At 41.6% G+C, this 144,179-nt stretch overlaps 2 protein-coding genes across 4 annotated transcripts in view; one reads left to right on the top strand and one right to left on the bottom strand.

Moving 5' to 3' along the window:
- SHH (sonic hedgehog signaling molecule) overlaps positions 1-8,991 on the top strand; it is a 12,553-nt gene extending 3,562 nt beyond the window's left edge. Inside the window, exons 2-3 of the mRNA XM_026103353.2 lie at positions 1,239-1,500; positions 4,931-8,991. Coding sequence (XP_025959138.1) covers positions 1,239-1,500; positions 4,931-5,628 — 960 coding nt within the window. The 3' untranslated portion in view covers positions 5,629-8,991. The remainder of the gene's footprint in view (positions 1-1,238; positions 1,501-4,930) is intronic.
- A 22,722-nt stretch (positions 8,992-31,713) lies between these two features.
- Positions 31,714-135,265, bottom strand: RBM33 (RNA binding motif protein 33). Of its 3 annotated transcripts, none has more exons than XM_026102956.2 (18): positions 134,990-135,265; positions 125,783-125,861; positions 120,750-120,798; positions 118,684-118,760; positions 116,280-116,580; positions 115,051-115,161; positions 108,756-108,927; positions 101,934-102,142; positions 99,632-99,944; positions 93,089-93,147; positions 75,289-75,448; positions 74,312-74,643; positions 73,544-73,792; positions 72,798-73,085; positions 65,556-66,197; positions 50,045-50,233; positions 38,679-38,767; positions 31,714-38,481 (listed from the first exon to the last, which is right to left on the bottom strand). In XM_026102956.2, exons 1-18 carry the CDS (start codon positions 135,015-135,017, stop codon positions 38,433-38,435), a joined length of 3,396 nt encoding a protein of 1,131 aa, XP_025958741.2. In that variant the 5' UTR covers positions 135,018-135,265; the 3' UTR covers positions 31,714-38,432. The 3 variants fall into 3 exon arrangements, with proteins under 3 accessions (XP_025958741.2, XP_025958752.2, XP_064361817.1); XM_026102967.2 differs by having other exon boundaries at positions 99,632-99,788; XM_064505747.1 differs by lacking the exons at positions 116,280-116,580; positions 118,684-118,760; positions 120,750-120,798; positions 125,783-125,861; positions 134,990-135,265 and adding an exon at positions 115,803-116,270.
- Positions 135,266-144,179: the final 8,914 nt, after the last annotated feature.

Below are 144,179 nucleotides of genomic sequence, written 5' to 3'. Positions count from 1 at the left end.
AGGGATAATGGAGGGGTTTTGCCTTTCTGCGGGCTGTGAAAAGGCCTTTGTGGTGCCTTGTTTTACATAGCGGTAGCGTGTTGGGCGGACTGGTCCTGCAGAAGGCCAAACAGCCTGGTCGGAGGCCAGCAAAGGTTAGGGAATAGCAGCTCACTGCGTCTTGCTGTAGCTTTACTCTACACTGATATTTTTAGCTGCATCAAATGAGCTGTGTCATGTATATCCGTGAGTTATTATCCTCTCAGAAGAGGGGGGAAAAAGTTAGGAACGTGTATTTCTCTAACTCCATACCTCTAGACAAACGCTTTGCAATGCAGTCGGCGCTGATTTCCTGTTTCTGGATGGCTGCGAGCGGTGGATCCTTTTGCCCCCACAACTGGTGTGTCCCTAAGGAGAGCTGATCTCTTCCCTCCCTGTGCTGAGATACGAATTGCCCCAAAGTTTCTGGATTTTCCTTAGAACCCGCCATGGCTCCAGCCTCCCCCGTCCCCTTCCTCTGCCCCAGCTCCCCCCCCACACACACACACTTGCATCCTTAATTTGCCCAGCCCCTCCAAAAGCTTCTCGCCGGAGCAGTATCCCCGCGCTGCTTGGTCCTCCCTTGCTTTTCATCTTCCCACTCAGAGCTATGTTATCGCAAGGATTTGCTTTGCTCTGCTCTGCAGAGGGGAGCGTGTCTGTGTGTTTGAAGAGGGCTGAATGCTCCTCGCTGCTCTGAGGGCTCTAACGAGCGATCCGCCGAGGGGGAGGGAAAAAAAAGCCGCCCCTCCCGCCAGGACGTGGAGGCTGTTAACGTGTGTTGAGACCCCGTTCAACAGGGTATTAAGCTGCAAAGAGCTTTCCGGGGGGAGCGGGCCTGGGGGTCCTCGGCGGGTCCTTGTCCCCGGCAGAACTTGCTCCGTGCCCCGGGAAGGGCGCAGGGCGCCCAGCGACAGGACTTTGCTCCGTGCGGATGGCTTGGACACCGCGCACTGCCCCCCCGCTCCTCGTTATGGGGGGGGTCACCCTCCTCCTCCTCCTCTGCCTCCCCTTCCCCCCGCAGACACGTGGGAGAAGATGCTCAGCGCCGCCGTCGGGGGGGGGGGGGTGTCCCCGGCGGTGCTGGGGGGCCGGAGGGCAGGATGCGGCCCGGGTGCTGGGGTGCCCCGGCGGGAGCGGGGGGCCGGGGGTCGGGGGTCGGGGGGGGCCGTCGGCCGCCGCAGCCCCCCGCGACGCCCTTTCCCTGCGTGTCGCTGCAGCGCTGCAAGGACAAGCTCAACGCGCTGGCCATCTCGGTGATGAACCAGTGGCCGGGGGTGAAGCTGCGGGTGACCGAGGGCTGGGACGAGGACGGCCACCACTCCGAGGAGTCGCTGCACTACGAGGGCCGGGCCGTGGACATCACCACGTCGGACCGCGACCGCAGCAAGTACGGCATGCTGGCCCGCCTCGCCGTCGAGGCCGGCTTCGACTGGGTCTACTACGAGTCCAAGGCCCACATCCACTGCTCGGTGAAAGCAGGTAAGGCGAGCCCGCACCCCCCGGCCCCCCCGGCCCGGCCCCGCTGCCGCCCCCGGCCCTGCCCGCCCCGTCGGGGCGCGCCCTGCCTGCCCGCCGCCTCCTGGGGACGGCGGCGAGCGGAAGCGCAGGGAAAGAAAAGAGTGGGGGAAAAAAAAAGAAAAAGAAAAGAAAGAGCCCGGCCAGCTGCAGCACTTTTTGACAGCGTTTTGTTCCGCTTGCTCGTCGGCGCAGCCTGCCCGCACCGCCTCCTCCCGCCGCGCGGTTTCGGCTCTCCCCGCCCGGGGAGCGCGCTCAGCGCCCGTGCCGCTCCCCGGCCCCGCCGGCTGCGCGACTGCTGGTCCCGGAGCGAGAGCCGGCCGGGAAAATGCATAAATAACGTGGTCCCCTGCCTCCCTCGGCAGCCGCCGGGAGATTCCCACGTAGACATAGATATATGTATTTTTCCCCTCCCCTCCCCTGTGCTTACAACGCCACACGCTGTCTCAACTCGGGAACAGCTCGCTCGCAGGAGCTCGCCAGCTCGCAGAGTGCATTTTCCCCGCACAACTTGACACTTTTTTTTGTTTGTTTTTTAAGCAAAACGCTTGGCGAGTGCCAGCCGGGCTTCCCCAGCTCCCGCGGGGTTGCGGCATGGCAGCTAAACCCGATTTTAATAGCATCTTTTAGCCAAGTGCTGCGCTAGAAGTGTCAAGAAACACTTGGCTGCGAAACAAAATAATGGGCTCTCTCTAAATATATCCGTTTACCTCGAAGGCAGCAGCCCCACACCAGTGAAACAGCGGCAGCGCCTCGCCCTGCCCGTCTGCAGCAGGGGCACAACCCCCCCGCCCCCCCCCCATCCCCTTCCCCGGGTCCAGCCTGGGGCTTCCCAGGGCTCGTCCAAAGCGGGACCTCTCCTGGCCCATGCCGGCTTTATCCCGAGCCCCCAGTGCTGCTTTGGCTAATCTCCGCGGTCCTTTCTAACCCAGAGCAGGCTCTGCAAAGCTGTCGGGCTCGCAGCGGTACGAAACGGCCCTTTCAATAGCGAGGACAGGCTTTAGCTCGAGGTGTCTGATCGTGCGGCACAATAACCTTATTGCGGGCGAACAACATAATCCAGCTCCATGTGTGTTGCATAGGAGAGGAATAATTCCAATCTACTCATTGAAATTCCGCACACACGGACTTCGGGGGCAATATTTAGTGCATGTCAGGCAGGGTCGTGTGACTGTACGAGGCGGGTTTCGAGAGAGCAGGCTCCAATTCCCCCGGCTCAGCCTGGTTTCAAATTGGCCAAACCTCGCTTCATGACAGAGCATCTTATGAGAAGATTAAACCCTATAATTCCAGGCAGGAAGATTCTTTATCTGGATCTCTATTTGCAAAAAGTATGATCCCGGAGACTGGAATGCAAAGACGAGTTCCCCCAAGGCCTGAATTATTGTCATCGGGACAGAGGAGGGAGAGGCAGGGGTGGTAAAAGGGACATTGATAATGCGCTACAGCAAGTATTTAGAGCAAGCTTCTGCATTTAAAATTCAAATACACATCTTGAGTGCCTTGGAAAAGTGGCTCTGCTGTGCAAATAGTGCTTGGAAGGTCCTGGGTTTTTTGGAGAGTATGTGTGTGAATTGGCACATAGGGTTTCTGCACCTGAACAAATAGGGAGGGGGAGAAAAGGGGGGCGAAGAAGCTGGGAAAAAAATGGAAGTGTCCTCTCTTCCAAGAGTGTCTGCATTTATTACATGAATCAGAATGACAATGCTGATCCTTTATTGGATTTTAATTAGAGAACCCAAACAAGCACTGCTCAAAGCAGCAGATTTTCACACCTCTGCCAATTCACTGGCATGTTTGTAGAGCTGCTACACTACTAGATCTATTCATCAAGCCCCTGAATATGCAAACAAAGCTCAAGCCAGACCTTTACTTCGGGCTTGTACTAAGGTGTAGTTTGCTAGCGAAGGGCTCCACATAAAGCACATAGCTTGTTTGTTGCCATGTCCTCCCTGAAGAGGCCTGGGAGATTCGTTTCTGCAGAAGTGATAAAGTCGTTAGCAAATCAATAACATTCTAATTTTCGCCCTTCCTGTCCTTCCTGAGAAAGTCATTAGGAGACACTCCAAGTGTTTATTTAAATCATAATAGCTTCAGTACCAGCTACAGAGGCAAAATATCAGATCCGACTACCTTGAGGAGATAAATCGCTAGGGCCCTGAACGGGTGTGCTGAGTAATGGAGAGAGACCGAGTGAAGGCCAGGGAGGGATCAGGAATGCTGGTAACTCTAGCTAAGACACTTGCTGCCGTGAAGTACCGTGGACTATAACCCAACCGGCAGAAAAAGAGAGCATTTAGGAGCAAGTGGGAGTCGCTGGGGGAAAGTCAGAGACCGGTCTAGGAAATGGCAATGGTCCTTTCTAACTGTAACGTATGTGAACTGGCTACATTTTCATAGAAAATGTGCAAGAAAGGCTTTAGATTGCTGAAGTCCTGTGGCTGTTTCTGCTTTGCTTAAACTTACTACGGTTACAGGCCCTGTAAGCCTGTAGGGGCTACAGTATTTAGCATCCGAGGTGTGAGGAGCTCCAGCAACTGTGCGCTTGTGCGTAAAGGAAGGATGCTCAGATTGGGCGCAGGCATGAGGATGCCCTGGGACAGAGGGCAGGGAGTGGAGGCACCTGCTCCCAGCTGCGTGGGGGAAGTGTGGGAGATGCTTTTGCAGGGAAAGGGAAGACAGCACGGGTTGGAGGAGCAGTGCCGTCTAACACGCAGGTTGCCGGATGGCGACTCAGGAAATCTGGTGTTTCTTGCTGATGGCTTCCAGGGGGACAATGTGCAAGTGAGCCTGCATCTTGGTGCAGTCTCTCTCTCTCTCTCTTGCCTTTTGGTGTTTTCTGTCCTCAAGAGAGCCCCTCCTTTGGCCAGGGCTGTGCAGGGCCACAGATCAGAATGTGCAATCCCACAGTTGCTGCTGGCACAGCCGCTATCCGAGAGGAAGAGAAACCCTGTGCCAGCAAAACTGTTCTCTGAAAGTCTGTGGATTAACCTGGCACTGTGAGTCAGATGCAGGGCAAATAATAGGATGCAAGAAATGAATTATTCTGGAATAGCCCTTTTAGCTCTGGAATAGCTGAAATATTTTGGCCGGTCTCCTTAAGTAGGCAGACTGCAGCCGTAGTTGGGCCAATGCAACTGCTCGCCCAAAGGGGGATTGGCCAGCCCAGGTATCGCAGCGCCTTGGCAGCAAGGGCAGACCAGGTCCTTCCCTGCGCCGGCTCGGGAAAAGCGGAGCGCGCGCCTAGCCGAGGCTGGAGGCCGCGGGAAAGGCGAGGAGAAGCCCTCTCCCTCTGCCAGCCCGTGCCTCTCCCGCGGGTAGGGACGGCCCGGGAAGCGGCCCGGGCCGGCGGGCAGCCCGGCGCTAACCCCCGTGTGCCTCTCTCCTTGCACAGAGAACTCGGTGGCGGCCAAGTCCGGGGGCTGCTTCCCCGGCTCGGCCACGGTGCACCTGGAGCAAGGCGGCACCAAGCTGGTGAAGGACCTGAGCCCCGGGGACCGCGTGCTGGCAGCCGATGCGCAGGGCCGGCTGCTCTACAGCGACTTCCTCGCCTTCCTGGACCGCGAGGACGGCTCGCCCAAGCTCTTCTACGCCATCGAGACGCGGCAGCCCCGGGCCCGGCTGCTGCTCACGGCCGCCCACCTGCTCTTCGTGGCCCCCCGGCACAACCAGTCGCAGGCGGAGGCGGCCCGGAGCCGGGCGCTCTTCGCCAGCCGCGTGCGGCCGGGCCAGCGGGTCTACGTGCTGGGCGAGGGCGGGCGGCGGCTGCTGCCGGCGGCCGTGCACCGCGTGTGGCTGCAGGAGGAGGCCTCGGGGGCCTACGCCCCGCTCACCGCACAGGGCACCATCCTCATCGACCGCGTGCTGGCCTCCTGCTACGCCGTCATCGAGGAGCACGGCTGGGCGCACTGGGCCTTCGCCCCCTTCCGCCTGGCCCACGGGCTGCTGGCGGCGCTGGGCCCCGGCCTGCCCGCGCCCCCCGAGCCCGCCGCCGGCCTCCACTGGTACTCGCGCCTCCTCTACCGCCTGGGCAGCTGGGTGCTCGACAGTGACTCCCTGCACCCGCTGGGCATGGCAGCGCCGGCCAGCTGAGAGGGACGCCCGCCCCGGGGCAGGAGAGGAGGAACGAAGCAGAAACGACGCGGAAACCCTATTTTTGAAAACAGAGAGAGAGAGCGCGGATTGAGACTTAAAGATAATAATAATAAAATAACGATAATAAAGTAGGACAGTCCAAAGTAGACTTTAAGGGAGACAAAGACCCCGGGAAGTTCTGTGCTGTTTAGTTTATAAATATATATATATTTTTATTTGTTCTTTTGTTTTGTCGTTTTGTTCGTTGTTTTATTATTTTTTTTCCTCCTCTCCTGGATATTTATTTCTTTGGTGTTTTGAATAGATGTTTTAAATGATATGAACCGGACCTTCAAGAGCCTTAAATAGTTTCTTTGATAATTTATTATCATGTGAACTGTACTCACAGGGGAAAAAAAAATTATTTTGTGAGGCCGAGCAAAACTGCGCAGAGTCTATTTTTCTACATGTCACGTGTGTCCTGACTTTCAGAAAGCAAATTCTGTACTTTCCCATCTCTCCATTCCATCGCTCCTTCATTTCAGCAAGCCTAAAAACCGAGCGAACAAGAAAGACAAACTTCATGGGGGTCCGTAAATTATATTTTTATACACAGAATTGTAAATTAGATTTTTTTGAGAGATCAATACTTAACTGAATCACATTTCGTTTTTTGAAATAGTGTAAAATATGAGAATATATTATTTTAATTTAAATAGTTTCAAATGTAACGTCATTTCCTGTATTGTTTTCCATGTCTCTTAAATATTTTGCTTTGTAAAAACACCATTTGGCCACGTTCATGGAAGTCAAGACTGTTACACAAACTTTTTATTTGCAAAAACCGCAAGAAACTTTGTTATTTTTAACTTCAAAAAATTTATTAGAAAATAATATTTTTTAAAAAGCGCACATGGCGGCAATTCTGTGACGATGGAGATGGTAGTTTGTACAGAGGGGAGAAAAGGATGTTTTGCATTAATAAATTGAGAAATAACTGCTGTAAATTTACTAAAATGTATTTTTGAATATTTTGTAATAGTTTTAATAGTTTTATAGAAATAAAATGTGCCATGCACAGTCTGGTTAGTATATAATAACTAAGAGTTCCTGGTGCATCCCATTTTTTTCTTTTCTTTTTTTTTTTTTTTTTTTTGCTTATTGGTTTAGGAAACAGAATATCTAAAGGAGTGCCCGTAATTTTCTTTAGATGTGTTGCTTTATGACTTTTAATTTTGATACTTTCAGTGAGTAAGTGAAGACACCGCGTCCACTTTTAACCTTAACTCTGTTGTACTAACAGTAGAACCTCACTTGTTTGCACTAACAACCGGGAGATGCGTTTTCCACCCCCAGGGCTCGGACCCGGCCTCGCCGTCCTTGCTCAGGCGCTGCGCCCAGTTTCAGCTCCGGCTTCTGTGCTCACCGCAAGGTCCCTGCCAGCGGCCGCAGGAGTCTCCTCGTTGGTTCCCACGAGCCCGAGATCCAGTTTGCCCTTCGGAGCAGACCGTGCCAACAGCTGCACTTCTGTTGCGGCGTCTCGGTGATTTCAATTAGCTTCTGGTGATGCAAATCTGGCGAAATGACACCGAATTTGGCGAATTCGCACCGCTGGCGCTAGAAGGAAAGTCCAGCGGCTGGATTTCGCTGGCCGTCTTGCCTGAGTAAAGATGCAAAGTTTGGGGCCTTTTTGGAATCAGCGAAGAAAAGAGCGAAACAACCTTTACAAAAAAAAAAAAAAAAAAACATAAAAAAGCATAGTGCTTTGCCAAAAAGGGCAACAAAGTTTGTTCATGTGATCTGAGAGATCTTGCTTAGTTGTAATGCACCAGAATCCATCCTGAGACACCGATTAATTCATGTTTTGGAGATGTGTTTTGGAAGTCCTGGTTGGCTCTGTGGCCTCCTGGCCGAACCAGGCTTGGAAACCCCAGTGGAGGACCCAGGGGCATGAGGTCCCATGTGCCGGGTCTGGCCGCGTCTGCCAGTTGCGGGTGCCCATCAGTGAGGTTCTGCTGTGCTCTGTGAAACTCCCCCTCCTCTGCCCCCAAGGGGCTTTTTCCCTTCTTTTTAAAAAAAGTTTGCAAAACATTGTGCGCGCGTGTCTCAGACAGGACCGTGATGGAAGGGAGCTTTCCTTGAATGTCTTCTCACGTTCTCTTTGGCCTCCACCGCCCGCCCGTTTAGGATGCTTGCCCCTCGGCTCCACGGCTCGGCTGCGCCGGGAGGTGGCTCCGTGGCGCCCAGGCTGCCCACTGCGACGTCTCGCCACTGGGCCGTGGCCCGCGGGCTGCCACCGGCTCCACGGAGGGCCCGGCGTGACCTTCCCTCCTCAAAGCCTGGGAGCTGCTGGAGCGGTGCTAGGAGACCACTGCCCTGATCGCATGTGCATCCGTGCAAAACTCCAATGGATGGAGCAGCCTCGCGAAGGGATGGCCCATGGGGCCGTGTGCGTAGGGTTGCGCGCAAATGCGGTGGGGATTGTAAACGTCCACAGTGCCGAAAGTGGATGTTTCATGGGCATGTAAAAATGTGATCTCTGAACCAATGTGTCTCCGTGTTTTTAAGAGTTTGTCCTTCATATGGCGATGTCTGGGCATCTAAGCTCTCTTACCCGTGTCTCTGAACAGCAGTTGGTGTTTTATGAGGCCTTTAGTGTCAGAAAATGACAATGTCAAAGCTTATCTCCTTCAGAGTCCATGTGGTGGAAGTGTTTAGAGGTGTCAGCAATTGAACTTAAGACCTTGTTTTGGGGGGGCCTCAATCTAAACTGTAATTGAGATGAGAAAGAGCTATTAGATCAGAGCCCACGCTCTTGAAAGGCAGGATGTATTCGCAATAGAGAACCCAACCTATCAGGCATTGCTGCATTTATCGTAACCCAAAGGCCAAGACGAGCTCAGAGCTTTGCAGCGTGAGAGGAGCTAAGATGCTGCCTTATATTAGCACCAACCTGTTTCGCCAAGTAAAGAAATGCTGTGCTGTGTTTCTCATTGCACGTGTTTCTAATGACTATATGCCTCCCTCTCACCATGTATCTATGACATCTCTTGCTGATACCGTCAGCGTGTCACGTCTGGACCACCCCTGCATCGTAGGCGTTAGAAGTGCTTTGTTAGCTGGACCAATACAACCTATAGCTACAGCTCTCCTATGAAGGATCTACTGTCATAACCTTGTGCAAGAAGTCTAGGCAATGTCACAGTCCATTTTCAGGGTCCAAGTATGGCAATAGTTTGTATAAAATGTACACATAGTGGTGGCTACAGAATAGTTTATGACTAAATACATATCTATTACTGTTAAAATAATGTATAAGAATGTACTTGAAGCTATTATCCTTGTGCTCTGTTGTCTGAATAATTAAAGAAATTACAGAGACTTCCTGAAATGTCTGTTATGTGACAGCATTCCTATCACATACTTTCAGCTCTTTAGTGTTTTTCCCCCCGTGGTATTTACGATGGGATTTGGCGAGCTCACGCGCTGCCTAGCTCTGCCCTCGGAGCCGTGTGACTTTGCTCGGGAGGCGCAAGCCGGCGGCTGCCTCCTGGCAAACAGGGCAGGAATTCTGCACGTGCTGCTTTGGGTGCTGCCGGGAGCCTCCTGCTCCCGCTTAAAGCCGTGCCGACAGAGTATTATTTATGTGTGAAATACTATGTGGATGTGCAAAGAAAACGAATTTGTCAGAGTTTTCTGGAGAGAGAGAGCTGCCCTGAATGTTGAACGTCAGACATGCTCCCCGGCCTCCCCCATCGAAGCCAAAGTGAGAAGTGACTCTAATGAGTCTGGGGCTTTTTTATGCTTATTTTCAGCTAGTCTGACTGGTTTTTCACACAGTGCCCAAACCGAAATGCTTGTATGTCAGATGAACCAGATGAAGGGAAGTTTGGCTATGCCAACAAAAGAAGGTCACATCCATAGTGCGACTTAAATCCAAGCCAAGCACTAAAGTAAACCAGGTATTTCAGTTCCAGGTGACCATGCAGGGCCACAGCTGACAGCTCTTCATGTTGTCATGACAAAAGTTTGCTTAGCTATATCTTTTTATATATATGTTTGTATATATGTGAATATATGCAGACATATGTTTATATATTATAAACATGTATATGTGTATGTATATGCATAATATTGCTACCTACATATTATGAGCTTAGTGTATCCTACTGGGCTGTAAATGTGTTTACACTGGCCCTCCTGAACCTTTCATATTATACTGAAGTTGAACAGGCTGATTTAAATCAGCTGAGTTTGGTGATAATGGGACAGCAATTTTGCAGCTCTAGTATGACATATATTTCAATTACAGTGGGAAGGAAATCAGAACAAGCATTTTATTTTACTCATTACTGCAAGCCATGAGGGACCATTAGATTTCCTAAGCTTTTGAAGCTGTTGAAATTCTCTCTTCAGCAGTTTCTGCCTTGTAACTAGTGTAAACGTCACCCAGAAAAAGCTCAGTTTTCCACATACAGAACATTTTCTAGCTTTCTACGGAGCAGTGCTAACGTGCTCCTTGGCCTACACAGGCTGAAAAGGAAAAAAAAATGCTTTTTAAAAAGTGAATCTTTAAAAATGATGGGATTTTCCCAGATTCTGGTAGGAGCAGGATGAGGCCCACAGACATTGTTTACACTGAAAATGTTAAATACCATTTTTGATACCTTGCATTTGCGGTGTTTAGTCTTAAGCACTTAAATAATTTTGGACTAATTGACAAAAAGAAGTGAGCAAATACAGGAAATCTGAGTTTAATAACCCAATCCTCGTTCCAGTAAAATCAAATGCAGCTTTCAGAGCCTATCCGAGTGTGTGGGGAGTTATTCTGTCACCTTAAAGCACGGTCTAAGACCCTTGTGTAACTTTTCTTCCCCCCTCCCATTTTTAAGTGAGCACAAGCCAACTCTTCAGAGAAATCTTGGTGCAATTAGGAAATAAAATCACTGTGGAGCAGGGAGCTGCTGCGTCCCCACAGCCTTTCTTCACCAGCTCTTCAGGACACCAGCAGGTCTCCTTTAAAAAGGGATTTTGCTCTCTGTGAAAGTCTCCTGGAAAACACCATACTGCTCTAGGTCTCTAGTCTTTCCATGGCCTTGGCCATGAATGACTGATAAATGGCCATGGGATGAATGATAGATCTGCATGTAGTGACAACAGCATCCTTTTCCTCTCACCCACACCTAGACATGCTGTCACATGCCTGGCAAGAGGTTTCACCGCGGGGAGGAAGCAGTGGGGCCTTCTCCTTTTGGGCTCTGAGCATCTCCAAGGATGGAGATCCACAGCCTCTCCGGGCAACTAATCTTGTTAAATATGCTAATATTTTGCCTAAATATTGCTGACAATATTATATTCCACCTACCAAAAATCTCCTTTTATAGTCTCTTTATAGTTCTTTTTTTTTTTGGGGGGGAGAGGGGAATCCCCAGAGTTAAAACAATAAAATATTTAAGAAATCACAATTTTAAAATTTGGGACTTTCTGAGGCCTGGTCAGCTCTGCTTCTGCTGCTGCACCCGGCTCCTTACAGCAACAACAGCAGCGTTTGCTGAGGGTGACATTACTCACCCAGCTAGCCTTTTTCTCTGTAAGCCAGTCCCATTCTCTTTTCTACAACAGTAAGCACTGCTTTTAATTATTAGACTACGGTGAATACAAATATACATTAGTCTCAGGATTGCTCATGAACAACCCTCTTGGAATAGTCACCGGTCTTGGTGCAAGCTTTGTTGGTTCCGCCAAATGATGCCCTTTCTACTCTACAAGGTTTTTTTAGAAACAGGAACGTAATAAATGTATGGTATCGAACAAGTCTGTTCTGGCAGAGTATTTGTGTGAATAACCATTTGTGCTAACACCGGTGGAACCTATGGGATTCACAGGCATCCAGAAAGTCCAACTGCCATTCAAATATTTGCAAATAATGAATCACTGGATCCCACAAATAACAACAAACCAACCTGGTTGCTTTCATTGAGGAAAATGATTATGAATCACTGTGTACTATGGGCCCAATCCAACAACCACCAGTGTCAAAAGGAGTCTTTCTGCAACTTCAGATGGGAATGGAGCTGAGCTGTGTTTGCTCAGCTTTACTCAGTGTACCCCTCGCTTTCATATCGCATGATTAAATAATAGCATTTATCAGGTGAGCAGGAATTTCCTACAGCAGCCAACAGTGGGCAAATGTCATCTCTTGATTGCGTGTGTGCAGCTCCCACTGATGTCAGTAGGGTTATGTATGGGCAAAATGAGGTCAGGCTGCGTTGTCCTACTTTACGTGCCCTGTGGTATTACACTCAATTAAGTTTGTCTCTCAGGACGCAGTCTTCCTCCCACTTAAGTCACCAGGAACTTTGTCACAGTGTAGGAGAAGGCATGAAATATTAGTCTTTGATCTAGAGCACAACAATGTAAGTTTAACTCATGTATTAACTCATGAAGCTGCCACTAAAGGAGGCTTAAACTCACTAGACAAAAATAATTCCATGAAATCAATGTATGTGGTATCTTCAGGAAAACCTAGTAGCTTTACAAACTCATTCACAACCTTGCAGAGCATGCTGGCCTCAGAAAAAGCTTCTTCCCCAGCCAGTGGGGCATGTTCTCTGCTGTCCACCAAGAGTTCCCCAGAGAGCCTCGCAGAGACATGCTGAATATTGTGGCCAACATTTTGGAGGCAGAGCAGGAGAGTCAGCCATATCTTCTTGTGCAGGTGACCACATGCTAGACTACTTTGAAAATATTAACCACTGGTCATGAAGCAAAACTAAATAACCATAGGAATGGCAGGTAAAGGAGAAGGCAATAAAAATCACTCTACATACAAATCTTGTATTGCCAGAATGATGCTGTGCTTTAAGTGAACCCTGGTTCAGTTCTTGCCTCTTCTGCAGATATCTTTTGATCTTGAGCAAGTAGCTTGTTCTTTCTGTCTTCACTAGAGATGTGCAAAGCACTCTGAGGGTAGTTTTCCAGGATCTGTGTGGTCTACATGACTAGAAACATCGTGATTCAGATATCATCTGTAGACTACTGTGTCACTGAGAGGAATCCCTTTTGTTTATATATTTTGAAGCCCAAGGAAGATTCAGAACTGTCATGCATAGGTATACATTTATATAGCAGCTTATTTGAAAGCCCTCTTATTTATATGATGGTTAACAAATGAAATCATATTTATTTTTTAAATATCTCAGTTTTCAGCACTAGGCATCTTTAAAGATAACGTAAGCATGTTCGGCTTTTGAACATGTAAAGTCAGTGGGGCCTGGAGAGCAATTTGGTTTGCCCTGAAATAGGTATGTACTGGCTAGCTGTAGAGATCTAGGTTGACACGAGGTCTGTGGACTATAAAGGGAGCTGAGACACCAAGAGCTCATGTAAACGCCTGCATTTGGTGTCTAAATGTAGATGTCCTAACGTGGAGCTGAATCCTGCCTGAAATGTCACTTCAGCCCTCTGTTTTCTGTGGAGGCTTCCCATGGGATGCTGGATCAGGCTGAGGGCCTCTGTGATTCATCCAGTGGTCCCAGCACAGGGTGCATAAAAGGTTTCCTGTAGCTCCACGAATAGGCTGGGTGTTGACAAATTCACCCTTCCAGTTGTGTCCACAGCCAGGGTAAACCTGGCGTAGTCAGAAGAGAGAGTTTTCTCAGGGGCCAGTCCTCCGCTGCAGGATGAGCTGTGCAGGACTTCAGAAGCACCACAAACCTCAGCACCTTTCATGCCAAGCGCGCTTGTTCAGCCTTGCCTTCATCGGTATAAACATAGTGCACGTACAGTGTAGTTAATTAAAACTATTCCCTCTCCATTTTCCCCTAGGGGAAAGGAAGGGAGAAAAGATAGAACCACATGGGAGAGGTGTTAGTCACATTGCTTAACGTAATCTGGAGGGGGGCACACAATGCAGCGGAGAAAAAAGCTGCAAAGGCCTCACAGAGCACTGTGGAGAGCTGTTTCTGGAAAGAAACTTCCCTTAAACCTTGGTCTGTCAAAGCAAAGAAGTGGTGTGTTTCTGGGCAAGCTAGAAAACAGAGATAATGCACTTCCCAAAGTGAGAAGACATGGAGGTCTGCCATGGACACCTGCATGATGTTTCCTTTGTGCTTTGGACCTTTGGGGATCTTGGGATCCTTCTGTCCTCCAGACGTCCAGCTCTTGGACAAATGAGAGAAATGACAAAGAGACGTCACAGCCAGCAAAGCATTTGCAGGACATTGCTGGATTTGAATGCTGGTGCGCTTGCTGATGGCTCAGTGTCAATGACTCAGCTCTGGACGTGGGAGCCTTCCCAGGCTTCAGAAGCAGAACAAGAACAAGCCTAGAGCTCTCCCGTGCACTGCTCCTCATGAGCCAGCAGAACCCAATTACTCATGGAGACATCAGGAAGTTGCTCTGGTCTCTATTTTGTGGTGTGTGGATGAAAAAAAGTCTTGTTCAGGGAAAGCAAATGCACCAGCTGGTGTTCTCAGTGCTGTAACACGAGGGGTTGTTTTCCTCCCCTGTGGGAGAGGCACCAGGCTTAGTTCCCAAGTGTCAGGGTAGGTGTTCTCCACAGGGAATGCAGGACAGGAGACAAACTCTTCAAAGTACTTTTCATTTCGTAGCAGCTCAGGTTAGCCAGCATCTAGCTCTTGTCAGCTGCTGAGCAGCTCAGCACTGCGACAGTGGTGCTGCCGCGGGAGGAACCACAGCTTGGTACCTGCTGACGCTTGGGACCACCCTGGGTCACCAGTTCCCCCAGTGGCTTCCAGCAGATGTTGAGCACTACTGGATGAAGAAGAAAAGGCCTAGTCTGGTGGGACCTTGCTGATGATGGCCCTGGCCATGGCAGAGCAGTTGTTAGAAGGAGAAGCCAACATAATGCTGCAAGAAAGGACCTAAGCAAAGCCAGTGGGTTTCCATTTACCTAGATGAGATCCTGGAGGTGCAACAGGGTCTGTGAGGAACCTACACAAGCAGCAGCAAAGTAAAACGTGATTAACTTGGCTGCACTTAGCAATGGGCAGAATGTTGCTGGTCATCAGAGCAAGAGGCAACATCGCAATACAACCTCCTGGCCCTGGCGTATGGGTAGCTGATCAATGGCAACATTATTTGAGAGCAAATTGCTGTATGAGTTGCTGGCTTGGGATCTGGGCATTTCCACTGTGCCCCCACTTCAAGAGGAGCTTTCAGGATAGGGCTCCAAAGGACCTCAGATGTCCAAAGGGGAAAAAAAAAGTTGGGTTTCACACTATAGGATCACACATTTCCAATAACACAAATTGTCCCTTTACAAATGTAAAAAAGCCCAAGTTTGGGTTTCCATTGTATTGTCTCCAGCAATGATGTACCCAGCAGGGGAACTTTTCATGTGATCATGAGGAGTTCAGTTTTAGGTGTTTTTTTCCTCATCAAGGAAACATCTGCACATCAGTTCTCAACTGAAACTGAGAATCAAATGCACATGTAAATATTATTTTACCTCTGTGTATAACAGAATAGGCAGCAAAATTAGAAAAATTTCATGTAGATTTATACATCAGAACTATTCTTTTCCTATTTATAGGAACCCCGACAGGACAAAACTATTTATTGAGAGTTAAATAATTACATCTGTTATGCTGAATATCAAACCCAGTGGAAGCTGTTTCATATTAAAAAAGAAATGCAGGGCCAAATTTCCTCTTGATGAACATAGCCACAGCTTTCTAAACTTCCTCAAAGTTTCATCCTTTGCACCAAAATAAAATTCAGCCCAAGTAGTTTATATAAACAAGCATTACACACAGGTACAAGGAAAGCTTGCTTTTAAAAAATATACCTTTGAAAAAGAAGAAAAAGCAGAATCAAAACCCCAAATCTTTTAGGATTCTCTTCTTTTGGTGGAATCAAAGTGACCTCTAGTGATTCACTGTTAATCGTGCAGCTCAGCAGCTACAAAGCACAGAGCGCTATTGGTACAGTGATATGGTGGTATCTCATCAGGTTTAAATGTGATCAATACTTGATTAAAGCTAAATTATAGCAATTAATGACTGTTATAACAATCGTTTCTACAATTTGAGCATAAAATATTTCCCCCAAATTTACTGTTTCTTTTCATGCAAGTCTGACACTGTTAAAAGAAGTGGATTGTTTTTATTAGACCATTAAAAATAAGCAACACAATGAATTTATTAGTAACTTATCATCCATGTGTCTTCTGGCACTGCTGCCGTGCTATTCTTTGGGAAGAAGCAGGATAGGAAGTGCATTAGTTATGTGATTTAACTCATTTCTTCCCGGTTTTTGGAACGGTCGTGGACTGATCACAAAATTATTACCGGTTGTTAGGCAGTGTAGCATGGAGTGCTCCTGTCGGGTTAAGCCCTCGCCTTCAGTGAGCTTCAATTAGTCTGGACAAAAGAAATGAGGTTTTTACCATTACAAGGTGGGTTTTTTTCTCCCAAACTATCAAGTTGGAAAAAAAAAAAGAGTATAAAGAGAGGATGTTACAATTAATCAGCAATATGGAAAACTAAAAATATATTAGCCAAATTATGTCAGTTTACCATGAAAATCAATAGAATTGGGGGGGTAGAAATGGGATATGGCTCAGGTCACTCCCCGGCATATGATCGTTCAGACGGCAGTGAGGGAACCTCAGCCGGCAGCGAGACGATTGTGTGCTCTGGCCTAATATCCCCCAGGGATATTTCAGCATTCGAGTGGGCAGCAGAAATTATCGATTCCTTTGGCACAGGGGGAAGGGATGAGCACGCAGAAGACGCTGAGCTGTGCTGAGGCTCAGAACGCAGATTTATTATTTTTTTTAATACTTTTTCAGTAGGTTAGATGTGTCAATTTCTGAACCAGAAACAGATGAAAAACAGGATGCTCTTTATTTCACGCGTGTTTCGAGAAAGAGCCCCTCCAACCTCCTCTGAGTCTTTTGCTCTCCCTCTCTGTGGCCATTTCCATTAAAGACTGTGGGGTTTTGCATCTGGTGTCCGAATCAAGAGCAGAAAGGAGGACAAGACCATTTCCTGCCTCTTGCTTGCCTCCGCTTTGGCGGGCTCTCCACGATGGCTGCGCGCGGAGCAAACTGCTGCTGGAGTGGTTTCCCGGGCTCCTCCAGCGCTCCCTGTAATTTGCGGGCAGGCACTGCCGCAGCCGCCGTGATGAAACTCATGCCCTTGTTGTGGTCAGCGCCACTTTCATCACCCTTTTGCAATAAAGCTCCCTTTTTTTGCCCGGATTTGTCAGCACCTTCCACTCCTACCAGCAAGTATTATTTAGGACATGCCTAAGAGAAGTTTCAGAATAGCTTCTCGTGGAAACACGGCTTATGGGGCTTGGTGCATTGAACCTGCTGGGTGGGCCAGGACCCCGGGAGGCGACGGGATGCCCCTGCTTCCCGGGGGCTCCTGGGGGAACCATGCCTTGCTGCTGATGCCCAGGGTTCTCCATCCTGAACAGCCCCACGGCTGGGTCCAACCTGGGCACCAGCCTGTTATTAATTGCTGACATATTGCTTCATCTTAAAACGCTGAGGAACGTCTTCCAAATTTGGCCTTTTCCATCTGGCAACGTGAAGCAACTTGAATGAGTCAAACTGTGCGTGTGTTTGTCCAGGGCTTAGAAATAACCCAGACAACATGCATTTGTTGTTGAATCAGGAACCCACCTGCCAAAGAGAGATGCAGCCCACGCTCTCTGCCATGCCCGGTAACCCCTCTTCAGAGCCGCTGGTGAGGGCACGCAACAGCTCCCACTCCCACTTCTGTGTTATATAAAGTATTACTTGTTCTATGCTTGCTTTACAGATTTACCTCCTAGCAGGAAAAAAATGTTGTCACTAGAAGCAAATCCAAAAAAACAGGCAGAGAAGAAAAAGCACGCTCCACAACACAGAATTGTCTGGGACTTAAATTCTCTTTTAAAACTAGATATATTTATTAGTATTAAATCCAAACATTGCTTTTCTCTATTTTGGATCATTTCTTTCACACAGAAAGAAACTTGCACATTTTATCAAGCTCCTTACTCATTTTATTTTTATTTTTAAAAATTATATAATTTTAATGAAAGGCAAAGCTGGAAAAAAAACGTTTTGTCTTGAAACAGTCGCTTTCTGGTAAAGAAACATTTCCTTATTTTTAAAGCCAGAACTGTGATAATCTGAAATACTTGCACAGCCTTTGAGTCATAAACCTGAAAGCTGTAAAAATATAATTTATTTTATACATACATGCTGTGGCTTTACTTTTTCAGCTAAGGAATGAGAATACAGACACTGGTTTCACTTTTGTGGTCTAATAGGTCAGTGCAGATTTACCATTTTAAACATGTGGAGCCATAAATACACAACAAAACAAATTGTTGCTGTTGCTGTGATCCAAACCCCAAATTAAAAACAAATACAAATTAGAAATCCCCTCTAGAAATCTCATCTATCTAGAGCTACTGAAATATGGTCTTGATGACAGACCTTGTTAGATTGCATCGGAGCGTAATGTTTGGACTTGTTAGAGCATTTTTACCAAATCTCATTTTTTATTTTGAATATCCTAAAACTTAGAGGTATTTTAAAATTTCTGATTCCTGGAGTCATGTGACTGCACAAAAATTTCAGATTTTGTTGTTTATTTTCAAGTTAGCTTCCGCCTTCATTGTTTACAGAAGAGATGTAAGAAGGTGAATTGGAAATCTTGAAGAGCCGGAGGCAAATGGCCAGATATTAAAAAAAAAAAAAAATTCATTTCAAAATGATCTTGTATTTATTTCATGGTTAAGTTTGAATAGTTGAAGCTGGCATCATGGCACAAGTCAGAAGTAGCACAGTGGAACATTTAAATTCTGTGGTGCTTGGAGCTATAGAAAAGTATAAAACAGCCATCTGGAAAACAGCCAACACAGTTTAATCTGGCTACAAGATAATGGATTAACTTGATCCTCTATGGACAGTCTTTTGAAGGAAGTGAAACATGGTGGGTTTATATATCTCTCACAAAACTTCCACTGCTGTCTGAAGAAAATTTTTCCTAAGGAAAGTACATTTGACAACCTGTTCCTTAAAAAAAGTCCCATCAGATTTGTTGGGAATGAAAGAAATAGTGGAATAGAGAAAGAAATTATTCAGATAGCCTGGAGAAATGAATAGTGAGCAATATGCTCCTACAGAGCCTCCCCAGCTTTCCATGGCGTTTTGCTTTTCCGGCTGCGGAGCACGGAGAGCTGATTTAGAAATGCCCGAGGAAGGACCAAGCGAGGCTGGCGTTGGGCTAGGAGGGCCTGAACTGCGGGTCCTGGAGGTCCTTCCACTGCCGTGTCCCCATCTCTCTCCACGGGGGTTTCCAAGCAGAGCGAACTCCCCTGACTCCCATAGCAGAGAGTAACACAATGAAAAAGCAAGTAACAGAATGATAACAGCACATGGCTCCCTGGCTCCGGCAAGGCTGTGCAATCTGCCAAACATATTTTTGGGCCTAAAGCAAAAAAAAAAAAGTTTGCAAACAAAGCCTTGTGTCAACTGAAATGACAATGTCCTGATACGTTGCCCAAACGCATCTGAAAGCCCATAAGAAGCAGTGAAACAAATGGCTGTTCTCTCTGTACCTTCATGTGTTGTCCCTGTGTCTGAGCCAATTTTGTGATATCAATAAAGTATCGAAAATGCATTTATAGTCCTTTTTTTTTTAATCTTTTTCTTCTTCAGGCACTCGTGCAAAAAGCAAAAACAGACACTAACGTAACTGCAGGCAGATCTCACTCCTGGAGGCAAGCTGGCAAGATACAGAGCAGCAAAGAAACCAGTTTTTCTTTTTTTCTTTTTTTTTTTTTTTTTGAAGGCTGTAAAGGGCTAAGGGAAAATTGCCAAAAGTCAGGTTTTGTAGCTAGGCTTTGCGTAGGAAATTAAAACAAAAAGCAAAAGGTTCTTGAAACATCTACATAAAGATGAAGCAATGCAAGAATAAGTTTGTTCAAGAAGCCTTGCTAATCTCCATCCAAGAGCACAGGGGGGACTGGCATGCAAAATTACCATGTCCAGGAAGGAGGATTTTAAACACATCCATCAAATGGGCTGTGTTGCCATGTGACCGGAGAGTAGCAAAGATAGAAACTCTAATTTGCAATATGGAGAAAGGGACCTGAAGACTAGTAGGGCAAACGCCTTGATCCCAGTATCGCACAAGATAATAGAACAGGTTTTGGATGATCAAAGATGGAGAGCCAAAAGGAAAATGGGATATATTGTACCAGATTGATTGGGTCAGGTTAATGTAGAATAGTTCTTTGATACAGTAAGTGATTTGATTTTATTTTTAGACAGAACAATTGATCGGAGAAGTATTTGAAAGGATGTTACCTAAGTATGTGTTACCTAAGCCGGAGAAGATGGAAACCAGTGTGAGAACTGCAGACTCAGTAATTAAGGGGCTAAAAGGCCCCACGATGGGTTGTGAAGGTCTTAATATAGAAGTGGAGGGTGCAGACAAATGGATTTCCTCAAGCATCGATCTTTGCACTGATCTATTTTAATACCCCTGGCAGAAATTTTAGAAGCATACTGTCACATGACAGGGTGACAGGAAGGAATTTGCCACTGTCCATAAAGGAGACGACCCAAGTGCTAGCCAGTAGGAATGAGATGGCCTTGAAGACCAAAATAGTAGAAACAGTATGAAAATGCATAGTAAAAAGTGTTCCTTGTGCCCTTAAAGAGTAAAAACAGTTATTGTTATTACAAGCTGGAGGCAAGAGAAGAGGAATGAGTCCTGCAGGCATTAGCCAACCCCCAGATAACGGCTGTGAGTGTGATGTGACCATGCAAAAAGCTAATAGGATGCCAGAACGCATCAGGTGAAGCATTTCCAACAGAGTTAGGGGAAAAGCTTTGGGAACAGCATTTGAAGGAAGGTTGTTTCTAAAGTAAAGCTCCTTGGTTCTAGTGCTCAGGATGAGCACGAGCCTGATGATGACGGAGGAGCAGATAGGAGCCCTAGGGGAGCCGGACTCTGAAGAGTTTGGAGACCCGTCCTCTGCAAGAAGGACTCCTCGCCTTAATGTGTGTTAGCACCAGTCAGTCACACATTATGTCTCTCTAGGAATTTCATCAAGCTGCACAAGAGGAGGAGAGCTATCTCTATAGCTAATTAGTTATTGTTTAAGCCGGTGTTTAACTTCCACTTAGGCGTCTGAGTGAATTTTCAGGGCTGACAAGCCTAACCTATAGGTGCAGTCACAGTGGTTAAGAGATGGATAAATGCACAGGTCAGCCTGAGGGAATAGCTAGCCAGACGTAAGCATTACTAAATCAGGCATGCCAAAACTGGAGTGAACACATTAGGCTCAGCACTGACAGACGAGCGTGTGGAAAGGCAGCCTGGACATGTGGGGCTGGGAAGCATCTCCCACGGGCCGCAGTGGTTCAGGGCGCCCGGTGCCTGTTTGGCAGCATCCTTGCCTAGTTTGTCCCCGGCAGGTATGGCAGCAGGGCCGGCTCCCTGCCCCTCCTTCGTCACCCTCCGTGCCAGACGAGCGCTTTTGGAGGATGGCGGAGAAGTGAGGCTGATGGGCTCTCCAGCCTGTGCCTGGCAGGGACCAGGGGCTTTGGCTTTCACTACGAACCAGGGAGCTGTCTGAAGTCAGCCAAAGGGAAGCGCCGAGCGCGCGTGCACGGGGGAGCGCCGGGGCCCGTCCCCGCTCAGGAATGTGGCAGCTGAGTCACGGCCAGCCGCTGCCACCGGCGCTGGGAGCCGCTCGTGGCCCGCCAGCCCCCATCCGCGGCCCGGCTCTGTTGGAGCCTGGGTCTGGGTGACTCACGTTGCGTTTAGCGAGCCGGAGAGCCCTTCGCCCACCAGGGCACGAGTCTGAATGCAACCCGGTGCATTAATAGTTGTCCTGCCCTGCTGCGGATTGGAGGGTCCCTGCTGCAGTTCCCATCGCGCTAGTTCTCATGAGGCTCTGCACGAGATTCCTGCTGCCGTGTGCGTTTGCTCGGGGGTGCCGCTCCTGGTGCGGGCTCCTTCTTGCTTGGATCGTCCAGCAAGAGCTGCTCTGGGCAAGGCCAAACGCCTGCTATGGGGGGACGTGCAGGAGCTGGCAAAGCTGCAAGGGCCACTCTGCAAGGATGCAGAACATGGGCACAGCTGCAAAGACTGGACCCAAAGCGAAAAAACCCAGGTCCCAAACCACGATTAAGCTATCCGGATCGGTTTCTTCCTGGAACTAAACAGAATCTGTTTTTATTTGATACATATACCAGTATTGTTGCACCAAAATCTTCCCTTTTCAGCTTCACTCTGGGTTAAGCAAATGACAATTAACCTGATTCAGCTGTGAGTTAATTCATTTAATCTCCAGGTGCCCTTAGTCTTGAAATTAATACCCCTAAAATACTGCTAAACGGTGTTCAAATCTCTCCCTTTAATTATGTGTATAATGAAGCTAATTTAGAAACCAGCTAGAAGTATGGAGATTATACTGAAGGCTTTGTGCCCCTTTCCCACTAACAGCCAAATAACTTTTTCCAGGTTAGAGTTCTCCATGTGCTTTGGGACCCGATTTCCCTGCCCTGGATGCGGCCGGCGCCAGTGCCCGGGGATGCTCCGCAGCCCGCGGTCCCACGCAGCCTTCCCGTGCTCTGAGCACCACCTGCCGACACGTTGCCTAAAAGCATCCCGATGTTCAGCCCTGCAAAATACTGAGCAAAATAGCCTCTGTGGCCCTTATCTGGGGTTTTGGCATGTTACAGTTTTCCCTGGCTTTCCTTTTTTTTTCAGATAAAATGAGTTAAACTATTGTTTTGTACCTGTTCTCAGCCGCAGAAGGGTTTCCACTCCCCTCCCCTGCCTCCCCTGCATTCCCACCAGGTCAGCTGGGCGAAAAGATGATATTTTTTCTCACCTCAAACCTTGCCTCTCGGACGCCATCCATCACGGCCCCAAGTGTGCTATTGCCAAAATCGATTAGCAATGTCCCTTTGCCACTGCTGAAATGCAGAACTGATTCTCTGCATTAAGTTGGATAAAAGCTTAGATGATTTAAAAACAAAAGGGGACCTAGGCTTTCTTTATAACAGGAGTTCACACGCTATTTTTCTTCATAAAACAAATGCAAGGAACGTGAGAACCATGTCACACAGGATAAAATCGACCAGGAAAATGGCCACAGTGTGCAAGAGGACAGGGCAGACCAAGGGGGCAGGTCCTGAGCAGTTTTTCTCCAGTGAGTGGTAGCAGCAAAGTCGTTATTCTGAGTCAATATGGACCAAATGAGCAAGAGCTCCTTTGGGATGATGGGACCACAGCAAGGGCAGTGACAGAGAGGGCCAAAGCCTCATGCCACCTCCATTGCTGGTGCCACCATAAGGACACTTGAGTTTAATAAATCCACCTTCAAGTTATTATTTCTTTTGTCTCATGCCAAAAATTAAGTGTCGCTGATGCCTACCGCCAACCCCCACGCTGCTGTCACGGGTGCTCGAGCTCGTCCTGCCAATGCTGGGGACGCACAGCCCTTCAGGCAAGCAGAGGCAGCGGTGGTGACCTGGGCTGCTGGCTCTGGGTGCCGTCGCGGGGGAGCCTTGTTCCCAGGCCACGCTGGCCTGGCCACCCTGTTCCCTGGCCAAAAGCCAGCTGGTAGCTCACCGCGCCGGGTTTACCCTGTGTTTTGCGCTGTGCAGGCATTGAGGCTTGAGCCTGGTGCTCGCAGCACTGGTCCCGTGAGGCCACCGCTGCCTCGCGCTCTGGCAAGCTCTTTCCAAAGTTGGCTGGTTCCTTGCCTTTGCATTACACCTCTGTCTAAAGGCATTGCTGGGTTACTTATACAAACAAAGCGCAGAAAGCAAAACTCTTCTAATTGGTCCTGGTAAGTGGATTTCAAGCCTGGTTACATCTCTGGCTCGGGCAGGCTGACCTGCTTTTTATGCCCTTTCCAAAATCACATGTTAAAACTGGTTCTCTCAGAATATTCTGGTGTATTTTGTAGAAACTAAACTAGTCTAAAGCTCCTACAACATTTTTTTTCTTTTAATGCCTTTCTAAATAGCAGCACAAAGACCATATTCCAATGGGAAATGTGTGCTCTCTTTCCCTGCCTGCCTCAGCCACCAAGTCTATGGGCAGCTCGCTGGAGCCGTCCCCTTGCCCCTGGCACCGGAGAGCCTTCTGTAGATCATTCATCGCACCCAGCTGCCCAGCACCTCTTTGCAAATCTGCCCCTCTCAGTCTTGTGCGAGCAGGTGAAACTTCTGGGAGCTGAGCTCCACCTTCAGCATCTCAACACCCAGGCCATCCCTTCTGGCTGCCCAGTGTCACGTCTTCCCACCCCAGTTCTCCGCACGGGTTCGTGTGGGCAACTCCGCACCCTCTGCTGGATTCCTCTGCTGGAGCTGGTCTGGCCGCAGCAGCACCAGGCAAGGCTTGGTGGCCCGAGCAGGGAGACCATAGCCCATTGGTGCCGTTGCCAAAATCACCAGGAAAATGTCTACGCCCTCTCATTATCTTATACAGAGGTGAGGGGAAAAGCCAGTGTAGGTATGAAGAAAAGCGAAGGGTTAGAGATGGGCTCTGTCTGCTCCTGGGAGCAGAGAGGAGCTGGGCACTGGTGGCACAGCCGGGCGGCAGGCGGAAGTGGAGCGCTGGCCATCCCGAGGCAGGACTTCTCCCCGCGTCTCTGGGAACTGCATCCATAATTGCTGGCCTGGGCATGGGGAGAGGTGTGGTTGCAGGACATCTATGGGACTTAATTTTTCAAATTTCTCACCTTCAGTATTTTGACCCCGTGGCCAAGAACCTTTGACTGAAAGTCTGCTGTCAAAAATATGATTCTGGAAGGGATTAAAGAGAACATGCACGGTATGGCAAGAACCGGGGACAGCGCTTCCCCACCAGCACGGTGCTGATGGTGACGCAGGGACGGAGCTGGCCGCGGACCTTGCTGGTATGGCAACGACGCCTCCCAAAGTGCTTGTGCAGACCGCAGACCATGGCAGTGAGGCCCCAGCATAGCCCGAAGCTCCTGCAGCGAGTCCCCAAAGCCCATGGGGGTGCAGACTGCAGGTCGCAGCGCTGAACGCTGCAGCAAGGCAACCAGGGACCCCGCAGAGCCTTCTGCTGAAATCAGGTGTTGGAGCTGTGCCCCACCACAGGAGGCTCGATCACCTGCTGCTCCCACTGACACAGACCCCGAGCTATTCGGCTGCCCTGATTTTATCTGGACTTCCAGCATTGACCAAGGGTGCTGCATGGCTTTCTACAAGGTTTACAGAAACCGCCTTAAACATAAGCCCTCCATTCCTGAGCCAAAAAGACCTCGTACAGGTTCCTCCCTGTGGCCTGCAGTATGAACAGCATTCGTGGAGGTCTCTCCAGGGCGCTTTGTAGACAGTCCAAGCATTTTGTCACCTGGATCTTGCTTCTAGGACTGAAGGTTTTTCCTCATCTTCCCTCGGGTCTTCTCTGCATCCTTGGGGTGAACATCACCTTGGCCTCCATCCTTTCCATGCCTCCGTGCCTCCTTGGCTCATAATCCCGGTTCAGATTAATCTTCTCAAACATTATTTTTTAACATACGTGTGAAGCTGGAGAGCTGCAGGGGGACTCCTGACAACCAGGACCACATGCTCATGGGGGACCGACCCACCTCACCCCTGGGGAGACAGAACCAAAGAACTCTTTTGTTCCTCACTGGGTTTTCTGTTTGGTTGTTTGGTTCCTTTTTTCCTCCTTCTTTTTTTTTTTTAAAGAGAACACACTTTTGATAAAGTGAGTATTTCTGTGCTCAATAAAATACCCTGCTTCATTTCCCCGTTCCCACTGGGGGAGAGGGAAATGCCAGGGTCTGACCTAAGAACTCCCAGCTACTTTTCTCTTTTCTAACTCTTCCATTTCCCGGTACAGAAAAACGAGTGGATTCTTCTCTGCCTAAACACAGAAACATTTTTACTGCAGTGGAGAGAGGATGCTCTGAGGATGCTATTGTAGTTGTTGCTCTCTCTAGGCTTGGCAAAGATGCACCCTCTTATGAAGACCTGTGGTATCGACCATGGAAATGGTGCTTTCGGGCTATGAGCAGCAGCAGGGGAACCTGCCAGAGCTGTCGGCTCTTGTTTCCGAGAACGGTGGTTCTCCACATACCAGCAAAGTGTTTCAGAGCCTGGCTTGCCCACGAGGTTGTGATGCTCTTGTCACTGTGTGGTGGCCCCAAGGATCTCTTCTTCTCAGGCAGGAACATGGTCTCTAGTACATGACCTGTGCTGACCCCATTTCCTTCTGAGACTAAAAAAGTGAAAAGAAACTAAAAATGCAGCAGCTAATATTCAGGCTAGGTAGTACTCGTAACATCTAACATGTTTTGCCTGGCGCGGAAACCACAGGGTTCTCTGTGAATAGTGGCAAAGTGCCAGTTATTCTCCATAAAGACCTAAATGGCCTATAAAAACCTATGAGGCCTCACTGGTTTTACTGGGATAGTCACAGGTGAAATCCTCATCTCAAAGTTTATAGTCTCATCAGATGCAGCAGCTGTAAAGAGGAGTAATGAAGTAGAGACTGATACAGGGTCCCATTCAGGTGTCGCTGAGGTTCCTCCAGGCCCTGCTTGCACCATGGTGCTCATGGCAGCCATCTGGTGACCGTGGCCATCGCCTTCAAGAGAAAGTAAATGAATAATCATATTGAGCACTGCCAGGCCATGGCCACAACCAGGGAAACACATACAGCGTCTTCTCACCTTCCTGGATTGACCTGAGATGGTGCCTCTGCTCTTATCTGGATGGCATGCAGCACAACGCTGAGCAGGGCCTTACACAGCAATAATTTAGTCGTGGTTTTCATTTTCTCCAAAGTGCTGGCATCCTCATCAATACCATAACATAGCTAACGTAGCTAGAGAAACGTCAGGGAGAGAAGGGAGAACATGGGAGAAAATCCAGCAGCAAGGCTGGGAGCAGGAAACAAGGGCTTGTTCTGAGCCTGGCAGCCTGTACAACGAAACAAAAGGGGCTGGAACAACAGCCCCTTAAATTTGCTGGCTAGTGGGTAACGCTTTGGAGCAACTAACATGCTGTTGGCATCAGCATGTTTTGCTTTTCCTCTCTAGCTTCAATGTTAGCTTAAGCTCGGCATACAGGCGGGCTGGGAGAACCCCGGAGGCAGGAGGTCTCCGTGCTCCGCTGTTCCCGCAGGTAAGGGAGGCGTGGGACAGACCGGTGACGCTCGCAGCCGTTCCCTACTGGAATTACGGCAGCATTCAAGCCACCATTTTTTATTTTGTGTCTCATTTAATGTTTCCTGCCTGCTCGAGATATTTAGGATTTCTTTTAAGAATCTGGCTTCGGTCTACAAGGACACGTGCTTTGCACTGGAGCACTGCAAGTCCTTTCCTTCATGGATGGAAGCTAACGCATTCCCCACCTCCTGTCTGCAAATGAATGCACTCACCATAGCTGTTCACTGCAATTATTTGGAAAAACAGAAAGAAAAGGTGGTTTAGATCCTAATGCATGTCTTTGCAAAAAGAAACACAAGGTCTCATGCTTTGAAATAAAAAGGGCTAAGGGACACTCGCCAGTTTTAATCAATACGAGGAGAAGTATTTTGGCCCAGGCTCACCCTACGAGAGGATGGGTCTGCTGAGGTTTCAAACCTCCTGGGGAGCCGGAGAGATCTGCTGAGTCACCAAGGGACATCAGCATATACGAGAAAAACGGTAAAGCAAGATGTTTTATGAGGATTTTAAGAAACCGAGAGGTAGGCAGAAAACCGCTCTAAATGACCCTGCCTCCTCCCTGCGCAGCCCCTTCATCAGCAGCATTCACAGTGTGAGGACCCATTTCACCTTTCCGAGAGGAGGTAATTATTTCTTGTCAGTTAGACTCAATCACTGAACTATAAACAGCTGGTGGTATATAACCATTTAGCCTCATTTACCACCATGATAGCCTTTTAGCTGCTACACATTTCGCATGTTCGCTACCATTTCCCCCATAAATTCTTTTTAAAAAATCATAAAAATTTATGAGGGGGAAAAGAAAAAAGGCATGAGACGGAGGCGGCTAAGAGAAAAGGTACTAAAATTTTAAAATCAAGATGAGGTTACATACCACCAGCTGTTTGAAGTGCAGTGATTGAGGGTCTTGCTGATGAGGGATGATTACATTCCTCTCGCTCCTCACTCCTATTAAAGGAGAAGTGCATCGTCCCTCTGGATATGGCTGATTAACAGTTATGCAGGGAAGACCTGGGAAAAACTGTGTCTATCTTCCATGTTTTGATTTGCTCCATGAATTTTCCTAACCTTCATGAATGAAAACAGGCCCCTTCCAATAAACCAGCACCTTTATACAATCTGAAAGATTTAGAGCAGTAGGAACTGGGTAGGTACCACTTTCCAGAGAAGCCAATTTGTGGCAATCTTTGAGCTGGAGACTATACAAAGAAATTATCACCTCATTCAGCTAAACAGGATCTGGTTTCCAGGATTTTTTTTTTTTTTTTGTCAGGTGAAAATCCAAGCTGAAGGCCTATTTGCTAGTGGCTGAAAACAGCAAATAACATATTTTACAATGCAGGATCTCTGAAATAGCACCCTGGGCTCCACTGACCAAATCCCAATTGTACTGTTGCAGAAGCCCCAGTTCCACTAATAATAACAATAAAAGGAAGAATAAATATTAGGAAGTGACAAGGAATAGACAGATATGAGTATTGCTGAATATCTGCAGAGAAATATTCAACGCATCCTAGAGCAAATTCAAAGCAGACCCTATTTTCTTACAGACCTCTATAGGCACAAAGTGGTAGGGATTCAGATGGTGACCATACAGAGCAGGCATTATTTGTATTTTGATTTTCTATCAAGTTTTCTTAATATGATTATTTCAGAAAGATAATATTAAAAAATTAACAATTAGGTCTTGCTATATGTAGACTAGATTTTGCCTGCGTGCCAAATATTTGATGCCAGCCACCCCTACTGGCATAAGCGTTACCCAAAGCGCACCCAACACACACGTACACCTCTGACCCGGGGCTGCTCTGCCCTGTGCGGCACTAAATAGACACTTGATACATGAGAAAATGCCCAAACTCCCCCAATCTCTCTGCCGTTAGAAAACCCAGCATCTTTTGTGATGAGGGCTGTAAGAGCACATGCATAGCCCCCCAGTCAGACACCCCAAAATCCTCAACACTTTTCCGCTGCTATTAAAGCAAATGGAACATAGTAGGAGAAACAACAGCTTTCTTCTGTCTTTTTCTTTTAAGCTTTTTTCTATTTCCACACTGCTCAAGCCACGTTGGGTGGGATTCACGTTAAGTGAGAATATGTAAGGAATAGTGTTGTGGTGATTAACACCATGTATATGGTGTTCTGCACCTGATTCGTTGGGTAGACGCATGAAGGAAAAGAAAAAACTGCAGAAATGTTCTCTTTCCCTTCAGCTTTTCTGCATATAAAGATCACTTGATGTTGCACAAAAGTATCTGGGTTTCCCTTTTTTGGAACACAGCCTAATTTGTTCGTGACCCAAGAAAAGAGGATTGCAAGAGGCTGCTGAGCCATTTAGTCCATCCTCTTGCTGTTGTTTTAAAATCCCTCTTAAAGGGCAGAAGCCCTCTCAAAGAAGTAGAATTCTTGTATCAGTACCTGCATGAAAGAAGGTTGGTCACTACCTAGCAATTAGCGGAAAATAGAACTAGAATTGGGAGAACCAGAAACACTCAGCTCTTAAGTCCTCTCCAAAGCGTCCAGAACGTAGACCACATCTTAACAGAAAGGTTTTCCTAAGTCAACATCTTTACAGAAGCCACTTGAAGGCATAACCTCCCTTGTGCTCTTTGCAAAAGAGTGAACATGGACAGGGGAAATATTTAATGTATATCCAGCAGTTAACAAAACCGACATTTGAAACCAAGGAGTAGTGGCAGCGTGTGACCAGTCAATTCTCTCATTGAACCAATCCAAGGGTGTTTTCTGTTGCTTGAGCTCTAGCCTTTGAAAGGCAGAAGGTGTAGAGCAAAAGCAGGAAAAACCCAATAACCAAACCATTCAAAAAGCTCCCTAAAATAAACATTCACAAGGGGGCTTCCTTAGGGGGTGAGGAGGTAGCTGATTTGGTTGCTGTCTATCCGAAGGACACTAACTCTTGGTACTATACATACACATACTAACACTTAATTGAGAAGTGCCTGCCCCTTCCCTTCTAAAATCGCATGCTTTTTTCATGGTTCATCACATCTGTAGGTCAGCCAGCTGCAACTAATTCTCTGTTCTTTCCTCTTTTTTTCTCAGCAACTGCCAGTTTAGAACAAAAATCCTTGCTTATTAGTACCCGAGTACATGCTCTTGCACTTTGCAAGATTAAATTTAATCTCGCTTCTATTATTCTAATTCTCCAGCTCATGCAATTTCTGTAAGATATTCTGGCCCTCCTCCTCTCCCTCCCTCATGCATCTCCCAACACGCTTGATGAGCGCACTCCAACTCTTCACGCCCAAATCATTACAAATTAATTAAGGTCAATCAAGACCAATCTTTGAAGCACTCCATTAGGCAACTCAAAATTTGATTTTGAAGGTTTACTTGTACCTCCCCTGGTCACTACTTTATTTCCACCCCTTAAACAACTAGCTTTTAGCCTCATTGACTTCCTCCACTATTTTGCCTTTGTCAGCTTCTGGATGATTTTTTTTCCCCCCTCAATTCTCAAAACACACTACTGCATGAATACTATATACAGCTTTCTTAAAAAAACCAAGACAGACAAAAAGACAAAGATTTAATTAATGGTAATTTTGACATCTAAAAACACATGCAATAGTACGCCTGACCCTAACCTGCATCCTTAGGGACATCGTTTTCCCTCTGTGCTGTGTTAACCTGTTTAATGGTATTACCAGAATGGCACAACAGTGCATGAACTTAACAAAAACACAATTCATCCCCCAAAGACCGCAGACTGACAGAGGCAGAGGAGGTACAAAGAAGCAAGCATAACTGATCAGAAATTTTGGCTGTTGAAGGTTTTTGGCAAGGTTTACTTATGCTTGGAGTTTGCTGTAGAGAATTAGAGTTGGAAAAGGATAATACTGCAGCTGGATGGGTATTTACAGTGTGCTCCTACTGTTAAGTTTTCAGCTTGTGATTTTGTTCTGGATTAATTTGAAGATTTTTGTAGTAAACATGGTTATTGGTATGTCACTCAATATAAAATTCACTAAATCCAAGGCTTTTTTTTTTTTTTTTTTTTTTTTTTAATGTTGATGAGCTTTTGAAGGCTGATGCATTGCTGTTCATTACTGCAGCCTATCTGTAAATGAACAACTGGGGGGATATCACCCACCCGCCTCTCCCAAGGTGGTGGACAGTCCCTTGAGATCCAACCCCAGGAGCATCGCAAAATGCTACTAACGCTTCACCGAAAATGTGTATGCTGGATCCTAGGTGGTCAGTTCAACTTCAAAAGCTGATTTTCATTTGCTAAACTACTAGGGTGTTAGTGTGATTTATTATATTCGATTTCATGAATAGTTTTAACAGATTATTAAAAAAGACTACAAAGCGCGAGAAGGCTAATTCTGAACTCCTTTCTCGCTACATAACGTGCCAGTGGAATTGCCTTCTATTGAGGTTGATATACTTGTGCTCAGAATATAATTGCTATGACCATACCGAGCGTGCCAAGAGCTCTATTTTACGTCCTAAATTAGGATAGGCAGCATTTGAAAGCAGAGGAGATCTTTTATTAGACATGTCAGTAGAGCTAAAAAAAGAAAAAAAGAAAAAGCAGAAAAGCTTTTACTCTTACAAGCTTTTCTCCTATACTCATCCTGTACGATACTGGTTAGCCTCAAGAGCCTTGAAAGTTTTTACATAAACACAAGGCTTTTTTTTTATTGTCACCTGTCTTTATTCATGTGTTTTTCCCTTGGGTACCTTAGCACAGCTCTGAACCATCACTTCCCTGGAGCAGAGATCCTCCTCGTTCTGCTGACCCATGAGACCCCTACACTAAGATGTCGAGGTAAAACTAGGGGCCTGGAGAAACTACCATTGTAGAATATAGACTATTTTTTTTTTTTGACACATCTGAAGTTCAAGTTGTATCTCAAAAGACAACAAAGGAAACATGATAAAGAGAAAGTTTTATTGACATATTTGTTACAATAAATACATTTATTCACATATTGACATTTTAAATATGGAATTACATGTAAAAAAAACTTGTACATGAGATTATTTTTTGTGTTTCCATTTTAACATTCACTTAAATAGGTACTACAGAAAGATCTCTTATGCAAGTGGAAGTGTTTGGAAAAGCATTACACTTGAGAAATAAGAGGTAAACAACTTGTGCAGAGGACGCTGTAGACAACATGAGGCAGATGAACCGCCAGTGGAGTCAGTATGATACAGTCGGCTCTTGAATTTATATTCTGAACTGCTAGCAAACAAACTCTGTAATCCAGATTAGAGCAACACACTTTAAGTGATTCTCAAAATACCCAAATATATACAGCGTTTAAGACTTTACAGGTTAGGAAGGATCACATTCAGTAATAGTAATAGAGGTAGAATTGTGTTGACAGTGCTCGTATTTCTAAGTGGCAATAAAAAAAGTGCTACTACTATCACTGAATTCAAGAACAGAACTCCTGAAAAAGTAAAGAGGAAAAAACATTTGTTAATCCTGTTTCTCCTGGCTTGCCACAAATGCTAGAGCATATATGGAAAATGCTGTAACTCTCCAGCATGGATAAAACTGCAAAGCAAAATGGTTAAGTGGTGTTTCTCCAGGGCTTTGGGAAGTGCAGCCTCTCCTACGGTGTGATACCTGTAAAAGTGACCTCAACTTTATACACTACAACAAAATCTGCAAGGAAAAATACAGTATAATATACTTCTGGTATGGAATCTAGGCTTCAGATATCCTCAAAACAGCTAGCAGTGAAAACAGAACAGAAACTACAGCAAAAGGGTCGTGCTAGGGACTCAGACAGGAAAATGTGTGGAGAGACGAATATAGAGTCAAAAGTGCAAGAACACAGCAAGGATACAAATATCCTTGCAGGAATGAAAAAAATGGGGGCAAATGAGATGGAAATGTGGTAAAGCATAGAGAAAAGCATAGAGAAAAAAGGCCACCACAAGAGGGAGAAAACAAAAAGACAGTTGACTTGTTCTAGGGGTACTTTGTACCAATAAAAACCTGCATGCAGAAGACCAGCTGTGAATAAATTAGAGTTAGCATCTTATCTTTGCTGTATCTGTAAGTGGAAAACGTGTATTAATTGGGACTTAACAACTGCTGAAAGAAGTTTCATCGCCTGAAAAAGAAATCCTGAAAAAAACTCTTGTTATTATATAAACGGAAACAAAACTACAAGGTTTCGAAGGCAGCCTGACAGACAGCAGGAAAAAATGAATTGCACATTCAGAACCATTAGATGTACACAAAGAAATCCTGAACCACTGAATGAACGTAACATTAATACAGCAGTGCTTTGCTTAAATTGTGATCTTCCAAATAAACAAACACAGCATTGCAATACAGCTACATTTAACTGTACATCAGTTCCTTTACAAAAATATGCTTAATCTGTAATAATGCTTAAAACGATTCACCTGGTAAAAATCAGTTAACCTGAGTGCTGTTACATTAAAAAAAGGAATGTAACCTGTCGAAAAACTGAGTATATACAAGGCCCATTTCCAGTTAGTTAGAAAAATAAGTGCGTCCAACCAAGAAGTGAGAAAGCAACACAAGCACCTAAAAGACCCAGTGAGATTAACTTTCCCCTTGAGCGTTTATATAGTGCAGTAGGGACCATACTTTCCAGCAAAATAAGCACCGAAAAAGAAAATGGAGACTTAAAAAACCCCAAAAAACCCTGCAAAAAGCAGTGTTAAAAGGAACAAAATGATCCTTCCCAACCATATTATACCAGAAGATGGTATACGTAGGGATTCAATATGAATCAGTGTTTTTGTACACAAGGCCCTGTGCTCATGTGGATAATAAGTTATCTTCATGATTAGAAATCAGGTTACAAAAAACCTTACAGAAAATCCTTAGGATTTAATTTAAGAGAAAATAATTCTAGTATTAATGCTTATGAAATACTTAGTATTTAAGGCAAGATTTAAGGTAACATTGAAACAAAAGCCCTATGTTACCCCAAATGATCTATATCCTTTATAATCTAGCTAACTTTCTGCAGTCTGTTCAGTATGTTTCCTCCACATTTATTTCTCATCCCATGTGCTGCTAAAAAAAATAAAAAGTAAAAAGCACCAAAAATAATTTAAAAAAAGGTTGGTGCCGATATGACCCAAAAAAATGCCTTTTTGACAGCGAACACGAAAAGCCAGTTTCACCTTTGAATATCGCCGCCCATGCAAGCGCAAGGCTATGGGAAGGACAAACACCACAATACTGTGCCAGAACAAACCCAGGAGATCTCCAGAGTAAGACAAACAGGCAAAAACCCCACAAAAATGAAAACCCGCACCCTCCCTCCCACCCAGCCTCTAGGAGGGCAACACAGCCACGCACACATACATACACACAGTTTCTATAGAAAAGGGCATACAGCAGCTTCTTGGACACTGCACAGTTTAAAGCTCAACAGATAGAAAACACTATTTTAAAACTAGGAGAAAATCCAGTACCAAGTAAAAGGCTCTTTCTCATTCCGAGTCGTTAGACTACGTTAAGAAAAACCTGGGAGGACCCCCAAGGCCCAGGCACTCTGAAAGAACCTACAGTTTTGTAAAAAATCTCTCAGCTAAATCCTTGCAGTGGAAACCTAAGGTGAAAGGATTCAAATGCCCAGTGCATTTGGTATTTTCAGGGCTAGAAGGACTTTTAACCAAAATTTGGAATTCTAAAGTGAATTTTCAGAATTAAACTGGGGAATGAGCTACATATCTGAAGATATTTTGCAAAGGGGGTGTCAGGATTCACTCTCCTCTTGTGAAATCATATGGGAGATGCATGGGCCTGTCTACGTTTATTCTCTACCACTACTTTATAGAAATATATCTGCACAGCAGCTCCTTCAGCTATGAAGATGCTACAGATGTGTCCTTTTACCTAGCGACAATTTTACTGAGCTTTTCCAATACTGCAGATTGTTTCATCATACAATATGTGCCACATCAATTGCTAACATTCTGATGAAATAAAGTGTTAACGCGACCGACTTGAATGATGGGTAAAACAAAAATATCCCAAACTTTTGAGAACAATATTACAAGGCAGACCTATCTGTGCTGGTACAACAAAATCAAACAAACCTAAAGCCCCATACCTTGGTCTGACAGTGCACTGTATATCCCCTTAAAAGTTAAAGGACAGAGCTTTTTTAAAAATGTAAAACATTCTACTAAAACACCACAGATCATATGGCCAAACCAATCTTTTAGTCAAGGCAAGATACGAATAGTTATAAAGTGAATTCTCCAGTGCTACAAGATATAAACAAAATAATTCAAAAAAAAAAAAAGCTGGCTCCATATAGTCACCTACTGGAGTCACCTAATAGAATCATTATAAAATTATGCTAATAAAAATTGTGAACAAATAATACACAGATCAGGATATATGTATTGACTTACTAGCATCTTTATAAAAATTTGAAGATATACACAAAAAACACATCAACATTTATGGAACTGTATCCACTAAACTTAGATAAGACAACACAAAAAAACTAACAAATAGCTAAGATGTGGTTGACTGTAAGCACTTTGAATAACATTTTAATTTTAAAAGTTCAATATTTACATACTACATTAAATTTTTTTGTATTTTGCATTGTATTTTGAATGCATGATAAAGAAAGAACAAGATAATGGTTGCAACAGATCTTCCAAGAAAGTTAACTTAAGATGTTCAGATTTAACTATGTGCTGAAAGAGAACATGGAAATAACACATCCGTCTACCTTTACCTCTACTTCCTCTGGGATTTTTGGGAGGAGACACAACAAATGGAACTAAAAGTTAGGTTACCATTCAAATTGGGCATTGCCAACAGATCCAGTTTTAAGTTAGGATTTGAGAACTAACAAGACGCTTAACAAACACTTTAACAAGTGACTCACCTAATTGCTACTTTTGCTACCGAACCTTAAGGTATTATAAAGATATGGTAATAATACAGGCTGTATGTATGTATGTATGTGTATAATAAAATGCATATACACATACATACATATAGTATGTTTACGTATATTATGATATCCAGCTACTGCAAAAAGCAGCTAAAAACCACAGCAAGCAAGTCTGCCTGTACTCTAGCTATGCACAAGCAAAAATCTACTGCAACTGCTTTTAAAGAGGATCCATCTAGTCATTAAACAGACATTGCTTACATCATCTCCTATTTTTAAATAGATCCGAGGCTATTTCATGTCTTTGTTTCCAAAGCCACCCATTTTTCTCAAAATTTTTTTTTTGTTAAAAAGCAACTGAATAAAAATTTTTAAAACTTGTTTAAGTTGGCCGAACTTCAGTCTCTTTGGGATGGATTCAAAACCCAAAGCAGGAGCGTTTCTACAAACTTCTTTGACTTTTGAATCAAACCCATATTCTTAGGCTCCAAGAAATCTTCTAACCCCAGTAACGTTTGCGTATGACAGGACAGCTGATCAACTGCAGATGTTCCTACTGCTCAGCTCAGCTGCTGGCCTGTTTTGGCAGTTGCCGCTAGCGCAGATTTCCAGACACACTATTACCGCTCCGTTCCTAGACATTTTCCCATCCTTCTCATTGAGAGAAGCTGTGCTATTGCAGTGGGATGAATAACTGTTTAATGACTCGTTTTTAAATACAAGCATTTATTAAAAAAAAAAAAAAAATTACAGAACCTGAGGAGGAAGCACAGGGGTCTGGTGCTCCTGGACGTGAGGAATTAAACCGCACTTGGCAGCACCAGTCGCTGGGGTCACCTCGTGTTAAGTCATCAGGGTCGGCTTCCACCAGGCATTCCCTACCTGCGGCTCCTTTGCTACCCTGGGCTTAGGGCTAACCTGAACAGGACGCAGTAATCGTGCTGAAGAATATTAAGTATTATGCATAAATGTGGAACTAGGCAGACAGATATAAAACTCACTTCCACGTGAAAATTCTCATGATGTCACTCTGTCCCTTTGCTAAGTTGTAAATGGGCTTATAAAAACTCTTAAAAAATTTCTTTTTGACAGTGTAGCAGTTTCAAAGTACCAAATTATTCTGTATTATTTCAGTGAAAAAGCAGTTTTCTCTAGAAGACTTTTGACAGTTTTTATTACTCAATCATCAATTTTAATAACTTCTACTTAATTGAACATCTTTACCAAAACTGTAGAAAAGCCAATTAGGCCGGTTTTGTGACTTGGTCACCGTCAGATCTTTGCAAAAAAGAGATCTATGCTACGATGAACTTGCTTAGTCCGTCCTTCTACGCTTAGCACACCTATTTTCAACCCCACTCACAGCTGTTTCATTACATACCAATAGTGCTATTCTGTGGTTACTCAGGTAACAAGCCCACAAAGTTTCTGCAAGTTCCTCCATTCAAATAGCAGGTGGAGGGCTTAAGAGTATTCCTAAAATAAGGATCAAGCAAAAGCCCACAGTCTAAAAACTATGGAAATGTTCATAAAAACTGCAATCCAATATAAAGATGACAGTTTAATGAGTTTATTCAAAAATAACTGAAAAAAGTTGTTCCTTTGGCAATACCATCTAAATGGTTCTAACCAAAAGGAAATACTACGGATTTTGCTTTGAATAAAATATAATCTCCTTAAAGTTTGCACATAATTTTTGGAACTGCCACTTTCATCAGCAGATTCACAAAGTTCTTATAGTCCTGTTTTTATCGGGAACAACATATCAAACCAAATCCTTGCAGTTACGGGTTTCTTATGGTGCAGCATTAGTCACAAAATAAATCTCAAAGAAAAAGAGCTAATCAAAATAAAGCATATGGCAATTATGAAACACTAGCCCCAAAGAACTATTAGGAATGCACCACTCTTCCTGTGTAACATTTTTAAAGTGAGCCACTAAATATTTCTTTTTCCTTATATCTGGCAATGCCATTTAAAACAACTTAGTTACAACTTGGAGTTAACTACCCCATGATGCTACTGGAGGGCAAAGATCCTTGTTTTTAAAAACCAAGGGAAAATACAGCAATGTTATTCCTACACAGTGTTTTATGGAATAAGTGGAGTTGGAAGGAGAAGATGGAAGTCTGTGTTGGAACAGAAAATGCAAAGACAGACTTAGCATATTTACAGATATAGAAACTACAGTTTTCCAGTGTCACCTCCAAAGCTTCTCAGCATACTGTTATTCAGTGAAGTAGACCATGTTTAAATCTATGTAAGGATACCTTCTATACTCTCAGATATACAACATAATAAGGTGTTTTGTTTAGAAAAGGTGAGTTTTCATTTAAATACCTCACACTGAAGATAAGAGCAACCATTATCAAATATTCTTTGCTATGAAGAAAGTTTTTAAATCTTTCGATGTAAACGTTCTCTCTCAAGTCACTGTGGTCACACAGTAGTATCTTGAAGATCAGTGTCTACATGCATTGTAAGCACTTTGAAAAAAATCTGCAGTTCCATGTGGTTACAACAGAACGTGAACAAACGGAACAGAAATTCCACCTTTGCAGATCCTCTCAAGTTCAGCTCTCCTTGAGGACACCTTGTTGCTTTCTGTAGTTCAACATAGCAATTAAAGACTGCAAGCTGAAAGGTTTCAGAACCCGATGGTCTCGCCACCGCGTCTCGTTTAACGCCACAGTACGCTCCTATTAGTGTAAGGACCTCTCTCAGCAGACATCACTCAACTATCAGCGCCACGTTTATGTGGGACAGATCTATCATGTGCCTGTGAAAAGATGAAGGAAATGTAAACCTCGTACTCAAACTTCTTCTAGGCAGAGAGAACAGAAAACAAGGACCTGTGAAGGTCACTAACAAACAGATGCTTGATTGGATTAAGAAAAACATTGATCAGAGAAGACCAAATTTCACTTTTTAAGGAAGGAAATGAACTGAAGGCAGTAGCAGTGATTAACTACTTACCTGTGGAATTTCTGTTGAAATGCTAAAGCGTGTGCTGGCTCCTTGAATTTTGCTATGGCTTTCCGTTGTTGAGGAAGCATCTGTAAACTCTGCAGACGCAAAAAAATAAAACATTTTTTTAAACAGTCACCTAAAATTTCCATTTAAAAACCTCACTTTGCACCGAAACTATTGAAATGTTGTCATATTTCTTTTGTCAGAAACTTATCAGCATTCAGGGAAGGGAATCAGAGAGGACAGATTCTCAGAGATCAGACAGAAAACTCAAATCCCTTGCGTAACTCCCTGCAGCCTCTGACCAGCGAGCCAGCTGAAGGCATTTGAGCTGGTGTATTAAGCAACTGTGCTAATGAGAAAACACAGACTGGTTAAGCAAATCCTCAGACTGACCTATACAGATGAACCAAACCTTGCAAACAAATTCCCACCAACTCAATAAGAAGCATTCTAGTCGGCAGAGGTGTTTCTGTGGAGTCATTTGCTGAAGCTAACTCAGCTTCACATACAAGCCCTTGGATTCACTCATCTGACTTACATGAAAGGATCACGACTTTCCACAGGTTTAAAAGAAGGGCAGAAACAGGAAAAAAGGTGAATTCTCCCACTATGGGTTTTGATCTCTAAACTGTATATCCTCACACCATTTTAATAAAAACATGTGGCTAGCTTCTGACAGACACTTGATGAGACGGCTTAGGTCACCAATTCCAATTCCTTCCAGGAACTGGAAACCATTTAACACACATCTGCCCAGAAAAGTCCATGGGAAACATGCTTCCTAAACCACTAAAGCATTTCACAATGCTGTGTATATATATATATAAAATACTTAGCATTAAGGTTTCCAAAGCTATAGCAATGTCTCAGTGAGGGAGTAGGAGAAACCACGTCCTTGCTCCCTAGCAGCAGGAAGCATGTTAAATGGCAATGCCAAGGTGACTCCAGAAAGTGGTCTCATGGCCTTTGCAAAGGAGTTAATAGACTTACTGAGATTAAAGTTGATGTTTTGGGTTAGTGTTTTAGGTAGAATGGCATATTTTTCAAAAATAATTTTTTAGAAAGACATTTGAGAAATACAGGAAAATGAATGCCAACATACTACATGTGTACACCATCAAAAAAGTTAAGAGACCTCGTAATCAGTACAGAAAAAACATAAGGCTCAACCAAGTAAAATTACAACGTCTGCATTTATTAGACCTGCTGATAGGTAAGTCTTAAAGTCACTAGGTTCTTTCTCAAAAATATGATTTTACCAAACCTGGCAAGTTTCAGCTGGTTAATTTGTACCGTACAAAGCCCACTGCACAGTTACGACGACGAGCTAAGTCATTGCAATTTGCTAGTTTCTGAGCTGGTAGGAATAGGATTTATCTAAAACAACAACAGCAAAACCTGAACAAACTTGGCAGATGAAATTGTTGGGTTTTTTTAAATCAGAAAGATCATTTTACCAACAGGAACACTGTTGAGTAGCACAGAATACCTATGAAAGAAATTGGAAAAAAGCTTATTTTTTCCTATAGCTTCTCTGTGGGAGCAATTGAAGGAGCTGCTGAAGTCTGTGTTCTCCTCCTGTACAGACGTCACTATTATCATTTATAGAACAGTATCTAATACACATTCTCTTGATGCTACTCTTCTGGCCAGACTAAGACTAACTTTCAAAGACTAAGAATTAATCACAGCCATTAAATAGCAAGATTTTAAATGAAGAGATTTATGAGAATTATAAAGAATATCTGAACCACAACAAAAAAAACGATGGCGCAAGAGAAGCTAATTTGGTTCCTACATCATTTCTCAAAGCATACGGAACTTTTAATATGAGAAAAACCATTTGAAACACCGAAAGGATGACTATTTCAGAGCACGGTCAGACACCAGGAGCTGGAAAAAGAACATGGGGAGGTATCCCCTCAGCTGCACACTGCAAGTCCCGCTCCTTGCTTCCCTCTCCCCTTTCCTGAGCGCTCTTCAGTCCCTCTTGCTACTACCTGATCCTCCCACCAGCGCTGCACGACATTCTCCCAACGCTCTACGCTCCAGCCGCCTGTTGCGATCAGTCGAAGAAAAAGAGAAGCTGCATTTAGTGACTATTTCCCCACCATTGAATTAGGATTACATTGCTATTCTTGAGATGCACAAAATCAGAATTTGATTTTGTAGTTTCCGTGCCTGTGCTATTAAGAAGCTGCCTCAGTAATTAGTATATGGGGAAAAAAAAAAGTCTGCAGGAAGACATTCTGGTGTAGCGCAGGCTGATTAGTGAAATTAGAAAAGCGAAGTATCTAAATGTTCTTATAAACAACATATTTGTACTTTCACACAAATTAAAGTTTACTGATTGACTCGTCTGGATAATATGTCACAGCCTGTTCATCTTTATGCTGCATTATCATTATATTTCCCAAGGCAAATAAATGCAGTCAAAACACTTCCAAATGAAAGCCAATTTTAATACTCAATTGCTTTGGCAGCCAGGCATTATTCTTGGCCAAGTCTATTGAAAAGCATCTTTACAATATTTAATTTCACTTGTTAGTATGGACAACTGTAGAAGCAAAGCAGAGTATTTTCAGAAGAATCGCAATGGGAGAAGCAGCCACGTGCACTCTGAGGACAAACTCCACAATTTCTTATAGAAATTCTGAGAGTTCGTCCTGACATTAAAAGTTAAATTATAACAACTAGAATTTTTCCACGTTCGTCCTAGCTATAAAAGCACCGCTTATTATCAAAGGAACAAAATATCAAAACTGGAAATTACGGTTCAGAGCAGCAACACAAGCCCCGCAGACGAGGCAAGGCCACTACGCAAAGACGGCCTTGTGCCCAGTTATAGTTAGCTCTGAGTTTATCCCTCTGAGCATATTACCATAAAGTACTAGTAAGCGGAGCTCACATTTTCAACTCGTATAATATAAAAAGAAAACCAACTAACATGCACACAGCCCATGGCTCACGTGAGCACTAGAGACACAACCTGCGGACAAGGGTAGGGTCAGAGAAGCAGTTATGATGGGAACTGCTGCAGCAGCACAACTTACTACGTAGCTGCCTAGGACCAGCCTCTGACGGCTGCTCCCTCTTCTCCAGTGCAACCTCGAGGGGGACTCGCTGCCATTTAAGCCAACCTGCCCGCCAGATAGACTAATGACCCGCAATTCACGCCCACGGCGCAGCCGCAGGGCTGTGACTTCAAGCATCGGGGTGCTCTCGCCTTCCGCCGTTGCCTGTGCCCAGGCTTTAACCGGAGAGCGAACGGAGGATGGCAAAACAAGTGATACTTCTCCATTTGGAAACTGTCAGAAAAATCCTAATTCAAACAGTTTTAATACTAATTCTCAACATTCGCTGCACTCAAACTGTGATAGTGAAAATGATGCCGGATCACTTAATTTCTGCCTTATTTAGTATAAAATTCCTTTTGATTTTGTTTCACCAAGAACAAAGTAAGACAGTTATTAAGCAAGCACTTTGACTGTAGGAACACTATTGCTTGAAATGCCACCATAAATATCCTTGCAGACAAAGATTTTTAATATCCCAACATGAAGCATGATCTATATTGTCTCTTTGAACACGTTTTAATCTATCATAACTTACACATACTGACATTATTTATCTAGCTAACAAAACTCTCTTGAAAATTTATGTTCTGATTCTGGGACAATATATACTTAATTATACGATGGCTTAAGCCCCAAGTTTTATGCTGATACAGTTAAGCAGCTAGCAACATTGACTGTCAGGCAGAGAACAAGTCAGCACAGTGTGCCTAGGTCTTGCCCTAGTTGCTACCCAGAGACTGAACAGATGGGTTATCGGCTGGGAAAACAAGTGTTCCACTTCAGTGAAAGCCTGAAATAAAATACCTGCATATTCATTCTTCTGGATTATTTCTGTCTCTTTGAATACTGGATGATATGCAGTTTAGAACGGATCCTGCACTTCGTGATGTTAACAGCAATATTCTGAAGAAAACAGACTTTTCATGCATGTAAGAAATTCAACACCAAGCCTTAGGATATTGAGATATAACCTATAGAATTTTAGTACCTTAAAATTTTGTTCAAGACATTATCTTAAAGATTTATTTTACCAGCGTCTGCTTTTCGGATTCCAAATACACATGCTAGGAAAACATACACAAAATAAATTAATTCTGCATGTCTTAATCACACTTCTTCTTTAGTTTAATACCCTTAATTTTTTCACCTTTTTAAAAGAATTTGGCAGACACTATTTCCAGCAATAAGATTTAATATTATTAGTGTCCATAACATCCTCAGGATAGCTCGAGTCCTCCCATATTCACTACAAGGTGATCTTGAAATAACCTCCTAGGAAGCTGTTATTTTTAATCACCCACTTTCACCAGTCACACTATCCCCTGTGTTAGTCAGCTTACTTGTAAAGAATGCTTCAAAAAGTTCCCCAAATTCTCAGTACCACTGTCTAATGTATTTTATTAATGTAAAAAAAAAAGTATACAAGCATTTTTAATTATTTTCAATGACCTAAAGCACTATATTAATCTAACATATACCTCCTACACAATACTGTATATCATGATCAATTCAAACCTTTGTGACCTCTTTTGATAGTATCTTACTACTTCTGGAAAGATTTTACAGCAAGTCCAACAGAAGTTGAACCGAACAAAAGCTCATCTTGTACAACTCTATATACCACTAAATCAACTCATCCAGTATTTGTACATTTTTGCCTACAGCACTTGTTTAATTCTGAAGTTAAATGAAATTAATACTAATTGCTACATGTTGAGAAAAGTGTGAGGTTTTTTCCTTTTTAGTTAACATGCAACTTCATGAACAGAAACTACATGAGAATGCAGCTCAGTCTATTTTTTGAACTACCAGCCTCAATGGCTAAGTCTTCTGCTTGAAACATGAAAATACAGAAATTCAGGGTCTTTCTCCTACGAATCACCATACAAGAAGCCTTGAAGTGAAAGCTAGGTAAAATGGCAAGAGGCTAGGAGGACCACTGCCACAGGAAGGTGGGAAAAATATAGATCTATAAGAAAAAAAAAAAAGAAATCCTCAGTGTGATTACTTGTGGGAAGCAAGACAATTTTTCATCCCTGAAGAAAATATTTTTACTTGACAATGTTTAACGTGAGCAAGACTTACAAAAGTCTAGTATGCTCAGAACAGCTTTTGTCCATCATTTGAGCCTATGACGCCAAATGGACCTAAAACAAATCTCAGCAAAAAATACTTGTCTCTTGTGATAAATGCTAGCCCTCCTGTAACACGACGTCTCCAAAAACGTACTAGGATTTACTATAGTGAAACAGGTCAGTGACCTCTCCTAGGTTCAGGTCCTTAATGGCTAGTGCTATGACTGAGATATTTAAGGGCACAAATACAAACATATTGCATACTACTAGAGCTTGTAAGAAAAAATCCTATCACTAGATGACTTCCAGTTTATACCCTAACGCTTGAGTAACATCCTATTAAACATGCACTATATGTTAGAGACAGACACACTCAAATCTACATTAAACACTTCTTTCAATAGTGTTCAGCTGCAGTACCACAGATTAATGGCATTTTTGAAAAAAATAATTCAGTATGATGGTTTTAGGTCTGAGGTAGTATCGGAAAGAAGCTAAGAACATCAGATTGGTTGTTATATGCTACTAATTACATCTGCTCTTTCATTTTCAAGGAATATATAACACTAAAATAATCTTTAGTCTTATGCTCTTCATTGTAACAATAACGATAGGAGCCTGCCTTTCCCAAGGTTTCACACCTGACTAGGAATCACTCTGTTACCTGCTGGCTTTGCAGGATACCAAAGGTGGAGGTGGTGAGGGCAGGGGGAGCCAAGCAGAGAGCACCTCCTTTGGAGGCAGGCTGGACCGATGGTCTCCTCTTCCCATATAACATGGTGACACTCAAGTTTCCTCTGCACAAGGTTTATGTGTTGCCACACTGCGCTCCATAACCACTTCTATCATCAGTTGCTAAACTGAAATATCACAATCCTTCCAAACATCACAGTTCTGAGAAAAACAACTTCATTCACATTTTCTCTTTAACTTGACCTAGTCGGACGGATACCAAAAGATCAAAATCCCCCCCTGGATCCGCTCAGGTGTAAAGGACTGACACTACACTAACTTCCAGGGGATTTCAAATGATTTGACAGACTAGACTGTACAAACCTACCATACAGTACTTTTTACTGACCAACCTGAGATCATTTCAGGAGTAATCTATATATTTTCCCATTCAATCCTGGAGTAAGAGAAGAGGCATTAAGGTCTGGAACACTCTCAGCATTTAAAAAACCCTGGTTTAGACTGAGAAGGATTATTTTATATGGAAAGGATTTAGGTAGCACAGAACTGATAAGGATCTTTATTATCTTCTTTTTCTGTTCTTTGGAAATTAGCACAGGAAGATGCAGGTCTTGTGTAGAATGACAAATGCAATGGAGTTACAAATGATCATTCATTTGTTGGTGGCTCATTCTTGAAGTTATTTCATGATCACTCACGCTTATTGATTGAGAGTTTGCCTACAACTATTTTAAAACTATTTAATTGAACAATTAAAAAAAGTCACAAGCTACAGCTTTCTATGTACCTAAAATAGTGCCAGCGACTGTGGCATAAACACCATAAGGGGACCGTTCCCCCTACAGACCTTTCGTTAAGCCTGTAGGCTATCAAGGCTGCAGAGCATTTGCTGGCCTCAGATTACTCCTGTCCACATTCTCTCTCCTTAAATCTACAGTTTTCCAGAATCAGAGAAAATAATATTGAAGTAGCCTGTATGATAACAGCAGCATAACGGTCTCTAGCAAGCTCTGCTGCAAAACAAAGAGCCTTGAAAGAAGCAACAAGAGATCCATGAGCAGCAAGCAAGAGCTCCTGCAGAAAATCAACATCTTCAACAAAACCAAAGCTCTCGGTGGCTACACACAGAGGAAGAAGTTAAAAGGGAAATAATAGAGCACTGGGAAATGGAAAGCAAGCAGGCCAAGAGACTGGAGCAAGCACTCATTTCAATTATAGCAGACACATGGGAAATAAAAGTTTCCTTCTTCACTTAATTTCTTTCATTGAAGTAAATGGACTACCTAATAGAGCGCACATTCAGTTCACTGGTGAATTTGGGAGTAACAGTCCGTACAAAGCTGCTGAGAAAAGAGTCTGCTCAATAACAAAGCGCAGAACTTTCTTAACGAAGAAAGGGGTCCCTCCTTTTCCTTTTCTGCCATCTTTGTCTTCCTATTATCTCCCTCTAAAAATGCTCAACCTTCAATCCCTGCACACTACATGAGAAGAAAGGATCCTGCCCTACGATTTAGATGAGCTTCTCTAGGCTCACAGATGACTCAGTAGCACAGCTGAACTGAATAATCCCATCACAGAGATGTTCTCTCCTGACCAGCCCCGAGGACAGGGCAGGACTGACCACATCTTCTCCCACAGTCCACAGAGCTGGCAGAGATCCTCTTCTCAACAAGCTGAAAATGTTTTTACAGGCAGGAAGAACGAACAGGTCACCAAGCCAGAAGCGCGCGCGCCTTGTGTGTCGTGTCACGCCAAGAGGCACCCCGCCGTTCCCGGCCCAACGCTCATGTTCTGCGATCATTCACCTATATTTGCTTGTCGTTTTCACTGCAAAGCCTTGAAACCAAAAATCAAATCACTTTTAAATACAGGGTTAGTGCACGCACCTGTCCTTGCTCTAGCTGAGCACTAGGTAGCACTATCACTCTAAGAACGCCCAGAGAAATACATGAACAAGGCAATTGTTTTCCCCTTCTGAAACTGGAAAAGAAACGACTACATTATCAGAGTAAAACCGAGATATTTGTCAAACTACTCCAAATACAGCTACAGGTGCAGCACTCTAATCAGCTCCGATATAAAACAGAAAAATACCATTTTTACGTCAGAGAATTTGTGATCTCAAATCTTCACAAAGCAGTAGTGGGAATTTGCCCTGATGTTTTATGTTTGGAAACATGTGATAAAAGGAAATATGGTTAAAGATAATTATGGAACAAGTTCAAATTATCTGAAGAGCTAGCACATGATCCCCTGTACCTGCCACCATCCAAAAAAACAACTGAAGCTGGCAATAACTAGCTGAAGACAAGGCTTTTTAGACATAGGATCACATGTCTCTGAGACAGCATAAACATTAAACCTCGGTTCAAGAGGACAAAAAAAATGTGATAAGCTTTTTGCAACTTATTAAAATCTACTTTAGCAAGTGGTTCTGGATGGATGTGCACTGAATGTCGCTGCTCTGATGCAGGCACAGGAGGCTGTATTTTGGTGGTGTGCTCAGAAACCTTCTGTATTTTCAAACACTTTGGAATGCATGATTATCTTTATAATTATGTTAGATTCATCACTCAGATTTTACTTCAGGTACTGTACTTACATCTGAAAGCTTATTGTCTTCAGAAAGAGTCTGACAGCAAACCATATGCTGGAACAAAGTATTTTGCCTGCTAATTTAATCATGTTTGAGTTGCAAAACGCAGCTATGACAAAGGGGCTATTCCTGGAGTCCCAAAGATTTCCTTCTATTCGGTGTCTCTAGAATCTTAAGTGTTATTTCTCCTGTTTTAATAATAGGACAGCTTTAATGAAGTATGGCTGAGAAATAAGGAGTCTTCAGTGATTAGGTAACAGAGAGAATTTCAAAGCTCACATACAGGACAAATTCATTTTCTCCATTTCCAGGGTATGGAAGGGAAAAAAATGAATTTCCCACGCCTCAACTGTAAAAATCTCCTTCATCTTCTCTTTCTAGCATCCAGCTGTTCCCAAATTCTCACTCAGAAAACCATCACCTTGATGCAAGTCGATGGCAAAACTGGAAGCACTGAGCATTATAAATTCCATTTGCAACTTTGCTTCCCAAGGTAGCTTCGTGCAAGGTAGTTGTACTTTGATAATGACAGTGGTATGCAAAAGATACAGCTCAAAAAAACTCCAAACCTTTTGTGCTTGGAAAAACAGAGTAATCTCTTTCTCCCCATTCACCCCACTAGTAAATTCTAGACTTTCCTCCATAGATATGTAAGACTTTCTGTTGTGCCACCAGTGAAGATCCTATTTGCAAGACTCAGAAAGCACATGCAGGATATGCAAACTCCAACGAAATCAGAAACCAAGCTATAGATTTGAAAATAAGAGCTGGCATGGGATTAATTGCTATACAGATAAACCAATATGGAAGGCACACATTAAGTACATCTTTGGGGTCAAGTTAGACAAACAATCACGAACATTCTTGTCGCCAAAGAGCAGGGAAGACATTGGGAAGGATTCTTCCCCCTTATCTGGTTATCTGGGGGCTATGCCCCATCACAGCCATTCCCACATTCACGTGTCTTGAGAGCAGCAGAAATTCATGTGAGAGGCAACATTCAGATTTATAAGCTGCACTTGCATACCATTGTGAAACAAGAAGCTTGCTCTGTGTGTGTGTGTGTACATATGCATACACACACACACACACACACTCACACACTCTCTCTCTCTCTCTCTCTCTCTCTCTCTCTCTGTAGTTTAGGAATCTTTAACTGAAGCCAGGGATTTGGGTGTCAGACAGTCTGCATGTGCCATTTCAAGACTCATAGTATCACAAAAAATAAAAATGAGCTACATATCGCATAGAGTAGTCCCAATCTCACATTCTTCCTATAAAAGAATCACTTCTCCCCTGTATGTTTCCCTATCCACACTTCTGAAACATTGTTCAGTCTCAAACAAGCCAGGAAATTTCTAGCCTTCCAAAAGCCAGTTTTGAAATTCAAGTGCAGAATTAGCACAGAAGCCTTCTGCATCATTAGCTAAATTTTACCATCACTTTCAAGCACCACTTTTAGATTTCTTTTAATGAGAAAACAGATGATGATTTAAAAATCACTCTTTCCAACAAAGGTACAGCTGACCCTATTCCAAGAATACAAGCTCTGTAAGAGACAGGATATATCAAATCCCACTGGAAAACTAGTTATAAATTTCTCCCTATAAGGAAGACAAGTCACCCTGCTAGTCTAGTCTGCGAGACTGCATTCAGAGACTGGAGTTTGAAGTCTGACAAGAAACAGCAAGTCCTGAATAAAGCTTTTAGCACATTCTCAGTAACTTCCCTTAACCATGAATATTTCCTAACCAGGTTTCTATTAATCTCCTTTAATATTCTCATGCAAGATTTAGCAAGTAAACATGGAATAAATGTGCTTCGGCGCTGACCCCACTTCAAAATGGTATGAATAATTTCATACAAAGTGCTACAGAACATGAAGGGATAAAGTATTTTGTGAAAGTACTTTTGCTTTCACAAACAAATTAAACCTTTTTGAACTGATGATATAAATATTTCAGTATTATTTCATTTACTAAACTGGGAAAGTGAGGCAGAGCACACATCTTCAGGAGAGCAGTGTTCTACAACAGAGAGATAATCCTATTCATAAAGAAGCCTCAAAGCCGCAGAATAGCTCCAATTAATGCACTGCGTTTGTCTGAAAATGTTGATCCTGTCAAAAGGAGCACCCAAAAGTAAAAATTAGAGGGAAAAAATTCTCATCATCTGTACGTTTCATTATCTGTTGACTGACATTTTCAAATGTACTAACAGTAACTCAGACATGGCCTCCTAAACCCTTCAGTGCTTTGAAAGCCTCCTGTTTTGGTGAAAGTCAGTTTAACTGATGTATCAGTTCCAGGAGGCAATGTATGAACTGAAACTTCACTGTAGATATACTGGTATGTGTGTGTCAACCTTGCTCACAAGCCCCTCCAAAAAAGATCCTTCTAAAACACAAAGTAAAAAAAATTCTTTGAAGAGAGACCATTTTCAGTTAAAAGAGCAGAGTGTTACATGGCGTGAAATCTCAAATGGGCAGTGTTCACTAAGTGCTGTCACCCCAGGACTGCAATGACAGGAATTGGTGCATTCTGAAAAGTGCAAGGTAACAATAAAGACGAGGACAGCAACCAAAAACATATTTGTTTTGATACCCCAATCTGCTGCAACAACACCTCACAGAATGGCCATGCTTGTATTATATATGAACATAATGGAGATAACAAGAAGTTCAAAATGAAGGAGAATCTTTTGCAGGAAGAACGTGACAGTTAGCAAAATTCTCCTACACCTCCTACACTGCAATATCATCATGTGTTTGCCTTTGCTATCACGCATAGAGTGTGTGCGCATGGGGGGGGGGTGCCTTCAAACATCAATTACCAATAAACACACATTGTATTTAGTGTCAGGGAATTAATTGAGCTTTCCGCAATGAAAGACTTTTGGCACAAAAACTATAAGCCAAGGTTGACCTACCTGAATGGGTCCCACTGACATCAGCAGGTTTTTCAGTTGGACATCAGTAGTTGATGAAGAAAGCCCTTCAACTGACACAATACAGGGCTGAGGTTTGCACTCCACCACTCGCAGGTTCTGTTTATTTGGCATCAAGCGTCCTCGGCCCATCTGGCCTGCTACTCCTCTGCCTCTCCCATGCATAATGACCTGCCAACAACAAAAGTAACAGTATTTTGATTTACTAACCTAGTGCTTCTGCTAACTATGTTTGACAGATAATACAAAAGTTAGCAATTTACTTAGACTTGATTAAAGTGGGTGTTGATTTAAAACAGCTTGTTGCTGCTTGCTAATTCAAAAAGCCACTTATTAACATATTCATCAACTGCTTATACGAACCTCTTTTAGAAGTATAGCAAGTTCTAAATGGTGTTGTAGGTCAGCCTCAGCTTTTAGCACCGATCAACAAAGCAATGAAGCACGTCAGACCCAAATACATATACACAGCCTAGTTTTCGACACCGATTACATTAGTGTGCATGTGCTCAGCTCCACCATGCTGAGCCTGGTCAAAGAAACAGTGAGCCCTCTCCTGCCTCCAGGCTCTACTGTTACCAACTAACATCAGGATGGAGTATTTGCATATAGTAAGTAACTCTAAGACAACTTGCAGTTTTCCCAAATGCTGTAAATCTGGCACCACTAGGTCTGCTGGAGCAGGGAGCGCGTGGCCATTCTTGTAAATTAAAGGTTGAACAGTTGGAGAGAGAGGGACATTAACAACGAAACAGTGACAAACGTTGCAAGCAAGTCAATGCTCCACAAACATTGCCACTTCTCCTGTTGGGGGGTTTCTGCTTGGAAGGCCTATAGATAGTAATAACATTACACCCCTCTGGACATGAAGCAGCAACTTTATCCCTACACAAAGCAAAAAGATTACAGCAAACATTTTGAAACCATGAAACACCTTAAAAGCCTAAGTCCTAGTTATTTTTGTGGAGCATCCAAGTTTGAAGAAGAACAGAAGGTGAACACCAGCACCACCTGATTACACTGTCACCTCCTAGTCAACGACGAGTGCGAAAATCTAGTGACACCATGACATGCTATTTTGAGCAATACCGACTCTGAGAACTGACCCCCCATGATGCCAGAGACCATTCTGAAACAGTTGCCGTGTACTCCTACATACTCAGGAAATAGCCGGAATAAAAGCTTAGGCACAGCTACCGTCCTCTTGATTTTTAAAGCCAGAAAATGTGTTGGATACCATCTCCTATGGCAGCTATTTTGAGATGCATGCATTTCGCACAAACAGCACTGTGTTGACCACAAAGCCATCAGATGAAAAAAAGAAAAAAACAAAAAACAAACAAACAAACAAACAGCCCAACCAACCAACCAAAGACTTTTCAGGATCACCAGGCAGTGCTGGATTCAACCAGGCTTCCACAGATACCTCCAGCTACGCGCCACGTGGCTCACGCAGACCCACACTGGTGACCAGCAAGTGACGCCAGCTATGCACACAGTAACACAGCGACAAAGGTCCGGGCAGCAACGTGCATCTAAAACTCACCTTTTGGGGTGATTTTTCATATAAAAATAGCATGGTATTTTCATTCATCTTTCCAAATCATTCTTCCTTCCAAGGTTATATGGCTTCCACCTCCCATCCCCCCCCCTTTATTATTTATTTTTTTAAAGGAGACACATGCAACCCAGAAGGAGGAGCAAAGAACTACGAAGGCTGGAAGAACCAATTGAAAACTCTACTCATCTTTAAAACTCAAAATTTCTCCTCACTTGAAGACTGATATTTATTAGACTCCATATTTATGCTGCCTGTTTCTAAACCAGCCACCTTTTAAGAAGTCTCCTTCCCCAAACACTGTAAATGATTGAAACAGTTCTTCTCCAAGGGTTATTTGGTTGTTTTATAAAACTCCTGTTACAGATATTTAATACTCAAGGCACAAACAAACAACACCTCACTCCCTCTCTCATCCACTGACTTTGTAAGGAGAAGCATCAGAACCCCTCACCCCTCCCGTGACATCTCTCCATGCGATGTAAGCACAGCACAAATGCAAGCTGAAAGCACTGAAAATAGCTAAATGATTCACTTCCACTTCCTCTTCCACACAGCTCAAATATTTCTAAAAACAGCAGGACGATTCCTTAATTTGTGTCCAGCTTTTCAGATCAGACCGGTCAACTGAAAAACATCCCGCACAGCAAGAGACAGCAGAAACGACACTTTATTTGAGCCTGACAAAGCCTTTGGTATTTTTGCATCTATGAAATACATCAAATAATTGCACCCTTTCTGCAAGCTTTCAACAGCATGATTTACACCTTAACTGGACTTCAACTTTAGAACTCAAATCTGTTAATATTAGTGAACATTATTATTTTTCAGCGTGCTCAGGAATGCTGATGCTCTCTGCATTGTGAGCCGTAGCGAGGAGCATCCTTGGCCTGGGCACCCCACTGACCAGAGCCCCCCACCTGCAAGGTGGCAGGAGACCCACAGCACCGACTGCTCGGGGAAGCCAGGGAAGCATCTGAGCTCCAGAGGGGACCCAGCAATGAAAGAACTTCATCAGCTCTCCTAAATCATCACACCAGGGTAACACCTGAGCGTCAGGCTGAATAAACATGCACAAGACCGTGGGGCAGAAGGCTTCACCTAAGCCTGGGACAAACATCAGGTAATCTGTAAAAGGGCTCAGACAGAAGGCATGTCTCAAGGGAAGAAAAAAAAAATCAATTGTGAAAGCATCTTCATTCACACGGTTTCTTTCTCCTTCCTTAAAGATTTGCAAGTCAAAACTCCTTTTGCATCTCTAACAGATGTCACTAACCAGTGGGTTTCACATTAACTGGCAGGCTTCCTGCGGATAAGGAGACAAACTCCTGGGCTGCACAAGAAATAGGTTTATGGTCTAGAAGTAACGTTATCTTGACTGAGAGTATAAAACCATTATGTCTCTATTGGGTTTACACAAAAGCAAAAGAAACATCCTACTGAGAGCTGCTCGTTACCCACTCTCCTCACTGTCATTTGAAGAGAAATATGCAGGTACAAATGATATCTAGGATATTGTCCCAGAAGATCAAGCAATGTTTTCAAGTTCACAGAATTCAAATCCTTAAATCACGTTCTCTGTATTACTACTATATGCAAGCAACAGCTTCTCAAGAACTCAACTCTTTCAATCCCAAACGAATCAGCTTCATCACCCCCTTGCACAGTCCACCCGCCCAAAGCAGAAAATCTCAATGTTCCTCCCACTCGAGAGCTTTCTTCTACAATGGCCAAAGTGAGAAAGCAACAGAAAACTGCACCTGCTTTTTCCACATCTGTACTTACTGAACTGGATGGCTCGCTGTTGCATGTGGTTTCACAGACAATTTTGTACATAAATCTTTGAGACCAATAGCAAGTGAGAAATTGCAAAGCTTTCCCTCAAGACACTCTTCAATTGTTGCTCAAAAAGGAAAAGCAAGAGCTATTCTCTCTCCCTGTCCCCCAAATCCAAGCACACACACACACAAACAAAACCTTAGCCAAAAACCTGCATTAAATCCTCCTGTTTCTAGTATTAATATCAGAATCAACATAAGTCTCACTGGGATATGGGCCTTATGCCTTCGTCAGATAACTTCTTTTATTCAACCTTACAGCAGCTGGAAGATTATGAAACTAAAAGGAACAAAAAACCCTAGGAGGAGTTCAAATGCAAGAACTGGGAGTTAAAATCTAATCTATGTTAACTGCCTGCTGTGAAAAAATAACCATAAATATTTGTAATCATTTCTTTCCCAAACTGAAAGATGATCCCAGTACATAGGAGGAGCATCTCAGAGCAAAGCCCTCAGGTACAAGACACACTGAACATGCTAATTACTGATACTTCAAAGGCAAGAGGTTAGGTTAGCCAACAACAGCCCAGTCTTCACTCGCAAGCCCAATTACCGCAGAATAAAACTGGTCAAACTCAACTAGGAAATGTGCAAATCGCAAAAAGCTGTAACAGTCAAAGGCACAAACATGCAACAGAGGTTGAACAACTTCACAGGGTACATTCCCAGCTGGCGTCTCAGCTACCCGCTTCGGTTTGAAACTGCTAGCATAGTGCTCATGCAAAACTCTCTGGGATGACCATCTTGTCCAAAAAGCTGGAAGCACTTCTAGACTTTTTCTAAATTAATTCGTTCTAGAAACATGAAAACCTATACAAAACAATAAGGCAAGTCCATAGCATAAAAATAAGGGGAAGGAACAAGGCTGGTTCCTCCAACAAGAAAAAGGACAACTGGATCAAAACCCTACAGTATAATACCGCTCTGGACATCCACTGCTTTGTGAGGTGACTTGAAGAGGCAGTTGGGGAGGCAGGGGTGACTCCCTAATACCGCTTCTCCAAAGAGAGGCACGCAAGTGTGCATTACAGTTATTTGCTGCTAAAGGCCTGACAGTGCTCCTTGCTCCTTTCAAAGCCAGCAGTACATTGTTTCATTCTGCAGCTAGGCTTCCCTGCAGCTGAACACACCATGTGCTGTTTTTCTTAAAGAAATGAAAAACAAATACCGCTCTTTGTTCACTATATGCCTACAAGCAAGACAGCAAAGTCTCAGATGACAAATTTTAGCACCAGCTTTTTTCAAGTGGTTAAAGACATGACTGTGCAACGACAAGTACTGTCTGAGCCCACACAAACAAGATGTATGTAGCAGGATTCAGTGGCATGTTAAAGCATTGGACTCTCCAACTCCATCATCCTTTAAACTTATTTGCAAGCCGATTATTGGCTTTCTCAGGCATGGAAATGAAGAATCAAGTCTCAAGTAAAGCATTTGTAAAGAGCTTTAACACACAGACCTCAACACATTACGTACAGGGCACATGCTCATATTAACATTTTGGAAGAAAAGCCGTATGATTGTAAAGAAAACTATATATACCTGCTGACGTCTAATGTTCACTCATGGGCTAAACAACAAGTGTGTGGCCAGAAGAAAATACAAAACACATGGTAGAGCAACAGACAGGCAGGCAAGTGAAGGAAAGCTGTACTGCAGAAACCTTCCCAAAGCGAGGTCTAAATCACAGAAGCTAAATTGCTAGTCTCTCTTCTACTTAGAGATTGTGACAGTTGTCTCAGTTCTTGCTCACTTTAAATCATTCTTTTCCCTTTTCTAACAACTTGATTTCTGTATTTCGAATTTTTCATTAGCTGATATTACCCATCTCCCAATTTAAATAGGTAGGAAGGAAATGAGGCATTCAATTTTAAGTCTTCTCTTGTCAAAGTATATTTTTATCTGATTTTTTCTATAGCATTTTGGGATGCACAGGGAAACACTAAGGCTTTCAGAAATGCATCTATTCATCAGCATGGCTTCCTTCATACAACTGGATACATGAAGTGCTGAAAGCAGGCAGGGTACATCCACGTTAGTCCTAAACCAAGACCTGAAATGGACTTATTTAAGCTTTCATTTTATGATGCAAATTCCTCTAATTTCCTCCACATACGAGTGAATTTCATTCTTTGTCTACAAACCAATAAAGTAAACATTTTCTTCTGTTGTCTACTGCTTAATTTCTATATCACGAACCATTCTGACCTTCCAGCTTTGAATTTCCAAGTTTTACAGAAGGTTTGCTTTCCTAAATGACCATATAGCAAGGAAAGAGTTCTCTTGGATGAAGCTTACAATTACTTGGTTACTTCAGGAGTAATAAAAATGCCTTCTGCAAACGGCAGGAGTTCTGTTTGGGTGAAAGCATAAAAACTGTCTTTCAAATGCCAAATAACGAAAGATCACTAACAGTGCCAATGATTACTAGCAGTGCCAGCATAAGCTCATTTCAAATACTGTGTAGAATTAAGAAACAAAACTCTAAAGATAGGCAAAAGGATTTGAGTTATATGGTGAACATTTTTCAAATTTCTGCTATGCACAGCTTGATCTGAAACTGCAGACTAACAAAAAAAAAATTATGCAATTCAAAGGACACGTTTTAGAATAGATTCCCTGATACCAGTCAAGGCTATATTTCAATACTATGTATTTTTTTTTTCTCAGTGTTGTGATCATGAAGATCATTCTGTCAAATACAAAATTACAGATTCTTAAAATAGAATTTTATGAAGGATTGCCTGAATTTAGTAAGCTACAGCTCTGTACTCTATCATAATCATTATGACAGTTTTACAATGAAGATGAAGTTTATTTGCCACCAACATTAGCAGGACAAATTTATTTATAACAAATGCTTTAAAATGTACTGATAAAAATGCCTATTGATACTGTCAGAGCTTCTTGCAATTTGACAGATCAAATCTTATTTTCATTCTTAAACCCCATGAAGGAATGGTATCACCAACTTGCATTCTGTAGTGAGCAAATTGATTAATCCCCCTCTATAGAAATCTCAACTCTTGATTACACCTATCAGACGTTAAGCAGCATTATTCTAGAGTGACAACACTTGACAAATTCCCAAACCATTTTTCTCAGCCTTTGTGGCCCTGCTAGCTTGTATTAACCCTGATGAAAAATTAATTTTCCTTATCTTCCGCTAAACCCCAAAATCCAAATCCGCCAAACTGGCAACTCTTTCTGTAAAGGTATTATGAAAACCTCTAAAAGATTAATTGCATGTCTTCAGGTGACATTAAATTAATTTCTGTACTCATGACAGACATTTGATACTCAGTACTGAGCAGACAGATAACATTGTCAGGATACACAGAAGGACAGTGGCGCAGTGTCCCAGGGCAGCCTCTTATGAATTCGCCTTTCGATAAGGCCATACTTCACTGTCAGTGGCACTGTTAGTGATCTTGCAGCCCATAGACCTCACTGCACAGGTTTCTATTAACTACGACAATGCTGTGTCTATCCATGTAATCTTTATAAAGCTAATTCAAAAAAATCACCCAATAGTAAGAGGATGTGCATGCCGGATAAAGCACTTGAAGGAAAAAAAAACTCTGGCTGATTTGTGTAAAAAAATAACAAGGAGAAACAAATACTTTAGTGTGTCCACCTTATTTTCATCTGTGTTTAGATGCACTGTAAATCAAATAGCTTATTACAAGATGAAGGCTTAAATCTTGCAGGAAAATCTCAATCCCAAAATGTCTTGTAATTGATTTCCTTTATGGAATGAGAAACATCTCATCTGATACTAGTTATAGTCAATATTTCTAGAAATGAGTACCTCTAAAGTATCTTAGTAGTTAAGAAAAAAAAAACCCTCAAACATCCATTAGGCTACTAAACTCATATTCAATTCAAGGGCAAAAGCTAATTATTGCATTCTTCCATCAGCCATATAGATTTTCATATGTAATTTTTTTTTTTTTTTTTTCAGTACTACAGTTGATTACAATAAAACGAGAGGGACATCTACACAGCTAGCTGTGATCCCCACGTAACAGAGGTAAGAAATAAAAACAGTAAAGGCAAAGCAAAAACCATGTAGAGCAAGAAAACCTTCCCTCTAACAGACAGGATTCTTTTCTATGGTTACCAGGAACATATATGAAAGGCAAAGCCCCCAAACTTATTCATCTCTCTTCAATTGGTGCTCCAAATGTGTTACCACCGCGCTATTGCCAGCTCACACACTGGGGACACAGGAAGGGGAAACCTAATCCCACAAACCAGTGACACCAACAAGTGCCTGTTTTTTGAATGGCTGAAGATCTGTCTTCAACCTGTCAGTTGCCAATGATAAACACCTGAGACCCATTCTTAAAGGCCTTCTAAGACCTTTGAAAGGCTTTTTTAAATTCAGGACTGGCAATACCTAGAAAAAACCCCTGCTCTCTAGCCAGACTGGAATACACTACTCCAGACAACTCACTAGTAACAACTGATCTAAGACCTACCTAGCAGTTTAGTTGCAACTCAAGAGTACACACAGAAATGTGCTACAGACCTGGTCCAACCACCAAGGCAGTCCCCATTTCACACACACAAGTGACACTTCCCAGGCTAACCAGCGAGCTATGTTTTATTTTTCCCAGCCTAAAACTTTTTTGTAGGGCAAACTATATATATATATATATATATATATGTATGTATGTATGTATTTTTTATATATATTAAATATATATATATTTCCCCCAAGAATCATTTCCCTTCCTGGGGTAAAAAAAAGACCCTGTTAAGCTGCAGAAAGACACTCAGTGAGCCATGATTGGAGGACTATCTTTTCTGCTGTGCTTAATGATGTACAAGAACTCGGAACAGCAGAAGAAAACATCTTTAAAAAGTTAATTCCATTGAATCCCATGTACTAACAGACTTCTTACTTTTAAGTATTTCCTCATGTACTTGAGGGAAGAACTAAGGCATGGCAAAAGACTGGCCAAAAGCCACTGAGGAACCTCAGCCATACCTAGGCTACACTGAAGTTTCACCACGAGCAACAGAAACACAGTTGATCAAACTGAACCATGACTACATATTTTTCTAGTTTAAACAACTACAAACTTGGAACATGTAGTTCATCCTTATGAAAAACATAAATTCAATGTCAAAGCCACAGCTAAATCTAAGCTCTGGACTGGGCATGTATTTTGCTCTCAGAAATACCTTGATTCCTGCATGTTCCTTTCCACAAAATACATCACCCTAATGTAGATGTCAAAAACATGATTTTGAGCACAATTTCCTGGATTCAGTTGTCAGGATCCAGGACATCTCTATACAGAGAATTCCAGTGAATTATGGACATGCAGATTTTGGATGCAGAGAAATCGCCAAGTGAAAAGATTCCTGTTTGAAACCATCACTAATTCCAAGCTCTGCTGGCTGCCCAAAGCTCCTGGGAGCACTTTCCAGCTGGGCACCAGGCATGTTGGAGAAAACCAGCTAAAAGGGCTACCAGAAAACCACATATCGTTAAGGCTCCTGACTTCAGCTGACTGCTGCCAAGTCAGATAAAAACCAACTCAAAACCTGCAAGTTCTGTCATCGTATCTGAAAACATTAAACACAGGACCACCTGTTTCTCAGCCTCTTCCATTCCAAAGGGGAAAAAAAAAAAAAAGTTAAGCAGCATTGAGGCAGCTTCAAAGTCTGTGCAGCCTCTTACACAGCTGAGAGCAAGCTACTGCATGACATTAGCCTCCTCTCTACATTTTGACATCAACCCTACTGCTATGGCAGTGTGGTAGTGGTATCAGTCATGCCTACCTAAAAGACATGGGATTTCACCCCATCTTAAATTAGGACAGAGACTGGAATCAAAATCTTGCATTTTAAATTGTACTCAACAAGAAAGCTGGTTATGCCTTTGCTGACTGCTGGTTACAGACATGATGGACTGAAATCAGGACAGCTGGAGCTTCCCTATCTACTGTATCACTTCCTAGTTTTTCTAGTTCATATGCCCTTAAAACTAATGGCTGAGTTGAATACTTCTGCTATGTTGTCTTACACTTCTTGTACAGTCTTTGATAACACTGCTAGCAACACAAACCACATCACCTCCGTCTCCAGCTACTTAGTGTCAAAATTCTCCTGAGTCATAATCCTCTCTGTATTGGAGGCCTATTCTAAATAGTTCAATTTAAAATACCATTCAAAAGCATTGGTGACTCTTGGAACTATTAAGCTTAGATCAGACAAATTGCATTTTTCCCCCATTTCAGTGATTGTATTCAGCTAATTCTCACGTGAAAACTAGCTCCCTCTCTCTTTGTAACATACTTTTTTAATGCTGTTATGGTTGCCTTTACTCATTTCCCAGCAAGAAACTGGGCTACTAGATAGTGCATGACACCAAAATCGTATCAATACGAATTTCACACTACAGCACTTATAACAGCAGAAAAACTCTCCTCTGAGATTTAGCGAGAGTGATAAGCAATACTAAATGTTTGCTTTCAGGGTATTCAGCAGGAGGCAGCTCTCTTCTTCAATACACAATTTAACAGTCTCTTGAGGAAAAGGAGAAACCTGTTCTCCAGCCTATAAAGGGAAATACTTTATTTCACTTTGTTTCCAAGTTATCCACATCAAAGCTAAACTCAATTTAGGTAGATACATCTTCCCCCTTTGGCGGATTTTATTGCAAATCCATAAAAATGCTATCTGCGTCTGGTCCTGCTGTCACCTTAAGTCCTTCTGCTTGTTAAGTGTGTCCACACGTGCCCTTACGTTTCTCTTTCACTGAACGTGTCCCAAATAGCACAGGATAGTCCACCCACTACTACAAGTCACAAAATATTCTCTTGCTATAAGAACCATCCTCATTGGAGGTTTAGGAAGAAAAGGGTTTGTTACTTTGTTTTAAAGTATTTTGTGCATAGCATGCCTTTTTCATAACAGGAATATCACAGGGCTCCCTGACAATTACTTTTTTTTTTTTTTTTTTTTTTTTTTTGAGGAGGAGGAGGAGGAGGATGGAAGGAAACTCACATCCATTTGTGAAATATTTCTAGAGTGAAATCTTACAGATCATGGCAAGCAGAGTCCTTTTTCCCATAGCATTCAAATTAATACTGCTTCAAAGGTCTTGCCCCTTTTGATACTCTATAAATGACAAATATGACATCAGGGCATTATGATCTAATGGCTTCTGATGCTCTTTCAACCTGCTTCTGATAAAATATGGACATTTTCTGTACCTGTTGCTCCTTCTAATGGTGGGATATGAGGCAACTGCAATGCCATTCTGCTGCTGCTTAAAAAGTTGCAGCAGCGCGTGGGGTGACAGTGCCTTTGCTCTGCTTCTCAGGGCTGGCAGCACTTCAGAGCTGGGTAAACTTGTCATGCAAACGCTAAAAATCTTCACATTTGTAATTCTTAACATATTTGGATGAAAGGCGCTATAGAGCTTTCAAGTCAAATATTTTTAATTAAACTTGGACATACACATGCAAGCAACACTGAGTACAAACATTAAGCAAAGGTGGTGGATAAGGTTACATTATCAAGCAAGAACCATCTAAATCAATGTATTTTTCCATATTTAGAACTCCATATTCACCTCTCTCCCTTTGCAATTATGCTAAGTAAAAATAAGGCTATCTTCCATTCCAATTCTCTTTTTCTTGTTACAATCCAAGGACGTTTTTTGCGATGGGCTTTCCAGAGAAAACAACTTGTCAATTCTTTCTTCAAGCTTTTTCAGGTGAAGCATCTCAGGTTTTCAGAAATTATGATCACTAATAAGATGTTGCTTTTAATCCGATGTGGTACACTGAAATTTGTTTTACATATATATGAAAAAGCTCATTTGTGCAGCTTTCCACAGAGACCGAGTGGTGTGTTCTTGGAGCAGCATTAGAACCAGCATTTTCAGGCCTTTGGCACAGACATATATCACTTTGAGCATGGAGGACCAGTTTCTGGCTAGGGAGAAATCACCCAATAACAATATAAGATAGCTGAATGATACAGAGATTTTAAGATATTACCGTTTCCCATATAACCTCCAATTAAATGAAAAACAACTACAGCACATTTCATATGATCTTAAGATATTTAAGGCTGCATTCAGTACAAACCTGTTCTTCCAGGACTAACGACACTTCTAATGCATTGACTTAAAGAATTGAATTGCACTTGGTACCGTAACTATTTGCTAACAGATGGATAGCAGGGAGCCCAAAGGAGACCACCATGAACACTCGAGGAGTTAGAAAACACGACCGATCAAAAGAGGCTGAGGGATATGACTGTGCGAAAACAGTTAAAGAGACCTTTAAAATGACAGACAGCCACAAAGAGGGAAGTCAGTCCTTTCCCACATCTCTCGAGGCATAATACAGTCACGGCATCTAACTGCAGCCAGAAAGTATAGTTTGATCTGTGAGAAAAACCTCCTAAATGTACAGATATTTAGACACTGGAGTAGATGGCCAAGGGAAACTTTGTTAATGCAATCTAAGGAAAAGGCTGGACATCTGTCAGGAATGATAAACCGTTAATTCTCCCTTCAAGACAGAACAAGTTATTTCTATGGTCCAGTCACCCCTATTTTCTATCATTTTATGATCACATTTACAAATGATTTATTAGGTTGTTTCTTCCCAACAAACACCATTCTACATCCTCACTGTGTCTTTTCTCACTCAGATCTCAGGATTTACCAAGCCAGGCAAACTTCAGACTTCTCCTTAATAAAATAGGCTGGTATGAATCCTCAGAGAATACTCCCTAACAACTATATCTGGAAAGGATGGATCTGAAGACATGCTGCAAAGAAACAATAAACCAGGTAAGATCCATCAAGAGACATTTGGAGATCTGAAGGGGGGAAAATAAAAAAAATCAAAATTCACCTGCTAAAAACTAAGCACTGTCTCGTTTCCAGGAACATAACATTTAAAGGAGTCATTAAAGCGGAAAACTATCCACTGTATTGCTATTCCTCCGTAAATTACAGCGGTATTAGGAAGGGATGGCAGTACCAGTATTTTGGGGAGAAAAAGAGCACCAATAGACAAAAATCATTAAAAACGGTACCTAACATCATTAATTCACTATGTCACCCTGATGTGCAGACTTAGTCTCACATCTAGGAAATGCTGAATCATTCACCATTTCCTTTTTTTGAAGCTTAACAACAACAAATTAAGGCATTTGATACACCAGATAAACTGGAAGAACTGAAGAGGCTCTTGGGATTTCATTTAATTGGTAATCCTTAAAATTCCAAAAAACAAAAAACAAACAAAAAACAAAAAAACCCAACCACCACCTTGAAAAGCAAAATCATCTTGAGAGAATATTGCCGAATTGTATGGCTGGCTCTTTTACCTTATCAAGCAACGATGACTACTTCTATCTGAAGGTCAGAGATCCTCACTAGTGTTGCAATGCCCAGTAATGCGGATAAACATAGTTAAAAGCTGAGATTGGGGAAGATTTGTCCTTGACAGAAGAAAACACTCTCTTCTGACAGTACCCATATGCCATATGAATATCATGAGCACACTGTGTATGTCTCCTTAACAGTAAAAGCAAAACCATTGCTGGAAACACAACACTGATCCTACTCTACGGATGGTCCCGCTAAGTCTAGGAGAAGAGCCTGGGCTACCTGCTCCCATTCTAGGTGAATCTGGTTTTAATAGAGTTGGCATGAGTCTGGTCTCCATTGGCTCCTCAACAGACAGCTCTGCTAATGTTCTGTGCCAGCTGAAAGGGAAGGGGCTTTCCAAGTCCTTACCTACACAAATTGAGAGTGCTTCAAAAAGGAACCTGCACGGTGTCTGACCACAGATCATCTCACTGGTGCAGGGGTACTAGAACCATGTCTGCACAACAGCGTTCGGGAAAGGAGAAAGGGTACAAGTGATGAGACTCGAGAGCAACTTACCCACAGGATCAAGTCACCGCGTATAGGTAAGAGATGCCAAACACTCTTTTGGCCAAAGGCAGGGAATTAGAGGAATATTTTAGGCTGAGGAGAATGGTTTGGGAAAATGAGATTTGGCTTTTGCTTTTAATTCACGGTTGGGGCAAAAAGTGTAAAAACAAACAAACATGTAACAGGGCTAAAAATCAGAACTGGAAACTAAGTGCAATTTATGTTCTTTACAGTTCAGAGTTCAAGCAGCTTTCAATTCTTCTTTAAAATATGGTCAAAATAGACAAGATTTCCCTCCCTGCTGCTCAATGTTTCCATTTTCTTTGTGTGGTCAAAAAACCAAAGTCCTATAGTTTCAGCTTGTCACTAAATGACTAAGAATATTAATCAACTATCTTGGTCAGATTTAAACAGCTAATTGCAATGCTTTGCTTTTATTTTTCCATAGTTGGAAGGAAAACTGAAAATTTCCACAGCAATAAGAGAAAAACCAACATATGCTATGCGCCAGGAATCTGCTTTACCTTAATAAAACTCCATATCTCAAAGTTGAGAGACAGAACAAGTCTGAGTGTACAGTGAAAGAGGGGTTACACACGTATTTAATGAAACTAGTTACTATTGCTTACCAACAGACCTATCTGAAACAAATCATTTCTGGTTTCCTGAAACAGCATTATGATATATATATACACATTTTAAATAAATGCTAGTTTGGGCACTGATAATTGTTTGCTATGAAGAGCTCTAGTGGTGACTGGCACTGTTTTGTTTTACTGCATTATAACAGAAGTCGTGCATGAGTGCTTATTCAATTCTTCATGAATAACAAACCAGTCACACTTCTTGCAGGCCACTGCGATTCCTGCAATCATATTTATAAATTTTTTCAGTCCAACAGAAACTATTTCTTTCAACTTCTTGTACTTTTTTCTTCTGTACTTAAGTTACCATGCCTGAAGGATTAGACATCCTCCAACTCTGGTGAGGTTGTCAGCTCTATTTAGTCAATAAGATCCTTTAGGTTAATATTGTGAAAGACCACATGATCATTACGCAATCCACAATTTTAAGCTTATTTAAGTTTTATGAGCTGTACAAAATGCTTATAAAAAGTAGTTAAGTAGTAAAGCTCAACTCCAAGGCCTTGCGCAGCCCCCATTAACGCTCTCCTATGTTCACTTTGTCATGACATACAGCAGTTCTGCAAGTTTCCCTCATTAATGTTCTTTAAAGTTTAAGACGCATTCTTCCAAGAACCCAGCCCCAACGTACCCCAGCATTTAAGCATACCATGTCCTTTCTTCCGCCCCACGCAAGCCCTAGGACAGACTTCACACTAGCAACATCATCTTGCTAGGCCCTCTCATCTCAGTTTCTTCAGAGCCCTAACAAATTAACTTGTCTTTTCATTATGACAGAAGAAATTTGGTCTAGGTATTTTCTAACTAAAACCCTCAAATCTTAAATATGCACACTGCCATCGAGACCAGCATCGAGAGGTCGCCACAACACCAGTGCTCAAGGGACACACTACAGATAATAGACCCCTCATCAAAAGATAAGGAAATCTCATTTAGATGCAGAAGTGAAACGGTAACGTTTTCAACACGGACTAACAGAAAACATCCCCCAACAATACACTGCTTAAATTCATTTTGCGACATGCGTCCCAAGAAAATAGAAATAATCTTCCCACAAGTACAGCCTCAGCGAGCACACTAACTCCAGCGCTTGCACGCAATTAGATTACGTGGCTTCCACGAGCAAATAGGCAGAGCCTAGCCTTTTAACTGAACGTTAGAAACAGCCACGCAAGTCTTTTACCCCCCCCACATTATCAGATGTATCAACCTTAGGCAAAATGATCTCAGTCGAGGAGTCTTTCAGGCTCGAGTTGCAAGGAACTTTGATGAAGGGAATATGGCTTCAGAAAAGGCAATACGATTTCAGTGGTAACGGCTGGCAGTAAAGCATCACAGCAAATCTTCATTTCTGAATAACCACTAATAACTTGCGGTTCCAAAATTCTAAAATACAGATTATTAGGCCTGCTAAGCCTACTACTTCCCTTTTCATCTTAGGCCCATTTTTTATTTTGGGATTATACCAACTGAACCACACCAAAACAAACCATGACAACACACACGCACGAGACGAGCCTTGGAAACTTACCCCTCCTGACAACTTAATCACCCTGACTTTGCTGCCGACATGGGGCCCGTCTCCGCTAGCGCTGTTTGCGCGCTGCATGACAGTCCTTTTCACGCCGGGTTTCAGCTCCTGGGGCCGGGCTTGTACCGAAGCTACTCTAGCAGGCTGCACCGCAGGCAGTGCCGCCACCGCGGGTTTCGGCTGCAAGACCTTCGGCGACGCCTGAGGCTGACTCGGGGGTATCGTTCTGGTCTGCCTCAGCTGCTTCACCGGTTTCATTTGGTGTCCTTGGTACTGCATATTAGCCCCGACCTGTGGGAAATCTGTGGGTTTGGGCTGCATGTGTGGAACTACCATATCTTGCTTTTTAACAAGGAGTCTGTTTTTGACATTTGGCCTGGCCTGTAAGCCCGAGTGGGGTATGTAAGGGCTGCCGTTGGTGGGGAACTCGCAGGGCTCCTCTTCCTGCTGCATGTAGGACGGCTGCGTGGCAGGCTGCTGCTGCTGCTGCTGCTGCGCAAGCCTCTCCAGCAGTTCTCTCTTCCTAGCGCCAGCCTGCTGCTGCCGCCGCAGCTCCTTTTGCTTCAGGATTTCTTCTCTCAGACGCTTCTGCTCCTCTATCTTCAAACGATATAATCTAGTTTCTTCATCTTCATCGGGATACTACAAAGGAGAATACAAACACAGTTGTCAAATACTCAAGCATATGCCCAGCTTGGTCAAAATAACATTAACTCGTTGTTTCAGAAGCTGTCATAACGGCACAGCTCTAAAGAGCTTTTGAAATTATCCCTGACACCAAGCAATGGCTACTAGTGGCACATATCTGCTAGCAAGGTTTATTTGCTATTCAACAGAGACAAACAGCTCAAATATGGCTTGGGACTTAGATATACTACTTCCTAGACAGAAAAAAGCCATAATACCAGTTGAGAAATCTTATCAGAATACAAAAAAAAAAAAAAAAGAAAAAGAAAAAAAAAGAAAAAAAAGAAAAAAGTCTTACAAAATTGGAACTCATTTAGAAGTTTCTAAAACCAATTAAACTATTAATATAATTCAAGATATCAAAATATGTTTCAAATGGAAAGTAACAATACGGAGGCAACCCACTGTCACACAGGTTTTATCTTGCTCTTTTCTGACAAAGTAACAAAAGGTAGGGTGGTAAATGACCTGAAAGGCCCTGATTAGAACTATTGATTTTTCTCACAGAATTTTCAGCCTGATCTCAAACTCATTTGTCACACAATAATTGGTTATAATGAACAGCACAAGTCAATCTCTCTGACCTTGAACTCATGCACTCTCTTCAGAATCAAAATGTTGCCAAATGCAGTGTTGGAATATTAATAGTATACAGAGAACGCCTTTAATATTCCAGCCCTAGACCCTTCTGAAAGTATTATACACTATCAAATAACCTTTATAAAGCTTCTTCAACTTTGGCCAAATGGGCTGTTAAGAAAAGCTGTGCAAAACGGACAGACTCAAGGAAATGCAAATTTTCGCATCCTGGAAAAGAAATCAAATCGCTTTGGTGATACAATCAGAGGCATTTTTCTTTTTAATTACAAAGCATACTTTTTCATAAATTTAGTTTTTATTTTCTATAGTTAAAGATTTTTCAGCAGTCTCTACAATTCTCTAGTTAAAATTTCAACAGCCAAACATCCTGCTTTTAAGAAAGATATATTGATTGCCTCTAACAGGAATAGGCTCTCAAAGTAACTCTGCATTTTGGCAAATTACAGCATAAATAATGCTAACACATTTCTCAAAAACTGATGCAGTGATGAGCTGTTATTTACCTTGCAGTAACTGGGGTGCAAACTCTTGTCATCTTTTGCACGCATCTGACCCAAACGTGCAAGAACACTTTTTTTGTTCAAGCGTCTTTTATCCCTAATACCTCGCAGAATCCTCCCCAAACCCAGGGCAAAAAGAGCAGACCAAATCCAACTGCATTGCTGGTTCACAGATATAAGAGCCCAGGAGAAGTAATAGTTTGTATTTGTGGAATCCAGACACACAAGTCTTGAATACTTGTCTCCTTCTGATGTAACTGCTTCTTCTCCGAGTCCCTATCCACAGGGATTACTCCCATGGCAACTAAGCAATAGCTGCACTAGAAACTACAAAACACTAACTCAAAGGCCACATAATACCAGCACAGAGATGTGCACTTTGTTGCAAGCATGAAGTGGGTCTTTCCAGCAAACCAGGAATGAACATCCTGAGGGACTGTGACCAACACATCCATGCAGTGCCTCCTGGATGTAGCTGATCCACATGGATCAACAGCACTAGCATTAAACACAGGACTGACAAACTGCATTTCTAGTACATATGGAGTTAGATGAATGCTCTTAGGGGAATCTTCAGGCAACATGATCTCAAATATCATTTGGAATTTTTCTTTTGGGAACTCAACTCAATACTTTGGAGCTTAATATGGATACTATGATCTCAATCCTTTCTTAAAGGGTCAGCTTTGAAATTAAGAGCAAAGAACTCTGCGGTTATTTGAACTAAGTTGCCGATCTTATGAGGTTACTGCAGATCAGCCCATTAGCAGGGTAAGTAAACCTAAATCCTTCATCTCCAAAGGCAAGCTGCTACTACTGCTAAGTCCTCAGTAAATACCCTTGCCACTAGAGGAACACCAAAGAGGATAAAGAATCCTTTGCTTGTTAACAAAATATTTGCATTAGGAGTCAGATTTGATTAGAGCTAGCTGTGCAACATCCCAACAGTAAAGATTTAGAATGGGTGGCAAACTCCTAAGATGAAAATGGTGGTAATTAAAGCTCATCAGCTTTAAGAGCATCTCTTCTCCTATGTCATTAGGAGCTTCATCAGATAAAGGACAGGGAAGACAGACAGTAGAATGGATCAGGATGGAAGCGGTACAGAGTATCTACTGCTAATGATTTTCATCCCATTACTTTAATAAGTCCAGGACAGATTTCTCCAAAAGCAGCATTTTGCCAAAGAAAGGAACTGGGAGAAAGCAGACATCTTTCAAAGATGCCACAAAGTTCACAGCTTGTGTTTGGAAGTGTGCTGACGAAAGTAACATTAGCTATACCTAAGGATGCAGTATAACTTGGAGCAGGCTTTTTCCTAGATAAGCTCTTGAAGCTTCACCCTTTTTTCTTTTCCTGAGGAACTCCACAGCATGAAGAAATAGTATGTTGTGGTTCGTCTTTTTAGGGAAGGCTACAGCATACAAGGCCAGAGATGCAAAGTGGAGAACCTCATCCGTCTTTGAATAGTTCTTAAACACAAGATGTTTCATTGTGGTTTGGAGGGAAAACCAAACTTTCGCTACAGGTTTTTCTTCTACCTTAAAGTCCAAAGAGACTTTACAGAAAGTGCCAAAAGAAAATGTTACAGGCTGCTTTTCTGAGTCCAGTTAAAGAGCAGCAGCAAGGGCAGCAATAGTTATAGATCACCCTTTATCTAGGAGGGCTTAGAATGACACTGTTGAGGTCAAAGACACCAAAGAAACATGCCCTAAAACAAGAGATCAAGCTTCTGCTGTAATTAAGTCCTAGCACCAGCAGCTTCAAGTGCTAAACTTGCTTTTTATATAGTAAATTCAAAAAAACAAAAAAAAAGAAAAGAAAAAAACCACCCCACAAAAGAAAAAGCTTTTTAGAGGTCTGCAGGTTTTATTACTAGTTAACAAAATTAAATGCAGAGCCACAAAAGTTGAATAGTGCAAGTATTCTGGCTTACTATCAAGGAACAAGAAAGGAACTGTGCAGCCAGACCGACTTGTGTCCTTCAGCAGAATGGACACAAGGACAGAGGGGATGCCTCCAACGGACACCATCAGTGGAAACAGTCTGATCTGTGTCATATACACATGAACCAGTGTGTTCAGCAGATCTGCAGTTTGGTTGGTTTTCAGTTGTAATTTTAGAAACAAGAGAGGCTAGAATCATTTGTCCAAAAACTCCTGACAAGTCTTTATGAAAACTATGGTCAGATCCAAATTATATCATTTTGCTGCTTGCATTCAAAACCATAAATTACCCTAAATAAAAACATCTAGATACACATTACACATTTCACATAGCTGATGACAATAGCTCCCACACCCCTAAGAGGGTATGGGTCATCCTACAAAATATAGGTGCTGCACATCTTAGACAAACAGGAAAAGAGTTAAGAACGAGGTTACGAGTTACTTTGAGAAGCACACTGCCCTCTTGCGATCTTCTAACTGGAAAAGACTGCAGTAAGATGAATTCTCTAAACACAAGACAGTAGGCACCATTATTAAAAGTTAGAAAATAAACCTATCCAAACCACAGAACCCCCAAATTTAGACACTTAAAATTTCTTCAGGCAGTTAATTTCTAAAAAGATGAAAACATTCAGATACATTTGCTTGATAACCTAACATAGCACCTATTTCATGTACTGCAAGTCCTATAAAATAAACCCTGTCAACAATAACTCAGCAAAGCAACCTCAACATTTACTGCACTTGGGAGAATGAAATATAAAGGTTTTATGTAAATATATTAGTGGCATTAATTGCAATAAGTGGCAATATTAGTACACCTTGGACTAGAGCATGTGGACCAGTGCTCTATTCATTTCCCTCCTGTTCCAATATCTCATTTCTTCTGAAGAACTTCAGATCACCTTTCTATGCCCTCTCCTTTTTAAAAAAAAAAAACAAAACACAAAAGTGCCTAATATTGGCTTAATTCTTCTCAAACTAACCTCAACATAAGCAGAATTAGGCTAACAGCCACCATCCATCTTTCCCAATTTCATTGCCAAAATGAAATATAATCTTGAAAAATAACAGTTATTCTAAACATAGCCATTTAAGAGTCAGTGTTTTGCAGCCTCCAAGGAATCGGAACACAGGCATACTATTAGTGAAGTTGAATTACAGTTTTTATCTTCTAGTCACTCAGGTTGCAAACTTCTAAAAATATCAAAATTTTGAAGGTGAGAGAAAACCTGTAAGAGCCAATATTGCTATTCTTTGTGGTTTCTGAATGCCACAGCATTCATAAATATGGCCACTGGCTCTTCAGAAACGAGGATAAAAAAAAAGTCTTAATAATTTTCCAGTTGAAGACACTTGCAAAATGACCTGCCTAAGTCAGTTATCAGCAAGACAGCTAGAAAAGACGACAGAACATAACTATTTCTCATCTTCTTGGAAAGAAAAAGGACAGGACAAAGTTAGTTAATTACAAAAAACGACAACCAAAGAAGACCGTAAAACTAAAGTCTGCCTTAAGGACAGAAGTGTAATAACCTACATTACAACAACAGTGAGGAAAAAAAGAAAAGATTAAATACTTGAAAATGAAGGTTACTAGTACTGCAATCGTCAGTTTGTAAAAGTGCCAATAAGTGGCACCAGTGAACAGGACTGCCACACTGGCACAGCTGAAAGGGGACAACTGCTACTACGCTGTTTGCAGCACGTGGCTCTCTTTCAAGTTCCCTTTAAAACAAGAAGTGTTCCCCGTGCGCGCGCACACATTCACACACTTTCAGTAATTGCTGAGTGTACCTACACAGGCTTTACTGTCATGGTTAATACTAGCAAGCACTAGGAGATGCATCAATTCTTCCAGGGCAATATTTTTTCCCCTCTTCTACAAAAATCTATGTGAAATAGATATCACAATTTGTTTCCAAAGATAGCATCGCCATAGAAATAGAAAGAAAGCTTAATTTTGTAAAACCAAGAATTCACATGAAAGCAATTAGTTAATTTAAGGTTGGTTAGGATATGTTTAGGTTAGGATATGCTTAAAACTTAAACTGGAGAGAACAAGATGACTGCTTTTGGGTTTTTTTTAGTTGATCTGATTAAGAGTGAAAAATATCAGTTCATTTTTCTAAACACTGGCAGAGATATTTCAGGACTAATGCCTTAAATTTCATGTGACTAAAATATGAAAGAACTATAAAATGTTTTAGATGGCAAGGCCTATATCTGCTTTGCATAGGCTTACAAAACTTACCTGTACTAATGGCCTGAAAGACAGAGACTTCCCTATGAGGTATGGTATTTTCTGTGACTTAGATTATTCTGAGAGACTGAATTGAGGAGAAGGGGATTACTTAAGTCATTTTTGCAAAAAACATCAAAATTAAAGCTGAAAAAAGTTTTTTCTTTTTTTTTTTTTTAATATTCCTGTGGAAAAGCAAGTGCATAGGAGGTCAAACACTGCTAGCTATGGATTTCTTCTGTGCTTCATTTGTGGAAATTAGGGATGGTCATGATGAATTCAAGAACAAGATGTGAAGCTAATAACCAGCAGCTTAAAGGGAAGAAAGTATTATCACAACCAAAGCTTTCAACAGTTGTTGAACGAAATCTGGTCCTTGAGGCAAGATTCACGGTCAACTGAACTATAAAGATTTACAGTTCTGCTCAGAATAACCTGACATTCAGAAACCGTATGGGATTCATTTAACCATCATGCTTCTCTAGCACCTCCTGATGTTCAGTATGAACAGCACCACCAGCGCAGTCCTGTCCCCCTTCTCTCATGTTAACAGCGCACATGTAGTCTCTCTGCTAGTGTCCAAGAGCAGCTGTGCAGGGAAGAGGTCACCTGTTCACAGCACATGACCCAGGCACCTCTTTTTTGATTGTGCAGATGCAGAGTACTGGCAGAGCAAATAGCATCTTCTTTCCAAAACGAAAAACTTAAGAGCATTTCCTATTTTCTCTAGATTAGAGATCAGGCCAAAGTGGTGTGTAAAAGAGGCATTTCCTTCTTCAAGAGCAAGGAGCTCCCCAGACAACACAGAAACAACTTCCTACAAGAGCACTCAAGACCCTAGAGATGACTGGACAGTCTGAAGGACGACAGCATTAGGAAAACAGCTGTCTAAACAGGCCATTTTTCTGAGGTATAGAATATCAGAGGAAGTGGAAAAGAAGAGGTTTTCTGATTTGAGAGGAAACGCTGACCAAAAAATTGGTCAGAATTGCTGCAAGATAAAAATAGGCACAGTAGGTATTTCAGAGGCAGGTATCTGTTGATGCCCTTTCCTCAACCTCTGCCTTGTCACAGTAGGAATGATCCCTCCTCTTCCTGCAAAACAGACTCCCCACAGCCCTGCCAACCTGCCAGACTTCTTGGTGGTGGTGGTGTTAGTGGAGACCATTGTTGCCATCACATCAAACAGGAATAAGAAACTCAGAAGAGAGGCCTCTAGTGGCACCAAAAACAAAACAAAACAAAAAAAACAAACAAACTTTACCTCTGGTTCAGATTTTACTTCTGATTTTGCTTGGCCCACTGGTGTGATTGCTTTAGCTTTCATCTCAGGCCTTCCCTGCAAGTTTCCAGCACCAGCTACAGCCTTGGGGGCAGACATGGTGCTGGTAATGGGTTTGACCTGAGCAGCTGGAGTAGAAGTTCGCCTGTTGTTGCTCACTTCCATCGCGTGTGACGGTGCTATTGGCAACTCACGTAAGTTGCTGTTTCTTGGAGCAGTTGTTTGTAGCTGCTGATTTGAACGCTTGACAATATTCTGGGAGGGTGTGTTCTGAAAAGCAGAGAAAAACTGCAAAGACTTCCATCACAAGCAAGATTAAAATGTTTCCTCTTTCAGATTTTTCATGATTAAGTTAGGCTTCCAAGTATGGCAAAAAAGCTTTTTAAAGAGCAACTATATTTTTAAGGTAAGAAGAAAAGTTAAAGAAATGAGAACGTTCTAACAACAGTTTTATTTTTAGCAAAACCTAATCTCACTTGTTTACATCTTCTCAGATATGCCTTTCACTAAGTGATTTATTTTCCTAATCAAAGCGTTTGTTCTGATTTGCAATCATATGGAACAGCCGCAGATGCTGCTCCACAGGGACTGTTGCATCACCCCAACCTGCCAAGCAACAGAGCATGCTGCGCCGGAGCAAATTCACTCGTGGGTTTTGAAACCTGTGCTTACATGCCTGTTACACGTGCCCGGCTAAGGGAGGGGACACCGGCACCGGCGGTACTTACATGCCTGGGCTTCATGGGCCCCTGTCGCTGCTGGCACTGCATCCGGTTGTTATTGGGCTGCTGCTGGGCGGCCGGCATGTGGGGCCGGAACTGGGGCTGGTTCATGGGCATCAAGGGCTGCGGGGGGCCCTGCAGGTGGTGATGGTGCTGCTGCGGCTGCTGCTGGTGATGGTGCTGCTGCTGCTGCTGGTGATGGTGCTGCTGGGGCTGCGGCTGCGGCTGGGGCTGCAGCGGAGGATGCAAGGGACCCTTCGCAGGAAGAGAAAGGTTATTTAGTGTTAACGCCGAGGTAATAAACTCTGGAGAAGTAACACCCAGCCTCACCCAATCTCAAAATATCTCCAAGCAGCTAAGGAACAGGCAAAACCAAGGGGACGAGCTGCACAAAGCGGTTCTATCTCTAAACTCGTGTAGCTCAACAGGTGAAATGGAGAAAGGCGGATGAAAGGGTTTCCCCCTCTGTGCCCCCTTCTTTTTCAAATGACTGAAACTGCTGTTTTTCCCCCAGCATTACCAGACCATGGAGTTTCCCCACGTTGAAAGCACAGCTGTCACGCAGAGCTTGCTACCAAAACCCACCAAACTCACGTGTCCCCTGCCACGGTCCCAAACCTCCCCCCGGCCGCAGAGGCCACGGAAGCGGCTCCCACCCCACGGCCGGGGGGCTGCGGCACACTCCCCGCCGGGCGGCAGAGGGCGCTCCAGCCCCACGGCAGCCCCCCAGCCCCATGGCAGCGCCCCAGCCCCCCCGGACCCCCCCGGCGATACCTGCATGTTGGGCTGCGTGTGCGTGGCCAGGAAGGGCTGCGCCGGCGCCTGCAGGAACTGCTGCCTGGGCGGCATGAAGGGCCGCGGATTTGCCGAGCCCGGCTGGTTGAAGTGCAGGATTCCCACGGGACCCTGAGGCTGGATGTTGGGCCGCACCGGCCTCTCCCTGGGGAAGACGGGCTGCTGCCCTTGCTGGTTAAACGCCGGCCCGGGCTGGCTGAACGGCATGGGGCTCTGCGTAGGCACAGGGTGGGCGCTGTTGAGGAGCGGCGGGGGCGGTGGCGGCGGGGGGCTCCGCTGCTCAAACAGGTGATGGCTGGAAAACCGGGGATCTGCGGAGCAGAGAGGTAACTCAGTGGCGGCCTCCTCGGGAAACAGGCACGCTTTCAAAGCACACAGCTTTCCTTCGGTTTCGGAAAGCAAACTTCGCATTTGAAGAAAGGGAAAACGTACGAGACATTGTAAGAGCTACCCTCGAGGTTACATTTCTGGTGCTGGTACCCCCCGCATATAAAAGGAACCGCTGCTTGGAAGAACAGCACAACCGCTAACAAACGGGGGGTAGGAACAATGTAAAAATTCTGCTCTAATGAAATCAATGACAGATTACAGGGATTAGAGTTTAAGACATACAAGAACTCGTAAAGCTTTGCTGCCATTTGCTGATGGGATGTTCAGTAGCTTTTTACATATTTTATCTATATTCATATATACACTCCCACACACATATATGCGTGTGTGTGTGTGTGTGTGTGTATATATATATATATATATATTTATGCACATAAACACACTTAGTATCTATTTTGTTGCTTATGCTGCATCGTTTTAGCTAACTGACTACATATGGTACTTTCTAACACTCTTTATAGTACACTGTCTTCAGGTTCTTGCGGACACTTCATGTTACAGGATAGGTACTTAAACTGCTAATTCACTTTACAGAAAGTGCAGTTAATTGCAATAAAAATCCGTACCTCCTAAGAAGAAAGGGTCTCTTTCCTGAGGAGGTGGAGGAGGGAGTGGTGGCGGAGGTGGCGGTGGGCCTCTCCACTGGTCCTGGATGGGCAGCCTCGGGGCTTGGGAGAAGTTGGTAGGAACAGGTCCAGGAGTATGCTGCTGAAAGTCTGGAGGGCCCTGTTTAATGGGACAAAACTGAGACTAAGACCACGAGGAATTTATCTGACACCTGCTATAATTTTTTTTTTTTTGTCTGAAAACCACAATTGATTTGTGAGTTACCTCCTAAAATCTGTACAAATTGTCAGTCCTTACCAAGTCATTCTTTCACAACGGAAGAGATACTAAGTACTGAGCATAGTATCTTGAAATGAATTCTCAATGTTTTAATAATCACTAGCACCACAGGAATGCCATTTCTTCTCAAGCTTACTGAAATCCATGCAATTATTGACCTTCTTTGCCATTAATCCAAAAAAAATCTGAATGTCTACTTTAGAAAACATTCCTGACATTTATCTTCTTAAACCGTACTATTCTTTGCCATCTATTTAGTATAACCTAAGCTACAGAAATGAAGCAGCTTTACTTAAAAAGGAAAAAAAATTGTGGCATCCAGAAAATTAAAAAAATCACCTTTCAAGATAATAACAGGAGAGCACTTCTGTCAATTCACAACGACTTAAGCATCTTAAGCATTACAAGAATAATAAAAGGTTACAAAATCATCTTCCTCCTCTCAGTTAAAAAAGGAAAAAAGCATCCCTTTATATATTGCAGGACAGCAGTATCTTAATTCAAAAGCAGAAGTATGCAGAAGATGTACTTAATTCAGTAATTCATGCTATTACCATTTTTCTCTTATATCAAAAGCTGACAAAATATTTTAGCACCCTCTGCTAACTGAAAATGTGCCTCACAAATCATCTTATTCACAAACATTCCCCTATTATGTGCAAGTAAATCAAACAAGCAATCAACATAATCTAAGAACATCTCATTTCCTACCTTACATGAATTTTGAAATTAGTGGTGGCATCCATTCTGTCTACATCTGATATTCACCAGCTGCTTAGAACTTGCCCTTGCTAAAAACAAGCTTTTCAAAACAGATTTCAGAACAAACACTCCTTGCTCTACTGAAATATGGCCATTGGCAAAGGATCAAACGACGGAGTTAACGGTGGCTTACCACGTATTTATCTAACCAAGAGCGTGTACAGTCTCGCCCTATCCCAACTGCGAGGCAGTGTGTCCTGGTTTACCACCTCTGTGCAGGTGTCCCTCACAACTGAACAAGCTAAAAACATGCGGAGTATGATGCATTTCAGCACTAAGTTATGGCCACTTAATGACGACATTCAAACATTTAGCCACGTTTCAGACATTTAATAAAAGGCTGAAGCAGCATGGCAAAATTAGGAAGTGGAACAGTTCAGGGTGATGCACGTTCCACGGGCACGGTCTTTCTTGATGAGAGCCTGCCCTGTGCAACAATGCAGGGCTAACGAAACTAAATGCACTTAACTTGGGCATAAGAGAGAATTTTTGTTGTTTACTTGTTTTTTAAATCAAGAACAGGAAATATCCTAAAATGAAAAAACATACCCCCCCTTAAACTGAATCATTAATACCACCAGCACCGAAGCTTATACCGTATTTCCACGTAAGGAAGGGAAGACCTCCAATATCCAAATAAGTCTTATATGATATGATCCATAAATATTTTTAATGTAAAAATATTAGCATTTTAGCAAAAGAACTTCCTCACACAGCAACAGTGGGTATTTGTCTGGGAAACTGAAGTCTTCTATTCACTATCAAAGCAGCAAAAGCCAAAGCTGCTCCGCACCCTTCTATCAGCACGCTCCAGCCATGATTTGCAAGGACCAAACAAATAGATGAGAGACAGTCGCTGAGGATCTACATCTATTAAATCTCTGGCCTCCTTGAAAATGCCTAAATGGAGATAATTTGAGATACTAACACCTCTGATTTCAAAGCAAGACTAAGACTACTTATTTTATGTCACTAAAGAGCCATCAACTGTAAATTCTTAATCTCTCCTAGACATTCAAGGATCTATACTCCATCACCAATGTCCCCAGCCATCCCATCTCCTACGGCTGTTTAGTGAAAAGACATCCTTTTACAGTCCAGCCTGAGAGTCCTCATAACGTACATACTATTTATAGGAGGATCTGCTATACTTCTGTAGGCTAACACCCCCCAGCACAAAATACTCTTGCCACCTCGCAAAAGACTAACACCTTTGAATTTCTAAGGCTGTCTGCAAACAATAGCAGCTGGAGGAAGAGGGAGACATTTGGGATGGAGGAAAGTGACATTTATTTGTCCCATCAAAATCCATTCTGGTTTAGCTGAACTCGGCTGTTCAGCTGCATTGCCCTTCTCTTGCGTTGAACAGGACAGCCTTGGCTGCCTGCCAAAACAGCAATGCACACGAACCTTGAGGATCCTGACCCTTCGCTGCCACGACGCAACAGTACCATCGCCACATGTAGGAGCTGCCAGAGGTGCTTTCAAACTAAGGTTAAACGCATCCCCTCATCCTGGAAACCTTGGTGAGGAAAGCAGATTTATCAAAGGATAGCTCTCCCAGCCTTCGGTCGCATCAGGGAACACACAGCCCTCCTGCAAGTCGCACAGCCTCCAGGGAGGCACCCAGAAAAACAACTGATATTTAGTTATTTACTTATTACTTTATCACTGTATAATGCATAAGGTCATTGCAACAGAGGCAGGGAGAGAAACCCATTCATTAGGGCAGTTTTCACACAAGATGGTTTGTATCTTGCAGCTTATTTGCAGCACTTAGCCACATGAGCATATCCCCCTGGGGAGAGAAAGACACCTGGACAGGCAGCTTGGTATTTCCTATTTTCAGAGTGCTTCACTTTGAAACCCTAAAGTTCTTGTAATACATATCTCTAGCCACAACATATGCCTACATATAAGATGTCTTATATGCACAAATTGCATGGAAACCTACTGAAAACCTGGGTGAAGAAAACGAGTACCATAAATTTACCACCTGAGCTGAAGAGCAGTAACAACCTGGTTGCGCTTGACTTGAAGTACCAAATGGCATTACAGTGACCATAATCCCCTCTACCTGCTTCTTCCAAACTCAACATATTCTGCCTCAGTCTGAGCCACAGATCCTCACCAATCTCTCCCCTCACTCCTAAACTCCAGTTACACACAAGTCTAGCTTACAATATCAAGCATCTCCATTCCTATTCCCCAAATTTGTAACCCAGTTCCAAGCATCTTCTCCACTATCAGTTCCTTGTCCAATTAATCTTAGTTCTCTCTTGATCCCGCTTACTCTTTAGATATGTCCTTTCATCTGTACCACCACTTCTGCTCTGCCCACTGGTCCCTAACCCCAGCATGGGTCCAGCTTCCCAACTCCAAACTGGCCAGCTTGTCTTGTGGCCACCAGTCACAAACTCCCACTTGCCTCATGCCTTGGCTCTGTCGAGAGAAGGCGAGCGTAGAAGAGTCTCTAATCTCCAAATTTTTACCCACAATCGAGCCCTAGCCCAGATCCAGCCTCTCCTGCCTGCATGCTTAGTGCAGGCAATTTCCTCTTTTTCTTGCCAGCGGAGGAGGAGCTAATGAGAGCACTAGCGGGGGGAGGGGAAGATCCTCTACTTAAAAAAAGATACTGTTTCTCATAACAGCTTCCCCTCTCCCCTGCCACCCGTCCCCTCATTATTATGCCCAGGATCTACCTCTTCCCAGCACAGCCCTGAATTGCAAATGCACGGAAAGTCCTGCTGAGCTTCACGCAGTTTGAGGTCTTATCTACTGAAACATCCTCAGCGCAGCCAAACTCCGGTTTTTCCCTTGAAAAACTGAACAGCTATAAAACACGCAAAACATGATTTCTAAGTAACTCGCTTGGGCAAAACAGTATTTTCCCCCAGCTTCAGTCTCAGAAGAAAAGTATTCAGAAAATTTCAACCAAAACAATTTGCGCAGAGGCAGACGAGCAGCACAGACCATCTTGGCTCAAACCACAGCAGTCTGGTAGTATTACACACCCCGGGAGCAGCCTTACGCTTCCCATCCTAAGGAAACTTTAAACCCTTATGAAAGCAGCCTCGGTATGTTTTAGAACTGAATAACATGAAGTTAATTTAGATCTAAGAAAGGTCACACTTACTAAAATAAGATAATGGCTTATTTATAAAAATATCACAGAAACCAACAACCAGCAAGCTATTTTACTGGTTGAAAACATAAGCAATATTGATTTTGAGCTCCCTTCAGTACCAAAGGTGGCCATCTGGCTTAATTTAAGATGCAATTTTTACTATCCCCTCAACCATCTAACATATTTTGAACAAAAAGAACAATTATCCAATTGGAAAGTATTTTTTAAAATGTAAACTAGTAATTAGTCTTAAATTGCAAACAAAGTACACCTGAAATCAACCACATTTTGTAAACCATAATGTGGGATACTCAAAAGAAAATTACATTTATACCCAAACAAATGCAAAATTTTGATATTTAATTTTATATTTTCTTTTTTTCTCTCATCCCCTAAAGCTGCATTCAAAATGCTTTAAAAAGCATTAAAATTGCAAAAATAACAAATTCTCCCTGAGATACATTAAGAAAATAGTTTTCTATTTTTTTTTAGTATATTTCATACAAGTATGTCCTACAATACAAGGAGGAGTCAAAATAACTCCACAACAGTCCGAGACCAGAGGGAGAACGAAGTATTTTAAATCTGCAGCTCTTCCCATCCACTTCTCCCTTTTTCCCACTCCTCACAATTATGAGCTCTGCTTTTTGGTTTTCGGTTAACGTTTTTGAGACTCCAGTTAACCTTTGAAACTAGTAAGTTTTGGAGCTCATGAACATTTTCCAGTCTTAAAGCCAACCCTACTTTTCCATTTTGCAAGTAAAATAACACGAAGATCCTTTTTATATCCTACGTGACCATGAGCTGTTGCTCACTGTCAGGATTCATTAATACTGAAGCGTCAGGTCTGGTCACTAAAGCCATGTCCCTTCCCTGCCAGGGCAGTTATTCTATGCACAATGGATCGCTTTTTTTTTTTTTTTTCTTTTAATCTAAAAGTTTCAAAAAGTGGGAAAACTACAGAAAACATGGCTGATATAAATCATGCCACAGTAAAACAGCACACTACGCATGCAATTAAGTGTCATTAAGAAACGTCTGCTTATGTTTTGCCACTTGCAGAATTTAACTTTATGTCTATGGCAGTCTGAAGAACTATTAAATTATTACAAATAATCACATTTCTTGGCTGATAACTAAAGGACAATCATACAAAGTCAATTAAGGAGACATCTGTCATTTGCAGAAAAATGAATCACAAATGTTTGCTTCTAAAAAAGAAATCAGGAGTTTGATTTTTTTCCTTCTAACACTAGTAAAAAAAAATCCTGATCTCTAATTTTTTTAAACCAGCTTTGCTTCTGCTATTCCTAAATGCGAAATAAAATTCTGTCCCTAAATTACAGTAATATGGGTGAGAAATGGCTTGTACTTTCAAATTTTACATTGGGGAGGACTTTCTTTTAAATTAAATTTCAAGACAGTTCCAACAGGAATGCATGTGATGGACTGATTCCACATATTACATATAAAACTTAATTCTATAAGTTTCAACCAGAGCTATTACTTCCAGACATAAATGAACTTAGTTTTTGAGGAAATATGCAAAATTTGGTGAATTTAAATTATGAAGTGCTTGTTTATTACCTGAAATATCATTATATTTAGGTTAATTTTTTTTCCAGTTTCTGGGACTACACTAATATCACAACTTCAACTTCCAACTAAAAGAGATTGTAATTGTGTCAAAAATAGCACAAAGAAATATATACTTAAAGCTTTTGAAGATTTTCTTTTTTTTTTTTTTTAGCTGCAGTTAAGCTAAACTTCTAGGAATGGATTATTTTTACCATCAGCATCACCCACTGCATTCAGCAAGTATTTGCTGCTAATAACCCCCAACTGCATTCCGGTGTTTTGTAGGAAAGACTACACACAGCTATTTAACTTCAAAAATTAACGAAGAGCAGGTGCAAAAGCCAGTTTTCATAATGGTCTATTTCTGACAGAATAAGCATACTGTAACACAGCTCCATAATAAATCTCTATATGCACAGTAGTTACTTCCATTTTTCATGGTTTCGCTCTCCGGACAGTTTCAAATTACAACCAACTATTCAGTACACAGATCAAGTAAGGCTCCCAACAAAAATTATTTTAACTATCAGTTCGCCATTACTACCCCTTGTAGGAAACTTAATAATACTTAACAAATCTTATGGACTTCAAAATACATTTATTTAAGTTAACAGATTCCAGCTAAATGAATGGGACTCTTGGAAGTTCATGTAATTAGTCAAGTCCTAAACTTTCCACCCAAGATTAGGGCCATTTGTAACATTGGAGAAAAGGACAAAAATACTGCTGTGACTTTGCAGTGAGACCTTACAAATCTGGATCAGATTAACACAGATGTTTCCAGAGATTCAGTTGCCAGACTCCCATATGGGACAGATGCAGCAGAGGGCAGACAGCAGCTTCTTGGAAGCGTTCTCTCCCTCTCTTTGTTATTAGATTATTTAATAAAAGAGTACACAAATAGCAAGGAAGGAAAGAAGCCCAAATTGGAACTTACAGCTATATTTAAAGCTAGTTGCAAAAAGTTCACAGAGAAACAGGGAACAAGTCGTGAACCAGACTTACCCACCCACCACATCTCAGACACGGTTGAGAAAGAAAATAATAATAATAATAATAATAATAATAATTTCTTAAGCAATCTACACATCTCCCTTCACAAAAGTAAAAAGTATTCTGCAACCAGTTCAGTGCTGTATAATTCTTCTGAAACCACTAGGTGAAGCCCTGGTGTCAAAAAGTATTTCAAAGGGCCTGAGAGAGACACTGTCATTTTTGAAAGCTTGAGGGGTTACATCCACCTAAACCAGGGCTCGGAGCCTCTCCATAAGGATGAGTGGGCGGAGGGGACGCAGCTCTGGCCAGTCCCATTGGTGTCTTCTGTCAGAACCAAAACATACTTCAACCCCTGCACACTGAAAGCAAGCTACTGAACATCAAGATTTTCCTTAAGCCATTAAAGACCCATCTGTTTTTAAGAAATGTGTTTAACTCTACCATTTATCCTAGCATAATTTTACTTTGAAACATTTAAAATTTGTTTCATCTTTTTAAACGCAAGGACTTAGGTCTAGAAAGAAACAGCATTGGAAATGGGGTTGTGTGTGGATTTCTAAAGAGACCACAACCATGGACATTATAGAATTACTTAAAAGTCGAAGACATCTGCACACTGAAGTGCTGCTGACAGGTATTATATTGTCTCAAATCTTTAATTTTGCAAAGTGTACTCTGAGAGAGGAAAAAAAAAAAAAAAAAAAAAGGATCCATCCACTCCTCTTCCACATACCGTAATTTATAGCACCTCACACTGACACTTGCTACACAGTTCCACGTGCCTGCAGGTTATGCAATTTCCTTTTTCCAACTTTCATTGTTCAATAAGGCACAACTTGCATGTTATCAATCACTTTGGGAAAAAAAAAGAAAAAGAAACCCACGCAGCGCAAACTTGTGTCTACAATTCATTAGAGCTGTGAATAGCTCATTGAACATGACTTTCACACACTCAGGCAATCCCACCTTCTGAAAGAACACAAGATAAGGTTACTTTAATCCTTTCAAAGAACTGCACTATTTTGCCTTCCTTTTATCCCTTTAAATATCCTTCCTAGTTAAGAAATTAACATTCTCTCATACAATTCTTACACAAATTGTGCTCTTACTTTTCTGCATCTCTTGTTAATTACATGATGTTATCTCCAATAATCTATTCATGAAGCACAGATAACTTTGGTTACCAATAAAAGGGAAAACTTAGCATAAATTGCTTAGCACAAAGTTAATCTTATAAAGCAAGGAATAAAGAGGATCTAACAGCCATTATATGACTTATCAGCTTCTCTAAAAGGGTCACTCCACTATTTTTTTCCACGAGACTAATTAAATACCTTAACAATGTCATTGAAACTTCATGAATCTTTCAATAAATTACACCCTGCCTCTACAACATGTTTTCATTTATTAATCTCACTTAAAATGCAAAGAGCTAGGAGAACCCCATTGACAGCTAAGCAGGGCCACTCAGTTAATTCTTCTTATATGGTTTAAACGCAAAGAATAATGACCACTGCAACCTATGACAATTAAAACTATAGCCGTCTGTCGCAAGATATTAATCCTCTTATTTCAGCAGCCACTCGACTTTTTGAAAAGCTTTCCTAAAATGCCCACCTTCCAGAGCAAAGAGCTGACTTGTCATCCTCCTGTGGAAGAAGCCTGGTTTCACGTATGGTGAATACGGTTCAAAAATTTTTAAGTAGAGATGTATACAACCCACTGCACACGCCAAAGTTCATTTCACATTAGTTTCAGAGTGTTCTCATTTACCGCACACAGCATATAGAAAGAAAACTATTCACTGAAATTTTATAATATAACATATTTGGTGTTTCCTTAACTATGAGGTCTGTGACCCAGCAGTCTCCCTGTGATGTCTGCGACAGTCACATAATTTCATCAAGGTGAAAGAAAACCTAAGATTTTCCTGACAGAATTAGGATTTCAAGTAGATCCTATATAAAAATTCATTCTTTAAATACATTTCATCAAGATGAACAAAAATTAGAGTTTGGAGTAAGAAATCATCAATATCATAAAACTCAAGAAAATGAATACATGCCACGCAACTGTGTCTTTTCAAAGCTCCTGGGATACAGTTTGAGGAGAAAATGCAAGGAGAGCGCAACTGATGGCTTGAGTAAGTGGACAGCACAGATCCTAGCATTAAAGGCAGATTCAGTCTGGAAGAATGCTGATATTTCCCTAAATCAAGTCTAAAGTAATTTTTAATATTAAAGATGCACCACATAACCAGGACCAGCTTCTCTTTGACACTATACAATGCTAATAAATAAGAAAGTTTAGGGAAGTTTATGTACAAATCCAGAATACCCGTGAGAAAAATCACTGATGTCCAATTTCTCTGTTTAAGCTCCAAAATATAATTCAGCCATCATGGAAAACCAAGAAAAGCACAGAAAGATAAAAGTGAATCCCTTGTTATTTAAGCCAGCTCATGCTCAAGCAGCTAAAATATGGATATGGCCAATACTGAAAAAGGAAGATAACTAACCTGCTCTTAGCCATACTAAGACCATCCCAAGCAGTTCAGGAAACTGAAGATAAAAATTAGATTCATTGTACATAAGACAGTGTCGCTTTCCAGAAAGTTTCAGCATATCCCTCTTCGCACATCAAGCGCAGCCAAATTAATGTTGCAAAAACAGACAAAAATTCTCACAATTTTGGTGCATTTCTAGGGAAGCCTTAGCAAGCACAGGAGAAGCAACAGGGCAACACGGCCCAGAAGCAACCACTGCTACACAAGAGGATCTCTCAACAGACAGGTTTCCTGGGCCTTTGCTCCATCATTGTGGTACAGAAGGTAGAGAGGGGAAATCTGCAGGGCAAGTGGTCCCACTCAAGAGCAATTCTAAGAAAAGGCTCCTACATGAAATGTCAATATAGGAAAAGACCATTAAATCCCAACTGTAGCTTTGAATTCACAACAGTATGGCTGAGCACAAGAGCTGGGCTCTCATCAGCTTGTCTGCTGTGGCTGGAGGAGGAACGTCGACAGCAAGAAGAGACAGACCATTATAAAAACGTCATAGCTGCCTCCACTACTTGAAGAATAAATAAACCCAAACCTCTCAGATCAGAGCACAAATCTAAGTAATTTGTGAAAAAGGTGTTTAATGTGCTGGGCAGCTCCAGTTTGACTTTGGTTGTAAACCTCGCTGGGGCTCTGGCGTAGTCTTTGGGGACCTGGCGTGGAGGGGAGCGTGTGACCCGTTCCTGTTTGGTACCCTCTCTCACTTCTTAAGGTTAAATACAACACAGAAATACCACAAAACAGAAATTGGAAAACTGGCATAGCAGACATTAGAGTGCCAAAGCATGAGCTCTCTCTCAAGAGCAGAGAATTTCATAATCATTTGAAAGACAATAAAATCTTTCTGAATGTTTGTGCTGAAAAATGTCAGTTTAATTAGGAATGTATAAATAATTAGAGTCTCAAACAAAAGTATGGACGTCTTCTGCTTTCAGAACTATTGAGATAAAACTCCTATAAAAACTATACCTTATCCTTAGACTTGAGACTATTGCCCAGAAATATTATTACAATGTTTATTGATCTAGTGCATCTTGGTGACCTGCAAGTCACTGACAATTAGAAACAGAATTCAGAGATGTCACAACTAACCTGGATGCTGAACATCAAGTTCAGGATTTCTGTATTACACTCCAAGCTTGATAGCGCAGTCACAGTTGGCTAAAAGCAACCTGAGAACCCCCAAAATAAATACATGTGACTTGGGATGATGCTTCTCCCTTCAATTAAAAATTCTCAGATTGCTACAAAAAAAGTGTCAAGCAAAGAACAATGTTATAGAAGACAGTATTAAAACTGCTGCTGGCCTGGACTTTGATTTGTATTAGAAAATGCTATTTCAGATCTATTTAGTAGTTAAATTACATCATTCCTAATTTATAATTCTGAAAGGAAATTTCATTTTTGCAGGTGTTGTACATAGCCCTGACCTTGTTTGCAAGGTCACTCAGACGCAAGCACGTTACAGCCCCAGGGCTCCCAAAGAGCTTGTAGGTGCTACTCACGTGTTGAGTACGAAGGCCTGAACTTTTCCTTTTTTTGGGTATCCTACAATGAAGCTATAGTATTCCTCTAAATTAGCCCAGTTTACTCTAAACTCCAGTATTCTATAACAAACTAAATATTTTTTCCTCTACATTCAAAGGTAAATGGCAAGAACTGAGGGTGCAGAAGCTTAATAAGTATCAGTTGATAAATAACGGAAAATTTGTTTTTCACTGTGATGTTACAAATGGACTGAATTGTCTTTTAAATGATGTTTTTCGGCTCAGTCAAAATCACTTAAGACAATTATACTATCATCTAGAACTCTATAATGTTATAACACATATTTCAGTTCCACAACCAGTATTTAAGCACTAGTTTTGTCTTACTGCATTGTAGTAAAAAGTCAATTGTATAATATTTTAATGGATTCTTTAGAAGAGGAGACCTGACTTTCGCTAGAAGTCTCTTCTAATGGTGTCTAATTAATGGCTATATAGCTGCACATTTAATACATTTTCCTGTGAGCCTTGATGAAAATTTATGCTTTGCTCATAAGGCTTTAAAAAAATGTTTTAACTACATTTATCCAAATATATCAAAATCAATTAGCAGGTAATAAAGGTGAGACTGAACTGCAGAAAATCTGATGTCATTAACACAGGAAAAAAAAAAATTTTTAAGTCTGCAACTCAGGATTCCTTGGCAGTCCTAAACAGAAATTACTGAACATAAAGGTAAGCGACAAAAAACTATGAAATATAAACACACAAGTTTTCTGTTTGATTTTAGAATCTATAGAGCACATGCAAAGTGGAGCTCGCACGACAAGCTAAAGGGTTACTGCATTTAGAAGCCATCTATTTCTCTCTTCTTTAATAGCTGTTACCATCATGTTTAGCTGCTGCTGCTGCTCCTCTTGCAGATGGGAATTCATTGATATGATTAAATTTGATGGTATGATAATGTATGGTAATCGTGATTAATCAGAAGCCCACTAGCAAATGGAGGATGTTGGGTATTATGTCACCTGCATTTTAAACTGCATTCCTTCTATGCCAGCCTGACAATGTTTGACAGCTGGAGGGATCTCATGCTGCATCTGCTTGCTACTACTTATAGATCCGATAAGAGAAAGTGCCCGTCATTCCTTCACTATCTTAAGTGCTGTAATTATAGAGCTTTGCAGACAAGTTGTGAAAACAGTAAGTGTTCAAAACGAAAGCTAGCTGCCGAACAAGCTCGCTCTCACATCCGCAAGGACTATAATCTGAAAGAAATGTAATTTGATGCAGCAGTCTCATTCGAACATGATTTGCATGAAATGCTGTGTAAGGCACTATCCAAGAAATGTCAATCAACACCACCTGATACCATGTATCCTGTTAAATGAAAACAAAATGCTTTCTGCACTACCTGCGATCTGCTACTGCTACACAGTAATAGAGTGAAAATTTCATTTACTGTTACTCATTATAGTAAAGCCATAGCTAAAGCAGAATAATTGTGGGGAAGCAGGAGAATCATTTTTCACAAGCGGCTTTTCATTTAAATTAACAGTTTGTCTCCTATATACATACTGTTGCAAACATGCAATAGTTAATGATTGTTTCTTACTAAAGGGCAGTTTAAAACAAGTGACAGTATGCAGATGCAGGACTGTTTAAAATTGTCCTTAGTGTGAGCAGCGGAGAATAAAAGCCAAGACCAGAACAGCAGTTGCCAAAACCCTTCTTTACCTATAGCAACTCACATCTGAATTTGAAATGATGGAAAAATTCAAACTCCCTGCTTGCATTTTGCACAATGAAAAGGAAACCCTTTTCCAAGGAGTTTTGTTCTGCAAAGCACTGCAATTTTCTGCTTCCACATACTGCAAGTGGTGTTTATGCAAAGACACACCCACAGGTCCGCTGTAAAACCCAAACCGATCGAGTCTGCTAAAACCTTGCTTTAGGCTGAGCCAAGGCAGCCCAAGGGCCACTCTGAAGGAAGAAAAAAAAAAAAGTAAATAGCATTCCAATATGCATTTTATAATTTATATAGCACAAATACAGTGCTTGTCTAAAATCTGTTTCAAGCAAGTGGCAAATGAAGGATGGCAGAGAAGGAAGGAAGGCGAATGGTTTACAAGGGACCGCTTACCGCAGAGTCCGCAGCAACAACTGGGCACCTATTTAGAAACCTCTCACGGATGAAAACATACACGAGTGTTTTAAAACACTGTTTGAATTTGAAAATAATACTTGAAAGCTCAGAATTTGTCAAAGTCGAAGTTTCAGAAAGGTTCAAAACCAGAATCAAAACTCACCAAACCCCTCCCTTTCACAGCATCAGTTTAAGGCAACAGCTGATGTCCTGGAGATCAAATGGAAGCACGTTGAAAGAGAATATAAAATATTTACTAAGGGTGCAGGTAACAATTTAAGAACGATTCAAGCATCCTTTTGGGAGAAAGATCATATTGAAAGGAAATGGAAAGACAGACAAGTTCCAGAAACAAATCACAAAAAAAACTTAGGAACTGAAAAGACACGTGGTGCAGAATATTTGCCAGAACTTGGAAGACAACTTGCTCTATTAAAATCTTATTTTTTAATACTAAATAAACAGAGAATTTATCTGGCAATTTAATTTTTTAGATTCGAATGCAACAGTTATTTGCAAAGTACACAGTGCGCTAAGGTGCTGTAGCAAAGAAGAAAAATTCTGTGCATTAAAAAAAGCCTTTGTAGCATAAATTGGTCAGGCAGACACTAATACCACTTTGTTTCATGCCAGTTCAGACCATTTCTAGTTTCAGCTCTCGAACTCAACTTGACCAAAGTTAATAAAATTCAGTTGGGGGATGACATCTGCCTTTAGCAACGTGAGGCAGGTTCTCCACAACATCCTCTTCACTCCAAATATCCCATTCCGTCCCCCAGTTTGGATGCTAGGGATCCCCCCCCAGTTTCCGTCTGAGGAATTTCGACAACAAAAAACTGTCATATTGTCCCAAAACATGTGCAACACTTGCTCTACTTTCATACATCCTTAAAAAAAAACTGCACATGAATGTGCTACATCTGAAAATTACTGCAACATTCATTAAGTTAAATAAAATTAAATAATTTTAAAGCAAAAAATTCATTGTAAGTTTTTCCTTAGGCAAATGCCAAAACATTTAGGATGCAGAATGTGCTGGAGGAATCACATATAGGATTAAAAAGAAAAAAAAAAAAATCAGGATCATCAACTCAGCTCATGAAAATTACTGGTTGAAAGCCATTAACTTTGCCAGTTTCATATTAAGAAAGGATCTGGCCTATGCTGTATAATAGCCAGTTAATAGCAGCTTAGATGTAAAGGAAGTGTTTAGAAACACCTTTTCCATTGTCCATCTTTTTCCCCCTTATTTTATCCCACCCTTCACAAAAATGTAGCAATCAAAGGAGAGATTAGCCTAGACAGCGGACACCATGGGGCAGGGACCACGGTCCTGAGACTGCAGCTTACAAACCAGGACCGAGGCATCCGCAAAAGCCCATAACTTGGTCAAAAAAGGTGTGACGAATTCAGAAACGCCAGCCAACTGCTCTGTGAATAAAGCCTTCAGTCACATTCCTTAAAATGGATAGGTCCCCAAAGTAGGTGTTCCTTTGTGAAATGCCAGTTGTGACACTGGGACAGCAACTTGGAGATGGGCATATTTGCCTCTCTAAATCAAAGGCGGATAAGACATAAAACAAGACCCCCCAAAAGACTCAGTTGAAAACGTTAGCCTAATCTGTCCTTCGAGCAGTTTAAAGAAAACATTCAGGTGGCACTTGTGCGGTGCCAGGTTAATTCAAATACCTACAAAATATTAGCTTAAACTATGGTTAAAGATTTGGATTACTATCACTTACAGCAACGTAAAGAGCTCCTTGCAATTTAGATGAAGCGCTCAGCACACTCGGCGCTTTCATACCCAGTTAGCACAAGTTTACCACATTTCTCATAACGTGCCTCAGCACCACCATTTCTTCTGTCCTAGTTAGTTGAATATGACTCTCAAATAGTGTTCGCACTGTCACCTTGAGTGCTTACACAGTAAGAGATGGACAACTTCATTGCTTGATTCAGAAATACCCTACATGTTAAAATAACATTAAGTAGGGAACACAAATAGATTAATTCCATTATGTCCTTTCTAATACTTCCTTTCTACACATTTAAGGGATTAAGCTTTAAAATGACAAGTAATTCAATATTAAGCCCCTCCCTGAAACACCAAAATTTAGATTCAAGGCTGTTAAGTGCATGTAATCACTCCCAACTCCAAGCAGATTCAGTCCTGATCAACACTACACTGATTCAGTCCTACATGTTTCTCATAATTTAAAACTCAAACCAACATGCTCATTACAACTTTCAACTCTTCAATTACATCCTTCTGCAAAAGGTTGTAAGAATTAACCATTACATGGTTACAAGTCACTTCACTAGCCATAAATTAATAACACCTGGTTTCCGATGGATTTATGACTTGCAATTGATTAGCTCTGATTGAAGCTCTTCCCATGACTGGAGCATACAAGCGCTCCCCGTGCTGAGAGGTTTCCTCTGCCAGATAAGACATGAACTCAGAGGCAATTTTTCCTTGAGTTAGAGCACCAGACACCTGCAGGTCCCTCCCTTGCAATAATTTTATCATCTTCAATGTTGCCACCTCTGCGACAGTCAGCCAAAATAAACCATCAGGTTCAATGTTAAATGGGAAAGCAGACTACAAGTATTTAACTCCACAGTCTAGAAACAAAGCAACCAGAAAATTACCAGACTACTATTCTTTGACTTGACGATCCTAAAAACAAGAGCAAATATGAGTTGTTATTATTTATCCAGAGATCCCTTTGTAATGAGAAAGAGGATGAATGAACAAAATCTGCAGCCATTCTTTGATCTTTTTCAAATGGCTTGTCAGCAAAGTTGTCTAGCCATTGCTATACTCCTATAAGTCAATATATACACATAAACAAGTGAATTATAACTGCACAAAAGTATTTGACATGTAACAGAACAAAAAAGGTAGTTCTGCAAGATCAAACCTTCAAGTCAGAAAGTAAATTTGACTACAGCTCAAGAGCTAAACATACTACATCTAATAAAACAAACATGAGATATGTACACAGCGACGCTTAATTCCTAATCCTAATAGGACTGATAACCTACGCAAAATTGATAAAGTACTTCGTAAGGGAAGTCCATATTATACTCATTTTACAAATCATTGAGTCACGGAAAGATTAAGTAACATTCTCAGGGTCAGACAGGTTACTAGCTGAAGTGGGGAAAAAAAACCCTCAGGACAGCCAAATCTCAGTACTGGATCCTCTTATTTTAAGATATCCTTCCACCCCTTTATGGGAAAAAAAGAAAAAAAATTTACCCTGACTCTTTGCCAGTACCTTGGTTACATAAAAAGGCAGCAAATAGTCAACAGTTTTCTGTAGGCAAGAGGTGTAAGATTCCTACCAAAAATGCTGAATCTGTTTTATTTCATTTAAAAAATTGCTGCATACAAGACTGAATTTTAGCTATGTTTGAAGTACTTCTCAACAGTTGCAAAAACAAAACTGAACAGAATTAAAATTTAATTTCACAGTCTATTTAAAGAAATTAGTTTCTAATTTTTCTACACTGATGTAAACACACTTCAAAGATGTCAATTACAACAGATTTACAGATAATTCCTTGTCCTCCAATTTCTTTTCAATCCCAAACCGTGTTTACTTGCAAAGGAACTCAATGTCAAACAGATGAAAGATGTATGTTTTCATTTAAAAAAAAATTAAATTATTTCTCTACTTAATACTAAAGACTGGTGAAGAAAATTATTTCCTCTAAAAATCGCAGTAAATCTGAGTTTAAAAAAATATGTTCGGTTAAAATGTAGATGAAATTGGTTAACATGAAGTTACCAAATGAAACTGCAGTTCTATTGTTTAACATTTTTATACTTCATAGAAGAAATATGGTGGTAATTTAAACACTCAGTTTCTGTATGAATTACGGACATCACAACTCCTTAGCTAGATGTCTTGTGAGAAAAACAGTCTGCATCAAAAACAATCAGATATGCACATGGCAATCAAAAGTCACAGCAGGTTTCCGAAATCTGCTTCTTTCCAATACATCTGATCTCTATACAAGTAATTTATTGTGTGAGTCCGCACAGATGTTCACAAACATCTACTTTCCCCCTTCAACACTGCAAACACTCACAGAGGGTAACTTTGGTGTATTTTATATCTTTGGGGAAAATAATACATGGGTCTTTATTAGAAAAGACTTAAGGCAATAGTGCACAAAATATTTTTTCTTTTACTTATTTTGACACTCTGCAAACCACCTAAACTAAAAATTTAAGACAACAAATTCATGAAATACTGAGAAAGTCTAAAAATGTGCACTGTCCCCATTCACAGAACTGATAAATCAAGTGCAAGTAGCCTCGTGAAACAGCTACGTGCTTTGTTTGTTCTGGAAGTTAGAGACGTAGAAGAAAGCAAAGTCATACAATGCCATTCCCATTTTTGATATTAAAAACATGAAGGCATTTAAACACCTGAAGTAATGACAACATGAAATTCTGCTGATTTTTACAACAAAAGATACATCCTCCTTTTTAAGCTGAGGGATTTTTTCAAATAGCCTTTTATTATATCAAATAAAATAAGGATTCTATTTATACAGAAAGATTCTAGTAATAAAATGAAGCCGATGTTCTTTAAGACAAGATGTATTCCTACTTCTCCCACTGGAGAGATTGGTTCAACAATTTTACAGTTAAACAGAATTAATTCTACCTTCAAAAATCCATTGACCTTAAGCTTTTAACAAACATTTTCAACTGCAGAGTGTATTGTCAATATTTACAAATCCTTAAAATTATATTTCACTAGAACAGCTTTTATTTGCTATATTAATATTTCTTTGCAAATGTATGCTTATCCATATCAGAGAAGAAGAAACAGCTGCTACTCACGGGAAATCTCTGGGGTCCTACAGCAGGTCTTGGCTGGGCTGGAACTGGCAGCAAGGGCACTGAAACAAGAGGCACCTTTTAACACCATTTGTCTTACCTAATGGTCATTGCTGTTATTTCCAAAAGAAGTTGCATATGAAGCCGTGATTAAAACCTGCTCCATTTCCTCTCGCACGCCACAGTTCCTACAATGCACTTCAAGTGGGCATTTCCCCACCACCACCTCCAGCGCGCAACAGGGCAGTTCGGATTCTCCTAGCCCATTTCCCTATTTAATTCTGCATTTTCCAGAATTACATTGCTTCTTATTTCAGGAAGGCTAAGCAGAATACGCACTCAGGCAAAGCCTTCTCTTAGGCAAAGTTGGCACAGACTCTAATGATAATCTCATGTTCACAGAAAGGTGCATGATTAATGAGCCCTCTCACCTTCATGCTCCTCAACTTCTCCTAGGTATCCCCCAGTCTCACCACAGCAGGCACAGGCATCAGAGGACCTATCTGGTATAAATCATGGTCCATAGGAAGGCCAAATGAGGCAGGCAGTGACAAGTAAAAGAAAACAAACTTCTTAATTGGACTGTGCCACTGCAATGATACATGTAACCGTAACCTCCGTGTGTAATCACAGAGCTGCTGGTCTCAGATGAAAGACTGCTATTTCATAAAGAGATGGCATGAAAAGTTAGAAATAGCAAGTCGTCTTTATGAAAATAGCTTGTCCAAAATTGAGATTTTGGGGGGATTAAAATGGATGACTTATAGATATAACTGTATACCAGGAGGCTCATTACAAAACAAACAAACAAACCCCCCAGTCACTTCAAATCACAATGCACAAAAGAACTACTGGTGGATCTCCTTGGGGACAAAACCTTTTGTAAAGCCCCAGCACAACAAACTGTAAAGACAGATTTCCCATTTTTCAGTGGAGGTTTTTTCTGTCTCTCTGAGTTGTCTAAACAATTGAAAGTTTAACAAATGCTTTAATGTTAAAACATAAATGAAAGGCCTAGAGAAGATGAAGTGAAGCATTTCAATTAAACAGGACCAAATGTGTTTCTTCGTTTTCTAAAGACTTAGTTAGGATATTTTTCTCCAATTTATTTTGAGTATTTTTGAAAGCAACAGGAAACCTGTTTCCTGCACAGGGTCTACTTTTAACTTCTTGGACAACAGCTACTGCATTACATTTCACAGCAGGAAAGGCGTTAAGAAATGCACCCAACAACTTCCTTGAATTAGCTGCACTCCCCAACACAGAGTTTGTTAAAATTTCTCAAACATCCCTTTTTCCTTGATAACTGAGGCACAAGAACTAATGCATTAGTAGTTATTTTTAAAGTTCACTTCCCTGCCTGGCTTCTATCCACTTTTGTTAAGCACTTGTGGTTTACTGGTTCATGGAAGCACATGGTAAACTAAGCGCACCAACCTTGTGCCTTGCAAGAACTGCATGCAAACTGTATCAGGTTACATGAAAACACTAGTTGAATGGCCTCATCTCAGCCTCTAACAAACACCCATCAATATTGTACAGCCACAGCCACTTGGAAAAATTGACAGCGTGTTCCTGACAGACCTAGGACTAAAATAGTTCAGGTATTACAGGTCAGAGAGGCACTGAGAAAAATCGCATGGGTCGGAAAGCAGAGAAACATCAGCTGAACAGAACCCATGTGTGTCTATTTTGGAATCCTGCCTCTGGCAGTGGCCTATATATGTACATGTATTTTATATATATATTTAGACAAATGAATTTAATACTCATGAAAGATGGTAGTTCAAACTCAACCTCCCTTCAATCCTTGGACTCTCTTGCTGAAGCAGCAAAGAAGCCTCAGAGAAGCATTCGCCTTCCTGATGTCAAATCTTCCCCAGCTTTGAAAGGTATGTTTTGAAAATACACAGCATGTTGTTAGACACTATTTTAGGAGATTAAATTGCTTTGGGCTGTAAATACCATGGCTGTACCTGAAGAGATGAAGAGCAATTCCCATACTGATGATTTAGAAGAATTATAATGTAATTTTTCCCAAGACGCTCAATAGTTTTTAGAAGGTAAATGGTGCGCTAGTCTACTGAGCTGCCAGAAACTGCTCATTACTAATTCATGTTGATTCTGGCAACATCTAAAATATTCTTGAAATAGTTATCTGTGGTATAAATATTAAGGGGAAAAAACCTCAATACCTGAATCAATGGGTGAATTAGTATACCATAGTACATCTATGTACAGTCCTACTGTATTTGTAAATTCATCATACTCCAATCTGGACATGGTGAGCCCAAAATTATCATAACTCAAAACTAATTTACAGAAAGGAACACAAAAGTAAACTATATGACAAGCCAGCATTTAAAAGACATGGGAATCAAATGCTGCAAGAGGCTAATAACTGAATGACAACTAATATCTGAAGAAGTCATGAACAAAGGCTCACATAGCCATTTGAGAGGCTTTGATGGATTCAGTTCTTCTTATTCATTTATGAAACATCAAAAACTGAAAAAACTTCAGGGGAAATTTGAAAAAAAACCAAACTCATCTGACATGAAGTGACTCTCCAACTTTACTGAACCAAGATTCGAGGCTGAACAGAGAGATGGCAGTCACGAGGAGAGATTTGCCTTTGAGACACAGGAGTAAGCCAATAATAGGAATGTTCAAGAGTAACTTCAAACTCACTTTCAGGCTAAAACAAATGGCTACCAGCAGTCTTAAACATGCTATTTTATTCAAATGATAATTTCATAACAATTTACAGGAGGTTTGAGATTATTTTAGGAGATACTGATATACTATATCCAATCAAAAGTGAACTCAAACCAAAGGATGTTAAAGAAAGTAAGTTTCCAGGGTCTGGAGTTAGAACACATGTCCTTAATGCAGACAATTAAAAGTATGCGGGTTCAATCTTGCCATAAAATTATGGGGGGGGGGGGGGGGGGGGAACACCAGACAGCCTACATGTAAACATGACAGCACTTCATTAAAATCAACAGAACCTAAGTGTGCATACCATGCACTTCCAGACATGGCATTTTAGCTTCCAGGCATCACATTTCAAACACCAGAATCCCACTGAACTTTGCACTTATCTGACTGTATTCGCCTTATATGCCTGGAAATAGACTCATCCAAGAAGCAGGACATCATCAAAAACATGAGGTCTGTCCCAGCTCTTTCATACTTCCTCTTACCCTGAAATAAATGATGCTGCAAGTCAAACACAGTTGTCAACTGCCAGGTTCTGCCTCAAGTAGAGGCAGTAAACCAAGCAAGAGCTCTCTCTCTGATGTAGTAATACAGGGTTGTTGTTTTTTTTTTTTCTCCTGTTTGGAGGTTTGGGCTTTTTTTATTTTTGTTTCTCCTTCCTCCTCCTCTGCAAGGAGTTTAGAACAGTTCTCCTTATGCTGACATCTCTGCTTCCCACTTACCTGCAGTGACTGCTGGTGAATATGCAGAGGTTTGCTTAATGATGCATTTTACTATGCAAATGCCATTGAAGATTATAAAATTGTGCTTATCTTTGCTGAAGAAGACTGCTGAAGTCCTACTCTTGTTTTCCTTAGGTGTGCAAATGCAAGTACTTTCAAGTAATATATCTCTACTGATAGAGACCAAGAGACTGAGAAGGCCCCTACTCACAGCTGTTGCAAAAGGCTGAGCTTCCCATACATGTTCCCTAATAAGGAAGCTAGATGCAAGTTCTACAGCGATTTAAAAGATTGCATTTAAGGCTACACTGCACATACACTAGCAAAAATATTGAGGAGTCTTGCTGACGATTCCCTCAGTAAAATGGAGGGCACAAGGGTATTTCATATGTATCAGCTGCCATCAACACACCTGATCCTCACCAAAACATATAATTTCTTCCATTAAAAAAAAAACAGATAACATTCTCTGGATCTGCTGAGAGGATGACTATACTTTTATCAGTCAAGAAATGAATGAGGTGGATAGAAAACTGGCTGAATGGCTGAGCTCAGAGGGCTGTGATCAGTGGCACAAAGTCCAGTTGGAAGCCTGTAGCTAGCAGAACATCCCAGAGATCAACAGTGGGTCCAAGCTTGTTCAACTTATTTATCAGTGACCTGGATGAAGGGACAGAGTGCCCCCTCAGCAAGTTTGCTGATGATACAAAACTGGGAGCAGTGGCTGAGACACCAGAGGGCTGTGCTGCCATTCAGAGGGACCTTGACAGGCTGGAGAGATGGGCAGAGAGGAACCTCATGAAGTTCAGCAAAGGGAAGTGCAGAGTCCTGCACCTGGGGAGGAATAACCCCATGCACCAGTACAGGTTGGGGGCTGACCTGCTGGAAAGCAGCTCTGCGGAGAAGGGCCTGGGGGTCCTGGTGGACAACAAGTTGACCATGAGCCAGCAATGTGCCCTTGTGGCCAAGAAGGCCAACGATACCCTGGGCTGCCTTAGGAAGAGCACTGCCAGCAGGTCAAGGGAGGTGATCCTCCCCCTCTACTCAGCCCTGGTGCCACACCTGGAGTGCTGTGTCCAGTTCTGGGCTCCCCAGTATGAGATAGATATGGAGCTACTGGAGTGAATCCAGTGAATGGCCACTGAAGTAATTATGGGACTAGAACATTCTCACATAAGAGAAAAGGCTGAGAGAGCTGGGCCTGTTCAGCCTGGAGAAGAGAAGACTGAGGGGATAATCTTATCAACATGTATAAATATCTGAAGGGAGGACGTAAAGAGGAGGGGAGCAGACTCTCTTCAATGGTGCCCAGTGCCAGGACAAGAGGCAACGGGCACAAACTCGGGGCACAAACGGGAAGTTCTGTCTGAATCTATGGGGGGTTTTTTTGTTTGTTTGGGTTATTTTGTTTTTTTTTTGTTTTCTATACTGTGAGGGTGACTGAGCACTGGCACAGGTTGCCCAGAGAGGCTGCAGAGTCTCCACACTTGGAGATGTATTCAAAGGCCATCTGGACATGGGCCAGGGCAGCCTGCTCTAGATGAGCAGGGGGTTGGACTAGATGATCTGCAGAGGTCCCTTCCAACCTCAACCATTCTGTGACTCTGTGAATGGCCACACAAAGTCAGCAGGTAGAAGTTTTGAAAAACAGATTACAAATCTTTACTGAAGATGTCCTACCATACAGAGGTAAATAACTGTTAAAAGGAGGATCAGCAAATCAAGACAGTAAAAAGGTTATGCTGGAGATAGAGAGGCCCTTGGCATGCTCAACATGGCAGAGATGCTGTGGTAAGACCAAGGCAAGCATGCAGCCACTTGATGATGTGATGAAGAAACAACGATGATACAAAAGAGAGAAGATACACCAGTATAATTCTGAAATCAGGCAAAAGCAGAAGTCCCCAGCAGCCATCACTGGCATTAAGAGGAAACTTGTTCACCTAGATGCAGGAGAAGCTGACTACACCAACAGGAAGAGAAGCATCTAAAAAAAAAAGTCTAAAATGAATTTTTGTTTTTCACAAAACAAGTACCCAGAACTGTTGCTTTGATAATATTAGAAAAAGGCACAGAAGGCATATATCCAAGACTAAAGGAGACTCTGGACTGCTTCCAGATAATCTGTCCTGATGCATAATTTGGTGGGAAGCACTGATTTTATTAGACAGGAAAAAGTGAAAAAATCTCTAGGAAACAGCTACTGTGAAGACATCTGTGAGAAGCCTAACAGATTCGTCTTAACTGGCAATAGACTACTCTGCCAAATTCCCACCTTTCATTGGGCAAATAAATGAAGCAAAGATAGCACTGGCTTGGAGTTCTGCTTATTTGAGGGGAAAAAAAATATGTAACACCCAGATGTAAATATACATACATACACACACTTTTTTTTTTTTCCCTTTGTCTAGTCCCAACCAGAATCACAAATCAGAGTTATATAGGCATCTTCTTTTTTTTTATCCTCTTAGTGATTATATACTTCCCAAATAAGTAATAATGTTAACAGCTCTGTTGACAGCTGTCCTAAAATGCATAGCCCAAAGGGTGCTTGCATTAAATAAGTTATGGAAAAAGCATGTGCTTCTCAGGTTCTGAATCAAATAATCCTAACTGTGGCACTGAAAGGAGAATTGAAGGCATGGATCTTGTCAAACAAGGATAGCAGCTTGTACCTTGCACACAACAATTGCAGTTCAAAGAGTGCCTCAGTATATTCACACTAATATAGGTGGGTGGTCATTCCGTGAATGCTTGGCTGAACCTAGAATGATGTGGGAAATTATAAACTGCACTACTTACCTAATTCTGAAAACTGACATCTGCTACTTTTAAAATCCATTCTCTTTTCAATTTCCTCTTCTACTGCTTTTTGCAGGTTTTACATTAGAGTAACAAAGATGATAAAGTGGAAAAGGCTTTGCTATTTCAGCTGGCCACAGTCCAACTACATTATGTCTTAATTGGGGCAAAATATTTGCTTTAAGGAAAATATCAGCCTGAATCACAAGCCCATTAAGTGATAAACAAAAACTGCTGCATCCTTGGCACAGAAAGAGATGAGTCACACTCCAATGACTGGGAAGGCATTCAGAAAGCTCACCTTGTACAGGCGTCACTACTGTCCCCTTGAAATGTGGGTTTATGTGTATGTTCTTCGGTTGCTGAGGTGTCACTGGCGGTGGAGTCATCATTATTCTAGGGGTTTCTATCTGAGGGGGCATATGTAGCCCTGGAGGAGGGGAAGAATGATGCTGATGCTGTAAAGGAAGCAGAGATTGTAACTGTTGCTGCTGCTGCTGCTGCTGTTGTTGCTGTTGTTGTTGCTGCTGTTGCTGCTGCTGCTGCTGTTGCTGCTGCTGGAACAGACTCCTAACAGGTTGCTGGTGTGGTGGAATTAACCTCTGTGAATGAGTCTAAAGTCAGACAAAAGAATAAAGTCAATATGCTTTACAGTTCAAATATACTGACAAATAAAGCGGCACAAAACCAAGCCATGTTTGAAAAACAATCAGGACCGAGTTTTAGCACATAAATGTCTTTCCCCTATCATCAAATCCACTGGAATTGTTAAGAACGATTAGCACAAGCAGCAAAGGAATGACTGAAGACATTAATGTGAGGGAGAGGAAGGCAAAGAGCAAGGAGGAGACAGAACCTGCTACCAGCCAGCAGCAGCGCCTAGGATGCCTGGACTGAATGTCACCAAAGGCAGCCGTTCAGGCCTACAGCTTTCACACTGCACCGTCTTAGTCCCTCTGTGTGCGTCACCGCAGACTGCCATCAACTGCAATAAGGCATTCGTGCTGAACATGAGGAAGCTCAGCCCTCAATACCAGCACAAGTCCACTAGCTTTTCCCTCACGTATGGAAGAGCCTCTCTGAGATGACAGCCCTAACAGCAGCACAAAAAGTCAAAACACAAATTAATCTACATTCTTAAGATGAGGTCAGCGCAGCCCACCCCGCCATACTGTTTGAAGAAAAAAAGCATTAAGACACTTTTCAAGCTATTTTTCATAACACAAAAGTCTCTTCTTGATTAACTTTCCCAAAAACAACTAGGCAAAACCCAGTAGAAATCAAGAGAGGCCTCAAGTTTCTCTTCAGAGACACTCCTCTGCTTCTGAAATCACTGATACTAAAAATCACCCTTGAGCCCTAGTCCTGCTACTCTCAAACAGTAGCACAAGAAGAGTCCCAAGCAGGCAGCCTTTTAGTAACTAAGATGCGACTTATCTGTTTTTTCAGCAGCCACCTACATTAAAAGCTAAGTAGCTACAAAGCATGGACAAAAAGATACTGTGATGAGCACAGAAACAGTTACAACAACATTTTAAACCGAAATAAGTAGCAAAGATTGCAGCGATACAGGGGAAAAAAAAATGTGATTCCACCTTCACTGTTTTAAAAGCAGGAAATAATCTACTGCACAGCTTTCAACTGGGAAGCAGTCCACCGACTCCTGCTAGCGACTGGCACCTAGAGTTACTGCTGTTGAAAAAATCCCCTTTGTTTAATATCGATGACCTTGTCCTGCAAAGACATACACAAGCTTTGTGCTACAGTCCCAGCTTCCAGCACACTTTAAGACAGATTAAAAAAAAAAAAAAAAAAAAAAAAAAAAAAAAAAAAAAAAAAGATAGTGGGCTACCTCTTGATCACATACCTACCAAGGTTTTTTTGGAGGAAAAAGTAACTTATAGTTTGTGACACAAACCAGGGACTTGGCAGTGGAGAAAAAGAGCAAAGATGCATTTCATCTGAAGTCCTAGGAAGCTTAAGCACAGCACGGCTAGGACAGAAACTGATTATCTAGTGGTGGTTATTTTCCTCTGTTTTTCTTTGCCTCCATAGTAGTATGCTAGGAATACAAGTAGATTTTTTTTTTTGAAGTATCAGCAAAAATTTTAGTTTGACCAAAAAAAAAAAAAAAATCATTCTACAGAATCACATTTCTTTCAACTAAATTACTATTAGTAACGGGGGATAAACACGTCGACATGTCACACATAGAGGACTTCAACAGAGGAATTAACCTATTGCTGATGCAAAGCAGTAATACACCTGATTACATAAGTCTGATTATATGTGTATGAATCAAAATCCACTTTTAATTTGCGGACTTTGAGATTCCTCAAGTTGCGGCCGGTAAAAAGACTAATCACACAGTTTTTTCAATCACCACATTACGCAGAGCCCACCTTGCCCTGAAAGAACTAGCAGCTTATGCAGAAATTTTGTCCAACCTTTACGACCGAGTTTTTTTTCCCCCCTGAGACCAATTTCAAACTTTAAAAGATGGGGGGGGAAAAAAATCATAAAGATTCACAATTCGGACTGCATTTTTCCCCCGATTTCCTGGAAGTACCCTCAAACAAAGAATACTAAGGATGAAAAGGTACCATTGTGGCCGGCTGGTTGGGCAGCAGCGCAGGCCTGTGATCCTTCATTCGTCCCCTCTCGTTGTTGTCTCGCCTTTGTTCGCCCATCCCGTGGCACATCACTGAGCCTCCTCTTCGCCCTCCTCTCCTCGAGCCATACCGCCCCTGCTTAAGCTGCCTTTCTCTTTCTTCGAATTCAAGTAATGCCGCTTTGGCTTCTGCAGAGAGTTCTGTTAAAAAGAGAGAGAAAGGGGAAATATTTTAGCTTCGTGTTCCAAAGACACAAAAAAGACCATGAAAGGCATCACCAGAACTACAGAAGCATCACTGCAACTAACATAAAAATTTGCAGGCGCTTTGATCTCCTTTAGGTGGCATGTTAACATTTCATTAGACATCTACAAAAGGGAAAAACATACTGATATTTGTGTCTGTTGCACGGGCAAAACGTGGCAGCTGAATGAAACAAACATGAACAAAAAAGGTTATTGCTGCTTTTGAAAGCTGCCTCATGTTTGTTGTGGGTGAGACTGCGGCTCCTTTCACATTTGTATCATCTTGCACAACGTCTCACTTATCCACAGAAAGGTCGCGCAGCACAAGGAAAAGCTCCAAACTCCGCAGGAAAGGTTCTGCCCAGGCTTCCACATAAACACGTTTCACGCGCTAGACTTTGGCCTGCTCCAAAGGAGGACCTTCTGGTGACAGACGTGATTTTGCAGCATGCAACTCCTTAGCGTTGTGCCTACTGCACAGGGTTCAAGAACCGGCTGTACTTTACAAGTGACTGTAGAAAACACGCACAAATTCTGGGCTCAGCTCAAGTCAGATACATAGCCAGCGATAACCCCCACCCAATTCACAAACTGATGCTACTCAACAAAAACTGCCAAATTTGATTAAAACCTGTGACAATGCCAATAACACATTACGAGACAACTATACACTAAGTGACCCAGGTAACCAAATTACCCGTGAACATAGACAAAGCCCACAAAACAACTACAGGGGATACAAAGTGGCAGTACCAGCAGTGACACTCACCAGGTTTCGATTATTTAAAGGGGATAAACTTTAATCCACACATGCAACCGAGCATTTGGCTGTGCACAAAGTCATAGCCGGTTACTTCTGAAACCAAGCTTTGCATTTAACTGTGCAAAATTAGTCCACAAAAACCGTATACAACTACTTTGAATGCATATAAATGGTATTTGGCACAAGGATTCCATATGTTCATTAAAGAAAAGTGTTCTTAGTGCAAAAGGATGCTGGATATACAGACCACTTTTTAGGACAAAATGGTTTTACTGCTAATACTACAGGTAATATCTATATATCTGGCTATATCTGAAGAGCAGAATAAAAATACTATGCATCTCATCATATTCTTCAGGCAGCTGGAGACATAATACGATGTCTCCGCCTAGCTACACGTCCTCCCTCAAGAATACCCATCTAAAGCAATCAGAAAACTATAAAAATATACTGGCAATGTAACAACCAAAGCTACTTAAACCACCATTTTAAACATCTTAGTAAGCAATCTCAATTAGGTTTTGAAGTTGAGAGTTGCCTGAAGCAGCAGCAAGGGTGGGAAGCGCGCGTTCCCACGTCAGCAGTTGTTCTCAGTTGGCTGTAGATACTACCTGCACGACGAGCTGCGAAGACGACAGATGGGCACGTGCCAGTTATCAGATGTTACCAACGCCTATGGAAATCAGAGGCTTTTTTTTTTTTTTTTTTATCAAAAAGTTTAGAACTGCTGACTACCCAAGACTGCCTAAAACCCCAGGATCTGCCATACATTACTCTGTTTCTGTACGCTAGTGATAAAAACCCAGGTTTCCCTACCTCCTTTTCTCTCCCCTCTCCGACACTGGAATTAAGCGGTATCAAGCTTTAATTTACAGTCATGTCAGATGTTCTTACGAAACGCTGCCTTTGCCCTAGTACCTGCCTGGGGGATCAGCAGGGCCCAGACAATCAGGCTACGCGAGGAAAATGGCACGGCGCAGTTAAAGAGGGGCAAGAAATCGCACTCCCCGAAGTCTTAGTGCGCTACAAAATGTGCACACGGCGGATTTCTGAGGAAAATTAAGATAAATGTTCTCGCATGCAAAATAATCAAAAGCATTAGATGTCACTAAAACCACCACCTTTTCCCATCCTTCGCTATCAGGGAAAGAAAAAGCTGGTTTAATGGGAAACCAGAGCTCTGATTTCAAGCCTGTCCTCACCTCAAGCAAGCTCGGTTTCTTCACAGGCTTGCAAGCGCACAGAGGCTATCGTGGGCTTTTCACTGGTCTTTGGGAACGAGAAAGACCACTAGCTCCCGTTCACTTAGGGAGCGGGCTTAGCAGCTCTCTCCTTACCTCAGACACAGTATCGCTACGTTGCAAACTAGAGGGCACCTTAAATCAGAGGGCTTCCAAATCCTTTCCAAATCCAATTCTGGGCATGATGCTAGTCTCAGTGTCTTTAGTGCATTTGAAGGACACCAAGTAGAAGTGACTGTACAAGAAAGAAGAGGTTGCGCCAAACAAAACAATTTCAGAGAGCTACACTGATTAAGCTGGGGAAGGGATGACAACATCTGGGTTGAAGTCCGTTCTAACGATCTTTGACATGTTAGGCACATTTCACTCTCTTTAAATGAAAGGTAATAAATTGTTTTCCTTCTCCCCACAAAAGTTCTCAAACCTTTAAAGACTGTGTCTTTGTAGGCACAGGACACACATTCAGATTTTGAGCCAAAACAGTAAAATTGTATGCAACTTTGAATTTTGAAAAAATTTCCAAAACGAAAGAAATTCCTCATGCATTCATTATAGCAAGCTTCATTACAGACATAGTGCATCTATGACCACAGAAGTGCATTAAAAACAATTGTTGTTTATTCCTTCTTTAAAAAAAAAAAAACAAACAGTATTACACATCAAGCCTACTTCTCCACGCCATGCCACTGAAGGCAACGAGGCCCTACCTGTGAAGAATTATGCTTAAACAGAAAACTGCAGGTTCAGACCCTTAGAATGCAAAATTGAAGACTCATGCAGTAAACCAAACTCGTTCCCCATGAATATTCAAAACCCTCAGCACTGCTTCCTCAGTATACATAAAAAGCATGAGTAACTCAGAAGATTCACGTGGTAAATCCCACCACTTCTCTCTGGTTATGAGCTTCGATGCCCCATGCCAGAAACGGCCTGAGCCAGGTCAGATGCAGCTGTGCCCTCCTGGATGGGGCACGCTGGGGTACGGTGCTGGGCCACCGTGGACCTACCCCAGCCTTAAGCACAGGTCTGCACGGTGGCCTCTGCCTCGGGAGGCTGCTCCAGGGCATGGGCACCTCAATTCTCAGGTTTAAGAATCCCAGAAGCCTATTACCCTGGAAAATGCACAGATTTGCAACTTACACCACATTCCAGAATTGCCATATTAAAAAAATATATATACACCGAATTACATATATACACACATACGTATGCAACCTAATTGAATGTGACAGCAAACAATGCTTTTTTTTAAAAATATTTTTTCCATCATCCAGACTTGTAACCTGATTACACTGTGCACTTCTGCATGCAGTGCAACAGGGCAACAGTGAAACATTCACTTTAATTTCCTCGTTTTGCCTGAAGTCTCAGCTGCTAGTTATCGCAGCGAACATAAATCATCTAAGCAGAATATAACAAAAAATACTACTGCATATAATAATCATTCTCACCACTTTGCAAGAAGCTTTCCGTAAGTGTATTTTTCTTCAATTATCCAAACTAAAATATTCTCTCTGTAACTCTGTCAAGCATAGCCATTTTTATTCTTTACACTCCTTAACAGGTATACAGACCCACAATTCCAACTCAGTGAAGAGTTTAATGAAGTATAACAAAAAAAGTTACATATTCCACAAAGATGATAAACTTCCTATCTCCAGAAATCAACTGCACAGTCTTCCTACAATACCTCTCCTTTAAATTTCAAAGCCACTAGTTACATCATCTTGGATAGGCAAATGTTTAGAAAAGGTCTCGGCTATAGTCATAAGAATACTCCACATTTTTTGCAGCATACACTTATCCTAACCTGGACGGCACTGCTCTCGCACACACACACAGTTAAGGCAGTGAATCAGCAATTATTTTTCTAGTGTCTCTAAGTGTCAAGATTAATTTCACTATCCCTGGTAATAAAATGGTTTCAAATGACACCTTTAATCAGCAAGAAAGACCGCAGTCCTCCAATAGAGACAAGCTGTCACAAAAGGTCACCAAAATGTGACAGGATAGAAATTACGTTTGTAACTTCAACTGAAATGTTAATTCCTCTTTAAGTGTTTTTGCAACTATGTTCAGATTTTAGAGTAAGGAGACGTAGCTCCACAATGAACTTTTATTTTTAAACCAGTTCTATTTGGTTTAAAAATTTGCTCTATAATCTCAAAAGCAAGCAGACACTTACAGGTGGGTTGTTCCTGTTTGGTTTGTGGGGGGTTTTTTTGTTTGGTTTTTTTTTTTTTTTTTTTTGCTGTTTAACTTTCCACCAGGTGATCAGTTATTTGGTCTCTTTATCAACAAATTAATACACAACAGCAGTATGAACAGAAAACATTTCACAAGAGCAAGTTTCTATGTTTGCCAAAGATTAGTTAAAAAAAAGTCAGCCTATAAATTCATCCATATTTGCATTTTGTTTTACTTATATCTCAGAGCTACATAACAAGTCACCTATAAAAATAAGTCTAATTCAAATCATTACTGTCTTAAGTCAAGCTCCACTACAGATTTTCTCTTCATTGGATGATCTTGTATTACATAGAACTACAGTGCAAATCTAGATACATGAAAATGCAGGAAAATGCCATTTACCTTGCCATTATGTGCAAGGATTTATTTATTCTAGTGCACTCTGATTTTTAAAGGATACTGTTCTGCAAAGCCACTGGTATCTTTTTGTATAAGTAAGTTATGGTCTGTATATGATGTGTACAAATATGGTCTTATGGTTGAAAACACTTTCAGAATGTTTTTTTCACATTCTCAATCAAAAATATTCCTAGCCTGGGTAGATTACTTTGTGTTTGAGGCCCCCAGAGGGTTCCTCCAGTCTCATTCAAATCAGGATCAATTCCTAATTATTGAAAATGATGTTATAAAAGGCGTTTAATACACACTTTGCATGAAATTGCAAGAAAGAAAAGCTATTTGCTAAATAGGGACAATGGATGAGAAAGACCTCGACCCAAAATCACGCAGTCAGGCTGTCTCACTTGCAGCGTGACAGAAACATAAATACCATTGCAAAAGACCAGCCCAACCTCTGCAGCCAACTCCTGCTGCTCACCAAGTCCTCATAGCCACAAATGCTTTATTCTAGAATTAAGGCTTCTCAGTTTTTCATGCATAGTAAAACCCCAAACTCCTTGCAGTTAAATCATAAAGAATTATTAGGATATGCAACTCGGAGAAGATTCTTCAGAAGTAACACGTTTAGCAAGACAAGGCAAGGCTTTTAAGGTAAGAGGAAAATTTCATCAGGTTGAGTTCCAGCAACCAAGCCAGTTGCTCTGGGAATGTAATTCCAAAACACCCTGTTGTCCAAAAGACACTGTATTTTCTGGAAAGAAGGTATAAGCACCCAGCTACCAAGTTCTGGCTATGCAGACACTTAAATTTCCACCCTAGAGCATCTCCTGCTCAAAGAGAGGCATCCATCTTACAGCAATCCTGCATGAAGAATTCATATTCCTACAGCCTAGCAAAACCAATAAATATCAAAAGATATTTCCTTTTCCCAGTGGTATCTGGCAATTAGCCAACAGTATCTGAAAATTTGCCTTCATTACCAATTCACCTACCTCTTGCATATCTTGAATCTCTTCAAGAAAATCTGACCTCTCTCTCCATGGTTTGAACTGACATTTTGGTTCAGTAGCAAAACTAGGAAAGTGGTATGCCTTTCTGAAAGCAAACTAATATCCTCACCAATATATTAATTTCTTCACTAATATACCACATTTTTCATTTGTCTTTTTTGTTTGTTTGTTTAAATGCTCTGTATTGCTCTCAGCCAGCATAACAGTCCTGGTCACAGGTTGGTAGTGCTTGTAGCACCACCAGCGTTACCACCACTGTAAACACAACATGAGCGATATATAACACGGGCAATATGGCTATCAGCAGTGGGGCTACTACACTCCAAACAATTGAAAAGAATCCAGTATTAGGCACTTCAGTATCCAAGACACAGGAGGGGTCTTGAAATTAACTCCCAAAAACATCAGGCAAGATGATTTTTATTTACAAACTGAAACAATGCAGATGTAAGAAAGTTGCAAGTCTAATGCTTCTGCTGGAACTAACTGTCTTTAATGCATTAGCTCCACGAATCAGCCTCCCTAGAAATCAAGCACACCCACGCTATGCCGCTCAGCTGTGAAGAAAATTTATCCTTTTAGACACTGCCCAAGACAATAAGTTTGGGATAAGACACCTAGATTGTTCCACGCCCGAAAAGTAGAGCCCAGAAGAGAGGGTTTTCCATACTTTTCTAACACTTCACCAGGTACATTTGCAAAAGAGCAGAAAAGTTTGAATGAACAAACACTGCCCTGGTTTTCAAAACACTATATACTTAAACGTTATCCAAAGGAGACAGACGATACAGATAGTAGGACAGATTACAGATGACATCGGGCAACTTCAGCATAGGCCAGTTTAAGTCAAAAGAAGACCACACTATCTTTGGAAAAACACTTAAAAGCAAAAAGTTTTGGCAAGCATGCCTTTCGGTTCCTTTTATTACAGCTCTTCAAAACAGTCCATTGCCACAGAACCTCACCCAAAGTTTCTGGAATGTTTCTCCTTTCTCTTGTCACATCCGATAGCCTAATTATCGTTCCTTCTTTCCGCTCAGTTTTGAAGCGCAGTCGTCCAGACTCTTCATCGTCATCCTCCTCTTCATCAGATTCTTCTTTTGTTTCTTCCTGAAGCTCCAGAGATTCAATAGCTGCCTGAGACACAAAATACAGCGAACATGCATACTGAAAAGTCTACTTTCTCATCAACAATAAGACTTAAAAGATGAAGCTTTCTTTTAAGGTCCCCTTGTACAGGTTTTGCGAGCACTACATGTTGTTCTCCCACATACCTTTGAAAGCCAAGATCAATGAATATTAAGGGTTTAGGGATGTTTTAAGTGCATAGATATTAAGTATAGAATAAACTTTGAACATCTATTGGGACGACATAATTTGCTGCAATATTTAAGGGGATAAGGATCCTTTTGTTAAAAACACTGTCTAATTAGCAACTACTTTTGGACATGGATCAACATTTCAGAGTTGACCAAGATGTTAGGATATTGAATATTAGCAAATTCAAGTAATCCAAATACTTAAAAATAAATTAATGACTTGATAACAACTGTCAGTAGCATGTTGTGAAAAAATATAGATAACCTCACATTTCTCGATCATATTCCCCTAGGTATGCATAAGTGTACTTCTCCTTACTCCTTCTGCTCCTTCAATACTTCCCTGTTTTAATTCAGCAGTTGATAAAGAGAATGTGAAACAGGATTGCATAAAATTTGAATATACTAAATGTGTATATTGGAATGCTACTCCCTTGTCCTCATTTACATTCCAGTTCTCTCTATAACAGAGAACGTTTATTTAGATGAAACAATGTCCCAAATGAAAATGGATCCCTCTCCTTCAAATTAAACAAAAAAATTAATTTCATTTTCCTGTGCTGGCATGATAAAATTAATGTTCAGAATGTTACACAAGTTATATTTGATTGCTGGAGTTGAAAATTAAAAAATTTCTAATGTAGTACGATTTTCCATAAAATATTTGGTTACTGTAGATTTAGATTTTTTTTTTGCTTCATTTTAAGATGCACTAGAAGCCTGCTTGCTGATTTCTTAGAGACTACACATGCATTTTAATTCTTTGCAAAGCCATTAAATATATCACAACTTTTATGCTGCTTGAGGACAGAAAAAAAAATGAGTGAAATATAACATGCAAGAAATGGTTTCATCTTCTAATTAACCAGATTGGTGCAGTAATTTATACAAAAAAGGCATTGCAAAGTGTGTCAATCAGATGGACAGATACTGTCCAGATAAGTTCTACTTTAAGAGCAGCATAAGAAGCAAAGCTCAAGCTAGTCTCCTAAAAATAAAGGGATGAGAACGGGCAGCTTTGGTCTGATGAAAAAGTGATCTGTATACTTAGTTATCAGGCTTTAATGGGCTACTGATCCCAGGCCATTTTCAATTTACTGTCTTCTCTTTATCTCAGGATGTATTTTATCCAGTGCAAACATACATTTAAGCATTGTACAACCTGATCTGGTAAAAATGCTTTAAGCTATAGCTAACAATATAGCCAAGTTTTTAGAATATAAGCCTTAAAGCTTTGTTAAAGGTATTTATTTCTATGCACAAACTTTACCTTATCAAACAATATAGCTTTAAAAAAACCACACACACGAAACAAAAAATCATCACAGGATTGTAGGCAAAAAAATCCATCAAGTCTGAAAGAAACGCAAACTTCAAAATCAGATCCAAATTGAGAACAACCAGCCTGATTAACACATCCATGTAAAGCCAAGGCATCTCAGAGGAAAGGCAGTTGGAACTTGTGGAACAGAGGAGGGATGTTAGCAAGGGAAGAAGTGCTAACCTGGGTTAAAAAAAAACAAAAACAAAAAAACTACTACTTCCAAAAGAGGGATTCCCAAAGGAGAAAGGAATAACAATATCTCTGTCAAATCCATGATTTTAAAAACCCATAATAAAACCCACAATTTTTCTGTTTCAGTGCAAATCCTTCAGGCTCAGGATTTAGAAGTCAGAATTGGAGTGGCTGTTCTGGGCGAGATGCTCTCTCGCTACATTGAACCTCCTGCTTTTCTTCAGCACACAAACCCTGGACCATTCTCTGTGTTCACATCTCTCCCAAGCTATGTTGGGATTCCCATTTTTATTCATCACAGCCAGATTTCAATCATGCAATCTCATCTTTGAGGGGAAAACCTACTCATGCAAGGCTCTGTGTATGAGTACATGGCAGATTGCAGAATCAAGACTAGAGTCATTAATATGGTCTGAATTGTCCTGAAAAATGTTGCGTTTTAATAAAATGCTACAGAAAATATCTGTGGAAAAACTGAAGTCTTTCAATAATTATCCATTCTGGAAAAAATTTAAAAATGCAGGTTATGAAACTAGAACAGACTACAACTACCCCCCCCATGCAACAATAAAGAGCATTTCTACACAAAATCTACTCTATTCTTCTTAGCCACTTATATTAATTCTGTAGTCTTTTGGGTCTAATTCACATTATTCATCAACATAATGTTCATGCCACCTATTAACGAACAGCCGTATGAGCACTAAATATCAAAGATGGAAAAAAACAACAAATGAGCTAATGAAAAAGCAGACAGCAAGGCAAGGCAATGCTCCAGAATGCTAACTGACCCATGCCCGAGTCTGACCACAGGTATGACTAAGGGATTTATATTAGCTGTGATGGAGACGCAAGCACGTCTGACAGCCAACTATACATTCTCTACGCATAGCTCCAGGAAAGGTTATCTGAGCAGGGAAGGAGTGTACACTCTTCCCACCAACTTGCTGAATAGTCATTGCAAGACTCCCTTAGATCATCTTTGCAAACTTCCAGCGTAATAGGATGGCTGCTTCGCCAAGATTACAGCGTATGAACAGGATCCATTTTTCAGAGGACAAGAAAGTTGCACAGGAAAGGACACGAGTGAAGACAGAGAATTAATAGATAATAGTACTTAGAGGATTCTGTTTAATACCTGCTAATCGTGAATAACTGCATATACATAAACAGCCCTTGAACAGCCACTTGAGGTCACTTGACTCGTGGGGCAAGGCTTCTTACCAGCTCCTCAAAGGGAGCTTAACATTTCCCATTATGACACCTTGCACAAAGCTACTAAAGAGCTTGGCTGATTTTTCATTATGAAGAAAAATACTGACCTTACCTCTATCACAAGGTCAGAGTTTCCTGCCATCCTCATTAAATAATTATACCATAAATTGCAGTCACTGACCAGAAGTCCCCACACGGGGTTACAGTCTGCTGCAGAGCAAGAGCAAGCGCTCCTGCCCCAAAGACCTTCCCATGCAGTTGTAAGACAGATAACAGACAGAAAAAGCCCAAGAAAATCATGAGAAAATACTAGTCAGCATGGAAAATGGTGATCTCAGCAAAGGATCCTAACCACGGTATTTTCAAGTGTCCTGGAAGGCTTTTTGGCAGACAGTCCTAAGATGTACAAGGCAGGTAAGTATTGCAAAGGCTAAAAGAGATCCCTTCCACATAAGATATTAGGAAGGAGAGACAAAGATGTTTTATTAACTACCTAGTGAATAAGCAATAGAGGCTTCTATGTCAGGCTAACATTGAGAGAGCCGCAACTGCTCAATCCCAAGGGATAAAGAAACAACAAAGCTGGTAAAAGGATGTTACAACGATTCCAAAGGCATCTGCACTTAACGGATGAAAAACAGGAGTAAAACCCAAACTTGAAGTTTCCAAGTATTTTTCTAAATATACTTAAGACCTAACTGTTCTGATTCATATCCTTTTCATCATTTCCTTCAGGCTTACAGGAAAAATGTCTTCAGAATTGAACAAAAGAACTAAAATTCATGTTTCAGGTAAGCACAGCTGGAACAATTTCACAGCAAACACACATATTGGCTTTTTTTTCTAAGTTTGTATTCTCTCAAAGAAAACAAGTATGTAGCACACCGAAGTATTTTCTCGATTAAGGCTCTCTTTGTTTCTTATCAGTTTAACCCAAGATAGGGTTCAAATTAATGCAACAAGAAACTTCTCATCCTTCAATGAAAGAAACTAAAGACTTCACAGGTTAGTTCTGATATTAAACCAACAAAGAAAGCATGAATTCTAATTTTAGGAACATTTAGTAGAAATAATTAGTGATATTATTCCTCTAAAACTATTTAGGACATTGTATACTCACGTAACTAGCATTTCTACCACACCTATTTGCTGCTGAAACTTCTGCCTACTGGATTTTGCTTTGTACCTGCCAGGCTCCTGGCCTGACTACCTTTTCTCTGAGTTTACAGTATTTCATGAAGAAATTCTCTAAGAGGTTGTTTTGTTTTGTTTTTTTAATGTAGAAACTGCTTAATTGCAACCAATGGATAATATGCCAAATTTCAACCAATGGATAATAACGCTATCTATTTGTACCAAAACTATTGCAGCTCCATTCTTGTGGTGTACTTTGAACACTGCAATGCCAACAATAACATTCAGAGCATGTGAACATAAGCAACAAGATCTAACCAAGGAAGACCTGCTACATACCATTTAAATAAAAACCAACAATATTTGGAATCGGAGGCATATGCCTAACTATACAATATACAGAAGTGCAAACTCTCCAAGGAGTGTCTCTCCTGGTGGTAGCCTCATTGGGTGAGACAAATTGAGAGCCTACAAACAAAATTAAATAGGATATTATCTGAAACAAATGAAGCATATGTTAGGAGTCAAAGGGTGCTACTATTTTGGAAACTAGCAACCTGAGGCAATCTCCAAGCCATCAGAACAAAGCTAGAATATAGAATAACTGAATAAGGATGTGGTCAAATGTTACATGAAGAGCAACTTCTCTAACAGTTTTCTTAAGAAAAGAATTGCATTCATGCTGTCATTGGAATGAAAGGAATTTAATTCTGAATTATAAGATAAATTTAGAAAATATGTTGGTTACAGAATTAGGACTAGTTTATATTCTAAAAATTAAGCTAGCTTTTTTTGAAGTGGTAAATTGGAAACGATGCCCAGCTGCATACAATTCAGATGTCATCCTTGCTTTCACCATGTCCTCAAGACTGTGGTTGTAGATAGCCCAACTGCTTCAGACTGCTTTTAAAACACCAGAAGGAAAATGCTTATAATTCAGTGAATGACTAAGAAGCATTTAAGTGGTGGTTTTTTTTTTTTTTTTGGAAAGGTAGATTTAATGTTTAGGAAGTAGGAAATTTAAGATATATTTGGTATAGGATTGCATGCTTGCAACGGCAAAGGACTGGACAGCACAGGTGGCCCCTTTCAATATGTCCCTGTTAATTTAGCAAAGAATATTGTTTTACTATAATGCTCGATACAACTAAAGGGCATCATAGCACACCCATTTGTTGGAACCTTATAGAGGAACGCTGCTGTGTCTTTGAGGAATTAATTTCCTGATGAGTTAAGGCTCCAAAGAACAGAATCTGCCTACACTTCTCAGCGGGTATTCTACTCAATCCTATTTAATTAAGAAGTGGAATAAAAGTAATATTAAAGTAGATTCCTGGTGGGGAAAGGAAAAAAAATCCCTTTACCTTCCGCGTCAAGAATTTGTTGCAAATTAAGAACACGTATAAGAGCATTGTTCCATGCTACAGCCAGGGAACATATCCTTGCTAGTTTTTGGCATGAGCCTTCTGCTTGTGAATGAAGGAACTCATCCTCTTTCCATAATCAAAGAATGAAAATAAACTTCACAAAAATTTCCATCCCAACATAATTTCTTTCAAAACGATCTGATCTTCATCTTTCTGACATGCCAAAGCTTTGGTGCTCACACACCTTCACAAAATGGGATTCTGGCCCACTTGAGAACTGTATCTACAGTATTAACACCAACAAATTATCTGTCTATCAGCTGTTAGAGATTTAACAAGACAACCCAGACATCATGCAGGATTACTATCATTCTTCTACCCAAAAGAGTCTCTGAAGCTTCTAAGGTTAAAACTAAGTTCAAAATATGGACATTTTGAACTCTACCTTATGATTTTTAGCCCAAAGGTGCTGGTGGGGGGGCGGAAATGACAAAAATAAAAAAGACAGACAGACAGACAGACAGCATATAACAGACAAAAATAGATATTAACTCATTCATCTCATACAAAGAGTAACATCACCAATAATTCAACATTGGTAAAGTTGTACAGAGTTGCATCAGTTCTTATCTAGCAATACGGATAATTCTGTAACTTCAAATTCTGAAACAACTGACTATTTAAAATTTCCATTAAACTCACAACATACCTCTTCTGATTCATTTGTCATGGTCTGTGAATCTTCCAGTTCCTCATCAGCTGGATATTCTTCTTGTTCTTCCATTGCTTGCTCATTATATGACTGCATGTAATCTTCATCCTAAAATAAGGGCACAAGAAGGTAAAAAGACATACGCAAACTTTAGAAGAAACAAACACCTGCTAAGAGTGAGACTCTGCACGCATTCACATCATTGTTGTCATTACCAGAAAGTATCGCATCTATCAGAGCTGTCAATTATAAGTGACAGATCATATAAGATGTAATTAACAGGGCTTTTAATTAGTCACAGTAATTTCACTGTTATTGAAAACATAACCAAAACAGTTTTCATCCAGACTCCACCAATGCCATCATACAGGTCCCATCTACTTCTGTAGTTCTGCATCCTTCATTTACAAATTCACTGAATCACAGACTGCAGTAATTGCCCAGTGAAGGGAGCATGTGCCTATAGGACATATGCATTAACATGAAGTTTTACCTTTTAAAAAAATATAAATATTCTAACACATTCTGCAGTTAGTTACATATGAATAAGTTAGATTCTGTACAACTGAATAGACATGTAGAGCAAAAACTTTTAAAATATCAGCAAACTTACTTAGCAAACAACTCACTGAACACATACAGTTTCAATTGAGATTAAATCACTTAGCTAGCAATTAAGGCCAGTGCATGTTCTTTAATACATTGCTTAAATTATATCAAATTATGCATGTGACATTTTCTGAACTAACCTCCAATCTCTTTATTCAGGTTTAGACAGTTCTCAGTTACAAAAAGGATGAACGAGCAGGACATCAATCACTTTGGAATATTAGCACCCTAAAGATGTCTTTAGCAGGTCAATAATCTTTTCACCTTCGAAGGACTTTATCAGATCTTGTCTAAAGCCTGGATAAAAGCTTTTGCATTAAGTACTTCTAACAATTGGCAGTGCATCTCCACCACACAAAGCTGTTTTCTTCCTTAAGGATACAATCCTCAAGGTCATGATTCTTAACTGCCTTCCAGCATGACAAAGGAGCATTACCTACCGCCAAACAAGCTGTCAACACAAACTTTGTCACAGCCTAGATAAAGAAACTGGCAGACAGTGATAATAGGTCTAATTTCCCCTCCTCCCTAGGGAGGTAAACAGATTTCAAATCAGTCTAAAACCCTATGCACGTGAAGCAATGTTATCTTTGAAGATACAATAGAAGGAAGCTCACTGGAAATTCATCTAGAGGTTCATTGATTTCAAGGTCTAGCACTTCATCATCTTCTCCAGGCTCTTCCCCATATTCTATTTGGTCTTCTGTCAGTTCAGGATCGTTGCCTTCATAGTGTCCCTCCTCCGCATACTCTGAAGCATACACTTCAGGTGCTTCTGATTTGCCATAAACTATTTCATCTTCCCCTTGGTCATATTCAGACTCATGTTCGATGGAGTGATCGTTGATGGTCTCAGAAAGTTCGTAGGATGTAAGCATGCCTGATGTGGCGTTGAGGCTAACTGTGACACCTTGAGAACTATAGCATAGGAGAAAAAAATTCGAAGGTTGAAGCATAACAGTCAAGGGTACTTATGAAGATTGAGCAAAACACAGCCAACAAATACATATTCCCTAAGTTGGTGGACAAAATTATACCTCGCATGCTATTTGACTCCATGCCATGTACTCATAATGCATACTGTACCACAGCTTATCACCAGCTGCAGGCTATTTGAGCAGGGGGATCAAACCAACCAGATGGTCTAACGGGTCAGACTGGCAAAAGTCCTACTTGGTAACCAAAGCAGATCGCAGTCAATTTTAATTCCAAGACTAACAAAAATACACAAAATTACTATAACTGCATCTGTTTTCTCAATCTCTCAAAATAAGCTAGTAAGCTTTCTTTAATACATTAATACTTATCCTTCTTGATTACCTTGATTACCAAGCTTACATTTTTAAGATTTAATGTCCTACTTAAAATAACATAAAATGTAAGTAGTCAAGAACTATTATTTAAATGTATAAGATTTATTCTAAACTAGCAACATGACAAGCAAGCATAGGCCTTGAAAAAACCAAACAAGTTTAAAAACTGGAAAGATGATCATTTCCAGGAAAAGCAAAATTCAGGACTTGTTGTTTACAATAGCCAGTATCACCACCATATAATATAAGAGTGAATTGCCAACTGCAGACTAGTTAAAAGACTAGGGAGGGAAAGCTGTCATTGATTAAAGGGTTTTCGGTGCAAGGGTTTTCGGTGCAAGGAAAACAAAGAATGTTTTCTTTAAATTACATTACTATTATTCATTATTTTCCTAAGTTTGGGAGGGGCACGAGATCCAGGCAGCTCTGGACAATTTGCATCTATCAGATGGGAAGAGTCAACAAGAAAACCAAGACATTAGGCAGGATTATCATTATCCTCCCATCTACACAAGCACAAATGGACTCAATGGGAAGAGGGAGTGCGAGGGATGGAAAGGGAGAAGAGCAAGGCTCTCACACCCTGGCAAAAAAGCTACTAAAAATGCAAGGACTGTCTACAGAAACCTGCTTCCACTGAGTAACATTATCACAGCAAGGACTGTAACCGGGATTCCCCATGTTGAAGGAAACAGTCTTGCCCTCATTTCTGCCAGAAATCTCACCCCACCCTAAATCTCTCCAACACAGAGAGGCGTCTCCACTTCCAAATCTGGGCCAAAGATGAAGAGGAGGCCTTAGAGCACCACAAATATACCCCTTTGGACCATACTCCTGGGCAGCACGTAACAAGTCAAGGAAAGGCAGACAAAACATGTGGGCAATTAATTAAAAGCAGCAGCAGCACTGCATCATTCCAGCATCACAACCACCTTCCCCCTTCGGTCCAGCCTGACACCTAAAAATGCCAAGACACTCCTTTCTACTTATGTGGCCCATAATTCAGCATCCGTATCACCCCAGAGCACTCACAGGGCAGGATACGCAAATTGCAATGGAAATATCCGTTTGACCCTACAGCCCCTGGAGGAGCTGTGCTGCTGCACAGTGCACACAAATACTTAAGCCGCAACTCAAGCTTTATAAACTATGGAGCTCAGGGTCTCAGGCATAAGATACATCTTTTAAGGCAAGATAGCAGCAAAAGGACTCTAGAAGCAAAGAAAGCCTACAATGATGTGAAGCATGAACAGAGCAAGAGCTCTGCAAGTATTTATAAATCACTCTAATCAGCACAAGAGATGCTGTTTCTTCTTTATACACATTTTCATAGCTTCTGGTTATGCTCATTTTATTAAATTCAAATAAATGAAAAATCATTTCACTCAAATGTTAACAATGCTACTGAACACATTATATAGACAGACACATCATTATGTAGCTGGCTAGTTTAAAAGCAAAACAATTTTAAGTATATACCAACAACTTCAGTTTGAAAAACTGTTTTTGGTCCTGTTTTGCATAGAAAGTTTTAATAAACTGGTACCATGTTCACAAAAACCAGTAGTCCAGAAAATCAACCACAGCAAAAAAACCCACATTACATTTTAGTAGTTAGTAGTAGTAGCAATAGTAGTAGCAGTAACAGTAGTAGCAATAGTTTTGAATAATTTCTAAAAACTATTAATAAGATTTAGAGAAGAGATACCCAAAATCTGGTTCCTCTTCATTGTCACTTTGCAGAAGATCATCATTCAGTTCTTCATCAGATAAGTCTGACTGATTCTAGGTTTTAATAAAAAAAAAGTCAATCATGAACCTAAAGACACAAACTATTAACTACTGAACTACCGAAAGCTCTGAACAGCGAGTAATCTTTTTCTGATGAACAAATCCCAGACTGAGACCACATTTTCAGTGAAATTACCTAATTAGATGATAAAAGATAGGCTACATGTGACAACAAATCTAAAAATATTTGATAGTCTGATGGAAATCAGCAAAATTCAAATTTGTCTAGTTTTCAACCATTTCACTGTCCCATTCCCAGATATAACAAAAGCTGATGACTTGCTTAAAAGAAATACTAGGATATGAGAAAGGTTAGCATTAGTGCTATTTTATTTTGCTGCCTTGCGACCTTGAAGCATTAGGTAGGTCAAGAAAAAACACCATGTTACTGCAGTTTCTAGAGGGCAGAGATACTGAGGAGACTGGAGGAAAGGGTATCATGAAATTAAAAACATTGACAAACTTCTCCCAATTTGTCAACCATAACTTCAGTTGTTTCATTTATCTTTACTTTTTTTTTTCCCTTTAATAATTACCCACCAGGAAGAGATAACTGCACAGTTTTGCTCAGCAACATTATTTCCATCCCCTAAAGTAATAGGGGCAGAAAGGTTACACAAGGGTAGATTTATCTAGAAGTACTGGGACGAGATTAAACAGAAGCAAGTTTAGGCTTAATAGCTCAGGGAAAACTTCCTGAGAAATCTATTATTACTATTATTACACACAGGAGTCCATACCTACACATATTGGCAAGAGCCCTGTAACATGGAAAACTTAAAATAAGAATAGAAAAAGCACAAGAACATATAACACATCAGACAAATCTTGTTATTGATTATTGTTCATACAGATTTTTGTATAAGGGAGTATTTTATATATCATTTTATATATCTACCACAATACATATATATCTGTTATATAATCATATATCATTTATATATAAAATAAGGAAGAACCTCACGTTTCAACTACAAAGGCACATCTAATGTTAGCTGCTTACATTTTAGATAATTGCTTGACACTCAAATCTGCAATTCCTACCCTTCTGGAAAATGTTTTTTCTTCCAGGGCACTAGAAGAAGGGATTTCCTACCGTTAATGGGGACTACTTACAGAATAATCCCAGGAAGTCAACCTCTTAACAGTTAAGAGTGTGATTATGCAAAACCACGTCAATTAAAACCCACTTTTACCAGATCTAGGTTTCTCTAACATAAGCCTATCCACCTCCAACCACGACCAAATTTTAGAAATTATTTCTGAAAGAACCGATTTAGCCGAGAAAGTGGACAAAGAGGTGACCGGCCAGTTTTGATTCCCCAGCCAGAAGCCCTATCTTCTCCTGCATGTACCAGACAAAGCCAAACCCACATTTAGCTCTTTCACAGACACCAGTTCTGGCAATAGGTGTCTCACTCAGAGCGAGGGGTCTGTAGGAGGCACGAGGGGGTTCTCCAAGGCCAGCAGCTGCCACATCCCCTCCTTAGAGCAGGAAAGGAAATCCTCTGCCTACATTCTGGTATTTTGACGGGAAGCTTTGAATAGCCAGGAAACGGGCAGCTGAAACAAATTCCCAGGCACGCTGGCCAGCCTTCAGGAAGTGCGACTGGTTTGCTTTAATACTTCAAGTCAATGTAAGCTGCAGAGAAAACGGTTCAGAAAACCATCTCCTCTTGGAACTAGGCGTTACAAGAAGAAAAGAAATTCTATCTTAGAAAAGATCGTCTTTTGCATTTCATTCAGAAACGCACGCTTGGAGGTGCTTCACAAAAGGCAGCCGAGGTCTGAGCGCAAAGCATGGCTCAACAGGGCTCACCACAGACCCCCGGAGGGTCCCAAGCCCCAGGGCCGTCGGGCTCGGCCAACCTCGCCGCGTGGATGGGTGAGGTCAGGGCAAACGACTCCCACGGATGAGGCAGACGCCATCCACACTTTGATTTTGTAACAACTCACTTCAGCTTTAGCATCCATCTCGCTCACCTTTTTGCCGGTTAGCAAATCCTCTCCGAGCAAGTCGTCGTCAAGTTCACTGGAAAATATTAAGAGATTTTTAAAAGCTGAACCTTAGAAAAATAGAAGCAAATACTGCATAGCCTAAGGGTGCATCTGCTTGGAAAACTACCTTGAGGAGAACTGTTGCTGACTCCCCGCAAAGCTTTTCTGTTAGCAAAATACTTAGCAAGTGCAAAAAAAAACAGATTTGCATTTTAAGTGTGATAATAGCCATAAAGCACGCCTGCTGTCGCACAGTCCTTTCATTGCTCCGTGCTCTCCTTTCCGAAGCCTAACAACCACAACGCAGCACCTGGACCTAGATGCCATCCAGGCCTCGGAAACGCCATTGGCAGAGGGCTGTTCTAGAGCCTTTCTTCCAGGCTGTTTGGGCGCATTGTCCACAAAGGACTTGCTCACCTCCCCCAGGACTGAGCAGGTCAGAGGGCCATGTCCTCTGGGCAAGGCTGTGCCCATGGGCCGCCATCCGGCCCACGCCGAATCGAGCTGCATTGCACCGAGGCGGCAGCCGGAGGCCAGCTGCCTCGGAGGCCGCATAGGCCCAGCGCTCTCGTAAACCTGCCCGGTTTGAGGAGGAGGAAAGAAAGTATGAGTCGAACCTGCATTTGTAGGACTAGGGGAATCAAGTGCATGTCTCAACGCCTTTTCAGGAGTGGCTAAGAACTCAAAGCATAAAAATATCCTGCTCAGGACGCTCCTTCTATCACATCGGCTCTCTCCCATAAATGGGAGGCAACAGAAAGAACCGTGTTCTGAGTTACCTAAGCTTTAGGACAACTGCTTAACGTCATTCTTCCTTCAGTGAAAAGATTGTCTAATGACAGCAATAAACACATCCCCCTTCCTCAGAAAATCCTTAGCACTGATGAATACTTACATTAGAATATGCATGTCCTAAAATGAGTTGACAGTGATTTGAAATATGAACTATAACTTAAGAGCTTGGGCCTTAGGTAACACACAAAAAGTTAAATACCCCAAAGTGACTTTGGGCTATCTGAATAGAAAGGGAGTTGAAACCAAGTTTCACCATCCCATAGAAAAAAGCATACCTGCCACTTTTCCAAAGCAGCTAAAAACCCCCAAATTCCCACTGCAGTAACTGTCCTTAGAACTACAGAGGAAATACTTGCAAATAAGGAAGCCAATTCCAAAAAAGAGATTGATGCTAAAAATTGGTCCTGCAAATGGACACATCTCTTTCAGAGATGGTTAATGTACAGATAACGCTTAGGGAAAAAACCAAACCAAAACAAAATCTTGAGCACTTCTAGAAGGCAGCAGAAGATACTCCAAGGCAGCAGTGCCTAGGCTGTTATCGTCAGTACACAGTGTTTGTTCATACTTACTGAACTCAAACAGTTCCAGGAATGACTGAACATTAACAAATAGTAATTGCTTTGTATTCACTGTAATATTAAACAAAGAATTGGGACACACAAGACATGTCACACATCCCAAAGAGTGAAATTACTAGAATATAAGCCCCTTATTCCAGAGGCAGAAAACTCTACTTAACAGAAATGGTTCCAGAAGAATTTAGAGCCAAACTAGAAGTAGGAAAGAGTCACTAATCTCTTCAGCACAGGACCGACTGCCAGTCATTAGATAAATACACTAAAAGATTTGAAAATATTTCCCAGCACCGTGGCCCACCACTGACTGCTTTTAATAAAACTGCTAGAGAAATCCCCAAAGCCTGCAAGAGTATGTGCGTTGTACCTGCATTCAAAAAGCAGATTGAGCTGGTGAGATATTCCAACAATCTCAGATTAAAAAAAAAAAAAAAGCAAAAAATTGAATTCACCATTTAAATGGAGTTAATGCTATTCAACACATTACTAAAAATACGTCTTTGATACCCTATTTCCTTTAACAGGTTACATATTTGGGCAAAGAAGTAATTGCATACACATTCTAAATTTTTAAAAAGCTTTGACTTATTACATGCCAGCCCAAAAATTTGCACTAGCACATAAGTGAAGCTCATGATAAATGAAGACCTAAGCTAACAGGCATTTTGTTAGTAGAAAAAGAAGTGTTTCACAGACTGTCCCTCAAATTGTTACTATAGTAAATCCTACTCAATATTTTCATTAATAACGTAAAAGAAAAAAAATCACTGCTGATAAATTTTTGAATGAGCAAAATAACAGTGAAAAGGTTAATAATAAATTATTTTGAAATCAGTAGCCTGCACAGCAAGCTGGGCATATCTCCAGCTTCTTCTAACATAGCCAAAGTTATATATTAGAAAGAAGAAGGAACAAAATCACAAGCTCTGACTATTTTCAAAAAGGAGCAAGACCCAGATACTAGAGAAATCTAGATTAGCAGAGAAAAGCACAACCAAAAACTAATGGCTTGAAGCTGTAACCACACAACACTGCAGTGGATAGATTAAATTGGAATAAAAGCACATGTTTGTGGTACATGTTGTGCGGAAGGAAAATCCCCCCGACTGTCCCAACAGCGGATAGTACAACTCTAGGTCTTCAGACCAAGACACAAAGGTCTTTACAAGCTTGCATTTCTGTGAAACTGGGACCAAATTAATCTAAGAGTTCACTCTCACCAGAAAAGAGGGGCCCATTTCCACGCCCTTCCTCAATTCTCGACGCACAGAAGTCCCCTCACTGGATAAATTCAGCTCACCAAATCGTGAAGGGAAATAAACAAATAAATAAATAAACACCCCAAAACGCAACAGAAAGCAAAAAGTTCTCTGCCAGTGCAGGGAAATGAATCATCTCAGAGAAGGGTCAAAACAAGCAAATTTCAGCAAAACCCACCTACTGAATCAGCCCTGCCATCTCACCGGATAGCACCCGAACGGCATTTTTTTTTTTTCCCCACACCCAAGCTTTGGAGCATTTATAGAAATAAATGTATAAATTAGCAACCCATGATATACCGGTCAGACTAAGTGCTCCCTTCTGGCCTCCGATTTCACAAGCGTGCCTCATTAAACATGAGCACTAGCAAGGACAAGTGTTTCGGAAAAGCATTTGTTAAAAGGGGGGGAAAAAAAAAAAAAAGAAAAACACTAATGGGAAAAATTCTCCCAGAACAATGTTACATTTGTACTCCAGAGTAACAGGGCCTTCCAGCTCGCAGTGAGCAGCCTCCCATGCTGGAGAAAGGAAAGAGATCCGGATATTCAAAGTGATTTCAATGGCTGGGGGATGGGACTCGGTTAACCAGCAACACAGTGAAAGAGATGATGGTTGACATGACCTATGTCTAAAAGTGTAAACAAAACAAAAACAAACAAACAAAAAAATTTAGGCTGCAAAACAAAGCATGAGGGATTAAAAACCCCACAGATCTACTGGGTTCATTCAGCTCTTACTCTATTTTCACAAAGTTGTATTCTGTACTGAATTAGGCCAGTAGCTGCAAAAAAATTCAATTAATTGCATTAGGCAATAATGTACCCACGCAAGGTATTTTCAGTTGCACAGGCAACCACAGAACTCAAACTTTCGAAGCCAGCTTAGCGATCTGGAAAGAATAACAAATTGAATCTCCATACTTCTGCAAACAAAAAAGTATTCTATCACGTACAGCTATAAAAAGCCCTTTCTCAAATAATTGATCAGCAAGATGAAACTGCAATCTCCAGTCCTGCACCTGAAGCCACTTCCCTCACAATTTCACTACAGAATGAGCAAAAGATGACTTTTGGTCATCTATCTTAAGGTATACGCAGTTAGCAATAAATAAAAATAAACAGCAGATCTTTCTTCTCAAAGTGAACCTTTGTCCGCTCCAAAGTCCCAGCTAAGTGAAATACTTCATAACCTTTCCCAAGTCCTATAAAAACAGCTTCGCCACGGGGCGTTTACCAGCAGCAGTCACTTCACAACCTCTTGCGTTACAACCAGTGTTGGACTCATCCAGGTTTTCCAAAGCGATAACCATGCTCGAATACAGAGCATTTGCCTGTACTGTCGACTTCGGGATCTCTGGGCTGCACTGCATGAAGCGTGACAACACTGCCCGGGGCTTGGGAAGCTGCACAATTAAGTGACGTCGCTTTAACAAGTTATTTTAATTGCCTTTGCAAACCAGATCCCTTCCTTGATCCGGTTCCGGAGCAGCCCAAACACAAGTAGGGCGGCAGGCCTCCTCCCGCCAGCGCTCCAGCAGAACAGGCTCTGCGCCGGGTCCATCGCCCGAGGTCCTGCTCAGGCTCACGCAGGAAAGCACAGCAGAGGAGACTAATCCCTCTGGAATGAGGATAAGGGGATAGAGGCTGATTCACTTCTGGGGGCTCAGCTCAGCAGAAAACTGCGTAGGGTGAGGTTTGTCTACTACATTCAGGTGAATGATCATTTGAAAACTTTTTTTTTCCCTTTACAGGCAAGGTTTGCACAAGCATCTGTGCTACTAAAACAAAAAACAAAAAGAAAGAATAAGCCAGTCTAGCCAGCAACTTGACTCGAATCTATCCCAGTTACAGGACCTTAGCATAAAAGGACATGCACATGCACCCCAAAATAAGTCAGCTGATACATAATTCCAAATCTTTACAAGAACAGTCATATCTTTCAGTAGAAACCCACACTTAAACTCTGTTCCCCATCCCCAATGTAAGACTGAATAAGGATTTTGAGGATAAGAATTTAAACAGCCATTTAAAAAAAAAGCCTTACGTTGGGCAAACTCAAGTACTAGCAAGACTATTGAAGCCAAACAAAGATCTAAATATTTACATGAAAAATCAGGACATTAACTGCAAGCTTAATTACATACCACAAATGCTTTTTATTCATCCAATTTTAAATGGTCTCTTTTCATAGCTCTGTCTAAATTCGTCAAGGCAGGCATATACCTCTGGCACAATCTAGCATCTGCTGACACATACGTAACAACCAACAGCTTCATTAGTAGCTAAATGTGCGCTTTCCTAAATGGTAGAATACAAAATGCCACAACTGGAAAACAGAGCAGTGCAATTCAGCATACAGACTACGAACATGAAAAATGCTACCTACCTGTCCCAGTCGTCATCTCCAGCTCTTCTTCTCCAAGACCTTTCCGCACCAGGCTTATCAAACTGATCAAAGTCGTCATCTGTAAAGGAGAAAACTACACTAAATAACTCTCATTGAAATTGAAGAAGGCTTCTGAAGCAACAACTTGGGGTTGGTTCTTTTTTTTAGCAGATGCTAAAATGCCTTTTTTCACTTTCCAATTTACATGAGGAAAAAAAGAAGCAGATAAATACCAATGCTTATTAGTATTTGCTGCAATAATAAAAAAATGTCACAGAATACACAGTTTTTCATCTTTTCACTTTTGAGGTGAGATATGAGGAAAAACAGAAAGAATCAGTGGGAAAAAAAAAATTACTGGAAAATTTTGTCAGTGGAGATCATCCCAGAGGCAGAGTCTCGCAAGCAATTTGGGAGGCTCAAGCACATGAGAGGTGAAGGGACGGAGGCAGCCAGAGCTCTGCTCACCTGGGTGGAATGAGCTCCAGCACCATATGTACACATTTTCCTGACTGTATTTGCACTTAATTCTTTGACTGAGTGCAACACCAAGGATTGCCTTTTGTTTTGTTGTGTTTTTATAAGCCTTCAAAAAAAAAAAAAAAAAAAAGCTTTGTCTTCAGTTCAAGCTCAGTCCAACATCCTTTTGTGAATATTCCCCACATGTGATGATGAATCTGTTCACTTCTTCCTACATATAATTGAAATGCATGTTTTTAGTGACTGACAAATTCAAAAGGAGGTGAAGGCATTAAAAAGTGAAAATTCAGCTTTGGCAACATCACTAAACCAATAGGTTTCAAGACAGAAATTATAATCATACGGAGCTATGAAAATAAACTATGAATTATGGTGCAATAAAAGTGTGGTAACTCTTCTCTTTAGTAACAGTACAGAGCAATTCCCCTTGATCAGAGGGGACCACATACTAACCATTTACATTTTAACCAATTTATATAAGCTAACAGCATGGAAACAAATGGTTATCTTGCAGCTCTCCATTCAAATATCATCTCTATATTGCAACCTCCTCCATTCCAATCCCTATTCCACAAATAGAGGAAAGACAGATGGATGTCCAAGCATTTACTCTCTTCCTCTTGAACTCTATCCATCTTTCTGGTCTCTTTAAATAAATAAATAAATGAAACCCCACACGACGACAACAACCCCCACCTTGCTGTCCTTTCAGCCATTCAGAACTATGCTGCAGGGATGCTCTTCGCACATCAAGTAGGACAAATATCCTGCAGTGTCATTATTCTCGCAGCTGAATTGCATTAATCCACTGACTTGATAAAATCACCTCTGAAGGTAATTTCAGGTGATGAGACTAGTTTTGCACCAACCCAGGTTAGGAGTGTTCTCACATATGCTAACTCAAGGCAGTAAGCACCATCAGGCAGGCAGCGATCTTCTAGCTGTGCCTGCTCACCTACAAGAAATCCTATTTTTGCATTCTGCGCGCTACCATGATGACTACAGAGAGCTCTGCGATTATAAAGCAATATAGCTTGAAGACATGATCTTAGCACTACAGTATTTGAATTCAGCACACATGGACCTTCACTTCAACCAGGTTTAAATCTAGGAGACAGAAAGCTATGTGCCAAACCCTCTTGATCTGTAGACATTTCTCTTCAGTGCAAAGAAGCATTCCTCAATATAATTCATAGTACTTTTCCAAGCCAGACACATAAGTTTCACTGCCATAAAAGTGCTTCAGCTTAGTATTACTGCTAGCAAAGAAATAATACCAAAAGGGGGATCCCACTCCTGACAAGTTTCTAGTGTAAATCTGGACCCCCCCCGCTCTGCTAGCAACACCAACCTTTACCCTCTGCCTCTTCCAATCTCTTCAAATCTCTCCTGTTGTGTTCCTTACTTATGAGGATCTTCCACAAAAATCCAAAACTGCATTAGATTTCTTTAAAATCTCTTCCACAAGGCCCCTCTGCCAGGATGCCTACAAAAGCCTACAAATGGCTGCATCTGGAACATCTAAGAACTGCTCCACTATCCATGTCCCCACCACCTTTCTGCTCTGTGCTCTCCCCGTTTCATCATGTACCGTAAGATCCTTCGAGGCACAGGGAGCAAGTTTTTCATTTTTGTGCTTTGCATTTGTTTGCTCTGGGACAGCCAAGACTGACAACAACTGTTACAAATTATGCCAGTGCTATTGAAACTGGTTTTAACATCAGCTGTCTGAGCCCAAAAGGAGGTTGCAGTTCTCCTTCAGGAAAGGAAGACATGCACCTAGGAACCCCTGGCAAGAGCACCCATTTCCAGCTTCACAGTTTGTGAGATATCAAGCATTAAAATGGACAGAGAGGCCTTGCACATGCAGTGGCATGGGGTACCTAGCAAGCCTCAGCCAAGCATAGTTTCTTTTTCATCTCTGAACTAACAGGTATTTTCATGTTTCTTCTACTGTTCTAGTCAATAATATTGGAAGATACCAGAAATGAACAACACTTGACATAGTACATCTCACTGAGAAACTTGTACGAGTCCACCATTTGTCTCGAGCATGGTTCAGTGCCCCAAAAACGTACCTTGTGCAGAAAAAGAAACACTCAGCACCAAGCAAAGCAAAAAATAGTAACAGCAACAGCCAAAGACCTACCAAAAAAAGCACTGACTGATTTGGGAAGTAGGAAAGACTAGTTATGTAGGAGAAACAAAAGAAGTAATCGACAACTTGGCTCGTCATCGCTGCAGTGCTAAGAAAATCGCAGGACATGCACAGGCTAGAAGCTGGCTATTTTCTTAGTCGAGTCTGTCTCCCAAGGGCCTGAGCAGCTGCGAACCAGGAAAACCCTAAGGACAGCCAAACACCCTCGGTTCCCTACAGTAACAACACTTGTTTGCTTTATGCTTAGCCTAGCCTAGCACTGCAGTGCTGTAAGCTGCTCTACAGCTTTTTTTCTGGTTTTATAAGTTACATGCCAGGAACCGTTATATTTTTTCCCACTTAACAAGAACAGATCATCCATGCTAGAAATCCACCGACCGCAAACTGTGTTTCCTCTCTGGCTATGCGGATGGTAGCTTCCAACTCTCCAGGCACCTTTTCAATAAAATCTTCCCTAATCATTTTCTATATAAAATGGAAGTCCTACGCTACAGCAATCCCTCTCACTAAAGTCTCACAAGCGTAGGAGGTGAATCAGCTGGATAACTGCGGAGCAGAGCTTTTATATGCCTTACAACAGTACCAATGTAGCCTAAAAAGGTAGTCCTACATAGCAACTGTTGCTAAGATGGAGTATTTTCCTGCAAGGAGATGCCCAAGACCTCCCAGCTAGGAAAAAACATCTGATGACTGCATCGTTCTTCTTACAAATACACCAGAACACCTTCTGTAACACTGGTTCCACGCTGTCCCATAAGCCTCCTTAACAGCTCAAAATTTTGTGTTTTAATTCATTCCAATATTTCACCACTGCGAATACCAGACATACTATTATTTTTAGGTCTCAAAAAAACATTGAGGATTTCTCCTCATCCACAACAAGGTGGAGAAAATTCGTTTCCTGCAACAATAATCTAAGAGTTCAGGGGGTAAAAAAAGTGTCCTTCAATGGGCACCCAACAGGTCTTTTAACAAAGTAAATAAGCTGCACTGCTTCTGGACAGAACAGGTAAGGGGAGTATAAAGAGACAAAAACCAGAAAAGTCAACTACCACATGAAAAAACCACCACTTATCTTTGCTTAGATTTAACACTGAACATAAACAACTCCATTGTGATCCATCCCATTCTCCAGCATCATATCTAAAACACCCTCAACATGACAACCTGACAGCATTTCAAGCACAAGTTTCCAGATTAAAAACATCTTCCTACCAGCTTATCTGTATGTAGTAGTTTATCTGCACAGAATATTTGTCCTCATATTTCACTGCAAAAAAGTTACACAAAAAACAGGCATCATAAAGCCTGGATTTCCAAGAACCAAGCATACAAACGGCAGACCCATTCTGTTTTGAACTGAAGTTTCATCTCTCTTACTCTGGGATACAGAGGAGGAGCAACAGGTTTCAAGAGAAACAGCCAAGTCTGAAACATAAGACAGCAAGGTACCTGTGCTATTAACGCTAGCTGAATAAAAACTTCCCTGCCGGGGGGTGTTGCTGGGATTTGGGTATTTTGTTTGTTTTTTTAGTTGTAGAAGCACAAGGCCAATGGGAACTCCTGAACCTGAAACTGTGATTTAAACCTAACACATGATGAAGCACGCTATGAATCTTGTCTCATTTATTACAGACAACCAAGCTCCCTATCCATATGACAAAAATCATCTTCACTCCTACTTCATTATACACAAAAAAAAATGTGCAAAAGCAGGCTACACACAAACAAACTGCATTCACTTATCTGTTCAGGGATAGATATCATACTGTCTTTATATTGGTAAACAATTACTCATACAATCCTTAAGAATTCAGTGACTAATATTTAGAACAACGTAAGGACTGTAAAACATGTCCCTCCACTAGTGGATCTCATGTTTTTGTTCTGAATTACTCACACAGGACAGTGTTTTGCTTTCTCAAAGAAAGGGATAAAAATTAATTTCTATAAGAGAGAAGTTCTTTTTGTCTTTTTTGGAGAGTTCGTCACGATGCAAATCAAGTCACTAGCCATAAGCAGGTACAGAACGAATTATGCTGTGCCATCAAGAAGTTCTCCTTCTGAGCACTGCTGGAAAGAAATCTCTCCCTCTTTTTTGGGGAGAGGTGCGGGGGAAGAAATGAATCCCCAAGATGTTCTCAAAGCCTGCTTTGGATTTGAAAATATATTTGCTTTCAAAAACCTTTTAAAATTCATAATGCCTCACGCTAAACAGTGAAGTCCAAGAGTTTAAATGAAATCCACATGAGCTCAGGTCCCAAACGGCCTTGGACACTGATCAGAAACTTCAGCTCTCCAGCGTCGTTCACTGCCACCACAAACTGTGGTTAAAACCGGGGCTGGCACTACAGCAGAACATAACTCGGTTCCAGTCGCATTTATTGCTCAGAGTTTTGCTGTTGTTGTTGAGTCAGTGCTATCCATGAACTTTTTGATTCTGGACAAGAAGTTCTACAAGATCTAAACCCAGAGATTTAGTATTTGATGAAATAAAGCACAGTTCAGCTTCTGTAAAAAATAACCAATACTAAGGTTGTGTTTAACTTTGATGACCAGAAGTGAGGGAATACTCAGAAGAATATGACTTTGAGCAAAAACTTTTCAAAAAAAAGCATAAAAAGATTTAAAACTGTCTTGGTTAAAAGCAAATCTGCCTGCTACAAGCTCATTCAAGCTGTAAAACTTTTTGGCTCTAGTCCATAGCTGGTACAATAGTCCATGACCACATACTTGTATTTCATGAACTATAAACTCTACAGGCCTTTGGCACTTAGGAGGTTCAATACAGGCACCCTCCAAGGTAACTATAAGCTACAGTGGCCAGTTGCATCAGGCTGCCCAATAAAGTAGGCTGCAATGCCCACAGAGACCAAAACATGGCCAGCACTCTACCCACTTCAGCTAGGCATAAAACCAGAATTTATTTCCAGGTCCTGCAAGTAGTAACCTGAAGCAAGACAAATTTCACTTCAGTCAGACTGGAGAATTTCCACTATGTTTCTGAACTGGACTGTGATCAGCAAGGCAGAGAAAGGTGCCTGCACTGCTAGCTGGCAGTGTACTCCCCCGCCCCGGAGTTTATGAAGAGCAACACGAGAAGCTTTTAAAGTCCTACAATGTAACAGTCCTACAGAGAGGCTCTGCACAGAGGATACTCAGAGGGTTCATCTCTTCTCCTCGCTATTTCCTGAGTTCAAACCAGCAGAATGATGCTGGTGAGAAGCACCGGGAAAAAGGACACCACTGAATGGAAGTGACTTCACCCAACACCACCAGATTTCCTAAGAGTATTATGGCAGCCCTCAGGTCACTTAAGCTGTCATCAGTCTAATTTCATCTTAAGTTCAAACTGGAGAAATAACACAACAGCCTCAGGGGTAGAGCTACACCTATTTGGCTACCCTCAATATGGGACTTTGGGCAGGAAGATGGGGTAAATGTCTAGATGGGAACCTCTTCAGCTCTTCCCTCCCTCCATCCCATCCCATATCATGATCTGGCAAAGTTCATGAATCCCTCCCCAAAGATATCCGCATTCAAGATCTTCTAAACTACTAAAGTTCATCAGAACCGAAATAAGTTCATCAGAACCGAAATAAGTTCATCAGAACCGAAATAAGTTCATCAGAACCGAAATAAGTTCATCAGAACCGAAATAAGTTCATCAGAACCGAAATAAGTTCATCAGAACCGAAATAAGTTCATCAGAACCGAAATAATCAGGAAGGAAGGAAAAATACAGCAGCCTTTGCTTACTGAAGTTCATGCTTCAGCAGTTGCAGTTCAGTGGTATCAGATCACTGACAACCACAGTAAGAAGTGCTCCTTGCTACATTTTAACAATCATTCGTTGTTTAGCCCCCTCTGTATCCATCTCTCCTTGAATGCAATTACTACAGTCAATTTCCAGCTAAATTTTGAACACCAAGAAGAAATTTCAGCAATTATACAACATTATATTATAAGCAGCTGATTTTAGATTCAACATGCTGGTCCTGGTTTTAAACGCAAGTTTGATTCAAAATTTGGGAATCGTTTACTTAACTGTATCAATAGACTAATGAGTGACTATTAGCCCTCCAAGTCCCTCATCCTCACTAGTACGTGCACCCTGAATGTACATATTTCAATACAGCCACTCTAAAATAAGCAGCAAGTTGAAACAGGCTGCATGGTAAAGGAGTTTGTGAATTCATGTGAAGCTGTGAACCACTTCAGAAGACCTCAGAGACCACCCCCTGAAAGCCTTCCCATTTATGCTTGGGAATCCTGTCACTGAAAAGAGTCTGTACCCCCATTCTTAAAAAGTTTAGCTGCAAATACACAAAGATCTGGTCACAGAAACAGCACATACGAGCACTTTATTCTTATAAATCAAACCAGTATTTCCCAAGAGCCTAAAAGATTATTAATGACCAATCAGTCTACAAACACTGATTCTTCATAGACCCTCCAGGCAAATTACCTTCCTTCCATCCCATCAAATGTACTTAAGATGTCCAGCATACACAGCCATTTCACATTTCACTTTTAAGCCCTGCATCATACCCTCACAGCAAGTTTAAAATTTAGTCTGCATCTTCAAAGCCAAAGCTATCTCACCTTGTCAACTGTCACCTTGCAATGATGTCAACTTAAAATTCCAATTATTTTTCAAAAAACTTGTGTTTCTTTACCAATCATTAAGGGCCTTTTCTATTTGAAACAAAATATCTGGTTGCTATTATCTCCACATTTTAAAGCCGTCTTCCCCCCCCCCCCCCCCAAAGTACACAAGAACTGAGTCTAAAACATTACTTCCTACAGCTAAAACTTCAACTAAGCAAAAGTGTCACAGATCTAAGCTGAAAAAACACAAGGCCCTGGCCTTCTCACCTTCTATGCTTTTTTTTTCCTATTTGTTATTACTATTGGCTTTTTACTATTGGCCATCTGCAAAAAGGGTTGCTTATTTCATTTGTGTAAAACCCACTAAGAGGACCCTAGCATTTAAAAGTATATTTAACAATTTCAACCAGGACTTTTCCTTGTCTAGCTAAACTGAGATGTAACCATTTGTGACATCTCTGGGCTTTCACATTTAGGTAAGTGTTGAACTGAGATCATTTAGATTAAAACTACAAGCTGTCTTTATATGGGGCAAGGATCATATTTAATTAATCACTGTTTATAGATGAACACAATGTTAAGTCTGAACAAACACTTGTTTGTGCCCACTTAGTACAAAGGGATTCTAATTCACAGTCAGACCTAAACAGTACTCACAACAACAAAAACTGGTCCTGAAATTGCATTTCATCATGTTTCGGAGGCTGTCTGTTGCACACGCATTTGTACGTGAAAGGATACAGCAGAGTTTTAAACCCAAGAATCAAAATGCGTAGAAAGTGACACTTTCTTTAAAATACTCTGTCCTCATAATACTAGAAAAAACTTCCAGATAAAAAACACAAGCCTGACAATTTTCTTCTTCATTACATATAATCTATGTGAACCACAGGAACTAGCACAAATGCTTTTGTAAAGTATCTTATCTATTGAGACATATTTAACACCATTAAATCAAGGCCCAAAATATTCAATTATTTACTATTTTACAGTGCTGTCATTCCCAGTCTTCCTCTAAAAACTCCTCAATTTTTGAGAACTTCTTTATAATATTTACCATCAGTAGGAAATTTAATTGTGTTTATGTGCTTTGTTGCCAAGTAAGTTAGCAATTGTGAACAGCCCGATTACTCTGGTGAGTGATCACACGGACAAGTCACACTCTTCACAATGACAACTAGTTAAAGAAAAACACTGACCAAAATCACCACCACCTTTTGTACAAAGACAAGTGGGTTAACTGACAACTCTGAACAACATTTAAACTAAACTTTTATTCCTCGTGAAAGCAAGGCCCATGACACCAGGACTAGGTATGTTCTCTTTACTGCGTCTCTGCTGAACGCCCCAATGTGACCCCCACAAGGCTTTTTTTTTTTAATCACCCAATCAAAAGCTTTCATTTTAAAGATTGCTCAATATATCAATCAGAACAGCATAGAATTTTGACTTGTCATGTTCCATGCTGCAGGTAAAAGTGTTCCTAGTCAAAAGGAAGAGCAGTAGCACGCCTAAGAGTCCTGGGGTCAAGTACTATCTTCATCTTACACTTGCTGAGCATAACCCTCTGCTTCTGGGCAGTCTGTAAAATAAGTTAACAGTTACTCCCTCGACTAGAGATAAGCCATTAGAGCAGGCCACACACCACGGCTATAAGAACTATGGGAACGAAGGCCCCTAAAGCATCGCCGAGCCGAAAACGGATCTGCCCCGAGTCCGGCGCCCTGCGGCGAGCCAAGAAGCCCCGCGGCGGCGCGGCGCCGGCGAAGGGGAGCGCGCGACTCCCCGGGCCGCGCGGCGGGGACCGGAGCCGGGCGCCGCGGCCCCGCCCGCAGCCGCAGCCCCGCGCCGAAACTGACCAGGGCCGCGTCAGTTTCAGCCGTTTGGCGCGGCGCGGCCCAGCCCGCCGCCGGGCGACCCCGCTGCGCCGAGCCCCGCGCCGGGCCGCGGGCACCCACCTGCTCCTCCTCCCAGGGCGGCAGCCATGGCTCCTCGTCCTGCCCAGGCGACAGAGGCTCCCGGCGGCGCCCTCGCGTCCTCCTCAGGGCCGACGGGGAGAGGGGGCCGGGGGAGGGCCCGGATTCACGGCGCGGCCGCTTCCCCTCCCGCGGCCTCTCCGTGCGCAGCAACCGCAGGAGAACAACAAACTACCACAACATGGCGGCCGCCACCGTCGCTGTCGCCGCTGCCGCTGCCGCTGCCGCCGCCCCCGCGCTGCATCATGGGACGGTGGAGGACCGGTCCCTCCCTCGCGGGGAGGGGGGACAACACGCGCCGCTGGTTGGTTAGCGGGATCCGAGACGTTGCCTGAGCCGGCCAGCAACAGGGACTTTTGCGCATGCGCAAAGCGGCCTTCTCCAGGCAGGGCCGGCCGGTCGGGCTCGGCTGCAGTGCGCATGTGCCGGAAGGGGCGGCTGAGTCCCTCCGGACGCGTGCGCCAGGGGGCGGGGATGCGCATGCGCATGCGCATGAGGGGCTGGCGGCGGGCGGGGCGGGGAGCCCGGGATGGGCCAGGTGTCAGGGCCGTGACATGGCGGCGTGAGGGCGGTGTGAGGGCGGCACGGCTTCGGCTCTGCCAGGCCGCGGGGAGCGCGGGTTCCGCTGCCTTCCCCCACCTGGGCAAACACGAGGAAACAAGCTTGAATCCCGGTGTCCAACTCCTTCTCTAGTGAAAAAAGCATGAGTAACAGGATTAAAATGTCCCAAAACAGGCTAGAGTATGTTGCATTGATGTGTGGTCCTCTATCTTTTAAGGTCTGTCTGTGTATGCTCAGATAAACTAAATGGAAACAGTTCAGTCCATGTAGTTTGTTCTTCCCCTCTGCTCACACCTCACTGGTGTGTATATTTTTATTTTATGGGTTTTATGGGCTTTATCGGTTTGTTTTACTTTGTTTTACTTTGTTTTACTTTGTTTGTTTTATTTTATGGCTTTTTACCGTCCTTAATCCAGTTTCAGTGGAAGTTGATGCTGGAACCTGTCATCCTTCGTTCCCAGCCATGGCTGCAGCGTGGGTTGGTTCAGCTCCCTGATCCCACAAAAAACTAATCCACCGAAAAGCACTGTTAATTTTCCATTTAATGCAGGAGCAGGACTTGTAGTGCTCCACGCAGTCAGAGCCGGTTAAATGCAATATACAACTCTGCCTTGATATAAAACTTTTAGTTTATAGAACTTGAGAGGACGCCTAATCCGAGCTAAAATGAAATAACGGAGCCTTACATTAGTATAACAAGACTAGTTCAAGTAACTGGCAAAACTTTCCCAGGCGGACAAGTCCTCGTGGAAATAATTAACAATGTTAGTATTTAAATTATCAGCGTTATCTGATTAAACCCTCGCTGGGAGAATAGGGAAGTTCTCATGTCACTTTGTTCCCGGCTCCTTGCAGACCCATCTCTGCACTGCATTTGGTCTCTTTTTTTAGCTTTTCTTCACAAGTGTACAGCTTGAGATTTGCTCTGTATCTGTTTCTGCAAACTCACAGCCAAATTTTTACTTTCAATTTAGCAAACAGTCCAAATTACCTCTGCTGGTAATTTAGTACGTAGTTCCTCTGTCCAGCTTTGATTGCCTGGCATGGAGGTAGCAAGTGAACTGGGAATGGTACTGGAATCAGTGGGGTTTGATTGGTGACACAAAATGGTAAAAACCATGGTGGTTTCAGTGGGGCCAGGATTTCAACCATCACACCCGTGTAGCAGTCTTTCTTTTGTGTAGCTCTTGTGCACCACAAAAGGGTTTCCTGGTGTGGGAGGGAGTTCGCTGGAGTCTAGTCTGGATGGCAAACGGAGAAGTGTGTGGGGTGAGAATTAGCCAGTCTTAGCAACAAATTGGTACAATTCACAGCTCTCCTTGCTTTTCATAATTCTCTATATCCTTTCTGTTTGAGGATGGGAAATGAAGTGTTAAGCAGCATTCACAGCGAGCATCTTAGTGGCATACAGATATGAAAAAGAATGTATTTTATAGGTATTTTATATTCTATATGCATTTTAATAGTGGATTGGCTTTTCAGTGCCTGACAATCCAAATGCAAATCAAGTTACTGTGTTTTTCCTTGCATTTGCTTAACACACCTATTCAGTGTTAAAGAGGAATAACAGAATAGTTCGCTATTACTATTTTCGGTAATATACAGGACCTTCAGGTATTTTGCACAGCTCTGGTACACAAGTGTCCATTTCCAATTTTCTGAGCTTAGCAGGTGTGGGATAGAGACCTAAATTACAATGACAGATACAAGTATAGTGACTCTACTCACCTTTTCCCAGGACTTTCAGTGAGTGTTCAAATTCCAGGGACTATAGTTGCTCTGGATTCTATAGAAACCCCCCCACTTCATAAAAACTTTATGACTTTATATGCACTCATCATGATCGATTTATTAGCTGTTTCTGAACAGTCTGCATAAATAACGTATTTGTCAGCATGTCTTCCAATGCACTGTGGTTGGGAATCCAACAGCTTGTCTTGCAAGGGCATTAAGTAAATAACTGAGCCAGGACTCAAGGTACCTGTATTGTAAACTTAGCTGTGCACTGGCTTGCCGCATTACCGGAACACGTTACTTTGCATCGGCTGCCTCAGATTCCCTTTTGTTAACTGGGGTTAGCATTATCATAATACTAACACCTTTTTTTTTCTAAAGATTTGAAACATATCAATAAAAATTGATGTGTCCTAACTTCTATAAGTTGTTTCCACTGCAACAGTCATTCTCAGTTTTATTTATTCTAGCTTTGGATTTTAACATTTTTTCCAAAAAAATTAGTAGCTTGTTCTTGGAAGAGACAGAAATGCAAAGTGGACTTCTGAGTTTAATTCCATTGAACACTTCAGAATTAATGTGAAGGAAATAAGAACAGTGCTATCAAAAACAAATTCCCTAAATAAATATGCTGCTGACTTATTTTTTACTACAGTTACTTCTTCATGGGCTCTCTTTCTAATCCCACTCAGTCTGAGCATACATGTTTGTTTTCTTAGCACTGCAAGCTGACTGGGATGCATGGTACATACTTCAGTTTGGCTGATAGCCTTCATATGATGAACCTCTGTTACCTCTCAAGGTGGTGTCTAACTCTGAGGCACCTGTCTTCCACTCAGGGTTAACCCGGTCTTCAGACTAGGTCTACCAAGCCAGACACTAAACCAAAACATACAGATCTTTGGTTATTTCAGCAATGCCGTGTGAGGAAACAGATGTTTTATTTCATGTGACAGGGAATTCTGGATTTAAAGTGCACAAATGAGGTGCACGAAATCACTCTCTTACAGGTACCTCTGGGTTTGATCTACAACCTGTTGATGATGGTAGCAATCTTCAGAGGCAGCAGTACCTGTTAAAAAATACACACAGATGAAGTACGCATTCTCTTTGAACATATTCCACAGAAGGGTAAAGGCAGCAAAGAAAATAGGAAAAACTTTTAAAATGAATAAGTATCTAATTTAAGGAACTAAAACAAAAAAGAAAATAGGATTTTCAGGATTAAAACAAAAAAGAAAATACAGGAGAAATCTTGATGTGGTAAATTCTGAACAAAAAACATTTTGAGTATATTATAGCCTCCAGACAAACCGTAGTTTCAGAACTGAGGGCAGTGTTCCCGTATATCAGCTTTTGTTATCTCTGTAATTTTCATTCTGTTTTCTCCCCCGTTCTTGTTAGTAGTTTATCCACTTGTTGCAGCCTGTCTGGCTTCTTGTCTGCGATCCACTTGATGCATCTTATTTCAGTTGTAATTTCTTCAGAGCAACGTGACCTAAGGACCCCTGTAACAGCTGCTAGTGTGGGAGAATAGGAAGCCTTGTATCCTGAGAGAGGGTCTATGCAAGCAATGTGTCTGTCAAGTGTGTTATTAATGCCTCATGTGTGGAGTCCCTAGAAAGATCAAAATCTCAACAGAATGCATAAATTATGGAAGTATAGTATAAAATATCACTTAAGTTATTAGCAGCCCCCACCCAGGCTGAAGGATATAAATTAGAGTCTAGCTTGGATAGCAGTAATCCAATCAGCAAGCAAGCTGAAGGCAAGTGAAGCAATACTGGCGTCCAGATATCCAAGGAGTGCAACCATAGGCTTAGCCAAGCTTGGCATTTGCGTAATATGTAATATGCATCCTTTGGCTGATTCATTGTGAGCCCAAGAGGAAGATGGAGTGGTGTATCTGGCTGCAGGAAGGAGATTTAGGCTGTAGTTTTGGGTTGTGACCGGAGGGCAGCACACAGAAGGCTAGGCATTGTCCTGGACCCCAGTGTCTGCAGCATGTTTTAGGGATCTAGAGAAGAAGAAGAAATAACAGAGGAATCCAGATGTTAAACATGTTACATTTTATCTGTAATTTCATGGGATTTTTTTTCAGTCTGGACACTGGAAGTCTTACTGAATAAGCCTTTGCTTTGTTTTACCAGGAAGCCCATCTGGTGATTGTGGCAGCAGGTGAATCAGAGTGAAGTTGGCAAACATAAGGCAGTCCCTCCTTTCAGGAATAACGTAGAGTAAAGAAAATGTCCAAGTAAGATGCCCTGTTCCAAGGCAAAGGGAGATGTACCCCATGGTGAACATATGAGAAAAAGCAAATATTAGAAGTGTTTCCCGAGAAGTTTCCTGATGAGGAGCCAGTGTAAGGACATAGGCCTTACCTAGGCCTCTGGACATAGGCCAACCTTGCCTCTTCCACTCTGTAAAAAGCTGAAAGACATGTGATGACTGTAGGCAAAGCCCAAAGCATCACAAGCAACTTCAGTGGCCAGATTCTTGTGACCTATATGGGGGAAGAGAACCTTGTGGTCTGTGGAGCCCTGTTGAACTTAGTCCCATTCTGCACAGGAACAAAATATTAGCTATTATATATGAACTTCCAGATCAGAGTTTATGTTCCTAGCAACTCCTTGTACCAGAAGGCTATAATCCTATTAAAGGCCTCTGGGAACTACTGCCATGCAAATAATAGTAGCAATAATTAGCTCTGCTTTAATTGATATTGTGTATTCCTCAAATGCCAGTGAAAATTTACTTTGCTAAGCCAACTTCTTCTCCTCTGGAACTCTATTGGCTTTACCAGAATTACACGGGGGATGAATTTGGATCATTGTAGGTTCCTGGCTGGGTAAATTATCAGCTGTTGATTCTTTGCCCTTTAAAACTTGGCAAGGATACAGGAAGAGCTTTGCCAGGCATGCAAGAACTAGGTCTATGCATTTATAGGGAAATCCTTAGGGACTGTGCTTAGAAAGGAGTATGATATGCTAGAAGTACCCAGCTGTGAAATCCAAGAACTCCTACACACTACTCTAGCAGCTCAGAGTGTACCTAGATTGGCCTCAGTGTCGGTGGTTCCTGGCAGAAATTTTTGTGCCCTCAGCTTTATGAAAGTATGGTTGAGATGTAGGAAGAATGTGATGGCAGCAGACGGTCTGGATGTAGACATCCAGAGATGCTCAGTTTTCAAAATATCACCAACAGTGATAATTTTGGCTGGCATAATCTAGAGCAGTTTTATGGTTACTGCAGCTTGTCCCAGTAGTCAGCTATCCCAGTGGCCAGTTTGGGCCTCACAATCCAGGAAGATGGAAAGGTGGTTTAGTTGGCACTATTTATGCCATGAAATGTCTGCCTAGGATCTGATTCTTCCTCTACTGAAGTCACTTCTAGACAGGAGTTTTCTCTACTCAACTTATTGACATAAATAAGTAAAGATAATACACTCCAAAGCAGTCATCATCCTCCTATAAACAAGATCCATATCTAGACCTTTTGTCATACTGAGTACCCAAGAATTTTGATGTCCCATGCTTCATGGATAGACATCTGTGTTGTAGCACTGCTGCAGCTGCGTGCTCAGAGACTTCTCGGGAATTCTTTGTAAGGGAATGATAAACGTTCTCTAGCTCTAGTTGTCTAAAAGTTAGGTGCCTAATCTAAGCTAGCTGTGTAAACTTCCTCTGTTTACATCCTTTAGGTGGGTGAAATGGTGAATTTTAGCTATGGGAGACCTGTCTTGATAAAAGTGAAAGGAAACAGATCCCAGCCGTAGAGTCTATATTTTGACAGGGCTGAGCAGGACTACAGGCAGTAGCAGATCTCAGCTCTGAAATTTTCCTCCTTTACCAGGAAAAGACTCCTGGCATACAGAGCTTTGGTGCAGGATCAAGCCGTTTTTATCCTTGCTGTAGTGAGTAAGGACGAATCAAGTTTTGGGCCTAATGGGAAATGGTTAGAGACTATAATGGAGTCCTTCAGCAATTTAGAGATGCAAGACACATGATTTTATGGATTATCCATATGTACAAAATTGTTGCTGCCGGTAGATCTTCAGGAATAGATCACCCTAGCATATTACCAATAAGCCAATTAGTGAAATGAAGCACTGCAAGTGTTAGACTTCTTTGTACAAATATGTTTGTCAGTGTGGGAAAGAGAATCATTTGGATTCGGTTTAGTATTCAGGGAGACCTAGTATTATTTTTGGTGCTGTAGCTATTATTGACCAGTCTGTCTTTTTACTCTGATACACGCGGACATTGACTGATGTGAACCTTAATGAGTAAAAGGATGGTCAGGATTTAGACCTCATCGTGTGTTTTTTCCAATAGCTGAGTTTCTTCCACTGATTTCGCAGTATCTTTCAACGTTAATTTTGGTTATCTGTATTTTGCGTTGCATTGATCCACAGCATCAGTATGTTATTTGGGCCAAAATCCACAAATCTTTCACATTCCACTAATTTCCTTACAAGGAAAACTGATAGAGTAAGGCTCTGCGTAACAAATCAGTTTCTTTCTGGGACCTTAGTTTATCTAGTCAGTCCAACAGGTTTATTTATCACAGGCTATCCACATTAAGCTGGGCACCTTTTCTATAATGAGTTCCTTCCTGCCCAGGAACGGGTTATGGAACATGACCCGCTGCAGCACGCTGTGGTACAGAGAACCAATAGAGATGCCTTGGCCAACGCAGACAGAGTTTGTAGTGCTACCTTGTATAACAAATTATTGACTTCATTGTATGTAGTACTAGGATTTAATTAAGCGATAAGGCCCATCATAGTGGCCCTTTATCTAGTAGATAAGGATTTACCAAGCTTACCCAAGAGGTCTTTATCTGCAAGATAAGAAAAAGGTACATAAGGTGCCTTCCTCTGTTTTTAAATCGTTAATTAAAAAGACCTTATTTTTTAAGTTCTAGGTTGTTGTCTTTTCTTTTGGCACTTCATAGCTTAGTATTAAAGATTCTCATGGACTTTTATAAGGGAGGTTGTAACAAGAAAGGTTGTTACCAGTGGCTTTCACTGGGTGAATTTCATAGGATTTGTATAGTTTTTATTTGCAAAGTGCCAGCTCTCAGCTTGGGTGAAAATTTAGGGTCTGATCTGCAGGAGATTTCCAGTGATTTCAAGATGCCAAGTCCTTAAATGGGCTTCATTCATTGCTGATTTCAGAGTGTGATGATTATGATTATGTTGTAAAGTTTAGAAAAGATGGGGGGCAGTTACACAATACAAGAAAATGAGGATGCAATCTTTTGATTTCAAGACAGTTCTTTCAATGATTGGATCAGATTGTCAGCTAAGCTAAATGATGCCTTTTGAAGATCTCTGATCCTTCATCTTTGTGATTTTAAGACATATATGCAGAAAACATATAAAGAAATTAATGCTGATACAAAGAGCTGACAGTTTAATAACATAAAACAAAACACAGAATCATGCTACTGCTAATGCTCAGAGGAAAAGAATATAGAGGGTATTCCAGAGAAAGGCTGAGGAGACAGGAGAGAAGATAATATGATTTATATGAGAGAGGAGCATAAGGTTGAAAACAGAAGGTGATCTTTGGGCTTAACAGATTTAATCCCTAATATTGCAGCCAATTTTTTATCCAATCCTTTCAAAAAAGTTCAAGCTCTTTTATAAAGTAGTTAGGTTGTTACCTCCACCTCTCTCAGTGGAAGGTTATACTGCAACATCGTTATACTAGTATGTAGGTGGGATCTTGCAGTTTATAGTGTAAATGTGTTCCTGGCCAGTCCACACTTGTTTGTTCTTATGTGCTGACGTTATCTTTTAGCCTAAGTGGCATTTCTTCCTTCCCAGCATTTTTCCTTCCCATCCCACTATAAGCACAGCCAGCAGCCAGCCTTTACAGCGGTACGTAAGCCGAGTTCCCCTTGTGTACTTCTGCCCTTGCAGATCCAGAGCTGACAAACACGAATTGACTCTGCACCACTCTAGGGACCTGGGACGTATCAGACACTGTTCGTTCTATGTCAAGTGGCTCTGTGTGAGCTCTGTGAAATTCTCCTGAATTTCCAGTCATCCAAGAACCTAAGCTGCCAGATAGCTGGAAATCTAGTAGGTCACTGCCCAAAGCAGTTGTCTACCACATAAATTGATAGTGTTGGCAGCTCTGCTTGTGAAAGACTCCCTGTTCCCCAGATTGTATTAATCATCCTACTCTGCACCTGTTCCAGCTTGAATTCTTCATGCTTGAACATGGGCACTAAAGCAAGGTCTAAAGGGATCATATTGTATTAGAAGTGCTGAGAGGAATTCTAGCCAGGACCAAGTATCAGTTATAATGAGAGATACCCTCCAGGTTACATGGGAGGCAAACTGGCTAGGCGGTGGAAGTGGAGTGGGAGTTTGTGGTGCTCTGCAGGGTCTGTTTGATCAGTGACCAGGGGATTTCATTTCCATTGTTGACAATCTGACACCTTTTATGGGCAATTGATTCACTTTTTTAAACGTATCTAGCACAGAAGCAATAAGTGAGTGGAAAGGTGTGAATTAAAATGTGTACATAGCTAAAGACGATTACTCAGATATTTGCTTAGACCTGAAATCCCAGCTGCAAAGCTGGGATTATTCTCTCTTGCTCCAACTACCCTTCAGTAATTGCTTTGTGAGCAATTTTGCTACTGCATCTTTTTATTTATTTATTTGCAGCTTGGAGCTTTCTGCCTCAGAGAAAGCTGCAAGCATGGTCCTTCACTTTTATGTACTCCCATGTAAAGTTCCCTCACCTTTATACAGCTGCTCATGCCTGCTAGCCTTTGAAACAGGTCTCTGATGGCTCATACTCCACAGAAGCTGGTAGAACTGCATCAACTGGCTTCAGCAGAATAACTTTCCCAACAT

Source organism: Dromaius novaehollandiae, chromosome 2 (genome assembly GCF_036370855.1).
Source record: "Dromaius novaehollandiae isolate bDroNov1 chromosome 2, bDroNov1.hap1, whole genome shotgun sequence".
Classification (NCBI taxonomy): domain Eukaryota; kingdom Metazoa; phylum Chordata; class Aves; order Casuariiformes; family Dromaiidae; genus Dromaius; species Dromaius novaehollandiae.
This window is presented reverse-complemented; position numbering and strand designations above follow the sequence as displayed.

Bases quoted from the DNA above. Each gene is read 5' to 3' on its own strand.
- RBM33 (XM_026102956.2), bottom strand. From the start codon at position 135,017: ATGGCTGCCGCCCTGGGAGGAGGAGCAG. The intron at 125,862-134,989 runs GTGGGTGCCCGC...TCTCCTTTACAG, and splicing joins CGCCCTGGGAGGAGGAGCAG to ATGACGACTTTGATCAGTTT. The intron at 66,198-72,797 runs GTAAAGTTTGTT...TCTCCTTTGTAG, and splicing joins AAGTAAAATCTGAACCAGAG to TATCCCGATGAAGATGAAGA.